Raw genomic sequence first — 101,777 nt, 5'->3', positions numbered from 1 at the left:
TGCAAAACATTGATGTAACCTGGCAGCCAAGGAGAGTGGACTGAAATGCATATGTGTGAACAATGATGACTTCGCTGTACTAGTCAGTAGGGGCAGTAGATGCCATTGAGTGAGCATGTGTAATGTGTGACTGTCACATTAAAAATGACTGAATAGAGGAATGAATCTGCATCAAATTTTGCATTAAGCTTGGACATTTCTCCGCAAAAACTATTTGGATGATTCAAAAGGCTGCAGCTATGGGCAACTGGTGATTGGCAGCTTCATCATGACAATGTGCCCGCTTATGCATCACATCAAAACATCAGGTCACCCAGGTGACTCAGCCTCCCTACAGCCCATATTTGGCACCCTGCAACTTCTGGCTTTTCCCAAAACTAAAACCACCTTTGAAAGGGAAGAGATTTTAGAGCATCAATGAGATTCAGGAAAATATGACAGAACAGCTGATGGCGATTGGGAGAACTGTGTGAGGTCCCAAGGTGCCTACTTTGAAGGGGATTGAGGTGTCATTGTCCTATGTACAATATTCCTTGTATCTTATACCTTCTTCAATAAATGTCTCTATTTTTCATATTATATGGCTGGATACCTTCTGGACAGACTTCGTATAAAAAGATGCTCAACCTCGTTCATAATTTTTTATTACTTACTTATTTATTTATTTTTAATTTAATTTTTTTAGGGGAGAGTATGAATGCAGTCCCCCACTACCACAAATTATGCAGTTGAGTTTCCTGCATTTGGGGAGATCGCAGGGGTCAGGACATCCAGAGAGCAATGGATAAGCCTCGCCCTGGGAAAACCACCTTTGTGATCATGGTATCTCCCTGCCAGGTAAATATTATCAAAGTGGGTGTCTGGGACACAGAAACAGAAACAGGAGCGTTGTTTCATTACACACTCTTTTGTACCTTTTAAATTTTGAACCAGATGAGTAAGCAAAATTGTAAAAGAAAATAATTTTAGTAATGAGTTGGCTAATTGATAAGTTTTATGACCTAATTTTTCCACTGCTTGAGCTTATATGCTGATAAAAATTCTGTTAAACCTTTTGGTCCTGTAGAGTTCCTTAAATAGTTTTTAAATCATTTTAATTTTGCTATAGAGGAATGAGAATTATGCAAAACAAAACTAAGATATACTTCAGAAAAATCTGAAATTGAGTACTACTATTGTAACTATCATAGACAATTTATATGTAATATTACTTTTTTTCTAACTTCTGTATTTAATAATTCTCACAAAACAGCAAGTAATCATGTCATACATTATATATTTATTTGACACCTTCTGTACTTTTTACTGTGAGTTTTCACCAATTAAATTAAACTGGACTGGAAAAATAAATGCAAATAAGTGAATAAATATACTTAGCCCTACAAATCTCTTACCAAAGTAAGTAGAAGTCTCTATATAAATACCTGATAAATTAAGTTTGGTTTATCTAAAAAATTCCAAAAGATCAGAGAGCTATAGCAACAACTTATAGCACATTGATAGGCAAAAATGGATGATGTAAAAAATTTCACATTACATAAGATTTTGAGAAATTATGGCTTATGAAATTTTGAAGTAGAGAAGTGTGGTTAAAAATTAATTTAGCTAGTCTTTTAGAGAATAATTTAATTCATTATATGGTAATATAAGATTCTTAAAACAGCCTTCACAATCTTTGAGTATTAAAATGCTATCAACTGCAATCTAAAAGTTTTTTATTTATTTTATTTTTATTTTTTAAATATTTTATTTATTTCATTTTTTAGAGAGAGGGGAAGGAAAGGAGAAAGAGAGGGAGAGAAACATTGACGTGTGGTTGCCTCTCACACACCTCCAACTGGGGACCTGGCCCACAACCCAGGCATGTGACCTGACTGGGAATTGAACCAGTGACCCTTTGGTTCGCAGGCCGGCACTCAATCCACTGAGCCATACCAGCCAGGGTGAAAGTCTTTTATTTTTTATTTTCAAATTCTTTCAAATTAGTTTTAGTCTACAAAGAGTTCTTTAAAATATTTTTGGGGACTCTGGCAAAATCTATATTCTCATAGCACATTATAATGATTCAGATTTGCTATAATTATTCTTATGGCCATCAGAGAAACCAAGTCACAGGAGACATTATTTGGTAAAATAGAAAATGTGTATTAGGCATCATAAATCTAATCAATGTGATAATATGTTTTTATTTTTTTATATGCTCATGTTTATACTTTTTCAGTCCTAAAAATTTGGTTTTGTAACTGCTAAACCAAGGAAAAATTAGAAAAGCATACTGTAATATATCATAGATACATTTGAACTTATATGAAATTTCATTACCCCATAAAGGTCTAACATCAAGTTAAAAATGTGCACCAGCACCATAGTGCTCTAGCTAGAATCTAAATCCTATTCAAAACATTTACTTACTAAATGTCTTAACAATTTTTAAATATATTAATCTACTTGGTGGCCTAATATATTTGAACTTTGAACTCTGATAAATCCCTGAAAGCCCATAAACCCAAAGCAACACAATGGCAGCATCAGCTTAGTTTCACCATTATGGAGGAATGAATGAGAAGTCAGAATAAAAAAGTGTAAGTGTAACAACCCTTTCAATATTTGGTAGTAGAAGGAATACAGATAAGAGTCAAAATATATCAGCTATTTGTCAATTTTTCTTGTTTCATCAATATTTTTTGAGAGAGGGTAAGGCAAGGGGAAGGAAGAGGAGAGAAACATTGATGTCAGAAACATTGATCTGTTGTCTCTTGTACTTGCCCTCAACTGGGATCAAACCCACAACCTAGGAATGTATTCTGATTGGGAGTCAAATCAGCAACCTTTCGCTTTATGGGACCACACCCAGCCAACTAAACCACACCGGTTAGGGCTATATCTCATTTTTTTAAAAAGAAAAATATTGATGGAGAATCTGAATTGCATAAAGCTGCTTAACTAAATTATATTTTAATGTAATCACACACATACCAAGAGTCAAAATATAGTGATTGTTAAAGATGACAGAGACCTGAGAATATTTAAATGCTAAAGGATAGAGTCATTAGAGAGGAAGAAGCTGAAAAATAGAGCAAAGTAAGTGGAACGATTAACCTGAGAGTAGAGAAAGGATTCCTCTTTAACAGTATCTGAAGGGATAGCGGTGGGTTATAAATGTAATGGCAGGAAATTGTCAAGCAGTGGGATGGTTAGCTTAAGTGAAGTAGAGAAGCTTTGAAAGGCTGATTATGGAGCTGCCTTTAGAATGTAGTTGAATATTCTTATCATAGTGTTGAAAATTCTTCATAATGCAGACCCCACCTACATCCTCAGCTTCACTGGTTCACACATTCTCACACACAACCAAATTTTCATTCCAACCACACTAATCTAGAGTCCCTCAAATGTTTATCTTATGCTGTTTGTTTTTGCAGAGCCCTCCGCAGAGCAACTTTCTGTTCTCTCCTTACAAACATCTCTCATCCTTTAAAAGTTGGCTCCTATCACCCAACATTCCTTTAGGGCCCCTTCCCCTTTTTCTCAGCTGCCCTTTACCCTAAGTGTAGTTAGGTGCCCCTTCTTTATACTTCCTTCTGCATAGCTCTTTATCTTGGCACTTTTCATTAGGAATTTAAACATGGCTGTCTCATTTCTTCCAAGAGTCAGAAACTGTTTTTGTTTTGTTTTGTTTTGTTTTACTTTTAATTTCTGGATTCTCTAGCACTGGGCCTGGCACACTGTAAGCCAATAAATAATATTCACTGAATGAATGGAAAATGATTATGTCAGTACCCCTAACACTTATATTTACCCTGTAAAGTAGATTATATTTACAAATGGAGAAACTAATGCAAGAAGGAGTGTGCACCAATAGTAACATTAGCAGAACAAAAGTTAATGAAAAAAATAACTTAGGTGAAATAATCTTTCACATGAAGTAACTGAACAAATGAGAGTCTCTAAATCATAACAAGTGAACATACTCTGAACACAAACATCAAGTTTCCAATTTTGCACCACAGAGGATTTAGCTTAAAAAAAAAAAGCAAAAAAAATAAAAAGTTTGCATTTATGTATTTTTAGAGAGGAGAGGGCGAAGGGGAGATAGAGAGGGAGAGAAACACTAATGTGTGAGAGAAACATCGATCGGCTGCCCCTTGAACACCCACAACCAAGGATCTGGCCTGCAACCCATGTGTGTGTCCTGACCAGGAATCAAACTGGTGACCTTTTGGTTTGCGGGACAACACCCAACCCACTGAATCACACCAGTCAGGGCACGATTTAGATTTTTTGATTTAAAAATTCAAAATCATTAGGACCGTCGTCGTCGGCAGCCGTCCGTCTCGAGAGTCGATGGTGTAGCTTCTTAAGAGTCTATCTGCACCGCCGAGAATGGCTGTGCAGTCCGACTCGGGAGTGACACGGTATCTGTCTCCTCCCGTGTTGAATCGACATCTTGCGATGTCGCTGGAGTGTCCTCTCCAGTGAAGCTGAAGCTACAGAGCCTGGGCAGGGTGATATGGAGGGTCTGCTGTTGCCCATGCAGCAGACCCCCCCTCTCTTGGCAGCTGAAGGGTCCAAGGGAAAGACGGAGTCAATACAGCTTGGCTTCAGGTGCGCCGCAGGAGTTGCCGGTGTTGACTACAACGTCAAACCGCCTTAGGGACTCCGGCTCCGGATTTTCTGTCGGGGTTTACTCCCTTAGCCTTTCCCCTGAAGAGGTATGCCGCAAGGCAGCGGAGGTTTTTTGGAATCAGAGTTTTCCTTCTCTGATGTGCCCTGACTGGAAGATCGAACCAGCGACACTTAGCTCGCAGGCCGACGCTCAATCCACTGAGCCAAACCAGCCAGGACTGACCTAAAAACCTATTAGAAATACCTAAAAGAGTTTTCTTTCACTTATGAAAAGCCTCATTTATAACTGTCCATGTCACAATTGGCCAATACTTTTGCACAGATTTAACTAGATGGGTCATTTTCAAATCAGAAACAAAAAAGGACCTAACGCTGCCAACCTTAACCACCTGGAATGACAAACTTGTTCTTCTTGAATATTTTATACTTTACACTATGCTGTGGGACTCCCAAGTCACTGGTTTATGCTCCATTCTCATGCAAAAGCAGCAATATTGTAGTAAAAGAAGAATGAGTCCAAAGGCCAAAGTTCAGCTGGAGGCTAGCTCTCTATGCAAACAACCTCCCCTTTCATGGGTAGATTTTTTTCACTGCCCAACTATTTCCTAGTATTGGAAAGAACTAGGGAGAAAGAGAGTGGGGAGCTCATATTGGTTATATTATAATTAAAGCTAATGCAAAAAAGCAGGAGAAGTAAAAGGAATCGAATACCTCCTGGGTAATGTTTAGGAATCCCCTAACATATGTTATCCTTCTCTTGACAGCTCAAAAATCCTCAGAGAAATAACATTCTTAGGAAACAAAGATAAGATTAACCTGTTATATTTGGAAAACCTAATGCTGGCTTGAGTTTATACAAAGCATTAGGACACAGAACTTTCATAAAGATTTTATTTATTTTTAGAGAGGAGAAAGGAGGGAGAGAAACATCAATCAGTTGCCTCCCATGCACCCCATACTCCCAACTAGGGATCTGGCCCACAACCCAGGCATGGACCCTGACTGGGAATAGAACTGGCAACCCTTTGGTCCTCAGGCCAGTGCTCAGTCCACAGAGCCACACCTGCCAGGACACTTTCTTGAAGATCTTAATGGGCAAAACCATTCATGAGCCAGCCCAGGGCAAGCTGGAGTCCCTGAATTAGAGTCCTACCCATAGACGAGCACAGAGGGCAGACAGGGAATGACCACAGGTGGGAAAACAAACAAAAACAAAAGAAAGGTCAGTCCATCTGGTTTCAAACCAAATAAACCCTCCAACCTTACCCATGGCAAAGGAGAATTGCCCTTCCACAGGATGCACCAGAGTATAGGTTTTAAAAAAATATTTTATTAATTTATTTTTAGAGAGAAGGGGAGGGAGGGAGAAAGAGAGAAACACCCATCAGTTGCCTCTAACATGCTCCCTGAGTGGGACTGAACCTGCAACCCAGGCATGTGCCCTGAGCAGGAATTGAACCTGAGACCCTTTGCTTTGTGGAATGACGCCCAATGAACTGAGCCACACCAGTCAGGGTGTTTTTTTGTTTGTTTGTTTTTTGTTTTTTGTTTTGTTTTGTTTTAATTGATCTGGGTAGGGGGGAGAGAGCAAGCATTGATTTGTTGAACCACTTATTGATGTATTCACTGGTTGCTTCTTGTATGTGCCTTGATCAGGGATCAAACCTACAACCTTGATGCATGGGGACAATTGTCCAACTAACTGAGCAACCCAGCCAGGACCAGAGCATAGTTTTGATATTTATTTTCCCATAGTTACCCTTGAGCTCATTTTATTCAAAATTAAAAAGTGATATTTTGTGATACAGCCAGCCTCTAGACAAGTCTCAGCATTATGTGTCATAATGCTTCCACATAAAAATACTTTCTTTAAGGGTGAGGTCATTTCCTGGGATAATTCAACAGTTAATTTTGGGAGGAGCTAGCTAATGGAGAGAGCCTTGTAGTCAGAGACTTGGAATTTGATTCCTGCCCCTACTACTTATTAAATAGGTTATCTTCTTCAAAGGAGTCACAATTTCTGAGTCAGTTTCCTCACCTTCAAATCAGAACTAATAACTACTTTTGTAGGTCTCAGAAGGAAAACTCTGACTCCAAAAAACCTCCGCTGCCTTGCGGCATACCTCTTCAGGGGAAAGGCTAAGGGAGTAAACCCCGACAGAAAATCCGGAGCCGGAGTCCCTACGGCGGTTTGACGTTGTAGTCAACACCAGCAACTCCTGCGGCGCACCTGAAGCCAAGCTGTATTGACTCCGTCTTTCCCTTGGACCCTTCAGCTGCGAAGAGAGGGGGGGTCTGCTGCATGGGCAACAGCAGACCCTCCATGTCACCCTGCCCAGGCTCTGTGGCTTCGGCTTCACTGGAGAGGACACTCCAGCGTCATCGCAAGATGTCGATTCAACACGGGAGGAGACAGATACCGTGTCACTCCCGAGTCGGACTGCACAGCCATTCTCGGCGGTGCAGATAGACTCTTAAGAAGCTACACCATCGTCTCTCGAGACGGACGGCTGCCAACGACGACGATGGTAGGAGGAAGAGATAGACTAAAGGTGGGTACACCATAAACACTAGAGAATAGCTCTTATTTACATGAGTTCCTACTAAAGATGCTGTGTTAGGCCTTGTGAAATACAGGTGAATGTTCTCCTAGCTGCAAATAACAAAATTTCTGAATGTGCTGAGTTTTCCGTGAGGAACACAGGGGCAAGCAATTAAAACAGCTAAAACTTTGAAAGTACTTAACGGTTTATAAAATGATTAAGGGCTCAAAGTTAAGAACACCCAAGTCCTAAACAGCTACCAAATAATTGGTGGAGATAAGAGAACCCAGGCATCCTAGCAACCACGAGGGTAACCTTTTCGCAACCTCGTGACCTCACCGAAGTGCCTAGGAAGCTGTTTCTGGTCGGGACATTTTCTGGCCGTTTGACTCCTCACTCACCAATACGGCGTGCCAGAGACTAGGTATTGGTTTGGCCTCCACCGCGCACTATGAAGTGGGTTACTTAGGGTCAATTCTGTCCTTTGAAGATCATTAAGTGGCCTCTTGAACAGGGTCTACTTTTATCCAGGTGTAGAGAGGTTCAACTCTCCTGTTTCTATTCATTCCATCGTTATGAACCCGCCGCGTCCCCGCGGAGCTTGTCTTGCTTCGCAGCGTCCCAGGCACATTTTTCCCGCCCTCAGCGTCTGAACGCACGACCTACACACACCAGCGACTTGCAGCGCCCAGAAATCCGCCGGCTTTTGCAGACGACCCACCTCCTTGCGCTCATTGGGTAGGTTCCTCTTTTCTCTGCCCCCAAGGTTTTTGCTACCTCGATGATTGGACCTCGGCATTATTCATCCCCGCTCTCAGGCACCTACTTCTTCTCATCACGCACTAAGGCGCCCTCCGCCCCTATTTTTTCCTAATCCGGGACTCCTGACCCATCCTCTGCCCCGTGTGTATCGGGTGCACTTGACAGTGGCCCAAGCCTCATAGGGACAGCTCCTCCTCCTGCTACAATCCCACCCACCAGGCTCCAACTCTCCTCCACCTCCCGGGCTTCGCACTCCATCACAGAGCTCCCCCCACTTGTCCTAGCCTCGATTCTCTGCCCCTCCTTCCAAATACTGTTCAGACGCCCTGGGCGCTGTGGCGGAACAGGCGACGTGCAGGGGGGATGCGCTCCATGAAGGCTCTGCAGAATGTTCTGAGCAGGGCCGGCAGTCACTGCCGGCGGGGAGGTTGGGGTCACCTGAGCCGGAGCCCCCTCCTTGGCGGTTGCGTCCGGCACCACCTCAGTGAGGCCGCGGCGCAGGGCAGAGAGACGCAGCACAGCCACCAGCCGCAGCACCTGGATCAGTAAGGCTTGCGCGACGGGTAGGGAACAGGCTCCCACTCACTAGCTCCCAACTACCATTCCTCGGGAGCGCATCTCATCTTTCCTCTCCTCTCCTCGCTCACTAGCCTGCGATGCCTTTCCCTTTAAATCTGGGGCTTTGGGTCCGCCGCGCTCAGGCTGTAAAATGCCGTCGGCCCGGGAAGGCTTTTGGTCAGGTCGGTCCTCGGTATGGTGCCTGTCCAAGGTGCGTACCTAACTGGGAACGTAGATGCGCGAAGTGTTTCTTGGTGCACTTGTCTGAGTGCAGGGCCGTGTATGCACCACCCAGCCTCACCCTCCCTTTCCTCCCCGACCCTCGCGTGTATTTTAGGGGATGTGTGGGTATGCAACAGCCTCCCGCCTCGAGTCTTGCTGTTCTTGGGTCTGTCAGTGTGTTGTGTCTGTGTTTCAGCGTGTCCTCGGCATGTAGTGTGTGATGTGCGTGTATTATTGGTGCGGAAGTACGTGCATGTATCTGCACAAGTGTTGAGTGTGTGCGTTATCAGGGCCCCCTAATCTGTGAATAAAGGTGGTTTTCCAATTGGCTGTTGAATAAGGAAAATCTTTATAATGGGGGTAAAATCATAAGACACAGATTTCCCAAACCAGAGCCTATCAGATCCGTTATTTCTGCTGCTCAGGCTTACCGATCTAAAGGGCTCTCTCTTACCTTGTGCTCTTATTCTGCCTGAGAGGCTGCACCTCTAACCCCCACAACCTAGGAACACTTGGTGGCTGAGCCTCTTTCTCCCAGACGCAGATGGAGCAGAGCAGAAAATTTTGCCCTCCCCAGAAGTCAACATAGTTACTGTCCAAGTAGCCCCTGCTGTGTTATAGCAGGAACAGGAAATGGACCATCTCCCCTGTCATTGACATCTACTGATGACTTTCAGAAAGACATGCACACCATAATTAAAGTAGCCAGACAGACACAGCACTACCTCATCACCACTGGAGTCCCTTTCCTGACAGGTAAAAGACCAATAGGTGTTATTTGTTCATTAATAATTTTTATGCTGTACTTTTCCATCAGCCTCTTCTCAAGGAGACATGGAATATTTAAACTTTAAAGAATAAGCCTTCTCTCTTCTGATCTACTGCCACCCCCAGCCCCCAATTTTCCCCAAATAATTGCCATGGGAGAAATGCTGGTGGGCTAGAGCAAAGGCTTAATTAACCTCCCTCACCCTTACAGTTTCTGTGGGATAGGGAGCAAGAAGCATCCCTGGTCCCTTGTCCCCTTTCCTCATTGAAATGGAGTCAGGTGATGGAAGTGTTTTAGGAAGCTTGATCCTCCTGCTTATGGCTACCTGTGCTCCCAGGGAATTCTTGCTAATGGCCATGGGCAGAAGAAGTTGAGAGCACTGGAGGGGAATGAGCTCTGGAAGTATGACACCATGAGGGGCAGGGGTTCTTGTGTTGTAGGACAGGAGAGCTGCAAAGAGAAAATGACTGTTATTCAAGTTATTGTTTCTTTTTTATTTTTTCAAACTTTAAAAATAAGATTTTTTTAATTTATTTTTTGAGCAAGGGGAGGGAGGGAGAAAGGGAGGGAGAAAAACAGCAACTGGTTGCCTCTTGCTGGCCCCCAAATGGGGATTTGGCCCACAAACCAGGCACGTGCCCTGACTGGGAGTCAAATCTGCGATCTTTCAGTTCCTAGACCGACACTCAATCCACTGAGCCGCACTAGCCAGGGCTTTCTTTTTTTTTTTTTTTTTTTTTAATATTTAGCTTTATTGTATTTTTATTATAAAAGAAAGACAAGATTAATAGAAAATCAAGAAAAAATAAAGATCCCAACATTGGATGTAACCAGTTGATTTTGTGATATATATCCATATATATGCTATATATGTATATATAAAATGTAACAAAAATAGGATCATGGCATTCATATTCTTTGGTAACCTATCTTTTCCATTTATGAATAGTCTTTAATATTATTAAATGTGTGTATATGATATTGTCATTTTAATGGCTGCCATTTTGCCATTTTAAAATGCCATTATATGAAGTAAAATAATTTAACAAATCTTCAATTTAGTTACTACATATTCTTGTGCACTTGTTCAATTATTTCTTAAATTGCTAGGAAATTCTGCTCTTCAGAGACATCTGTCATTGATATCTTGTATAACCTAGAGATATTTTATGCATATATCAGCAAGTACATGTTGATATTAGTTCCATTTTTTTTAATACAAATGGTGTCATACTATACACATTGTTCTAAACTTTGCTTTTTTTCCTTCAACATTATGTTGTAGATCAATCCATATCTGGGTCAAAGGATGTGTTGTTTTTTTAAGGCTTGTGATAGATTCAGTGGAATGGCATTATTTCCTGTCTTCATTCAGCTTCAGGGAGAAGCACCTGCCCTCAAAGTGTTCCTGTGTATTTTCCTTCTTGAGATAGCCCTAAGATATCTTTTTCCACCTTCCTCTGTCACCACATAAATCCTCACTTCCCTGTAGGCACGAGGCTCACTGTGACAATTGGATTTCCTTGGAAACAGGAAAACTCCCCCCTCTCTTGGTATTCCTCCTTGAACAAAATACGCACACACACATCCCTAGTCTATGCCAAGCTTCTTGAGAGGCTTTTATTTTTAATGCTTCATTGTTTCAACAGTTAAAATATTAATATTCATATATATCATATTCGGTAGATAATGTATGCATAGTTGTATAGTTCAAAATCCAAAATTTACAAAAAGATATATAGTGGGAAATATCCCTCCCTCCCACTCCTCTTGCCTGGCACCTGCTTCATCTCCCAAGGGAGAGATAAACCAATCTTCCAGAAATATTTTGTGCCTGAAAAAGCAAATATATGTGTGTGTGTGTTTATCTGTGCATGTGTGTATATATATTCTTTTTCCTTTTAAACATGAATAGTACCATATGAAAAACAATGTTTTACAGCTTGCTGCTTTTAGTTAATATTACATCATATTAAATCAATACTTATGCACACCCTTATTTCTTTTTTTTACACTGCATAATATTCCATTTATGAATATACTATAGTTTACCTATCTGGTTCCCTGTTGATGCGCATTTAGGTTGTTTCCAGTCTTATTATCACCAACAATGCAGTGAATATATTGCTTTGTAGACATGTAAGTACACTTATAGGATAAATACCTAGAAGTCAAATTATTGGTTCAAAGGGTTCTTAAGGGTCTTAATCTCAAATAGCTATCACATTTGGAATGATCTGATAAAACAATTCCTCCAAACATGTTAACATATTGATAGGAGAACTCTTGAAGACCAAGAAATCTTCAGTACTTGGAACTTTAAGTGTTATAAGCAAGCTAGAGAGAATTTGGGGAACAGAGAACTTTCTACAAATGTAACTAGGTAATTCTTTACTGAAGACCCATTAGGAAGATAAAAATACATAAAACACAAAGACCTAACAGTGGAACAAGGGAGATTCTTCTGTCAGTAAGATGGTGTGTTGTGTCATACCAGCAGCAAAATCTGGAGGTTTGGGAAGCCTTTACAGAGTTAGTAACATTTGATCTGGACCTTGAAGGATAAGCAGGACTGCGCATTGGGAAGGAGAAAAAGGTTATTCCATGCAGAAGTTGTAGCATAAGCAAAGGCCAGGGAGTCTGACAGTGCCTGACCTATCTGGGGAGCCTCGGGCAAAACTGGAGTGTGGGGGCATGGTGAAGAATAGGAAAGGGATGTTGGCGGGCTCTAAAGAGCCTTCAGTGCCATACCAAGAAATAAGAACTTATTTTGTAGACACTAGGGAGCTATCAACATTTTTTGAGTAAAGAAATGATATCTGAGTTTTACAAAGATAACTGATGCATTATGGAAGATGGGTTGGAAGTCCAAGAGAGTGCAGTACTGTCAGGTAACAGACAATAAGGAGCTGATGATAAGGAAGCATAATTTGCCAAATGTCTACTTTGTGAAAGACAGCTTTTCATGGAATGTTATTTTAATAAAGCCTCACATCACCCATCTAAAGCAGACATTACTACCCTTATATTATAGATGAGGAAGCACGTTCAGCAGAATTAAATAACCTTACCATCCATGTTAAGATCACACAGTTATTAAGGGGTAAACTCTGGTTCTTTGTACTATACCATTATGGCACAGGGGAAGAGGAGAAAAGAGGGCAGATTTGAGGCATAATAGAGGTAGATCCACCCAACATTAGCAGCTGAACATGGATGTAAGGTATAGGAATTACGCAAATGGTCAGCGCCTGGATAAGTGGTGACACTATGAACCTACCTAGATGGAAATACAAGAGGAGGAGCAGAGGGAAGGAGGTAAAATGACCTCACATTTGGACATGCTGAGTTTGTGGTGCCTGTGGGACAGCTAGAAATGAAAGTGTCTAGAAGGTAGCTAGAAATAAAGGTCTAAAGGTCAAGAACAAAAGAAAGCCAATGAGTAAAATTTAATTAAGACTTCTTAGGACAAATGTGAAAGTTGGAATCCTAGGGATAAATCCGATAGCTCAGGGAGGAGGCCTATGGGGGGCGGTGGGGTGTCCATGTGCCAGGAGGAGGAGCAAGTCACAGTTCTCAGGTTCCTGTCTTCCTCCCCTATCTCTGCCCCCAAACAGTGATTCATCAGAGAGTGGCATGCTGTCCCGCTTGGGTGATCTGCTCTTCTACACTATTGCTGAGGGACAGGAACGAATTCCTATCCACAAGTTCACTACTGTAAGTTCCTCTCTACCTGCTCAGAACCCTAATCCCTTGGGATCTCTTGAAAGTGGAAAAGGAGGGTAGAACAAGTGCAGCGCAGTAATAATGGGTTGCTCCATGAGGATGAAGAATAGAAGATGCCTAGGCTGATGAGACAATCCCATTCCTGCCCCAGGGAGGGAAGATTAAACCCTCTGACTAAGCCCATCTTCTTGGTTTGGGACTTTGGCCCAAGGAGTTCAGAAAACAGCTGCCTTGATGAAAAAGGGTAGGAAACCCCCATTAGCCTTCAAAGCTGCTCCATTCCCTCCTTTCTTAGTATGCAAACTAATTTGTTACACCTAATGTAGAAGCTGGGGTTAAGCTAATTGTTATCCATTGGGAGGGATTATTAGGACTAAATTACTGTTCTTGTAGCTGGCCTTACCAGCTTCCTCTTCACCCTAAAGGCACTGAAGGCTACTGGACTGCAGACATCAGACCCCCGGCTCCGGGACTGCTTGAGCCAGATGCGCCACATGGTTCAAGAGTCCAGCAGTGGTGGCCTCTTAGACAGAGATCTCTTCCAAAGGTGAGGGTCCCAGAAACAAGAACACTCCTCTCAACTGTTTTTAGATATAGATTGTAACAGCAGGGAGGGATCTTGAGGGTTGAATAGTTCAACCCCTCATTTCATTATTTATTTGTTACACAAGTTACACGAGTATGCATATACTCATTATAAGAATTCAAACAATGTAGAAATACGTGTTCTCCTTTCCCTTCTCCCCAATCCCAGTTCCATTTCCCAGAAGTAAATAAATTAACAGATTAGTGGGTATCTTTTATTTTTATTTTATTTTTTTATAGAGAGAGAGGAAGGGACAGAGAGAGTGAGAAACACTAATTTGTTCTTCCAGTTATTTATGCATTCATTGGTTGTTTCTTGTATGTGCCCTTACTAGGGATCGAACCTGCAACCTTCGCATATCGTGATTCTCTAACCAACTGAGCTACCCAGCCAGGGCTTAGAGGGTATCTTAAAGATAATGTCCTACACATTTACATATATATAGGAATATATGTAAATATGTTTATGTGATTTAGGATTTTTAAATATAAATATTTAATTAAAATTTAAATATTTAGGATTTTTAAAATATTATTTGGGTATTTATTTTTCTCTGGGTATCTTCCCACATTATTCCAACCCCTCATTTTAGAGGCAAAGAAACTTAAAACCCAGAAAGATAATGTGATGTGCCAAAAGTCACACTGCTATTGGTCCCAAACCTGATGACCCCTCACACCTTCTTTATTTCCCGTTTTTGTGGCTCCAGAGTGAGTCACAGCTGCATGTCTCCAGTTCCCTAACCCACTCATGTCTGGGATCCAGGTGTGTGAGCAGCAACATTGTGCTCCTGACCCAGGCGTTCCGAAAGAAGTTTGTCATTCCTGATTTTGAGGAGTTCACGGGCTATGTGGATCGCATCTTTGAGGATACCAAAGAGCTCACTGGAGGCAATGTGAGGGCCAGGGGACTGAGGGAGTGGCAAGGGCTCTGGGCCAGCTATACCCTGCTTCTCGGAGGTTTCCTGGGGCTGGGAATCCAGTGGATGAGGGATGAGAAGCAGAACCTCTAAAAATGGGGATAAGGGCTTTATGTATTTCTATACAGAGATTTATAGAACAGTGAGGGAATCTGAGGTTTTTATAGGGACATGTGGCATAAGAACTCAATAGGACTTTGAAAGAGACCTATAGGGTAATTGAGCCTAAGAACCAGAAAAGGAAGCTGACCCCAGAATTCTCTTTTTACATTCCATGGGCTTTACTGCCATCCCCTTAGGAGTGCAGCTACAGAAAGATAAGGTCTTCTAGGACCTAAGTCTTGTGTAACTCTGGGAACAACAGGCAGGAAGGAACACTGTTGCTCTGCAGAAAAAAGAATTTTGACTTCTGTCTAAAAGATTCTCCTGACTCTGAACCTCAGCTGTATCCCCCTTCTCCACATCCATGTCTCCATTCTGTCCCTGTTTTCTCTACCCACTCATGACCAGGTGGCATCCTACATCCCTCAGCTGGCCAAGTCAAATCCAGACCTGTGGGGCGTTTCCCTGTGCACTGTGGATGGTCAGCGGTGAGATGCTGGGTGAGAGGGAGGGAGGCCGGGCACAGCTGCAGAGCACAGGCCGCCTCTCATGGCAGCTGTCTACCTCCAGGCACTCCGTGGGCCACACAAAGATCCCCTTCTGCCTGCAGTCCTGTGTGAAGCCCCTCACCTATGCCATCTCTGTAAGCACCCTAGGCACTGACTATGTGCACAAGTTTGTGGGCAAGGAGCCCAGTGGCCTGCGCTACAACAAGCTCTCCCTCAATGAGGAAGGTGAGCACTACCAGAGCTCACACAATCCATAAATGCCCCCTTCCTATCTCCACCCCTCACCTCTACCCCTTTTTGTTTGTTTTTCTGCCCTTCTTGGTTAGCTCTGTCATTTCATCCTTCCCAGCAAAGAAATCTTTCTAGTCCAGCGTGTAGGCTCTAAATGCGGTTTTTCCCAGTGGCTAATTAGACACTGGGTGGTTTGTTTTTCCTCAGGAATCCCCCATAACCCCATGGTCAATGCTGGGGCCATTGTCGTGAGCTCCCTGATCAAGGTCAGTTCCACCCTAGCCTTCTCTAAACCCCTTTGTTCCTATGTACCTCATATCTGCCCAGCTCTCCAGGGAGACTGGCAGGGCCTTGATTCCTTTGAGGATCCCCAGGAGGCAGTGAGGGTACATACTATGTTGAGGATGTTGGTAAAAGAAACTCTACCCCTGCCCCCACCATGCATCGAGAGCCCAGAGCTTCCTGGCCCTTAGAGAAGTGAACAGGTCCTGACCCCTGCCAGGGACCAAGGGCCAAATGCCAGACACAGAGGGAGGACAGCACTATTAGGTGCTGATTGGACACTTCTGGGTGAGGGAAACAGGGAAGGAAGGGTGAATGGCCAGGCCAGGGCAGCTATTCACGTCACCTGGAACCATGAGTTGGCCTTGAGCAAGGGTGTCAGGCTGGCCTGTCAGCTGTAGGTCTCCCAGGGCTTGAGCAAGAACCTGAGAGCAATGTGGGCAGCAATACTCTGGAGCCAATCACAGCCCCTCCTGGGGAAGGTGGTGTTAAGAACCCTTCCCCCAGGGACTTGGGTGGCAGAGTCCCTGTGGTGTTGACACTGCAGCTGACATATGCAGGAAGTAATGGGGGTGGGGGAGACCAGACTCAGGCCCTCCCCTTGCTCTGGGATAGCTCTACCTACAATTCTTTATCTGGGACCTGCATCACCCATTCCCATCTAAGCAGACCCTATTGGACTTGACCCCCAGCTAAAATCTTTAGCTTTTTATTTCAATTATCAATATGATTGATATACTTGGATTTATAATATATGCAACACACACCTTCATCCCATTCCTGTCACTCCAGTCTCAGAGATGGCTATGGGAGTCAGAGAAAGGATTGAGTAAGGGTGTAAGGAATGGGGATTTGGGATCAAGAATAGGGGTGGGGCTTGAGGACAGAATTGGAATCAGGAAAATGAAAGTGGGAGTTGGGTTTGAGGGTTGGAATTGAGAATGGAAGTGGGAGTGAGACTCAGGGATGATTGAGGTTCATAGATGGGGTCAGGTTATTTGTATATATCACTTCATAATAAAATCTACATGCGCATGGATATAAAAAAGTCTCAGTTGTTTTTTAAAAAAAAAGAAAAAAGTGATTGTAAAATGGAACATATTCCCAGTAGCAAAACCAGTTTAACACTTTAACTGGTTCTTTCTGACCCTCCTGTTACCCTTGTAGGCCTGGAACATTGATCTCTCTCTCTTTGCAGATGGACTGTAACAAAGCAGAGAAGTTTGATTTTGTAAGTTTCCTGGCTGCTTTTCTCCATGGCATGTTGTCTTCTCCAGCCACCCCAGTGCCTGGCTCTAACCCCACTTTGATAGTGTACCAGCCCATTCTAGAAGCCTTATCTCCAGAGGTGTGGGGATCTGCTGGCCTCAGAGAACAAAGCCACCTGAAGTCCTTGCTGGGATAAGGACTGAGGAGTCCAGAGAGTTAACCTGATGTGTGTTTAGTAGGGATCCTCACCCACCTAGTGCCTTTCATGCCCCCTTTTCTCTTCTAGGTGTTGCAATATCTGAACAAAATGGCTGGAAATGAATACATGGGTTTCAGCAATGCCACGTAAGGTCTTGTTCACAGGACTGGCTGAATGCATTGTGGAGGGGGGATGTTTGGGGGAGTTGATGGAGGAGAGGGATGATAGAAGAAATCCCACCTTCCTCTGAGCCACTTCATTGGCATTTATTTATTTTGTAAAATAATTTGCTCTGTTTCTGTTAGTAGTGAGTGAATGAGGTGGTGTGAGGATTTCTTGTCAAGCTCCTCAAAGCCAAAACCCTCCCCAGTTTTCCTAGCCTAGATGACTAGACAATTTGGGGTGTTTTGTTTTTCACTTTATAATAAAGCTCTGACCAGTGCTTGCTGGTGTTCAGAAGTTTCCTAGCATTACTGCGAGAATTTATAAAGGGGCTGGTTCAGTTTAACTAGGTGCAATCTAGTTCTGTCTCTCTCAGGGAAGGTATTTCTTCCCCTTCTCCTCATACCCACCCCTCAAACATCAAGTACTAAACTGGATGTTTGCTTCAGATTCCAGTCAGAGAAGGAAACTGGGGATCGGAATTATGCGATCGGCTATTATCTAAAGGAAAAGAAGGTAACTGGGAGAGACTGGGAGAGAAAGTCCCTGGGAATTCTGTGGCTGGGGGAAGGGCAGTTGGGGTTGGGGGCTTTGGCTGAGACCCTGGCAGTGTGACAGGGACTACTGATGGCCTGAAGAAAAACGTTCTCCCCTCTTTTTCCTTGCAGTGCTTTCCTAAGGGGGTAGACATGATGGCCGCCCTCGATCTCTACTTCCAGGTAAGCAAACACTGCCGTTCAACTCAGGGCCAAGGGAACAGGACAGACTGTACTCCTTCCTCTGACCCAAAGGGATGCTCCGCTAGAAACACCAGGGGAACTTGTTGAAAGATCAGGATGCCAAGAACGTTGCTCTGCATCCAAGAGCACAGTGTTCTGGTCACCTCACATCCTCACCTCTGCCTTGTCTCCACAGCTGTGCTCCGTGGAGGTAACCTGTGAATCAGGCAGTGTCATGGCAGCCACTCTGGCCAATGGCGGGATCTGCCCCATCACAGGCGAGAGCGTGCTGAGCGCTGAAGCAGTGCGCAACACCCTCAGCCTCATGCACTCCTGCGGCATGTATGACTTCTCTGGCCAGTTTGCCTTCCATGTGAGTGCTCTGGCCCTTCCATCCATTTGCCACAAGCCTATAGCCAAGAAGAAAGGATACTGAGTCTCTGGAGGGGCAGAGGTAGAAGCCTATTCCTGCCTCTCATTCACTAACTTCCAGCCAGGCAATCAGGCTGAGAATCCTTAGGGGTTTGTCAAACATATCAAGTCCCTCAAACACATAAGCACATGATGTTGCAGCTTCTGAACAACCCTTCTGCTGCCCTTCACATGGCTGATGCTTCTTCTCTAGGTTTCAGTTTAGGTGTTGCTTCCAAAGAGAAACTTTTCTGACCACCCTATCTCACACCACCCCCCCACTTCCTTCTCTATCATAGTACCCTACTTCTTTCTTCTGTGTTATCATAGGCTGTAATTATTTTTGTCTTCCTATTTTTTGTCTACCTCCTACCATCGGAACGTAAGTTAAATGAGAGGCTTTGTCCTAGTCCTAGCATTAGTCACTCAATAAATATTTCCTTACTGAAGCCATGAATTTAAGGGGAGCAGGGGAGGACAGGAATAAGAAAAGCTAATTAACAAGCCACAGGGTTGAGATGGGTGTGTCGTTGCCCATGCTGTCGTTTGGGATAGACTGTTAACCCAGGCTTGGAGCACCTCAGCTCATCCTCAGTTTCAACTGTCCCCAAGGTGGGCCTGCCAGCCAAGTCAGCTGTGTCAGGAGCCATCCTCCTGGTGGTACCCAATGTCATGGGAATTATGTGTCTGTCACCTCCACTGGACAAGCTGGGGAACAGCCATAGGGGCATCAATTTCTGCCAGGTGAGTTACTTTGCAGGTAGTACTAAATATTCTTGAGTAACTAAAGCAATTTTCAGCTCCTATAGTACTAAGTGCAAGGAGTAAGTAAATAATCTCTTTGGCTTACAATTTTAGAAGCTGGTCTCTCTCTTCAATTTCCACAACTATGACAATCTGCGGCACTGTGCTCGGAAGCTAGACCCACGGCGTGAAGGGGGAGAAGTTAGGGTGAGTAAAACCCCAGGTGGCTTCTAAGAATACTTCAAAATAGAACATTCCATAACACTACAGGAATACCCTTGGCATAAGCATCCATGGAGGAGGGTCACAGGGCAGAGCTGGGCATGGGTGGGTTCAAAGTCACAGTTAAGCTCAAGTGGGTATGATCTGTTTTCCAGAACAAGACTGTGGTGAACCTGTTATTTGCTGCCTATAGTGGAGATGTTTCAGCTCTTCGAAGGTACTTCTGTGACCAAATAAATACAATAAAATACTCCTGATCAGAGATCTCATAAGGAGTCATCATAGCAAAATAATTAAGTGCTTCAGATTTAGAGTCAGATAAAATGGACACACACTGCATTTAAATGAGATTTTTTTCAAAATAGTGTCTTGTGATAAGACCTTAATTAACGGTAGCCACTGTTATAGTTAACCTGGGTGTTAGCAGAAGTGGTAGGTAAGGATCCTACTTTAAATGGATTACCAAAATCAGCAGACACACCCTGGGTACCTACCATGGGTAAGCAGTGATGTTTCTGGAACCATCACACTCCCATCTCTCTGATGTGGGAGCAAGTCTTATCTGGGTAGAGAACACAAATTATGCAAGGTCTACAGATCTTGGCATAAGCTCTGGAACCACTTTAGACAGTGATTCTAGGCTGATCTGGATTGCTCCATCTGCTCTCCCCTATCCTCAGGTTTGCTTTGTCAGCCATGGACATGGAACAGAAAGACTATGACTCCCGCACAGCCCTGCATGTTGCTGCAGCTGAAGGTATCCGAAGGTTAAATAAGAGGGGAAGTAGATCCTAAGACCCTTTCTTCTCTACCAAGAGTACCCCCCATTAGGAATGCCCTCAAGATTACGGGGCAGCCACTTGTTTGATTTAGGTGCTCTGCAGTCTGCAAGCTGACTGTTATTGGGTGCTACAGGGAGCAAAATGGGAAGAGACCTTTTCCCCTCCCTTATTGGTTCAGAACTCCAGCTGCTGAGAGTCTGTACCAATGTTATAATGAAAAGGTTCAGGATCTGTACCCTCTTATTTTCCTCTGCCCATATTCCTAGGACACATTGAAGTTGTTAAATTCCTGATTGAGGCTTGCAAAGTGAATCCTTTTGTCAAGGACAGGTGAGTAGGATTCACCTAAAAGGGGTCAGGGGTAGGCAGCAGTTTCATCACCACTGCCCTCCAGCTGCCACTGTTATGTGTAGAATCAGGGCACCCTCTGTGTCTTCTCTGTTCCTCGCAGGTGGGGCAACATTCCCCTGGATGATGCTGTGCAGTTCAACCACCTGGAGGTGGTGAAACTGCTTCAAGATTACCAGGACTCCTACACACCATCTGAGACTCAGGCTGAAACAGCAGTTGAGGCTCTGTCTAAAGAGAACTTAGAGAGCATGGTGTGAGCATGGAGCACACACAGTCCCTGCTCAAGAAAAAGCACGAACTGGCCACACATTTAACCGATAACCACCAAACACATACATGCTATGGAGACCCACACTGTTTCAGTTGGGACCAAGGCAGGCCAGTGCTTTCTGTGAGAGTCAAAATACCCCATTCCCTTGGCAGACAGAATATAGAGAAGTGCCTTGGTGGATACCTGCATTAGAGCTATCCATGGAGATTGTGGGCTACTTCAAGGTATAGCCTAATTGCCTGGCCCCCTCAAAACGTTCCCAGGTCTTCACCTGGTTCCCCTCTTTCTCTCCCTGAAGAAACCATCATGAGAGACAGACAGTTTGGTGAAGAGGCTCTGGCCATCATGCACATGTATATATCCACAGAGCTTTGCGCCTGGTTTTAGTTGTCTGGAGAAATCTGCCCCCCTTGGCCAGGAAACAAAAATTTTATAGACAGAGAAAGTATTTTGTGCTCAAATAAACTTTAATTACACAAATGATTATTTTTGCTAGACCCAGTCCTTCTCTTTCTCCCCTAGAGGCATTCAGTTGCATCGCCATTATAAACATAGAATAAGATGGAACCATAGGGTCAGAGAAATATATATTTCACATACATATTCATGCCATCAAGTTTTCTTCAACCCCTAATACTGCTTTAGGTTAAGTGTATTTTGTGGCCAAGGTGGGGATGGGAGGGTGAGGGCTTGGGTCTGAGCAGGCCCAAAAATGTATTGTGCAAGACCTCGGGTCTCCCTCTTCCCTCTGGAAGTTCCAACTGTAGCAGAAATGAAGATAGAACTTCTCAAGAATAAAGTTGGCAGCATTAATCCCCTCGATATCCCCCATGTATCTTCCCTTAATCATGGTTGTAAGTGGCCCAATGATTACAATGGACTGACCAAGTATCAGAGGTGTGCAGATTAAGGCAGAAGGACTCATGGTGAAGATAGCTGTAGCTGTGTGGGGCTAAGAGTCTAGCTGTGAGGTACTGGGGAAGAAGGGCTCTATTCTCAGTCTGACACAGCTAGTAAAGCAATTCCTGAGAGAGCCGGAGCCCAGGCTCTACGTGCTATAGAGAAAGGGCCAAGTCATTGACTGCACCACTCCAACCAGAGGTAGAAAGGATTTACTGTGGAGAGATTCAGTAGAGCCCCAAGAATAAACAGAAGTTACACATGGGTGAAAGGAGAGAGAAGTACCATAGTGATGAAAAAATTCAAACAAAGCTGAAAGTAAAATCTCCAGGACTGAATATAGTCTGAGAAAGGCCTGGGCACAAGGGGGCAGAGGGACTGAAGGAAGCAAGTCAGAGAAAATACATTCATGGTAGCCTAGGAAAATTGGCAGCCTAGCTTCCACAGGTAGAGAGGAAAATGACTAAGATATCGCACAGAGGATGCAACACCAAACTGTGGGAGCTAGACGTTGCTTGAGGCAAAGTTAAAAGGGTTCAGACCCTTTCAGGAAGAGGCGGGCCAAGAGCTGATTAGGGGCTCCAATGAGACATTCTAGAGGCCCTCAGGTACCTCAAGCCCTGAGTGGGTCAGCAATTCTCCATCCCAAAGGGCAAACGCAGGCACCACTGGACCCTTGAAATCTGTCTTGAGCGTGTGTACCACAGCAACCCGGCTCACATCCACCAAGCTCAGCTTCTGGGCCTCATACTCCAGCAGCAGTCCCACCTTCTCTGGCTGCCCGATGCCCTCAATAGGGGCTTTCTCGTTGGCTAACATGGTGTGCCACTTGCGCTGGGCATAGGTGAACACCCAGGAACAATCGTCAACACCGATGCAGCTATCCCGAGAAATGTCCACATCTGCCACTCCTACCCGGAATTGCTGGGAGCGCTTCACTGTCACTTCCCAGTAATGCCTGCCACAGGTGATCGCTGTGTCCGCCAGCACCACTGCCCACTCCCGGAAGCGCTCTACATTCAGGGCCACTTTGGTGGGCTCCAATCCCACCAGGCCATATTGGACACCTGTGTCACCTTTGAAGAGTGTCAGGCTGCTGTGGGCGGTTTTCTCTTCCAGTTTGAAACTGACTCCTGCAGGCAGAGCAAAGAGACTGGATGATGACAGGGGCTAGAACCCTAGTACTAGTGATATATACATATGTATTCCAACCTGAAGGCAGTCACGAGATCACAGAACTAGGGAACAGTCAGAATGTCAAGCAGGCAAGAAAGTGGGGGCTCTTTAGTACGGGCAGCCGAAGGAGCCGAAAAGCTCGGACTGGTGAAGCCCTGAGTTTTAAAGAAACCAGATATGTAGTGTCATAGGTTTGGAATCAACAAGAACACAGGTGGATGAGATAGTGACCCAAGGGGGCTCTGGGAATAGCAGACGGAAACCATTTCGAGGTCAAAGAGAGTAAGAGGAGACAATCCTACCTCTGCGGGCTTCTACGACAGCAGCCCCTAATCGTTTGGCGCCCCAAGTGCACAAGCACAGCGAACGTGCGAAGGGCAACGCCATCTTGCATCCCAGAAGGACAGGCCCCGCCCCCCGGCCTGAGACCCCCGCCTCCGGCCCGCCTGCTCCGCTAGCACGTGGCGCGGAAGAGGCGGTCGCTCAGTGTGATGACGTTGAGAGCCGGCGCCCAGCAGGGAGCCACCATTTTAGTGAATCACCGGCGGAGGGCGCGGTTTATGCAATTTTGGGGGGGAGGAATGCTGTTCACATTTTAACTGAGGAGGACGTTTAGAGAGATGGTGTAGTAAGATGATTAAAAGTGATTTTAGAATTAAACAATAATTGGACTCAAACCCGGCTTTGCTGTGTAGCTTTGGGCAAATCACTTCTTCTTTGAGCCCTAGTGTTCTCATTTGTAAAATAAAAATACCTAATGGGCAGACCTTAGTAAAAATTAAGAGATTAGAGCCTAGAATATAGCCTGACAAGTAGCAACCAGTGGGTAAGCGGCAGTTTTTTTTCTCGCTTTTTTAAAGATTTTGTTTATTTTTAGGGAGGGAGAAAGGGCAAGAAACATCAATGTGTGCTTGCCTCTCATATGCCCCCTAGCCGGCAACCCAGACGTGTGCCCTGACAGGGAATCGAATCGGTGACCCTTCGGTTCTCAATCCACTGACCCGCACCAGCCAGGGCATGGCAGTTGTTTTAATAAATATTAAATACATAAAAGTAGGATAAAAGCCCCCTTCTCACACCCTCTTTCACAGAGCTGGTTTGACCCCATAAAGCATGACTGACCCTAATTGTTTTATGAGCCTTTATCCGCAGGACTGGAAAATTAATGGAAGCACCCTGAAGGCGCAGAGGCTCGGGGACATACCAGACCATAAGGAGGACTGGACCCTGCGCCCAAAGATAATATTGAAACAGCTTGCAGTATACACAAGACCAACTGTAATATCCTGCTCTAAAACCACTCCAATCGCCTCATAAAAGCTCAAAGCCCCTAACCTCTCAGGGCTGGTGCTGGTGCATATCTCTGCACCTCACCTTTTCCCTTGCTTGGAAAAGTAAAAACAAAACCTTTATTCTCTGCACTTTCTTCTCTTTGTGAATTCTTTCACAGCCCGTATCATTAACCACCCTAACACATAAATACTGTAAATGTTGGTTTTGTATTTTCAGGGCTGGGAATGGAGGGTTTAACTCAATACTCAGTTTTCCCAACTTAACCAAAAACATCACTATTTTGGTTGAATGAATGGGTATGAGGTACTTGATTATGGAGGGCCTACATTTAACATTTTCATCTGCTTGAGATGCTATAACCCTGCTTTCTAAATTTTTCAATCTGTGCACCTCTCTTTTTTTTAATTAATTTATTTTTATTGTATTTTTTCCCCATTACCATTTAGATCCTGTATACCCTCCCCTGCGCCTATGCACCTCTCAATGCTTTGTGGCCAGCACCACATCAACATTCCATCTCCATTCTGCTATCCCTCAAAAAAGCAATTTTAGGTCCTTAAGGGCCTAACAAATTAAACAAAATTACTTCTCCTACCCCAGAGATCCAACCACCATTCCTGTGAAGGTGGAGCTAGTTCAGGACACTGTCATCCTGGGCCTTGATAGGACTTATCTCTTGTTAAGAGCATAGCTTCAAAGCTGATCTCCCAGCTTCACACTACAGTCAGAGGATATTTCTAAATCACAAATTTGACTGTGCCACTCCCTTTCTTAAATCTCTTAATGTGCTTTCATCAAATTCCTTTGCATGGTCATAAGGTTTTACATGATACGACCGCTGCCTACGTTCATTTTTTTCTCCCCAAACACAGTCCCTCATCAAGGGTCTATGGTCAAGTGAGGAGACAGATGAGAATATTGGCAGCTGCTGTAAGATGCCATAAGTGCCATGACTTAAGTAATTACAGGATGCTCAGTAAGCAAAGGAGAAGCCACTGAAGTATTGGGGAGAGACTTTCATAAGCCATCATTATGTCTTGAAAAGCAATAGTAGTTAATTAACCAGGTAAAGGACTATCAGCCTGCTGAGGATCTCAGCTCAAGTCTTCCCCAATATACATACTCTTGAGTATCTCATCTACGTTGGTGGAGACCCCTATCACCTATTGGAGAAGGACTCTCAGAAACTCTACCCCATACTTCTTTCCTGAGTTTCAGATCCATCTGTATATCCAAGAGCCAACTGGCCATTTCTACCTGGATGTCCCCCAGTCAACTCAATCTTAATGTGTCTAAAGCTGACTTCCTACAGAAACTTACTCTTCCTAGACTCCCTGACTCTGAACTACAACCTGAAACCAGCCAGTTTTCCAGGCCAGAAACCCTTTCACATATCTAATTGTCAGTGACTCCCTATCACTTTCTTTCTCCCCTGGAGTACTACAGCATTGGGTCTGCTGCATGGGCAACAGCAGACCCTCCATATCACCCTGCCCAGGCTCTGTAGCTTCAGCTTCACTGGAGAGGACACTCCAGTGTCATCGCAAGATGTCAATTCAACACGGGAGGAGACAGATACCGTGTCACTCCCGAGTCGGACTGCACAACCATTCTCAGCGGTGCAGATAGACTCTTAAGAAGCTATACCATCGTCTCTCGAGACCGACGGCTGCCGACGACTACAGCATTAGTCTTCTAGGGTCTCCCATTCTCAGTGCTGTCAAGAGAATAGGGATTAAGTCCTTTGTCCGCTGTGCCCCGGGGTCTCAGTAGTCCCAGTAGTACAGAGTAAGTGTTCATTGTTTTTGAGTGAATAAATGAATGAATATAAAGTGAGACGTTTTGTACCCACATTCTTGGGGTGCAGTGGCTCGTTTCTTCCACCAGAGGAAGGCCTGGTCCAGCCTTTTATCTGGCTTAATATGTAAGAAAAGAGGTTTCTAATTCTTTTAAGTCTAGGAGCAAAGGGGTGAAGGAGAGATTTCCTTCAGGAAAGTCTCCCTCTGTAAGTACTTTTTGCATTTCGGTAATAATGAGAGGAAAGGTTCAGGACTGTTTCTGTAGGAGTTCTCATTTGGTTCTATCCTGGTTGTGAGAGCTGAGGCAAATAGTTTACCTGTCATCTCTTGCATTACTATATTTCACTTTTACAGATGGACTATCTTCCTGTTAAGCTCACTTTCATCACTCAGACGATTTACCTGCCTCATTGCTAATGAAAAATTAATTAACTCTTGGGGTGCATATGAGAGGCAGCCAATCGATGTTTTTCTCTTACATCAATGTCTTTCCCCACTCCTTCCTCTCTAAAAGCAATGAAGAAAATGTCTTCAGGTAAAGATTTTTAAAAGAATTTTAAAAAATAAAGTGGGGGAAAAACGAAGGTGCAATCCTAGGGAATACCAGTGACTGAGATAACACATATAAAGTGCTTAGTGCTTAGAACAGGACCTGACCCATAGTAAGCATTGGTCTGCCCGGCTTGGGGTTGTATCTGACTTCCTAGGAAAGGAAGGGGAGAAGGAGGCAAGAACAGGATAGGACAGTTTATTATTACTCCGTTTCTTGGATTACCACATTTCCAACATGTGGGGGCCCTGGCCCAATCCAAGTGCTAATTACAGCCCCTAACTATCAATGGAAGAGGGATGATGTCTTCAGAGCTTGGTGATTGTTCTAGACTTTGCCAGGAGTCAGCAGTCAGTAAAGCATAACCAGAGAAAGAGAGAGAAGGGGGGCCCCAGGAGCTAGCCAAAGGGGATGCTAGGTTTGATTGTGCTATGCTGGGGCCTTTGTCCTACTGAAACTGTCCACACAATGGAGCTGGGTTACACGCTGACCTGGCATTCTGAGAATGGGGCTGGGATAGAGATTTCTCAGGGCAGAAAAAGAGATGGATGATCACTCAGCCCCTCAGGACCATACCTCTACTCAACCACATTGTAATTGCTAAAGAGGTTGTTCAATACTTGGTAATCATAATTATGCTTGTATCTGATTAATTCATGAATCAGTTCATTTATATTTTGATTTAGGGCAACTAGCTTAACATATGTATATTGCTTGGGGATATCTCATTTAATCCTCATACAATCTTATAAAATCTGCAATGTAAATATTTTTATGGAATTCAGACCTGGGTTATTCTTTTGGTCCTGATAATATGAGCTGGCTAGGGAGTCACTTCAGAAAGGTGATGAATCAGTCCCAGATAACTTCAGAGGTGGCTATAGTAATCACGTGGGAGCCACTGTGGAGAAACAAAGCAAGACAAATAGCTCTGCCTAAAGATTCCCTGAGCTTTTTTCACTAGCTCCCTAGTGATATAGGTCATGCTCCTTATGGCACCTCTCTGGGACTGAAAAATGGGGCCTTCTTTATCAAGGGGGGAAGTAAACTTTAGATTGCTAGTCCCAGGAATATAAAGAGGTTGAAAAATTGACCCTTAGTAATCAAGAGATAATCCATCAAGTGCAGAGACTCCAGGATGATTACTAACTACTCTAAGCCATGAAACTTAAAACAACTTTGTAACTATACCAAGTTTGCTATTTTACAAATCCTTTTTCTCTATTTTCATAGCTCCTGGTGAAAAAAACTTCAAAAAGTCTGTCTATTTATTTAAGTACAGAAGAGAGAAAGGTGGAGAATCTAGAGCAAAACATTTTTGTAAACCCTGAAAAGAACCCCAGATCCAAGAATGCAGTAGAGTGACAGCCAAAAAAAGTGAACAACCTAACAAGAGAAAAGGACCAAAATGAACTGGCGTGTGTCCTGCTGTTTGCAAGAGTACTGACCCCAGGAATCCCCTGCATTCCCAGGCAATTCCTCAAAGGCACTTTTCTCTGCAGGGTCCAAAGGCTGTTACCAGTTCAGCACTGGTACCTTCTCACTGGTTTACTTTGTTACTGGTGAGGGATGGGGATATCCTTACCTTGCTTTCCCTGGAATTCTTCTCATCTTCCAGATCTTCCCTTGAGCTTTCCTCTTTATCTCTCTGGTTTCTGAGACTCAGATTCATAACGATGATTAGGGAGTGAAAGGATGAGTCTCTACCTCACTGTGAGTGCCTTTGGTTGACAGAAGCCATTGTAAGGTCCTGCCCCTCAGTGTGTCTGCAGTCCAAGGGCCTAAAGAGGAAGTATGAGCTTGGTATGAGAGAGAAGGCCAAGGCTGAAGAGTGGATGCTTATGAAAATTGTGTGAGTACAAATGTCTAAGGCTCCCTTGGGGAGGGCACTGACTGGGTATGAAGGTGGCAGGTTGGGGATGACGTGCCTCTCTACTGGCTGAGGGAAGGAGCCAGAGGTGTTCCCTGATCAAAGGAGTGGAGTTATCTCTCTGGCTGACTCTCCTGGGAAGACACCTGAAACACTTGCTCCTCATTTCTCAACTCCACTCACCTAGACCTAGAAGAGCAATCTCCAAACTGGAGTAGGACACCCAAAAGCAACTCTGGACCAGGCTGGAGAAATGGCGATGTGGGAAATGAGACTCCTGTGGAGAGGGGAAACCACCATCTTTTTCTATAGACTTCATCCTTTTCCTATTGAAACCAAGACTCTCCTCTTCTCTGCTGTGAAATCCCACTCCACCAAGTGGGGGTTTATTCTCTGACCACTCCCTTATTCTGTCCTTTAGTTCATCTTCCTTCCTCTTACATCAGGTGTTTGGGGGGCATAGGTGCAGAATGAAGAGGCTTGAGGCCTGGTCGGGAGAGTTCATTGAGAGAGAGAACAGAGAAAGGATAAGAAGGAGAGGGGTGGGAGACCAGTGTGGAGAGTGGAGAAGACACTGCCATCCCAGACAGCCTGATCTTGCCTTCCCTTCCCCTCCTCTCCATCAGGACCTGCAGAGCCAGAGGCTTTAGAGACAGGTGTTAGCTAAAGGCCTGGACACCCTGATCTTCACAGAGGATGTCCTTAGGGCCTCATGCCCCAGTGGGAACTCTGTACCAGGCATAGTCTCCCACCGCTTGACAGGAGAGCTGGTGGTGGTGAGCCTTACTTAGATTTTTGATGAGGTTAGTGAGGCTCAGATAAATCCAGCCCTAACTCTGGCACTGCTCTGTGTCTGCTGGCTTGACCCTCTCCAAGGGTGTCCATGTCTTGGTCCAGAGCACTGCAGCCATCCTGGCCTTGGTCCTCTTCCACCTGGCATTGCCCCACCTGGCTGCAGCCCAGCTGCTCAACCAGGTTAACAGCAGCCCACCTCCCTGAGTAGGATAACACTAGGTCAGTAATGAGGTGGTTGGCTGACAAGACTTTAAGGAAGAAACAAAGAAGGGAGCATCCCTGCTCTGCATGACTTCTCATTAAACCACCTTCGACTAGACCAGTGAGGTAGACTCATCAACTCGGGAATATGGGTCACTTGCTATAGACCCTTTATTTAAAGCTTCTTTAGTGGACATATCATGGGGCCTGAGGACAATGGGAAGATATAATGTGTCCTCCCACCCCCTGTCCTAGCATGTCTAGTCTCCTCTAGGTGAGCAGGAGGAGTCATACAGACAAGACTCTGGGCATGGCATTTTTCTCACTCTCAGGCTGGTACCCACCATGTTTGCTGTGGCTCCCCTGTGGCATCGGGAGGCAGGGGGCCAGGCAGCCTGGTGGTGGGTCTCTCAGCGACTACTGGAGCATCAGCATAGGTAAGAACCCCACCCATACCAAGCGGGGGGCTTGGAGAAGACTGGGTTCTCCTCAGGAGAGACACAGTTTTTTTTCTTTCTGTTTTTTCAAAGAAGTCAGGCTAATAGAAAACATTGAGTAAGCAAATTATATGTAAATCAATGCAAAAACTCAAGTGAGTTTTTGAGAGCTCATCTCTAGTTTACAAGTTTGGCCTTCCATTAAGTGTAAAGGCTGGTACGAAAGAAAATGGGCTGAGACTTCCGGCCAAGATGGAGGCCTAGACAGACACACTGTGTCTTTCTCCACAACTAAGAAGAAACACAACTACTTCAAAACTAGAGAGAACCAAAAGTTCCAGAAAATTGAGCTGCATGGAGGGCCAACAAACAAAGATATAAAGAAGAATACTCATCCAGACAGGTAGGAGGGGTGGACCCGGGGTGGAGAGGATGCAGTGTGGTGGCGACAGCAGTAGTGGCAGCAGCAGGCCAGTGGAAAGCATAGTTACATGTTTTAAAAAGTTGGGAGGGACACCAGGGGAGCACTCCCAGCACCAGACCAGACCACACAGTTCATGGTCCCAGCGCCAAGGAAAATAAAGCCTCATTGCTTCTGACTGTGCAAACCAGTGGGGGTTGGGGCAGAGGAAGAAACTGCTGGTCTTTCAGCAGAGTCCTCTTGTTTAAAGGGCCCCCACAGTCCTAGAATGTCCACAGACCCACCCACTCTGGGAACGATGGCCAGGGCAACAGCTAGAGAGGCGCCAGTCCCATATGAAACTGGGAGAAGTGCCTGGAAAAGGGGCGAGTGCTGAGCAAGGGGCATTATTCCCTCTCAGGCCGCTCCTCAACATACAGCACCACAATGTGTGAAACAAGTTGCCCTCTACTGTATTGACAAATACCTAAGGCTCCACCTCTTACAACATAACAGGTGTGACAGCTCTACCTAAGACACAGAGGCAAACAAACTCAGGAGCCTCTCAAGTTGAGGAGACAAAAAGTATGGCCCCAAAGGGGGAATGGATCAAGGTTCCAGTGGGAGAACTAAGCGATGAGGAGATAGCCAACCTAACATATGTAGAGTTCAAAACACTGGTGATAAAGATGCTCACAGACTTGACAGATATCCTTAAGTATGGCAAATGCATAAGGGAAGATGTGAAAGCTATGCTAAATGAAATGAAGGAAAATTCATACAAAACCAGTATGAAGGGAAGGAAACCAGGGTTCAAATCAATGATTTGGAACATAAGGAAGGAAAAAACAGTCAACCTGTTACAGAAACAGGGGAGTCCAAAAACAAACCCCAGAGTTTGCAGCTGGGAGATAGGGAAAAGGAAGCAGCTTTCAGAATGCCTCCACACGCCTGAGGCTGGTGGCTGGTGTCTTTCATTATGCAAAATTGCTTGGATGCTTCCAAGGTCTCAGATGGATGGGAGGAGATTTGAACCAGGGGACGGTATGGAAAGCACACAGAGCCTATGTGGGGTTCTGTGAATGGTCAGAACTGTTGGCAACACCCACTGCGTCAGAGGACGCAGTCAGGTATATATAGGCAGCTGCGAACACTTGGTGGGGGGCACGCTCTGGGGCTGTCTCCCTTGCTGGTGGGTGTTCGCAGAGGTGCTCTGGAGAAGGAGAGGAGATCCACGTGGTTTACAGAAAGAAGACAGTTTGCAAGGAGGCTGAGAATCCAGGTGGTCCTGCATTGAGAGCTGGAGGGTACCACAGCACAGAAAGGACCTCCCCAATCAGAAGAGTGATTGGCAGCTACTGGTAAAGCTGAACTGTGCCTAGGAAGTAGGGAAACGGTGTTTCTGACCTCCCTAAAACTGGCTAGGTTCAGTAGAGGGGAGGCAAGGATATGTGTAACTGTTAAATAAACATTTTTCTTTTCACTCAACTATAATATTCAGAGTTGTAATTCTGGCGGCAGGCAATCAGACTCCTAACTAAAGATCCCGTGGGTTTGTTTTCAAGTGGAACAGCCCAGGGGTTCTGTAACAAACCGGTACAGAATAAGGAAACAAGAATTGAAAAAAATGAGGAGAGGCTTGGGAACCTCTGGGACAACTTTAAACATACCAACATCTGAATAGAATAATAGTGGTGCCAGAAGGAGTAGAGTAAGTGCAGGAAGTTGAAAGTTTATGTGAGAAAATAATAAAGGAAAGCTCCCCAAATTTGGTGAAGGAAATAGACACACAAGTCCAGGAAGCACAGTGAGTCCCAAACAAGCTAGATCCAAAAAGGACCACACCAAGATACATCATAATTAAAATGCCAAAGTTTCAAGATAAAGAGAGAATCTTAAAAGCAGTAAGAGAAAAGCAGAGAGTTACCTACAAAGGGGTGCCTTTAAGACTTTCAGCTAAGGCCCTGGCTGCTGTGGCTCAGTGGATGGAGTGTCGGCCTGAGAACCCTGTCGCTGGTTTCATTCCCAGTCAGGGCACACGACTAGGTTGCATGCCAGGTCCCCAGTTGGGGGCGCATGAGAGGCAACTGCACATTGATGTTTCTCTCCCTCTCTTTCTCCTTTCCCCTCTCTCTAAAAACAGATAAATAAGATGAAATAAAATAAAGTAACCTTGTTTAAAAAAATCTAAAAAAAAAAAAAAGACTTTCAGCTGATTTCTCAAAAGAAACTTTGCAGGCAAGAAAGGAATGGCAAGAAGTAGTCAAGGCAATGAAAAGCAAGGACCTATGACCAAGATTCTCTATCCAGCAAAACTACCTTTTAGAATGGAAGGGCAGATAAAGTGCTTCCCGGACAAGGTAAAGCTTAAGGAGTTCATCATCACCAAACTATTATTATATGAAATGTCAAAGGGACTTACTTAAACAAAAGAAGATCAAAAGTATGAACATTAAAATGACAACAAACTCACAGCTATCAACAACTGAATCTAAAAAATAAAAACAAAATCCAACTAAGCAAACCAGAACAGGAACAGAATCATAGGTATGGGAATCATTTGGAGAGTATCGGCTTGGAGGGGGAAGGGGGAGAAATGGGTATATGGTGCAGGGATTAAGAAGCATAATTGGTTGGTACAAAATAGACTGGGGGAAGTTAAGAACAATATAGGAAAGGGTGAAGCCAAATAACTTATATGCATGACACATGGACATGAACTAAGGGGGGTGGGATTGCTGGAGGGAAGGAGGGTGCTGGGCAGAGGGGAGCAAAGGGGAAAAAATTGGAACTACTGTAACAACATAATCAATAAAATATACTTAAAATTTTAAGAAAAAAAATAAAGGAAATGGGCTGAACTTTAGTTCTCCAAGGGGAGGTTTGATGAGGAATAAAGGAGAGAGGTTGGTAGCAACAAATAAGAAAACATAACCATTTGATGTGGTGCCTATAGAGGAACCAAATTAGCTGCCCTTGGCCCTCTGTCCCTTATTTTAAGAGACTGTAGGGTTGATGGTTAAGGATAATCCCTTCCTGTGAATAAAACCTTCATCGAATGGCTTTTGTTTATTAAGTGTTTTATTCTGTGTCAGGCGTTTTACTAGGTCTTTACCTATGTTCTCTTATTTGATGGGGCTCAGAGAGCTTACATTAATTTATTCAATAAATATTTATTTATTACCTATTGTGTGTCTAGCATGGGGTTTGCAGTGGTGAACAAATCAGACACATCCCTGCCATCCTGGAGTTTATATTTAGTGGGGATAACTTCCCCACCTAGGAAGTGGTAAAACCAAGATTTTTATTGTTAACTGTTCTTAATGGATTTCTTACCTTTTTAAAGATTTTATTTATTATTTATTTATTTATTTTTAGAGAGAGGGAAAGAAAGAGAGAAAGAGGGGGATAAACATCAATGTGAGAGAGAAACATTGATAGGTTGACTCTCTTACATGCCAGGAACCGGTACTGACCAAAAATCAAACCAGAGACCTTTCATTTTGCAGGATGTTGCCCATCCAACCAAGCCACACTGGTCAGGAATCTTAATGAATTTCAAGTGCACAGAATAGTTCTTCGTTCACTATATTGCCTTCTCCTTGGCCTATATCTGGCTCCCACTTTGGTGTTTTTTTTAAAGATAATAATCACAATTATTAACCAATCATCCACAAGAAAAACTAGAACCTTAACAGTCACTTACAGAAATCTATACGTATATACATAAATATCCCATTCCATCCCTTTGCCTCCCCTAACCCAAGGTAAAAACCATCCTGAATCCTGTGTTCCTCAGTTCTGTTTTAATTTTTGTGTAGTTTCATTTCATCAACAATATTTTGAAAAGCATATTTTCTATTTAGATTTTTTTAAACTTTATAAAAAGAGTATTGTGCCATGAGTAGTCTTCTGGGACTATTTTTTTCCTGATATTTTATTGTTAGGATTCATCCCTATTATTGAGGGTCACTGCAGTGGTTCACTCATCTGGACTGCTGAATAATTTCTCACTGTGCGTGAACATGCTGCTCTTTATTCATTTGTTCTCATGTCAATGGGCATTTGGGTTGCTTCCAGTTTTTTGCCATTGTGAACAGTGCTGCTCTAAACATTCCTGTGCCCTGTCTCCTGGTAGAGGGATAGAAGAGTTTCTCTTGGGTATATAACTAAGAAGTGAAATTCCTGGGTCAAAAAGTATGTGTTTATCTATACACAATGGTGCTATATTGTGTTCCAAATTGATTATCCCAGTTTACACTCCCACCAGCAATCATAACTAGTTCTGTACCTTTGTATCCTCATCCACATCTGAACCGAAATATTTGTCCCTGCTCTTAACACCATGATGTACTACGTCACTCCTGTCCCTGGGTCCTTTTTCAGAAGCAACATGAACACTGTGCACTCCCTGGGTCCAGCAGTGGTGACTGGCATCCGGGAGCATCACTGGGTGCAATGCAGCAAGGGTTACAGGGCCTGAGGTCAGGAGATTGGCTTCTAAAACACAAGAGACTCCAAGGACCTCTGATGGGTTGTTCCTCTTTCATGAAACTGGAAGCTCCAGTCCCCTTGGGTGCCCACAATAATTCCTGTGTGTGGATGAGTTAGATGGGCCCTCTGCCTTTGCTGTAAGTCTTCCTGTCCATCCCCAAGCTGGATGTTGGAGGAGGAGAGGAGCATAGGCCCTGGTCTCTGTTCCTCCTCTCTCCCCACAGGTATGTTGGAAGGGACTGACCCAGGGCACCGATATTCGGGCCTATGCTTTAAATGTTTGTTCTCCTCCAGTGCTTCACAAGAAAAGCTTGTGGTCTTTATGACTTGCCACAATATGGAGAGTAGAGCCTACCAGCGTGTCCCATTTGCCTTCTCCGCCATTACACAGCCACCACTTCTGGGTTCTGACTCCCTTACCAAGCCTGAGCACACCTGAACCTGTTTCTTTACACTTTCCTTTCCCATCTTGTCCTTTTCTCTTTTTTGACCAGCCTGTTTCCCCCAGACACCCCCATCCCTACCTTTCCCAAAGGATCAAGGTTTAGGGCTCCAGTGTCCCGATCACAGCCATAGTAGGAGGCATTAAACCCTCCCCTTGCTTCTTAGCCATGAATCAGTTTCTTTTCTTTCAGTATTTCCTGCTAGGACCTTGTGAGTTAGGGAAAATGAAGTGCGAACTGATTCTGAGATTTGATCCTTTCCCCTCCCTAGCCTTCTAACCCCACTCCCAGCCTATCCATAGAAGATAGCTTTTCCCCCTTTCTGTCTCTGTGACTTAAAGGGCAGGCTGAGGGGTGGGAAAGGGAGGTGCTGGCATGGGTTGGGGGTAGGAAACCCAGGCTCAGAGAAAGCCAAACACAGCAGAACTATTCTTGTCCCAGAGGTGCAGGGTCCACAGATTCCAGCCCAAACCAGCCAATGGGAGAAGGCCCTCTAATCCCAGAGGACTAAAGAATTCTCTTCAGTTATCCAACATCCTTGTTGGGCCTCAGTGCTGACCCTGATCCCCACCCCCTTACTCGTGGCAGGCTCAGAGGAGCCTGGAAACCCCAGGAGCAGTCTCATTCTCCATAAAGTGAAATCACCTCAACTGAGTTCCACACAGAGTTGAGGAATGTTCTAATACAGATGTCAATCAGGACTAGGAACCCCAACTTTGACATGGAAAGAAAGGGACTCTTCCAGTCCCTTCCTTTCAGACACCCCCCCCCCCCCCCCCCCCGCACCTTGACACCCATGGCTCTGTTCATCTCCCAGTTAAGGAGGGAAGGGAAATCAGCAGCTTTATCAGATGCATGAGAGTGGGTCCTGCCCTCTGCAGCTGTGAAGGGGTTAAAAGGCTGGGCCAGCCATCTTATCCTGCCCCTCCCAGGGATTAAGAGTCCTCTATAAAGGGGACTGTCCACCCAGATCAGGCCAGGGGGGTATCAGGGACCCAAGGATTGTACCCACCCCCAACTCCCCTCCCCCCTGCCATGTGGGAACTGCGGTCAGCCTCCTTCTGGAGGGCCATATTTGCTGAGTTTTTTGCCACCCTCTTCTATGTCTTCTTCGGGCTGGGGGCCTCACTGCGCTGGGCCCCTGGACCACTGCATGTCCTACAGGTGGCTCTGGCCTTTGGCCTGGCCCTGGCTACTCTGGTGCAGGCTGTGGGCCACATCAGTGGAGCTCATGTCAACCCTGCTGTCACTTTTGCCTTCCTCGTGGGCTCCCAGATGTCCCTGCTCCGTGCTGTCTGCTACATGGCAGCCCAACTCCTGGGAGCCGTGTCTGGGGCTGCCGTGCTGTATAGTGTTACCCCACCTGCTGTCCGTGGAAACCTAGCACTTAACACGGTAATGATCAACTGAGTGGGGCGGAGGGAACCTGGTGTCCTGACACCCAGCCTGGTGCAGGTGGATCAGTACCCCAGGGGTTGAGGACATTGTATGTGTGTTTCAAGGTGGGGTGGATCAGCAGATGCTTTGGAGGGATAAGGAAGGCATAGAGCTCTGGACTGAGAATCAAGAAGCCTGAATTCTGGCCCCAGCTTTCCTTCCAATCCCTTGCAGTTTCTTAAGGAAATTTATTTTACCTATGGGACCTCAGTTTCTGCATCTGCAAAACTAGATGCAATTATTTCCAACATTAGGAGAAATTAAGAAACAAATACAGTTACTATGAAAAGGGTTGTATTATCCTTCACCTCCAGGAAACTGATGCCGTAAGTGGTGGGTAGTGGGTGGCTCCAGCCTGGGAAATCTTGAGAAGGTAACACTGTCAATGCCCTATTGAGCCCCCTCTCTTCTTCCTCCTTGGCCAGCTGCACCCTGGGGTGAGTGTGAGCCAGGCCACCATGGTGGAGATCTTCCTGACGCTGCAGTTCGTGGTCTGCATCTTCGCTACATACGATGAGAGGCGGAATGGCCGCCTGGGCTCTGTGGCCCTGGCCATTGGCTTCTCCCTCACCCTGGGGCACCTCTTTGGGGTAAGCAGGAGAAGGAAGTAACTTCTCATTTAAGGATTCCAGGGCCTTTCTCAACTTCTAAGGTTTCTTCCCACCTACCTATCAGACATGAACATTACCCACCTCCCTCTGTATCAGTCAGCACTGAGGAATCAACCCTTCTTATGACTCACTCTTGTGACTGCCGTAACTGGTCCTTCTAGAGCCCAAGGTGGAAATGCCTGCATCATGGGTAGATGTGGGCTTAGCCCATGTATCCACAGTCTATCCCCAGTTGGAGCATCAGTGCCTTCACCCCACTGTGGGACTCCCATGCAGTTGTCCTTCCCTACTTGCTGCTGGCTGGAGGCAAAGTGCCAGACATCATGGACATGTGGGCTGAGGGGAGAGAAGCTGGTTGGACTGAAGTGTCTCAGTTACAACCGTGTCTTTTGCAGATGTATTATACTGGTACAGGCATGAACCCTGCCCGCTCCTTTGCGCCTGCCATTCTGACCAGAAACTTCACCAACCACTGGGTGAGTGAAGGGAAAGGAGCAAGATGCCGAAGCCCTCCTGGATGGGTGTGGGCCACAGGTTCTAGGTTTGGACCACAGGTTCAAGGTTTGGTTCCTGCTTTCCATCTGGATGTGCTGATTATTCTATCAGCACTCAGCTAAGTGAGTTGTCACAGAGTTTGGGATGCCTGTGTGAGCAGGATTCATTATTTTGCTAGAAAGAGAGGCTCTTGCTCATGTTGTTCCTTCACTGATTAGTCAGGGAATTTTACTAAGTATCCATTGGATTCCAAAACTAGCAATGTTAGAATAGACGATGGAACAGGAAGACAAAAACTTCTACTCTTAGTGGTCAGGATGTGTATGAGCATACTTGGGCCTGGTCCTCACTCCAGTCCTAGCACTTTACTAACCTCATGTGTGACCATGGCAAGAACTCAATCATTCTGCACCTGTTTCCTTACTATAAAATGAGAACTAAGTGTGAAAGTTATATGTGAGAAATATTTAGCGCAGAATCTGGCATGGAATAGGTCCTCAGTTAAAATTGGCTGTTTGTGTTGTTTGCCTATATGCCAAACAAAACATATGAAAATAATTCAAAAACATTTTTAGGCAGCTCTCTCTGTAAAGTAGCCCACTCTCTGTCTCACTGCTTCACTGATAAGTGCTTTCACATTAAACTCTAAAAAAAACTTTTTTACAGTACACCCTTTCCATGGCCACATTATTCGCAATAGCCAGAAGGTGGAAGCAACCCAACTGTCCCTCACAAATGAATAAATAAATACAATTTAGCATATGCACATAATGAAATAGTATTCAGCTTTAAAAGAGAAGGAAATCCTGTCATATGTTACAACAGGGATGAAATTTGAGGATATTACTTAATGAAATAAGCCACTCACAAAAAGACTAATACTGTATATTTCCACTCATATGTAGTATCTAGAGTAGTCAAATCCATTGGAACAAAAGCAAAGTGGTAGTTGACAGGAGCTGGGAAGAGAGGAAATGGGGAGTTGTTGTTTAACGGGTATAGAATGTCAGTTTTGCAAGATGAAAAAGTCCTGTAGATTTTTTGCACAACATGAATATATTCAACGTTATTGAATGCACACTTACAAATGCTTAAGGGCTCTAGCTGGGCAGTTCAGTTAGTGAGAGTGTTGTTCCAGTATGCCAAAGTTGCGGGTGCCAAGGTTAGGGTTTGATCCCTGGTTAGGGTACATGCAAGAAGCAACCAATGAATGCATAAACAAATAGAACAACAAATTGATGTTTCTTTTTCCCTCTCTCAAGTCAATAATAAAAATAATAATAAAAAAAGAAATGGTTAATATGGTAAATTTTATATTCTGTGCATGTTATCGCAATTTAACTTTTTTGAAAGTAATATATAAACTAGTGCCAAATAATAACAATAAAGAGAATATACATGTGCTAAGAAGGTAATTTGATGAGTCAGGAAAGAAATGGTGAATTTTAAGGTGCAGACAGTGGAATAGCTTAGAATTTTAAAACACACACACACGCACACACACTGATTTCTGCTTAAATAGTGCCAAAGTATGTACCCAAGTATATCTGTTTTCTACCGATAAAGTTGGGGAAATAGCAGTCATGCTCTTGGTGCTCTCCCCAAGCCTGATTCTGCCTTTCCTCTTCCCACAGGTGTATTGGGTGGGCCCAATCATTGGAGGGGGCCTGGGCAGTCTCCTCTATGACTTTCTCCTCTTCCCCCGGCTCAAGAGTGTTTCTGAAAGACTGTTTATCCTCAAGGGTACCAGGCCAAATGACTCCAATGGACAACCAGAAGGCACAGGGGAACCTGTTGAACTGAACACCCAGGCCCTGTAAAAGCTGCAAATGGATAGAGGGAGTAGGACACTCCTGGGTTTACATGGAGGGGCTAAGCCAGCCCCTGGATGAAGAAAGATTGTGGGGAGGGGAAGAGAGGGGCATATCTTAATTTTTAAATTTATGTGTGAGACTTTTTTTTCTTTGTGTGAAATCTTTCAAGTTGCATTCATGAGCTGGTTGGTGTAAACTTCCCTTCCTCCCCACCCCACCTCTTCGCCATTGTGTGTGCATGATTGTGTGTATGAATGTGAATTGAACGTGGCTGTGTCTAAGTTTTGGGGCATGGCAGAAGTAGGGAAAGGAAAAGAGATATCATAGTATACCTTTCTCTCCTAACCCAGTGTGATGAGCACAGGAAACAAAGACCTTAAGTTTCTGGTTCTAGGTTTCTGAGGAAGCAGGGAAGCAGGGAGTACTCACAGGAGGCAGATGGAAAGAAGTGGAGGACACAGGTATTCCCAGGCTTGGGAGAAGGGGTTGGGGCAGGAAGAGAAGAAATGGCGGTATTAGCTCCAGTTCAGGATGCAATTGTACCAAAAAGTTGTGGGGAAGTTAATGGGAGAGTGTAGCCTACTTATCCCAGGGCTGCTTGCCTCAGGGGCTTGGTTGGGGAAGTAGCTCTGAGAAAAGTGACCGCTGGGGTTTGAACTGTTCTGTAAAGCCACATAAACCTGTTTACATCCACTAGCTGGATTTTGTGTTCATTCTGGCAAGATGGATCTCTTTGGAGGCCCTGCGCCAGTGAGCGCACTTCACCGAAACCAAGCAGCTGCTGAGCTGTTCGAACTGAAACTGTTCGCTTGATATCCCCAGCAGGACCTCCAGGCAGGCAGACGATACTTAAGCCCCGGAACAGCTCCAAGGCAAAAACAGGAAATCTGATGCCTGGAGCAAAAGCAAAGGTAGAGGTGGAACAGACTAGAAAGAAGGGAGAGGCTTTGACTTTCAGTTTTTATTTGGTTAGAACAGTGATCTCTTCAAGTGGCATTTTTTTGCTTTTATTACTGGTTTTATTTATTTTTGTGCTCGTCTTTTCACTTTTCTCTCAACTGTGCTTTCACCTTCATCAAATCTTTAACTTTTCTCATATCCCAGAAATTGATTCCTTCTATTCAAATACTTAATAATTGAGGAGATAATTAGTCGTTTGAGCCCTATCTTCTTTTGTTCTTGGCAAAATACGCTCATCTCAACTGAGACCAGAGGAGATCCTCAACTAACCAATGAATATTTACTGTTGATCTCTTCCTTTTGGGAGTCTCCAGCATACTTCGCAAGCTTTAAACCTATACCTCCAGTATAACAGACACCCAGCCCAGCAAAAGACCACAGTTCCCGGTAGCTCAATTCCACATTTCCTCCCAAATAAAGCCTAATTTTTCTAATCCAATTAGCCTTTGGAATAATCCACTTGACTAGTAGAAGGGGAAGAATGTTTGTAAATTCACATTTAATCGAACTTTGATTCCTAATATTTTAAGTCAGAAGAAAATTCGTTGGTTGTGACTTTAGGCTCAATGTAGGAGATCGACTCGGATGAAATAGTACGTGTACTCAGTTCCCTTTTTCTTAGTTTATATCCACGCCCCCTGCCCGCTCGGGTGACTTGGACCAGTCCGGCTCGCCCCGCCCTGTTCCGCACGCGGCGGAGACTGGTGCCGCCGAGCTAGGTGGCGGGAAACTTTGCGGGGCCGGTCTGTGAGGACCGCTGGCTCCCCAGGGTTCCTGTGGACTGGCGGGGAACGGGTGAGTGTGTGAATGAGAGGACTCTAAGAGAACTGCGTCCCTGCGAAGCTATGGGCACTCTTGAGAGGCGCTGAGTTCCTTTCCCGCCACCGGGTTTAAAGGCAGAGGGCGGGGCGAGCTCTCCAGGTGCGCACGCGCAGTTTCCCACCCAGGTTAGGTGGGTACCGCAGCGTTCCCCACCAGCTGGGGACGCTCCTTCGTTCTCCCCAAGCCCTCTGGCACCACTTGGTCCGCGTGCGGAGGTGGGGCTGTGACGGGAAGGGACTCAGAGCCTTAGGGGTAGAACAGAGGTTCCTGAACATTTTCACTTCGGGACGCCCCATTCAGTTCAGACCCGAAAAAACAGATGTGCAGCTTAGTGTTTAGCGGGAGCTGGAATTCAGAGGTCTCTTGACTTCAGTCTTGGGTTTTTATAGTATCAATATGTTATTCCCTTCCCTGTTTTCCCTTGGGTGTAAGACTTAAGCAGGGTACAGCCTCTCTGTGGGTTTGTTAAATAGACCATCAGCCGAGGGGCAGGCTTCCGAAACATCAGATATATAATTAGCTCCTTTCTTTGAGCCTTTCAGGTCTTTACTCTGTTCTTCATGTTGCTAGGAGTTACTTTTATAAAAAGTCAATCTGACAACTGTTAACAGTATAATCAATAAAACATATTAAAAAAAAAAAAAAGAAAAGTCAATCTGGCCATTCTAGATTAAATTCAGAACTCCTCTTAGGCCATCCTCAGTCTGGCCTAAATCTTTAGGTGGGTATCCATGGCTTTTCACAGTCTGGCCTACACCCTCTCAGACTCATTCTCTAAAGCTCCCTAACGTGTTTCCTGTCTCCTGCACTTGACTCCCAGAGTGTATCTGCATTCTGCTCTTTCACACCTTGGTACCTATGCTCCTGATGTTCCCTCTACTTGAAGTTCTGACCACTTACTTCTCTGCCAGATAAGCTTCTCTTTCATTGACTGAGCTCATTTGTCCATCTGAAAATCTCTATTTCCAGCTCTCCTGTGTTCTTGAAGTACTGTACTTCCCTTTATTATCAGTGGCTCTGGTACCACTCAGTAAAGGTTCCTGAGCTCCTCACATGTACCTTGCACTGCACTGTGCTCAGTGTCCCATGGACAGAGATGAGTAGGATAGAGTTCCTGCCCTTAAGGGACTCTGTCTAGAAGGAAAAACTCAAGTAAAGGAACCCTTTGCAGTTACAGGGTGACAAAGAGGTCTATCTCGACTTCCTTCCTTAGCACTCCAAACTCTTGAGTAAGCCTGTCTACTTCCACAACTTCACAAACACACTATTCTGATATATCCTTTGCCTCCACATTTTAGCCCTAACCTTCCTTTCCTTCCTCAACTTTGAAACTTGCCTACTTGGGTTCAGATTAGAAACCACATAGTGAGCATCTACATTGTGCTGAACACAGTGATTCCTGATCAAGGAGTTTGTATCAGTGCAGTTGTTAACAGGGGGGTTGAATTAGAATCACCTGATGAGCATTTTCAAAACACTCTTATCCAAACCTTCCCCTCATCCCTCCTCTCCCCTTAAATTGTGATTCAGTAACTGGACTCTGAAAATTCAAAGGTGAATAACAATTCCTGCCCTTAGGTAATCTAAGGCTAATGGAGGGAGACAGACATTTTAAACAATCTGTTTAAGTGTTCCATACAACATGAGCTGTAAATGCCATTATGGACCTCTATTAAGTGGCATGAAGGACAGGTCCATTCTTTCTGGAGAAGTCAGGACGGAATGCCATTTGGGCAGAGTCTTAAGAGATGAGTGGATAGACTCCAGGGCCAGAGAGAGGAATGTTATGAGAGAGAAGCTTAAAAACTGACAGATCTTGAAGGACTTTGTATTGTTAGCATTGGTGGCCACTGAAACAGTTTTGTATAGTAGTGCATGCTAATGGTAGACAATTCAAATAGTACTAAAGTGGAAGGTAAACATTTCTCCTGCTGCAGACTCCCCCACCCCCAGTCTTTCTAGAGACTATCATAATGAAGTTTTTTATGTATCCATTGAAGGGTTTTAGGCAAGGTGGTTTTATACAGCCAGATCTGGTAATTATGTTGTGGGTGGATTGAAGAGAACAAGATTGGAGGCAGGGAAAGCAGTTAGGAAACAGCTGCATAAGCAAGAGATACTCAGGACCAGACAGATATAAGGTAGGTCCCATTGCCTTTGCTCAAGTCCTGAGTACAAGGATGAACGGGCCAGACAGGAAGCTTGAGGAAGAGTTAGCCTAAGTTAATGACCTGAGGTGTCTAGGGTGACTCCTAGGTTTCTTCTGTGAATAACTGAGTAGACAGTGTCAGTCCCTGAAAAATCCAAAATGTAAGTGGAGACAGACTTGGGGGAAGATGTTCATTTTTGGGCATGTTGAGTGTGAGTTATCTATGAGACATACAGGTAGGCAATGCTATTCATTAGTGTAACGTGGGGTTGGGACGATGGGAGCTCAGAGGGGCAAGAGATACAGGTTTGCTTGCTAATGAATGGTTCAGAGATAGTAGTTGAAGAGGTGGGAGTGGATGAGTGTGCAAGGAGACTGTGAAGTGAGGAAGAGGGCTAAAGGTGCAGGTCTCTGGAACATCAGCATTTAAGGAGAGGAGGAGCAGCTAGTATGGAGTCAGAGAGAGGTTTTGTTTTTTTGTTAGGTTTTCCATTCCTAAGCTGGAAAAGCTTTGAGCAACTCACAGAGATGGTGTCAGTATAAAGAGAAGATTGGAAACAAATGAGAAATGAGGAATAACCAACTAAGGTACAGAAAGGGATTATCAGTCACACAGACGAGGGCTTATATTAGAAGCAAAGAAGTCAGGGTGGGCATTTGAAATATGTATGTTTCTAGGCTTGGGTGTAGAGAGTTGAGAAAGGTCATGTCTGATGACCTCAGTTCCTAAAAGGGAGGAGGCAGGGAGACCAGGTGAGACGTGGGAAGAAATGGAGTAAAGGGGCTTGCAGATAATGGTGTAAGGTAGAAACGGCTGTTGCTTAGGAAGAAGAAGAGGAAGTGGACCAGGAACACTAAAAGGATTTACTGGGCCAGACTGAGAGCCCTATTCAGGCTGGAAGCTACACAGAAGTTGTGTATCACTATGCAGGATTGTTTGGTTTTCTCCAGCAAATCTGAGTTAGGATTTAAGAGTCTAGAAAGCAGATGGTTTCATTGATCTGAGGTTGGGATCTTTTGCAGGGTGAGTGCAGTGAAAGGACAAAAGACTGAAACCACGGAGAGAGTGATGTATGTATCAAGATACAATAGTAGGATATGTGATCCTGCTTTGTGCTACCCCAGTTTGATAATTTTGTTTTTTCAGCTCAGAACTCTGCAACCACTCCGTGGTTTATGTTCTAAATCCTTGAACTGATAGACAAAGACAACTTTTTCCATAAAGCAGGCTCCATCTTCCCCTTCTGTTCCTTTCCTGTTAGACTCATCTGTTCACAGTGGCTCTCTCTCCGCTTTTGCTCTGGCAGTTCTCTGCCTGCATCCTGTGTGACCTTCAGAAGTCCACTTCTAACCACACTGCCTCTCATAAAATCCTTGGCCACTGTATCCTGAAAAGAGTGCTAGTTTTTTTCAGAATTTCTTTTTCACTATCACTTATTTAGAGCCTCTACTCTCCTTTACATTGTCCGTTCTATATCATGTTGGTTTTATTTCTGCAACTAGAATTTTTTAGTACCACCGCAGCACTTGCACAACATTATCTTTTGCTTAGAAGGCTCTTCTGTAAGCATTCAGTGACTGACCACAGAGCCCAGTAGATGGAGAGAGGACACACATGTTTTGAGAGCGCTCCCTTTGTGCTCACCACTCAGTAAAGCACTGAATATCAGTGCTTCTCAAACTTTTTGATGAAGGACCAGACAGGGTCCCCTCTCCCCTCAAGTTGTTGCAGATCAGTATTTTTTTTTACCTCCAGCTTTATTGAGATGTAATTGAGATAAAAGTACTTTTGTTAAATGCTAGAACTATTAGTAGAAAAACAACTTTTCTAGTTTTCTGTATGAAAAAAGCATGCAGAATATGTATAGGCTTGATTATTAGATTTAACAGACACTAAATTGCCAGGAGATGTTCTAAATGCGTATGCTTGGTTTTCGTACTTACCTTGATGCAGACTGCTAATAGTGTGTATCAGCAATGGTCTGCAGACCACACTTTATGTAGCACTGCTTGCCATGATCTCATTTTAACATCCCTGTTTATTTTCTCAGTATACTGATAAGGAAACTGAGGTTTAGGTTAAGCCACATGCTCAAAGATCACCAACTTAGTACTGGACAGAACTGGAATTCAAATACCAAATGTCACTCTGTTACCGGAAGGGGACCGGGCCCAGAGTGAGTCTGCCTTGGGCCAGCTGATAATGTGTGGGTTCTTGACTTCATGCAGGAAAGATTTCACAAGACGAGCCCAGCTGGTATTGAGAGTATGTTTATTAAAGCTCGGGACAGTGAAACAAGGAAGGGCCGAGGATAGAAGAAGCAACAGGACAGAGCCTAGGTGGGGCTGCTTTGGCTCTCTGGAAATGTTATAGGAAAGAAAGAAGCCCAGGTGGTCAGCTCACTGGAGAGTCAGAGAGAAAGGGGGTTTTGAGACAGGCTCAGGGAGTGAGCCTGAAAAGAGCTGCTTGCCGCTGCCCATTGCTCCCCTGGTTGCAAGTCTTGTGGCGACCCTTAGAGTTTAGTAGAAAGAAAATTCACTCAAAAAGGAGATTCAAATGGTTGTGCTCCAAGGAGGGTGTGCTGGCTTCTTTGTCTTGAGGTGGGGACTTTATAGGAGGTCTCAGGGGAGATCTCAATGGCATACTCATCAGCTTTTCCAGGTGTGCCTTTCAGGGGTTCATTATTCATTGCAGCGGGTCCTGGCATCACCTGCCTGGTTTTGCTGCTTTTCTGGGCCTGGAGCTGAAATACAACTGAGACCTAGATATTATCTCTAGGGAGGAAAGGTCAGGGGAGCTAAGCTGCATGGTCAGTGATATGCCAGGGAAGGACACGCCACCCTGGGGGCGCCCTCCGACACCAGTTTTGCACCTTGCGAAGCACCTGGTGGCCGTCCGTATCTGGCTGTACTTTGCTTGGCCAGTTCAGCTATCTGTCTTAGTTTTCCCATTCCACTTGCCAAGGAATTTTCCTAGCTTCTTACTGTCCTGCCTCAATTCTCTTAGCAGTAGTGATTGTCAAAACTTAGTTCTTCAAACAGAGTTGGTTTGGAACAGTTGGGTATTTTTTTGGTGGGTTTTTTTTTTTTTTTGGCTTTATTTTGTTTTCAAGAAATGAGTTAATTTTCTCTTTTGAATTGCAAGTGTATTTAATATTTTATCTTTTGTTTTCCTTTAGTTCTTGCATTTTGAGGCCTATGAGTAATTTCAGATGCATATTGCTTCATCGGAACTACTTGGTACTTATTTGGTGGGAAAGATAACTAACATCACTTTTAAATGTCCATGTCTGCTGAGTCTAAGATGTTTCACAAAGTTCTCACCTGTCAGTGATGAAATGTGAAAATACAATTAGTGTTTCCATAAAAATCAAATTTATCAGATTTAAAAGACTGTACTTTATCCTGAGATTTTCTCCTTAGTTTTTTTTGGTTTAAATAGTGAAAATAGAATATATAGCAATTGTGTGGGGTGTTTTTTATAACATCTGTATTGAGATATAATTCATAAATCATAAAATGTACCCTTTTAAAGTATATAACTCACAGTTTGCAATCATTACCCACTATCTAATAATAGAATATTTTCATCACCTCCAAAAGAAACCCCATACATTCCTACTAGCAGTGACACCCCACCCCTTCTTACCCCAGTCCCTGGCAACCACTAATTACTTTCGGTCTCTGTGGACATTTCATATAAATGGAACCATATAATATGTGACCTTTTGTATCTGGCTTCTTTCACTGAACAGGATGCTTACAAGTTTTATTTATATTGTAGAATGTATCAGTACTCCATTTCTTTTTATTGTCGAATAATATTCCATTGTATAGATAGATACCGTTTTTTGTTTATTCATCAGTTGATTGCCGTTGGGTGTTTTCCACATTTTGAATTTTATAAATAGTATTGCTATCAACGTTCATATACTATGAGTTTTTCTGTGGACATACTTTTCGTTTCTTTCAGATATATACCTGGAAGTGGGATTGTGGGTGATATGTGATATGGTAACTCTGTGTTTTAACGTTTTGAGGAACTGCCAAACTTATTTTCCACAGCAGCTGCACCATTTGGCAGTCATACCAGCAACATGTGTTTGGCTTTATATATTTATTTATTTATTTTATTTTATTTTTCCTAAGAGTCCTTAAGTTACAAAATTTAAATTTGGCAACCTTGTTAGTCTTCCTAAATTTAAAAAAAAAAAAAGGATTAAAGATTCATCCATAAAAATCCAGACGTTTAGGATCCACTACATTATGCAAGTCTATATTTTAAAACAAAACAAAACAAAAACCCAAAATGAAACCTATCCAGGAGAATTTCTTTTTTTTCTATTAGTTCTTTGGCAAGCTAGAATGGCTGGTTCTGTTTTGCTTCTGTTATGGGTGAACTCTTTTGCCTGGGGGGAATTCTTTTCAAAGGAGAAAGCTCAGGAAGTGGAATAAAGTGCTCTGATTGGAACAGAGAAATCATAGGCTTGTCTGTATCTGTACTGCCCAGTTGTCTGGAAACAGCACACGTGGTCTCTCCTTTCCCCTCTTAGGAGGAGGAATAGATTTGGTGGAGGTAACTACAGTGAGACCCCACTCTCTTGTCCTGTGCATCAGGGTTAACCATTGATATTCACAAAAATTCAAGAGTTTGGACTGTTTCAAAACTCATTTACAGTGGGAGATTTAAAAAACAAACAAACAAAATGAAGGGCTGGGGAGGGAGACCAAAGAAGACTGTATGCTTTGAGTGAAGCAGAAGAGGTTTCCGAATCTATGGGTAGAAGCAGTGAACAGCAGTAACTCAGCCTGCCAGCCCACCTTTGGACCCGGAAAGGAGGTGAGAGAGAGAACCGGGGAGTACAGCAATGGCTACCTTTGCTGTTTTTATTGAAAAGTCACCAGAAGAATTAAAAGCAATGAATTACCTTTATTTTTAAATATAAGCGCTATCTTTACTAGTAATTTCTGAAATCCCTCATCCGCTTCAGATCATTCATATATTTATGTGGTTATTGTGAACATTCTGCTCTGTGCCCTTTTTAGTATAGACTTTTGAATTTTAGTTTGCATAGTTCGTTTTTATGTGATACTTTGTTCATTAATATTCCAAAGTTTTCCTAGCTCTTCCCTAGGTTTTGGGTATCTGGGTTGTGTCCAAGGCTTTACCATTACAGATAATTCATCTATAATAAATCTTTTATTGGGGTGTTTATTCTCTCTCTGAGCCTGTTTCTTCATCTGTAAAATGGAGATACTTTTTTTTTTTTTTTTTTTAAGATTTTATTTCTTTTTAGAGAGAGGGGCAGGGAAGGTGTAAGGGAGAGAAACATCAATGTGTGGTGCCTCTCGCACACCCCCAGCTGGGGACCTGGCCTGCAACCCAGGCATTACCCTGACTGGGAAGCAACCAATGGCCTTTCCATTCTCAGGCTGGCGCTCAGTACACTGAGCCACACCGGCCAAGGCTGCGTTTTTTTAAGTATTTGTATTTTTGTTTGTTTTTATCTTTTAAGTGTTTGTGTTTTTAATATCCCTATTACCAGTCAAGATAAGATGGTTTTTCCAGCTTGGGAGGATATATACTGGTACATGAAATTATAAAGCATGGAAACTGCTAATTTTTAATTTAACTTTGTGTTATCCATCACAATTTATAATATGCTTTTATGTAACTTCATTGGATTCTCACAATAACTGTATAAGAGGGGAGTGGATTGGGGTCAGGGAAAACCTCAGACCACAAGGCAGATACCCAATGGGAGACACTGAAGCAAGGATTGCGTGGAGTCCTTGTTGGACAGAAATTGCTAGGCCCTATACCTCTGAGCTTCGTCATTAACTGGAGGCTGCCAGGAAAGAGTAGGGCTGAGGTGGATCCTGGAGGTGCTGTCAGCTAGCCTCATGCTTTGCAGGTAAATGGCAAGATCTTTTTTGAACAGAAGTCTGAGCAGGGACCTCCATGGCTGCCACAGTATCCTTTTCTTTATTTTTCAGATGGAGCAAACCAAAACTGACTTACTGAAGAATAAACAGGTAGACAGTGAAGCCAGGACTCTGACCCCACCTTCTGACCATTGTTACTGATCTTTCTATTACACCAGGAAGCATTTACGAGTTTTTCTTGACTGTCTCCCATATGAAAGAAATTCAGTGCATTCAGAAATGCATAAGACAATATTTAGCAGAGAAGAAAGAATATATTCTGGAAAATTATAATGCAAAAATGTAGTTTAGTGCTGGAGGAGAAAGTACATGTATGTGCCATTAGACCCTGTCCTGCTGTAGGCCGTCAGGGAATAAGGAGTGACATTTGAGCTGGATCTTGAAGGTCAGAGAGTCTTAGAACTTTTGAAGTTAATGGAGGAGGGTGGACTTTACAGAAGGAGGAAAAAAACTGAGTGAAGATCTGGAGAGCGTGGTGGGGCTCTGTTTTGGAATATGTGTATTTAAATTCCTGGAGATCAAGGAATAGACAGACAGAAGAGGCAACTAAGCCATGGAGCTAAGAAGTGGTGGGTTGGATGGGTATGCGTGATGAAGATAGAAGACAAATAATCAGATTATAAGTGGTCTCGGAGAGGAAGATGAGGCCAGACAGACTAAGCGAGTAGCTTCTGGTTAACTGCATGAAAAAAAAGTGAACTGTAAGTTTTCTGTCCCTGGCTGCCTCTTTTTTTTTTTTTTTTTTTTCATTTTTTTAAATCCTCACTTGACATATTTTCATTGCTTATAAAGAGAGAGGGAGGGAGAGAGACAGAGACATCAACTTGGTTGCCTTCTTGCACACACCCCGACTGGGGATCAAACTCACAACTGGGGTTTATGCCCTGACTGGAAATTGACCCCGTGACCTTTGGGTCTACAGGATGACGCTCCAACCAACTGAGCCACGTTGGCAGGTCCCTGGCTGCTTTTTAATAGTGTTTTCACCAGGGAGGGCTGAAACTCCTATTGAGTGTTCTTTTATTTCAGTTCTAAAGAATAGGCCCAAGACTGCTGGCTTCCTCATGACCCTTAGCCTGGGAGCTTTACATTAGGTCACCTGACCCATTTCTTCCTCTATTTTTCCTGTTGCTCTCTGGTTTTGTCAAAACTGCATTGAATTAGCCCTGACTGGTGTGGCTCAGTGGGTTGGGCGTCCTTCCACAAACCAAAAGTAGTCACTGGTTTGATTCCCAGTCAGGGCACATGCCTGAGTTGGGGGCCAGGTCCCCACTTGGGGGCGTTCGAGAGGCAATTGATCAATGTTTCTCTCCTCTTTCTTTCCTCCCTTCCCTCTCTCTAAAAATGGGTAAATAAAATCTTTAAAAACAAAACAAAACTGCAGGACATTAAAACCTGAAGTCCTCCTGGTTCTCTTGCTGCAGAACCTCTTCCCTTCTCCCTACCTGCTTTCCTCCCCACCACTCCCCTTATTTTGGTAGCCAGGTAACAGGTAGCTGTTACCACCTCTGTTATTTTTGCCTTTCAGGTTTGAGGGCTCTGCTGGTGCCAGTTTTACGCATTTTTGATCTATACTTAGAATTAATTGGTCTCCTATGGAGGAGGCAGTATATAGTGGGAGGGAAGCTGGGAGGATATATGAGGTTATCTGTCAGGGAGCTTTTCATACATGGCTTTGTCCCTGCCGTTAGAAGACATTATCATTTCACCCCTTTTAGTGCCGGAGTGTGATGCTGTGTCTTATTTTGAGGAAGATGTGCTGACTCAGCATCTTTCTAACCAGCTCTGCTATGTTTTTGTCAGCTTCCTAGGCTGCCATTTAGAAAATACAGGCAGAAAAGCCCGAGTGAGCAAGTGAGCGAGAGAGAGAGAACGAGCGAAAGAGAACCTATCTATACATGCCAGTAGTCTGTCTGAAAAAGCTAGATGTGTCTTTGAGCAGAGTCAGAGATTGCCCAGGTCTCAGAGGCCACAGATCCCATGAGAAAGGGCAGCCAGGGAAAGTCTCCCTTCAGCATTTCTGGTCTTTCATTGAGTGTTTTACTGGCTCACTCTTGCAGGGATGAATCAGTCAGAAAGTAGGTCAGTGCTGGGTAGGGGCAGGGGTAGAGGGATAGCAGGCAGCTGGAGAAGTAGACCAGTTGCAGTAAAAGCCAGGAGATAACATCAGGCATTAAACCTTAGTTCTTAGGGTACTGCCCATTTCCTGTCGGGAAACTGGGGCAGAGTCAGCCTAAAGGTCTCTGTGGAACAGAAAATGGTCTTTTTATTTTTAAAAGATTTTATTTATTTTTAGAGAGAGAGGAAGGGATGGAGAAAAAGAGGGAGAGAAACATCAATGTATGGTTTGCCTGTCACTCGCCCCCAACTTGGGACCTGGTCTGCAACCCAGGATGTACCCTGACTGGGAATTGAACCGGTGACCCTTTGGTTCACAGACCGGTGCTCAGTCTACTGAGCCACACCAGTCAGGATGAGAATGGTCTTTTTAGAGGAAGCTGCCACAGCTAAGAGCAGCCAAGGGGACAAGATTGATGGATATTTCCTATTTTCCACAGAAGCAGGGTAGCGAATGTAATGTGTTTGTGTGTGTCTGTGTTATTAGGTCAGGTTCTGAAACATCCAGGGTTCTGGGTCTGTGCTTACTTGATTACACAGGGGAACAATTTTTAACATAATTCCGTTGAGTTAGATTTTTCAACTGTTTTAGACTTAAATAGGCATGCTGATTTCAAAACTGCAGTTAGTTTTCTTCTGTCACGTCAAGTTTTTTTCTGTACAGCTTATCTTAATGTGACAATTCTAGGCCGGATATAACCTGGACTGAGGGAAGCACTAGTGCTCTCCTGTTGGCTGAAAGCAAAGGTCACTCGAGTGGGGAGGGGTGGGGGACGACCTTGGAGACCAGCGACAGGCTCATACTTGTCCAGGCTATTCAGTTACACATGAGACAGTGTGATGAGAGGCTGTGTGCCACTCTATATAGTGAATCGTATTCCGAAGTGTAGTCTGAGTTCTTGTCTGTATACAAGGAGTTAGCAGAATTTACTTTTTTATTTACATACGTACTTATTTCCTTTTCTTCAGATCATGTCTGCCTCTGCTATTTCTTGTCATAAGTGCCTAAACAACCCTGATTCGTTTTGTCATATCTGTGGCAGTTTCACCATTCCCAGTCAAAGGACAAACAACAGCGCATTTGTCAGGCAAGCCTATTCTGCATATTTTAAAGTAAAACTTGGTGATCAAGATAAGTCTTGGGCCCCTCACAAGGTGTGCAAGCAGTGTGTCGAGAGTTTACGGATGTGGACAAAGGGAACACATGATAAAATGCCATTTGGTATACCTATGGTTTGGTGAGAGCCCAGAGATCATTCAAGTGACTGTTATTTTTGTATAGCGAAAACGTCAGGATATAACAAGAAAAATAAATGTGAAATAGAGTATCCTAGTCTACCATCAGCTATACACCCAGTGCCTCATTCAGATGAAATCCCAGTGCCAGTTTTCATTGAACTACCCTCTTTCGAAAAACAGTAGTATGGTGAAGAACTAAGTGACAGCAATGATGAAGATTTTGAAATTGAAGATGACTCAGTTTGTAAGGGATTTGATCAGCATGAGTTGAATGATTTGGCATGAGATTTGGGACTATCCAAAAAGGCTTCAGAACTCCTAGTATCAGGATTGCATGAGAAAAACTTGCTTGAAAAAAGGAGCAAAGGTATCCTACTTTCGATCAAGAGAAAGTGCATTTATGCAGTACTTTCGAAGTAACGGTGGCTTTGTGGATTGCCATAACATACATGGTTTAATGGAGGAATTGGGAATTCCAATCTATAACGCAACTGAATGGCGACTGTTCATCGATAGCTCAAAGTGGAGCTTGAAGTATGTCCTCCCCCACAATGGCAATTTATTTGGTGCAGTCCCAATTGGCCATTCAGTTTTGTTTTGTGAAGAATATGAAGACATAAAGAGAGTCATTGATCTGCTGCAATATCACAAGCACAGTTGGATCAGCTGTGTTGACCTTAAAATGATCTGCTTCCTTCTTGGTCAATGACACAGATACACCAAGTATCCTTGTTTTCTGTGTATGTGGGACAGCAGAGCTTATGCGAAGCATTGGGTGGAGTCAAATTGGCCTCCAAGATCTAACCTCGAACCTGGTGATCTAAATGTTCTACATGAACCACTTGTTGACAGAAAGAACATTATATTCCCACCTGTGCGTATAAAACTGGGTCTCATGAAGCACGTTGTTAAAGCTTTGCCAACTGAAGGAGACTGTTTCAAGTATCTCGTTTTGGCATTTCCTAGCTGGTCGTTTGAAAAGATAAAATACCTTAATATGTATGTTTGGTAGCAGAACTTTACTACTTGTCCACAATTTGACTCATAGTAACAATATATAGCCTTTATATGAATAAAATAACTAAATAAACGTACATTCAGGGAATTTTTTCTTTATTTTCCTTTGTACGTACATTTTGTATATGATTTGGGGGGCAAAGGGAGGGTATCCTGTACCTTAAAAAGTTGACGTGATAGAGAAAAAATGGGGTCATTCTTGGGTTCAGATGCCAAAAGTTAGTCAAAAACAAGTGACAGATCTAACTCAGTGAAAATTGTGTTCCCCAGTGTTATCTGATGAAGGTTTAGGGATCTTAATTAAAAGTGGAATGCTTCAGAAAAGGAAGATGGTTCTCTTGGGGAAAGTGACAGGAAATTTCACCAGTTCCTATTTCCTCACCCATTCTCTTAGAGGTTGGCTTCTACAAAGATTACTAAAACTGAAGAGTAGTTTGGGGGGGGTGGGGGGAGAAAGGAACTTTATGCATTTCCAGTGCCTCAGAAGCCTGTAGGCTCCTAGGATAGAGCAGATCCTAAGTGGAATCACTGTACGCTGAGGGTTGGGTTCTCTTGATTCTTGTGGTACATAAGAGCTGTAATAGTGGCTGTGGAAAGGCTGTGGAAGGGGACTGGGTCTGGCAAGTTTAAGGGAGAGGGAAGTTTGTTCTCCTCTTCCTACCAAAGGCTGCAGAACTATCTAAGGGTAAACGTCTCCCGAGTTGCCCTGGCTGGTGTGGCTCAGTGGATTGAGCACCAGCCTGCAAACCAAAGAGTCACTGATTCGATTCCCTGTCAGGGCACATGCCTGGGTTGTGGGTTGGGGGCACTCAAAAGGCAACCACACATTGATGTTTCTCTCCCTTTCTTTCTTCCCCCCTTTGCCTCTCTCTAAAAATAAATAAATATAATCTTTAAAAAAAAAATGTCTCTGAGTTGGTGCCTTTCTCTGTCTAAGTTTACCTTAACTCTGAAACAGACTGTTTCTATGGTTTTAGATCCAAGTTAGAGCATGGGGTGGGTGCTTGATTCTTAGGCTTGGAGCCTCTGGGGTTTTGATTAGGTAGAAGTCTTAACTAAAAGCTTTCCCGGAGACTGGGAACAATACTTGGCTCTGACAAAAGTGGAGCATTTGAGGATCTTGATCAGAATACTCGGAGTGTTAGGGCCCTATCCTGTTTCCCTCTCCCTTCCATGGAGAGGATCCTACAATTGTTCTTTTTCCCTGTCTCTGCAGCCTCATCATTTTGTCTCTCCCGTATCCACCTGCCTTATATCGATTGGCTACTCCACTATTGTATGAACTTGTACATGATGAATTGTGAACTTCTAGCCACATGTAGTGCCCTTGGGTACTTGGAGGGAGACACTTACCACAAAGAACCAGATTGCTTAGGTGAGTACCTTTTGGAGGAAACAGGTAAAAAATTTGAATTGAGGTCTGGTGAATTTCTCAAGCCATGTGAATGAAAAGTACTTGGGCCTGGATGGAGCTTCTTCCAGGGATCCACATAAGTGTTTGTTCTGTCCCTGAAGAGAGTGTGAAGGATTTGATCCGCTACTTGAGACATGAAGATGAGACTCAAGATGTACGGCAGCAGCTGGGGGCAGCCCAGATCCTGCAGAGTGACCTTCTACCCATCCTTACCCAGCACCACCGGGACAAGCCTCTCTTTGATGCTGTTATCAGGTTGTTTCCCCAGCTTTTCGACTTTTACCATGTGCCAGCCAGCATTTGGTGTTTGAGCTGAGAGATTTTGGTGTTTGTGCCTGGCGGGGAAACTTAACAACTTCTCCCTCCTTCATTGTTTCCCCAGGCTGATGGTGAATTTGACACAGCCAGCCTTGCTCTGCTTTGGCAGTGTGCCCAAGGAGCCTAGCTTCGGGCACCATTTTCTACAGGTGCTAGCTTACTTGCAGGCCTACAAAGAGGTAAGGTTCTCCTTCAGAATCCCTGAGGCAAAATTTGGAGGCAGTGCGGAAGGAGAAGGTGGGAACTACTTAAGGTCCATTCCCTTGTTTTGTAGGCTTTTGCCAGTGAGAAGGCTTTTGGGGTCCTTAGTGAAACCTTGTATGAGCTGCTACAGCTGGTGAGTGAATTTCCATCTTCCAAGATCCCAAGGACAGTTAGCACCTTGCTCCTCCTCTGGGTAGAGCACCAGGTTGGGCATTGTCAGAACATGCTGAGTTTGGAGATACGGTCCCAGTCTTGCGACTACATAGTCTAGGCCATTGTCCCTGGCTACCTTGGGGCACTTGAAGCTTTTCTTTTCTTTGTTTCTCTTTTTTCCAAATACAAGTGAAAGTTTATTTAGAAAGTTACAGAGGTAGAAAAAGTGAGCCAGCTGGACTGCATGAGCTCAGGAAACAAGTTACAGAGGCAAAAGAAGGGCCCTTGGAGCTTAGGAGAGAGAAAGTACAAAGGTACACAAGGTGCGAGAGAGAGAGAGAGCGCTCTTTCTTTTTAATCCTTATTCTCCTCTGTGCCTTGGTCCCCAGCCAGGGTAGGTGTTGCCTGCCTTTCACAGAGTCTCTTCCTCTAACTCTCCTTCTGACTAGGGCTGGGAGGAACGGCAGGAGGAGGACAACTTGCTGATTGAGCGGATCCTGCTGCTGGTCAGAAATATTCTCCACATCCCAGCCGACCTTGATCAGGAGAAGGTGAGACAGGGTCTTGGGTTTTCTGAGTTTTTGTGCTTGGTAAGGTTGAGCTGCCCTTTTTTGCTTTTTTTGTCCTCTGGCAAGTCTGGGTGGGGAACCTTGGTCAAGGAATGAGTTGGAGAACCTCAAGGCAGGGTAATGGGACTGACTGACCTCCCTCTCTCCCCTCACCACTCGCTGCTCAGAGGATCGATGATGACGCCAGTGTCCATGACCAGCTTCTCTGGGCAATTCACCTTAGTGGCCTGGATGACCTGCTCCTCTTCCTGGCCAGCTCGCCCACTGAGCAGCAGTGGAGTCTTCACGTGCTAGAGATCATCTCCCTTATGTTTCGTGACCAGGTGAGACTCTGACTTATTGACCCAGTCCCTTCACCCTTGTACTTTTCTGCTGTGCGGCCAGAATTGCTCTTATAATAATGGCTGAGTTCTCTGGACAACAGAAGAGTCATGTCTCGAGTGTAGGGTCCCATTAATAATCCTATTTCGTTCATTCTTTCTGTCACCAGTAGGAGTGGACTCAGAATAAGGAATGACCATCCTTCTGACTCTTCCCTCTATGTTCCAAATCTAGAACCCTGAGCAGCTGGCAAGAGTAGGGCAGGGACACTTAGCTCAGGAGCGGAGCACAGATGTGGCAGAATTGGAGGTATTGCGCCAGCGAGAGATGGCAGAAAAGAAGACTCGAGCCCTCCAGCGAGGCAACAGGTGAGGGGCGAGGAGCTGCTCTGGCTATGTTCCCATTCCCTCACTATGGAGTGCAAAGGGCCTGAGCTAACTTTTAACACAGTGGCAACCAGATAGCATTTTTTGCAGTTAGAACACACTCTGATGTGCTAATGAAAGAGAATGGGGATAAAACATCCAGAGAATTAAGGGATCACCCTGGATATTTGTGTTTTTTTGTTTTGTTTTTCACTGTAGGCATTCTCGATTTGGGGGCTCTTACATTGTTCAGGGGTTGAAATCTATTGGAGAGAGGGACCTCATCTTTCACAAAGGTCTCCACAATGTGAGTATGCTCCCATCTGGGGTGGGAACTCCATATTGTGTAGCCTAAGATGGATAAATGTCTCTGGAGGTAAAGCTTCTCTGTTAGGGGGCTCAGAATAGGAGACAGTAGGAAAAATAGAGCATTTGGCATTATTGTGTTTACCTCTGTCTTCACTTAGTTCCAGAAGGGGAGAACTTTCTAAGAATTTCTCTTGAAAAAACTGCAGAACCAGGGACATGGAAAGAGCTGCAAGGGGAGGGTGGTCGTTAGGAGTAATTTTAACCCCAACCCACACCCCTAGCTCCGGAACTACAGTTCAGATTTGGGAAAGCAGCCGCAGAGGGTGCCTAAACGTCGCCAGGCTGCCCGAGAGCTGTCCGTTCAGCGCCGCTCTGCCCTCAATGTGAGACTCTTCCTCAGAGACTTCTGCTCTGAGTTCCTGGAGAACTGTTACAACCGGCTCATGGGCTTGGTGAAGGTGAGAGCCCAGGACGGATGGAGTAGAGAGGTCACCGGGCCAGTGGTGGCTAAGGAGAGCCACCTGGGGAGGAGCCTATGGGAAGCTGACTGTGGGCTAGTAGGCGGGAAGGATATAGGGTGCCCCTGAGAGATGATGATGATGTCAGAAGGGTAGCAGATTAAAGTCTCTCAAGAAACCGCTCCAGAAGAAGGGACGATGAATGTGGAGACACTGGGAAGAAGAAGAGAGGCTTGAAATTATGGATCTTAGAATAGTTACAGTGGTGTCTAGGGTCCAACCAATTATCATAGGATAGGAGGAAATTGGAAGCCCCAAGGTCATGGAATGGCCTTTTTTTTCCTGGACGTTAGGATAACCTGCTTCGGGAGAAAGCTCAACAGCATGATGAGACCTATTACATGTGGGCCTTGGCTTTCTTCATGGCCTTCAACCGGGCTGCCGCCTTCCAGCCAGGCCTCGTCTCTGAGACCCTCAGTGTCCGTACCTTCCACTTCATTGAGCAGAACCTGACTAATTACTATGAGATGATGCTGACTGACCGCAAGGAGGCTGCCTCCTGGGCACGTCGGTGAGTGGGATGAGAATTGGAGTCAGAATGGACATCCTGGCCAGGCTAGGAATCTGAATGCCTGAATTCTGGATGGCATTTTCTTTTCTGTTTCAGGATTAAGGTGGTCAGGCTAGGAGGCAAGGACTGACTTGCTGGGCCATTCTATTTTTGATGGCATTGTTTGGAGGGGAGTAGTACTGTTTCCATGAGACTATGTCCTAAGTTGTCCTTCTCTTTCTCTCAACTCACAGGATGCACCTGGCTCTGAAGGCCTATCAGGAGCTGCTGGCCACAGTAAATGAGATGGACATGTCACCAGATGAGGCTGTGAGGGAGAGCAGCCGCATCATCAAAAGTGAGGCTCTGGCATGGTCTCTGATTCTGGCCTTCCCCATCTCTTTAAAAATATTGTTTTTTTAAGTTGTATCATATTTTATTTTAATTTTTAAAAAGGTTTTATTTATTTATTTTTAGAGAGAGGGGAAGTGAGGGACAAAGAGGGAGAGAAACATCATTGTGTGGTTGCCTCTTGCACACCCTCAACTGGGGACCTGGCCTGCAACCCAGACATGTGCCCTGACTGGGAATCAAACCAGTGACCCTTTGGTTTGCAGGCCAGTGCTCAATTCACGGAGCCACACCTGCCAGGGCTGGCCTTCAGCATTTTATTCTTACCAGTTTTAACTTTACCCATCTCCTTTTCCTGAACTTTCCAGACCAGTCCTTCTAGTCCTTCTCTTCCCCATTTCTAGACAACATTTTCTATGTGATGGAATATCGAGAACTATTCTTGGCGCTCTTTCGAAAGTTTGATGAGAGATACCAGCCTCGCTCTTTCCTTGTTGACCTGGTGGAAACCACCCACCTCTTCCTCAAGATGTTGGAGCGGTTCTGTCGGAGCCGAGGAAACCTGGTGGTGCAGGTACTGGGCGGTCTCGGGATGTAGAAAGAGATGGGCGGGAAAGGGGGAGGACAGGGCTTCTTTCTCCTCACATTTTCTGTAGCTCAAGCTGATTCATTAGAATTACTCTGAACTAAGAGGACAAGAGATGTTGCTGATATGAGTCTACTATAGTTTCCATCTTTTATTAGATTAACCCCTGATAATTCAGGGAACATTTATTGAACACTTACTATGTGCTAATAAGCACATAAACTCTGGGGATTCATAATATCAGAATTTAGTGATTATGCTGTGATATTTCCTGGTTGTACTTCTGAAGCACTGTAGTGAGATGGAACGAACCTTAAATTGATAGAAGGTCTGGGGTCTCTTACTGTATTAGTTGCTGTTAGAATAACTCAGGTTGCTTATGACAGGCTCCATAGTCCTAAAGTTGTTTCTAATATTTATCCATGAGCCTGAAGTGACATATAAATGAAAAACCTGGCACAAGAAGAAAACCTCAAGAAATTTGTATCCTGGAGACACAGGGACTCTGCTTTGTAAAAGGTTTTTCCTAGGGGGTGCTGTTTTTGCTGCAGCTTTAGTAGTCGGTCAGAACTGGACTTGGAAGGGTAGTAATATCAATGAGACTTTTCTAAAAGGTATTTTTACACTCAAGGCTATATTGTATTATTATCAATAATAGGTAATATTACTTCTTGGGTGTTTACTACGTGTCAGATGTTGTGCTAGGGTTTTCTTGTAATACTCACACCAGTACTAGGACATATGCCCAGAGTGGTTAAGCAACTTATTCAAGGTTTACTAGTAAATGACTAGCATCAATGTTTTAAGTCGAGATCTACTGGACTCCAAAGCTCAAGCTCTTAACATTTGGTATATTTTAGTTTTAAGATCTTTGAATAGAGAATGAACCTTAAGGGCTTTGTAGCTCATCCTGTGTAACCCATACCAAGGACTTGGGGGAGCAGGGCAGGGTGCTGACTCTCACTCTTGCTTTATAGGAGGAAAAAATTGTAAGCTCTATTTACGAAGTACTTTGCATTTTACAAAATCTTTTCATGTATAAAAGTATTTCTTATCCTCATAGAAAATCTGTTTATTCCATAGACTTCTGCTTAAGATGTCACTGCTTTTGGGAAATCTGACCCCCAAGAAATGAGTCAAGTGCTATTCCTTTGTTTTGCCATGGCATTTTCTGCTCAGCCGTATTTTAGGTCCTGTCAACACTGAAATGTAATTGACCTGCCTCCCCCACTGGACATAAGCTCCTAAGGGCAAGGAAATATGCTGTTCACTGTTGCTTTCCCATTGCCTTTGAGTAGCACATAGTGGTCACTCTGTGAATGTCAAATTAATTCAGACATCAAGTGAATTAATAATAGAGAAGACATTAATGGGGAAAGGCCTCCTTAGCTCTCTTGCCCTTTTTTTTTAAAGAGAGACGGGAAGGGATGGAGAAAGAGAGGGAGAGAAACATCAATATGAGAGAAAAACAGCAATCAGTTGCCTCTCGCACACACCCAGCCAGAGACCAGACCTGCAACCCAGGCATATGCCCTGACTGGGAATCGACCCAGTGACCTCTCGCCTTGCAGAATGATGCCCAACCAACTGAGCCACACAGGTCAGGGCCTCTCCCACCATTCTAAGATAGTTCTTTCTTCATAGAACAAACGAGCGAAGAGAAAGAAGAAAAAGAAGTCCATTGCTTCTGGTAATGTGCCTTCTAGCCCAGGGAACCTGGAGGCCCTGTGGCCATCCCTGGCTGAGCAGCTACAGTGCTGTGCCCAAGTAGGTGGTTGCAGAAACCTTGTCTTTTTCAAGGGTAGTGCTATGGGTTGGCTGTCTGGGTCTCCCTCTTCTCTGTTCCTGTAACCTTAATCCCTCTCTAGGATCCTGAGCTCAGTTTGGACTCCATGGTTCCCTTTGATGCGGCCTCAGAGGTGCCAGTGGAAGAGCAGCGGGCAGAAGCCATGGTGCGGATCCAAGATTGTCTGCTGGCTGGCCAGGCCCCACAGGCCCTGGCCCTCCTTAGGTCTGCCCGGTAAGAACCTCTGACCACCCATTCTCCTGGACCCAGCTTTGGGAGCAAAGGGAGGCTTTCACTGTGCTAAAGGGTTCTCAGTCTTCAAAAGAAATAATTCCCATCAGAACTGCTAGAGCTCTACACTGAGTACTGAGTCCTGGGAAGTTTTGATTGGTCTGTTGGGGAGGGGGGTTGTTTCTTAAAACAACAGAAAGGACAGTTAAGTGGGAGAAAAAATGAACATAGTTCTATGAGCCAAAGATAGCCATCATTAACATTTTGATGAGTTATCATCCAGAGTTTTTTTTTCTGTGTTAGATATTATCTAAACATTCTTTTACAAAAATGAACTATTGCACATTCTGATTTATAGTATTTGTTCATTTCTCAGTACATCTTGAGCATCATTTCTCATCAGATATATTTCTATAATTGTTAATGACTTTAAAACACCATTGTGTGAATATGTACATTTATTCAACCACATGTCAAACGTTTAGATTGTTTCCATTTGTTCTCATGTGGTCTCATTGCACTGTGGCTTATGAGGGAAAATTTCCCTCAAGTCATTGTTGCAGCTTTGAGGTAATCATTTGCATTCTCTTTCTGGCTGACAAGTACGTCTACATTCCTCCTCCTGTTTTAAATTATAACTCAGATTCCCTCTGGTTAAAGTCTTTTTTTTTCTCTGTGTGCTCCAGGGAGGTATGGCCAGAAGGAGATGTGTTTGGCTCTCAAGACATTTCCTCAGAGGAAGAGATCCAGCTGCTGAAACAAATCCTCTGTGCCCCGCTTCCCCGTGAGTCTCCATGTCCTTCACACCTCTCTGCTTCTAGCTCTCCTCTAGCACCAGTTACCCAGTAATCCTCACTCTTCCTGTAGGGCAGCAGGCGCCAGACGAACGAGGGGCAGAGGAGGAAGAGGAAGAAGAAGAGGAGGAGGAGGAATTGCAAGTGGTCCAGGTGTCGGAGAAAGAGTTTAATTTTCTGGACTACCTGAAACGGTGCGGACCAGGAGGACTGAGCTGGTCCCAGGATGGAGATTGTGGGGCCGTGAGGCTGAACAGTGTCATGCTGATATCCTCTCCCTCCCTGTCTTGGTGCAGCTTTGCCAGCTCAACTGTCCTCCGAGCCTATGTGCTGCTGCTGCGGAGCTACAAGCAGAATAGTGCCCACACTAACCACTGCATAGTCAAGATGCTGCACCGGCTGGCCCATGACCTCAAAATGGAAGCTCTTCTTTTTCAGCTCTCACTCTTCTGCCTCTTCAATCGCCTGCTTAGTGACCCTGCCGCTGGGGCCTACAAAGTGAGGAGATACTAAGGAATTGGGGTCTGGAGGTTTAGGGGAGTTTTGGAGTAAAAGGTTAGTCTTCAGGAGATACAGGGCACTGAGGAGTGTTGGGCTGAGAGATGAGAGGATGGTGAGGAGGTAGGCAGTCTTGTTGAGGGAGCGGGGTGGGGAAGGATAGAAGGGAGTCTGAGTGAGGAGGGGGCAGCTGGGAACAGCTGTAGAGAAAATACTTAAGAGGCCTGGTTTATGTATACACGTAGGCCAGAGGCCTCACAGCAGCCTCCCTCTCCGACAGGAGCTAGTGACTTTTGCCAAATACATCCTGGGCAAGTTCTTTGCATTGGTTGCAGTCAACCAAAAAGCCTTTGTGGAGCTGCTGTTCTGGAAGAACACATCTGTGGTTCGAGAGATGACCGAGGGCTATGGCTCCCTGGATGGCGGGTGAGCTCGAGGATGGGCAGTAAGGGTGGGTGATACAGTCACAGAGTGTCAAAGCTGGAAGAGCTTCCAGATTAGTCAGTGTAACCTTTACCATTCGTTGCTGAAGAAAACAAACTGCGAAGGTGAGATGCTTTACTTAAGGTCACCCAAGAGAGGAATGGGACCAGAGCCTAAGTCTCCTGTCTACTCTAGATTCCTTCTCCAGCCTTCATGGGGGAGGGGGAGGGGTCAGTTGGCAATGGGGTGGCCCCCCCCAGGGGGAGTCTGTATGTGCCCCATCCCAGAATGTGCTAGGGAACCATAGGTTTCATAGAAATATTTTGCCTCTTTCCTTAGTATCTCAGCTCCTCTCCTTCCACACTTTCTTTTTCCCATAATGCTCTCAGTCCCTGCAGTGTCTGGTTCCGTAGGCACAGCCTGGACAATCTCTTAGTTAGACTTTAAGGATCCTAAGTGGGGAGGAGGGTGAGGGGAAGGAAGCACATCTTAGGCCTCTGTCGATGGGCTCCTCTGGGGTACCTGTGTCGTCTTTCTTGTTCTTTTAGAACTGACCAGACAGGACCTTTGGTCTCCTCTTTTTGGGCCAGCAGCCTACATGCTCTCCCCCTCCTTTTCCAATTCAGATCTTCTAGTCGTAAACCTCCTGTGTGGAGCCCAGAGGAGGAGGCTCGGCTTCAGGAACTGTACCTTGCCCATAAGGATGTGGAAGGTATGAGGCCTTGAGATCTGAAGAGCTTACGAGGATGGCAGCAGGAGCTCCAGGACCCCTCTTTACTGCCTTACTCTTCCATCTCAGGTCAGGATGTGGTAGAAACCATCTTGTCACACCTGAATGTGTCTCGAACGCGTAAGCAGGTCATCCACCATTTGGTGCGGCTAGGACTGGCTGACAGTGTCAAGGACTTTCAAAGGTAGAGGTACATGTTCTGGGGGGAATTGAGATGGGGAATCCTCTGTTCGTGGCCTCAGCCCACTCTTCACTAATACCTTCCTAAATAGGAAAGGAACCCATATCGTACTGTGGACAGAAGATCAAGAGCTGGAGCTGCAGCGGCTTTTTGAGGAGTTTCAGGACTCAGATGGTAAGGGAGGTAGAAGTTCAGGGAATCTCTGATGTGAGAGCCAAGCTTTTTCTTTCCCTTCCTGTTCCCAAGTAAGGCTTACCCATCTCTTCTGTCCCTTTATTGTATTTGTGCTGTCATTTTTGAGTGAATCGAACCAGCCTCTATCTTCTGATTTTCTTTACTTCTCTTTCCTCTGTTGCTCTTGGGTATTCAATTTCCTTCTTTATAGATGTCCTGGGTCATATTATGAAGAATATCACAGCCAAACGCTCACGGGCCCGAATAGTGGATAAACTGCTGGCTCTGGGGCTGGTAGCTGAGCGGCGGGAACTATACAAGAAACGCCGGAAGAAGCGCGGGCCCTCGCGCTTGGTAATAACCCTCCCCTGGCTCCATTGGTGTGGGACCACCCCCCTGGAGTGCTCCTTAGAAGTAGCCCACCCAGGATCTTCCTGATTTGGGCTGTTCTGACTAGGTCCACCCAGACCCAGAGGACTCCACTCAGTTCCTTATCTTGTCTCCTTCTTTCATTTCCCACCCCCACTGAATTTTAGCCTAATGGAGAGGAGTCCCTAAAAGATTTTTGCCAGGAAGATCTGGAAGAAGAGGAAAACCTGCCAGAGGAAGAGAGTGAAGAGAAGGAGGAGGGCTCAGATGCAGAAGAAACTTCCCAGGGGAGCTTAGTCCTTTCAACCGAAAACCTTGGGCAAAGCCTGCATCAGGAAGGTGAGGGCTTGGGCTGGGAGTGGAGTCTCAGGCGGAGGAGGGGTTTCGGCGTTTGGGCCAATGATAAGTTTTTTTCCTTCCCTTAGGCTTTTCTGGTCCTCTCCTTTGGCTCCAGAACTGCCTGATTCAAGCAGCAGGAGATCGGGAAGAGGATGGTGAGTGGATAAATGAAGATTTCAGAAGGTTTGAGGCACTGGAAGCTGCTGGTCGTGGGATAAAGAACCAGTTCTTTACATCTTCACCATATGGCTATTGACCCTGTTCTAGGCTGTTCCCAGGCAGTTCCATTGGTGCCACTGACAGAAGAAAATGAGGAAGCAATGGAAAATGAACAGTTTCAGCAGCTGTTGCGCAAGCTGGGGGTTCGACCTCCTGCCTCTGAACAGGTAAATACACCAGTTGCATTGCTGCTATTTCAGGATACATCTCCTCATTTCACTGCCCAAGACTCCTGCGGCAGCTGTCCTGCTAGTCTTCCTGTCTCCAACTTTCCTTTCCCCTAAGTCCGTGTTTCATGCTGCCCCCTGAGTTATTTTTCTAAGATATAGTTTTGATTATATTACTCCTCTGTCCAGAGCACTTAATGGTTCCCCAATGTTTGCAGGACAGATTCCAGAGCTTCCAAGTGGCATGCCTGGCTTTGGCCAATTTTTCAAAGCCTCATGGGCACTACCCTACATCACATACCTACCCTACATCATAGTCATCCTCCAAATAGTAGGCTTTTTCATACCTCCAAACATTTGATCATGCCAGCCCATCTCCTGGGAGGCCCCAACCACACATCCAGCCCTGAAGACTCAGGTTAGTTGTCAGCTGCTCAGAGAAATAGTCCTATCACTTTCAACCCCTGAAGCAAAAGTAATCACTTTGGCAACTGTATAGTCTAAGAATCCTATGGTGTTAGACTATATTGATATATTTTTTTCTGATTAGATTGTAAGTTCCTTGAGGGCAGGGATCATTTCTGATTCACCTTTTTAGATCCCCGGGATTCATTCATTTATTCAGTTAATGGCTATATTTACTGGGAACTTATTGTGGCAGGCACTAAGCCAGACATTGGGCATATATTGAGTAAATAAGCAGTAAGTTCATAACCCTTGTGGATCTTCACCAGTGCAGGGTCATATTTATTCAAGAATAATATCAAAATCTGGTGAACTAGAGGTTGGGCCTTTCTCATTGCTTTCATTTTCACCATCTTTGCCTCTGTAGGAAACCTTCTGGCGAATTCCAGCCAAGCTGAGTCCCATCCAGCTCCGGAGGATAGCAGCTTCTTTGAGTCAACCAGAGAAAGAGGAAGAGCTTCAGCCAGGGCTAGACCTTCAAGTCTCTGGACAGCAAGACCCTGAGGAAGAGCACCAAAAGGAACACCGAGCACAAGCCCTGAGGGCTCTCCTATTAGCCCGGAAAAAGAAAGCAGGCCTGATGTCCCCAGCAGGTAATGACAGGACCACTTATTGAGCACTTACTATATGCTGGCCATGGTGATGTAGAGGTTGATAGAGTATTTTTAGAATTTGAGGGCCCAGTTGCCTAATTTTATGCTTCTTATAGTCATTTCAGAGGCAGAGACTACTGGTGGGAAAGAGCAGCTGAAAGTGGCACCCAAGAAGCGACAACTATTGGACAGCGATGAGGAGCAGGAGGAAGATGAAGGCAGGAGCCAAGGTAGGGAGTCTGAGTGGGACCTACTCTTTCTTTTAACCTCTGGCACTCTTCTCTTAATCCTGAGAGTAAAAGCTACCCCCTCCTTCCCCTCTAACATATTTAGATATTCTCTTTCTCCTCACTTCTGTCATTCCCATAGCACCAGAGCTGGGCGCTCCAGAAATCCAAAAGAAGAAACGGTTTCAAATTGAGGATGAAGATGAGAGTGACTGAAGAGCCAGAAGCCTAGGGGTAGAGATAGACCTGTATTTAGGTGGTGAGTTTTATCAGAGTTTGAAAAGTCATAAAGGACGCAGAAACTTCTCTTACTGGACGGGAGCAGTAGAGTCCTGGGCTTCCCCATGGATTTAGGGTCCAGGAAGTTCGACCACGGTGTGGGACTCCTCTGCAGTCACTTCTCCTAGATTTATCAATATGACTCAGTAGCTCTCTTACTTGGCTTCTTCTCAGCACCATTTCTTTGGGTTATTAGTGCCCCCTAGCAAATGAAAGCAGTGAATGAAATACAGAAGGTACCTTGGACCCCTCTGATTGATCTGTTCTTTTTGGCTTTCTGCTGGAGCTGGGTCCCAGCACCAGATGGGGAGCTGTGTGATATGATGGGTAGAGGTGTTGCACCATTTTAAAAGGCACCAAATACTCCCACCTTCATTTTCTTCCCTTTGGTCACCCCCTGCACACCAGATTGATCCCAGTTCCTGCAGTGGAGGTGGGGTTGCGATGCAGTACTCCCCAGATGATGGAATATGTTTGGTTTGTATTTAATATTGAAATCACGTAAAATTAAAAGTTGCCAGTGTTGATCTGACTTCCAATCTGTCTAAGTATGCTGCTTTTGTTCTTGGGAGAACTTTTAACTATTAGGGTTAAAACAGACCATGAGTTTTCCCTTTTCTCTTACTTTCCCTACAGAAGACACAGAAAAACATTCTCACCTCAAGATCCTTTCTCTAGCATAAATCTTTGGGGTGACATGAGTTTGCAGCAGGAAGAAACCTGAGCCACAAAAGGAGAAAAAGCCAGTTTGTTCGCATGGGGCAGAGGGGAAGACAAAGTCTAGGCAAGAAGGACTGGGTAAATATTGTAATTGTCATGTTTTTCTCTGTTCATGGAAACCATAAGCTTTCTGGCTGTCTTGTGTTTCCAGCTAAGGTGATGTAAAGGTGAGATTCAGAAAATAGCCATTCAGATCAGGGAGAGACCAAGGGAAGGGGTGAGTTTGAACTGTCTTGTTTCTCTGACTTGGTTTTTTAATTTTTCTTTCATAGCCTCTCAAGTTAGAATGAATGTGTTTGGTTTGTGTTTGGTATTGAATTAAACATGTGCACCCTAATGTAAACCATGGACTTGGGTAATAATAATTAATAATACATAATACTAAAATAAATAATAAAATTGTAACAAATATACCACACCAAGGTAAGATGTTAATAGGGGAAACTGAGGGGTTGGTGGAAAGGGAATATTTAGGGGCAATCTATACTTTCTGCTCACTTTTCTATAAACCTAAAACTACTCCAAAAAGTAAATGCCGGGGACTTCCAGTCAAGATGGCAGCATAGTCAGACATGGCTCACCTCTTTGCACAACCACATCAAAATTACAGCTGAAATATAGAACAACCATCAACCAGAACCGTCAGAAATCGAGTTGAATGGAAGTATGACAACTGCAGAATTAAAAGAAACTACATAGTCCAGACTGTTAGGAGGGGGACAGACGCAGAATGGGCTAGTCCCTCACCCATGTGTGGTAGATAAAAATCTAGGAGGCATATCTCAGGAACGAGGAGTCCTAGCACCACAGTAGGGCCCCCCACCCCTACCCCCAGCCCAGGAAGGTAAGTCCCCACAACTTCTGGCTGCAAAAACCAGGGGGATTGAGTCTATGAAAGAAACTTCTAGTATCCCAAGCAGTTCCTTTTAAAGACCCCACACATGAACTCACTCAGACTCACTCCCTCTGAGCTCCAGCACTAGGGTAACAGCTTGAAAGGCACCAGTGACATACAGGGAGAAGCTGAAGTGTCTGGCTTCAAGGTGAGCAGAGGCCAATGTCCCTTCTCTAAACCCTCTCTCCACAGAGCCAGCAAGCTGGTGCCATATCTGAGATCCCATCCACCTGGCTAACACTGACCCTCCTTGGACATCTCCAGACACTCCACCCCACCCAAGCTGCTTTTCCATATGAATAGCTGGTCTTGGCTCATGCTTCACAATTTCTAAAATCCTATCAAACAAGCAACAGCTGGCCTCTGTCAGCCCCAGCCCCAACACTAGCAGCAGCCAGCCTAGATTCACAGCTTGGCTTTGCCTGGGAATCTTCAAGCCCAGCACAAGTAGCAGCCATCTCAGACTGTTTTATCGCTCAGGCAGAGTACCTTGGGCAAAACACACAGGTGGGGGCTGACCTTGGCCTGAACCACCCAGGAAACCCCAGGGCCAGCGCACTCAGTGGACAGCTACAGACTACGTTGCAACACTACCATCCTGCCCCTGCACAGCTGATCCTCCATGGAGGGTGGAAGGTGGTAGTCACTGATCACAGCCAGTCATTGTAGCTGACTGGCCTGAGTAAATCCCTCCCGTTGATCTGCCGACAGCAACCAAGGCTCAACTACAAGAGAAGGGTGTCTTAGCCCACACAAAGGCACACACACCTCAAGTACCCAGCTCAGGTGATAGGGGAGGCTGTGCCACTGGAACCTACAGGACACCTGCTACATTAGGCCACACGATCAAGACATGGAGTCAAAGAAACTCTAACCAGTACATAGAAACAAACACAGAGGCTGCCAAAACAAAGAGAAAAAATCATGGCCCAAATAAAAGAACAGATCAAAACTCCAGAAAAAGAACTAAGTAAAATGGAGATAAGCAATTTATCAGATGCAGAGTTCAAAACACTGGTTATAAGGATGCTAAAGAAACAATGAGAACCTCAACAGCATAAAAAAGATCCACTGAGAAGCCAAGAATACACTAATTGAAATAAAGAACAATTTACAGGGAAACAATAGTACCGTGGATGAAGCCAAGAAACAAATCAATAATATGGAACATAAAGAAGCAAAAAAACAACCTATCAGGACAATGAGAAAAAATGAGGTTAGTGTAAACAGCCTCTGGGAGAACTTCAAGAGGTCCAACATTCACATCATAGGGGTACCAGAAGGAGAAGAGAAAGCAAGAAATTGAAAACTTACTTGAAAAAATAATGGAAGAAAGCCTCCCTAATTTGGTGAAGGAAATGTGATACATGCAAATCCAGTGTGGAGAACCGCTCCTTGTGGTTTACGGAATTGTAGCCCCAGCTGTGAGCCTGACTTGCGGCCCCCCCCCGCCCCCCGCTTGTCTTAAGTCTCAACAAAAGGCTGCACGGGAGACATAACCGAAAACCGCTCAGGGTGGTTTAGAACTTATTATGCTTTAGAACTTGCTCTGCTTTTCTTATCTCTTAGTTAACTATAAACAATCTCTAGCAAGGAATGTATGAAACCTTGCACCTGATGCCAGTGTGGTGTCAAGATATTTAATAGACCCTAACACAGACTGGTCACTGCCCTCTATACTGGTCCTTGGAATCTGTTATTGTCAACTGTAATCCAGGCACCTAAAAACTATTGATGATTTATGAATTTTGACCTGTATCTCCCATGCATATCCTTCTCAATAAAAAGCGTGAGGGGCAGAGGTCTTGCGCTTTCTCCACTAGAGGGAATGGCTACCTCCTCCGCCTCCCCACCCTCCCAGACAAAATACAGTATCCTGGATAAGTTTGCTCCATCGTGGTTATGAAACCTCTGCTGGACATAGTTTCCAACTGAGCCTAGGGCTTTGGAGGCAACTCCGCTTCATCTGGTGCCTGGACAAGGGGCACTCAAGAAGTGACACCTGGAATGACTGCGGGGCCAAAAGCCTGACCACCGACAACTACACTGCATGGAAGGGAATTTTGGCACCTCCGCCCATGGTAAGGGCTTGCAACCCCCAGGCTCACTCTGGAAAAGGCTGCCTGTGTGGTTAAGATATGGAAGGGAGGATTTTTCTTCTTTCTGGTACTCTCTGGCAGGGGTTTTGGTTTCGCCTTTGTCTCCTCTCACTAAAGGACCATTTTGGCTTCTCTCGTTCAATAAATCGCCACGAAACTGTGGGCACAGGTCAAGCACTTAAAAGCCAATAGGGCGCTCACCACTAGAGGTCTGTAACAGGATAAGCTGGTACATGGACCAGGTTAGAGCACTAGGCTCCTGCCAGCTGCAAGTCAAAGTCCGTGCAACATCAGGAACACAGTCACAACCACTCACTGCCCAACCCCCTGGTGTCTCCCCCAAATAGCAAGAGAAGCTTTAGGCCAAAAATAGAATTTATATGAGGGCTCTGGCTCAGAGGCACTTCCTTCCTCTGGCCCGAATTCTCGGGTGTACCTACACAAGTTGGGACCTAGCAGAGGTGTCTGGGGTCAATCCCTGAGACATGTAGGGGCCTTGTAGGGAATTCCACTCACAGTAATATAATTCTTGGCTCATCCAGGGACGTGCAAAATAAGAACTGGTCATTCAGCACTCCTAGCCCTTCTAGTTGTTTTAGACGACTGGGAGAGAAACAGGCACGTAAGAGAGATAGGAATGACCAAGGGGTGACACCTTTGGGAGCCCTCCTCACAAGCATCACACTCCGACCCACTAAACCAGTTAATCTCTAGTTTAAAATCTGGAAAACTACTGGTTCACTTTAAACAAGAGGCAGGAGAAAAGGGCAAAACCAAAACCGACGAAAGGAGACCCACTACCCACGAAAGAATGGGACCAAGGTTATCCGAAGAACAAGAACTTTACTTTCACTTACTCCAGCAACTAATAAAAGGAACTGGATGCCAAATGAAAGACAAGCAGAGCAAGTTCTAAAGCATAATAAGCATTCTTTAAATCCAATTCCCATGGAAACCCTCTGAGTGGTTTTCGGTTATGTCTCCCTCACAGCCTTTTGTTAAGACTTAAAAGACAAGCCAGGGGTGGGGTGGGGCAAGTCAGGCTCACGGCTGGGGCTTCAATTCCCTAAACCACAAGGAGCGGTTCCCTGTGGGAAGCACAGGGAGTCACAAACAAGATGGATGCAAAGAGGCCCACTCCAAGACACATCATAATTTAAATGCCAAAGGTTAAAGAAAGAATCTTAAAAGCCGCAAGAGAAAAGAAGTTGCCCTGACTGGTGTGGCTCAGTGGATTGAGCATTGGCCTGCAAACCAAAAGGTCACAGGTTCGATTCCCAGTCAGGGCACATGCCTGGGTTGCAGGCCAGGTCCCTGCTTGGGGGCATGTGAGAGACAACTAATCAATGTATCTTTCCCTCTCTCCCATCTCTCTGAAAATAAATAAAATCTTAAAAACAAGTTACCTACAGGGGAGTTTCCATAAGACTGTCAGCTGATTTTCTAAAGAAAATTTATTGGCTAGAAGGGATTGGCAAGAAATACTCAAAGCCATAAAAAGCAAGGGCGTGCAGCCAAGATTGCTGGCCCCAGCAAAACTCATTTATCATTTAGAATCGAAGGGCAGACAAAGAGCTTCCCAGACAAAAAAATGAAGGAGTTCATCATCACCAGACTATTATTATATGAAATGTTAAAGGGACTTAAGAAAAAGAAGGTCAAAACTATGAACAATAAAATAGCAAAATGCAAATCTATCAACAATTGAACCTGAAAAACAAACTAAGCAAACAAGAATAGAACAGAATCATGGATACAGAGGGCATATTGCTCATTGCCAGATGGGAGGGGGGTGTGAGGGAAGGTGTGAGGAGGTGAGGGGATTAAGAAGTACAAATAGGTAGTTACAGAGTAGCCATGGGTATGTAAAGTGCAGTATAGGAAATGGAGCAGCCAAAGAACTTAGATGCATGACCCATGGACATGAACAACGGTAGGGGGGAATTGCCTGAAGGATTGGGGGGTGCTGGGTGGAGGGCGGCAAAGGGGGAAAATTCAGGACAAATGTAATAGCATAATCAAAATATTTAAAAAATAAAATTTAAAATTAATGCCATTAATTAAAATAAAACCCACAAATGAACAAACAAAACAAACAGACTCATGGATACAGAGAGAAAACTGATGGTTGCCAGATGGGAGGGGGTTTGGGGGACTGGGTGACAAATTTGAAGGGATTAAGAAGTACAAATTGGCAGTTACAAAATAGTCATGGGGGTGTGAAATATAGCATAGGAAATACAGTCAATATAATAACTGTGTGGTGCCAGGTGGGTACTAGACTTACCAGGGCATCACTTCATACATTATATAAATGCTAATAACCACTACACTGTACACCTGAGGCTAATACAATATTAAATGTCAATGATAATTGAAAAAACAAATAAAATCTCTAAATGCCTGGCACCCAAGAAGTGACAACTAGTGTGGATTAATGAGGAACGGGTGGAAGATGAGGACAGGAGTGAAGATGGGAAGTTTAATTGAGGCACATGTGTTTGTCTTCATCCCTCTGTAATTCCTCAATCTTGAAACACTACCATTTTCTTTCCCCTGCTGCATTTACATAATCTGTCTCTCTCCCCTGTGGTTTCTAAGACACAGGTTGAAATTGAAGGAATTTCAACAAAAAGCCATTTTCATGTTGAGGGTGAGGACACTGACTAATGAACTGGAGGTGGAGATAGGCCCAGTTAGGGATGGTGAACTCAAGACAGGAATGGGAGGATCCAAAGGACCCAGGAATTTAGGCAACAGGTTGGATGCCTCTCCATCCAGTTCCTTCTCCCAATTTTAGGAGTATATAGCTCCCCGAAGACTTTTTCTTCTAGAAACCTTTTGTAAACTTTAAATTTTTAATTTTATTATTATTTTTTTTATTGAATGATTTTTAGAGAGAGATAGAAACACTGATTTGTTATTCCAGTTATTGATGCATTCACTGGTTGCTTTTTGCATGTGTCCTGACCAGAGATGGAACCCTCAACCTCAGCATGTTGGGACATACTCTAACTAATTGAGCTATCTGGCCAGGGCCTAGAAACCCCCTGATTTATTCTTGCTTGTTACAGGCCCCCTCTTGGTGCTAAGAGGAACATGTAACATGAGAGGAAGGACCCAGGACACCTTTGGCTATCTGTCAGAAGTGTGTTATACCACCAGAGAGGAACCTTTATGGACAACGATGTGTGGACTTTTGTATCAGTTTTAGGAGGCACCATATGCCATTGTTCCCTATTTTCTGGACTGCAGTTCCTCATCTATTAATAAACCCCTTGATGAGAAATGAAACCTTATTCCTATGGTTTTAATGCAGGCTTAGAAAGAAGTACTGTTATGGCAATGAACGTGTTTAATTAGAGTATTGCATTGGAATTAAAAAGGTAAAAACTGAAAAAGTTTTGTCTGGTTTGGTCTGACTTGCCAGTAGGTTTTATTTTCCCATTCCTCTACTTGATAAACCCATTGAAAAAGAACTAATTTGGGATCTCCTCCCCAGAAATCGTTGGCCAACCTGCCTTTCACCTCCTTGCTTCAGAAGATGCAGAGGAATTTTTCCTGATGGAAATTTAGGTCTAGAGAAATCCTTTGTGTGACAGTGGCATGGGTCAGGAAAAGCAGTATCATCCACAAGGGGGAAGGCATTCTGTCAGCATGGGGCAAAGGTCAGGAGGACGAAGCCTGAGCCTGGAAGAAGTGGGTAAATATTTGTGAATGTTATGTCATCACTGTTTCCAGAAGGATCAACATTTTTGCCTGAGGTGAAAGAGAAAGTAAAATCTAGAAAGCACCAAGGCAGAGGATGTGTTTGGATGATCTCGAACCTCTGGCTTCTTTCTGGATCGGGTAAGGATCATCTGAAGGCTGCAGGGGAAGGGGTGAAGCTATATCCAGGGTAACTGAGGTTTCCAAGGGCTAAGACGCTTCCTCGCCCTGACCAGTCTCGGTGTCTCTTCATCTTAAGCCCTTCCCTACTCTTCAGCCTGAGCATTGCTTCTTTGAAGCAGAGTTGTTTCTGCTCACCCACCAAGATCCAGGCTGTGGGGCTTTTTTACTGTATCTTCCTGTCCAAGAAATGCCCAGAAAGGGGCTCTGACTTCTCAGCTGTCTTTCACAGAAACAGGGCATCCTCTGAACATGCTCTCCAACCAGATCCCAAGACCTGCCAGGATCTCTTGCACACAGCCCCCTCCTTAGCCCCTCTGCTTGGGTGCCTATCCTACTTAGCTCTGGAGGAGACTCAACTACCCAACTGAGGCCCACATTTCTGCAGCTTCAGCTTGTTAGGGTGGGAGGAAATGATACCACTGAAAACCTCCTTCACGAGAGTACAAAGCAATGAGGAGGAAGGGATTGGCAATAATACTGAAGTCATTCTGAGGAATCTTGGGGAAACTGCTGGGGAGTTAGGTGGGTCCAGTGCTCCGTTACCCGACCTGAGACATGTAGGCATGAACATAGTTGGGTGCTCTATGAGATCAGACAGCTGATGGTTGATTGTGCTGAAAAGCTCCCTTCCACTGGGTAACAGTTCAAGACTGCCATCAGTGTCACTCAGAAGTGCATGTATGAGTCTTGGAAGCATTTGGAAGCGGTAGGCTAACAACTGAAAAAGCCCTGTAACTGAGACCCCTCGCAGTATTTTAGGAAGATAGTTTATGTCAAGTATTCCACAGCCATTCTGATATGCAGTATACTGGGCTTACTAGATTAATATTTTCAGACTTATTTAAAATAGGTGAGACCCCCTAGGCATATTTTTTCCCCTCAAATGTCCCTGATAGGACTGTGCATGGAGCTGGGCACAACAGGTAGTTAAAAGTGTTGGGGACAGCTTAGGACAGACATGTATTCTTCATCTGATCACAGTGCTAAAAGACATGACCAGAGTCATCCTTGACCACTTCTGTTATGTCTAGCCTCCATTTCTTCTCCAAATTTCTCTTTCAGTTGTCAAATACTATGGATTTATTGTGTACTAGACATGAGAGTATTTTAATCTTTTCCCATTTGTCTACTTCTTTTAAAAAATTATTGATTCTGGAGAGAGAAAGAAACATTGATTTGTTGTCCCTCTTATTTATGCATTCATTGGTTGCTTCTATGTGCCCTGACCAGATTTCGAAGCCACAACCTTGGCATATCAGGATGATGCTCTAACCAACTGAACTACTTAGCCAGGGCCGTAATTTATAACTTTTTACTACTGAGTTAATATATCACTTTATGACTATGTGACTTTAATTTTTAATCCATGCACCTGATCATGGATATCTGGGTAGTTTCCAATTTGGGGCTATTATGGATATATATGCTATGAACATTTTTGTTTTTTATGTGGACATGTGTTATTTCTCTTGGGTAAATATTTAAGAGGAAAAATTGCTAGACTATGGTGGGTATATATTTAACGTTATAAGAAACTACCAGTTTTCCAATGTAATTGTACCAATGTATGAAAGCTCTAGTTGATTCTCACCAACCTTTTTTTTGAAGATTTTATTTATTTAATTTTAGAGGGGGGGGAGGGAGAGTTAAAGAGAGGGTGACAAACATCGATGTGTGAGATCAATCGGTTGCCTCTTGCATGCCTCCAACTGGGGACCTAGCCCTCGACCCAGGCACGTGCCCTGACTGGAAATCAAACAGTGACCTTTCGGTTCACAGGCTGTTGCTCAATTCACTGAGCCACACCAGCCAGGGCTTTAGTTGTAATTTTGTTATGGTTATGTGAGGAGGCAAGCTGTGTTTACCTATGCCACCATCTTGACTGGAAGACCCCCCCAAGTTTGTACCTTTTGTCCACCTCCTTCACCCATTTCCCTCACTGCTCAACCCTATGCCTGTCAATTTCCAATCTCTTCTCTGTATCTATGAGTTCAGCTTTTAAAAAATTCCACATATAAGTGAGATCATATGGTATTTATCTTTCTCTATCTGACTTATTTTAATTAGCATAATGCCCTCAGGGTCCATACATGTACATGTAATTGTAAAGATTTTGTTCTTTTTATGGCTGAATAATATTCCATTGAATATATATATATATATATATATATCACATTTTCTGTATCCATTCATTGATGGACACAGGTTGCTTCCATGTCTTGGCTATTGTCAATAATGGTACAGTGAATGTGGGATGCATACATCTTTTTTTCTAGATATATAAAAATCAAATTGTTTAGTTTTTTGCTATTGAATTGTATGAGTTCTTTGTATATTTTGGACATGAACCCCTTATCACATATATGATTTGCAAATTTTCTCCCATTTGGTAGGTTGCCTTTACACTTTGTTGACGGTTTCCTTTGCTGTGCATTTACTTTCATTTCTGAGGTTAGTCATTTGAGTCATTCTCTCTCTCTCTTTTTTAATAGTCATTGTAGCTAAAGACCTGTCAATTTTCTTGATCTTTTTGAAGAACCAATTTTGGATTCACTTATTTTATTTCTTGATTTTCTCTTCTTTTTTAAAATTGATTTATTTGAGAGAGAGGAAGGGAGAGGGGGAGAGAAAAAGAGAGAAACATCGTTTTGTTGTTCCACTTATTTATGCATTCATTGGCTGTTTCTTATATGGGCCCTGACTGGGGATCAAACCCACAACCATCGTATAACTGGATGATGCTCTAACCAAATGAGCTAGCTGGCCAGGGCTCTATTGCTTTTTTATTGTTTACTTTATTTATCTCTGCTCCAGTCTTTATTATTTCCTTCCTTATTCTAGCTTTGGCTTTAGTTCGTTCTTTAATCTTTGATCTCTTTTGGTAATGTTTTGTAGTTCATAGTGTACAAGTTTTATTCTTCTCTTCAGTTTATTCCTAAGTATTTCATTCTTTTTGATGCTGTTGTACACTTTTTTCTGAATTTAATTTTCAAGTTATTGAAAATGCATAGAGCCCTGGCTGGTGTTGCTCAGTGGATTGAGCGCTGGCCTGCGAACCAAAAGGTTGCTGGTTTGATTCCCAGGTAGAGCACATGCCTGGGTTGCAGGCCAGGTCCCTGGTTGGGAGCATGCAAGAGACAACTGATGTTTCTCTCCCTCTTTTTCTCCCTCCCTCTTTCCCTCTTTCTAAAAAAAAAAAAAAAAAAAAAAAAATCCTTAAGGAAAGAAAGAACATGTATAGAAATATAATTGACTTTGTATATTGATCTTATATTCCACAACCTTGCTGAACTCATATACTCTCATAATATTTTTGTGGAACCTTTCTGAGTTTTTAATATACAAGATCATGCTATCTGCAAATTGAGATAGCTTCTTTCTAATCTGGATGCTTTTTATTTTATTTTCTTGCTTAATTACTCTTGCTAGACTCCCAAGGACAATGATGAATAGAAGGGCAAGTGTGAGGATGCTTATCTTGTTTTGTTTCTTCTTTTAGGAATTGTATGTGTTTTTTAAACAGCATGTTAATTGAAATTGCTTTTCTAAATTAACTTTTCAATGTTTTCTGCTAAAATACAGAAATTATTTTTATACATTAATATTTTATTTTAAAACACTTCTTCCTAAATTCACTTAGTTACTTTTTTTTTATGACAGTTTCTTTTTTCTTTTACATTTTATTTTATTTTAGATTTCAGAGAGAAAGAAAGGGAGAGAAAGAGAGAGAAGGAAACATGGATGTGAGAGAAACATTGATCATTTGCCTCCTGTATGCTCCCCGACCTGGGACCATACCTTTAACCTAGGCATGTGCCCTGACCTTTCAGTTTACGGGACCATGTTCCAATCAACTGAGCCACACCAGCCAGGACTCCTGCTTGTTTCTTCTTCTCATGTTTTTCACCACCTTTGACATGTGTTTTTTATTCAAAACCAGCTGTCCACAGTGATTTGACCTTTATGGAATAAACAAAGTTAAGTTTATGCTTCAGGCTTCTTTTCTTCCATGATGGAAGGCATCTGCAGGCATCTTCTCAACTGCTGGCTTCTTGGTAGCTGCAGCCGTTTTTCCCACCAAAGGCTTCTTCTGGCATTTTTTTTTAAACTTAGGATTTTCTCCATAAATAATCTTTTTCTAAATATTGTTCCATTTCTTCCTTTCTAGTTTTATGCCATTACATTTTTACTCTTTCCTTATTACACTTGATAGGACTTTCAATACAGTGCTCAAAAAGTGGTAAAAGTGGATATTCTTGCTTTTTGATAGATCTTAGGAGAAAAGGGTTAAACATTTTACCCTTTGCAATGTTGCTGCACAGAAACTGTATCATCATAAGGATTTTCCAAGTATTTAGGGTCTAGTAACTTTAGGTAGTATTTGGACTCATTCGTGTCTAGTTTTTGCTTCTTCCAATTTTGGTAGTATGCATTTACTGGCTTATGCCTAGTCTCTCTTCTGTCTTTGCCCTTAGCTGTCAGGGGCCACTGCTGAAAACTGAGAGAAATGAAAGAAATAAAAGAAAGGACTCTGGGCCCCTCCCTCTGTCCTGTTCTCTTTGACTGTGTTAGGGGTTAGTGACAACACCAAGGAAACTTTTGTCATAATGCTACGTAGGAATTTGTACCATTTTAGAAAACATCAGATACTCCTTCCCCTAATATTTGGACTAGAGTTACCCCTAAACTTTAGATGAAGCCCAATTCCTGGAATTTGAGTTAGATTTGGGAAGTGTTTCTATACATCTGATATACATGTTTGTGTGTGTGTGTATGTGTGTGTGTGTTTTACATTAGAATTAGAAAAGTGAGAAATAAAAGTTGTGCAATTTGGTTTGACTTACCAGTCTATTGTTTCCCTGGATCTCTCTCTGTTCAATGTATGCTTTTAATAAGAACTGTGTTGGGGGTTCCTTTACCAAGATTATCAGAGTTTCTGCCTTATTCCTTCTTCCCTTCAGGAGACACAGAGGAACTTTTCCCCATATCATGGATTGGTCTGGGGCAGCAATTTTCAATGTTTTACATCTCATGACACACACATAAACTAATTACTAAAATTCTGTGGCATGCCAGAAGATATAGTTTTTGCTATCTGATATAAAACACAGGTATAATTTTGATTCAGTCATACCCGACAGTTATTGTTGTGTTGGCTGTTGTCACTTTTTTATTTGAGAATCTAAGTGAGAAGAGGTCAGTGTCCTTGACTAAATAGTCAGGTATTGCATGTTTTAAAAATTCTTGCAGCGCACTGGTTGAAAATTGCTGGTCTAGGGTAAAACCTTAGGACAACAGGCATATGAGGCAGGACTAGCAGGGCCCCAAAAGGGAAAGGTCTTTTTGTCAGCATGGAGCAAAGGTGAGGAGGACAACATCTGGCCTGGGAAGAGATGCATAAATATTTGCAAATGTTATATCCTTCACTATTTTGGAAGCCAGCAGCATTCTATCGTCCTTGTGATTCTGGTTGGGGTAAGGGAACCAGTAGGATATTTTTAAAAAGTCAGAACAGCCCTGTGGCTCAGTTGGTTGGGCAGTCATACTGCAAAACAAAAGGTCACAGGTTCTATTCCTGGTCAGGGCTGATGCCTGGGTTGCAGGTTTGGTCCCTGTCGGGGCGTGTACGAGAGGCAACCTTTTCTCATATCAGTTTCTCTCCCTATCTCTCTCCCTCCCTTCCCTTATTCTAAAAATAAATAAAACCTTTTTTTTTTTAATCAAAATAGTCATTCAGATCATGAAAAGCCCAAACCAAAGGAAATGTTTGGACTGTCTTATTGCTCTGTCTTGCTTCTTCCTCAAAATGGTGAAGAGTGGGAACGAGGCATGTCCAGGGTAATTGATGTTTCCAAGGGCTAAGACACTTCTCTCTCTGACAAGTCTTGGTGCCTCTGGGTCCCAAGCCTTTCCTTTCCCATTTCCCACCCTGAACATTATTTCTTTCAAGCAGGGCTGTTTCTGCTGACCCACCACGATCCAGTCTGTATTGTCCCTAGTGGTTGCCTTTCCAAGAAATGCCCAGAAAGGGGACCTGACCTCCCAGCTCTCTTTCACAGAAACTGGATTCTTCTGAACATGCTCTCCAACCAAATCCCTCTCCCAGATCCCAAGATCTGCCAGGATCTCTTGCACATAGCCCCCTCCTTAGCCTCTCTGCCTGGGTACCTATCCTACTTAGCTCTGGAGGTGGCCCTGGAGGAAGCTGGCTGCCCATCTGAGGCACATATTTCTGCAGCTTCAGCTTGTTAGGGTGGGAGGAAATGATACCACTGTAACCCTCATTCATGAGAGTAAAAAGCAATGAGGAGGAAAGAATTGGCAACAATAAGGTCACTCTGAGAGATTTGGGGCGATCCCCTGGGAGCTTGGATAAAACTAACGTGGGGATACTCACCCTGAGGAATGTATTGATGGTGATGAATACACCCACTGGGGTGACCGGTCTTGCTGTTAGTTCAGATAGTAATTGAGTTTGCTGAGAAGCCATCTCCCATGTTGCTGGTGACACAAATCAAAGCTATTGCTGTCATCCCCTAGAATGGCAAATATGAGCCTTGGGAACATGTTGAAGAATTAGGCAAAAAGCTGAAGAAACCTCCAAGTTAAGATCCTCTCAGTGTCTGTGGATGATGACAATATAATTTATCATATGTTCCACAGTTATTCTTTATGGAGAAATTGATTCCAGAATTTGTCCAGGTTTACTTTAGATATTCAATGCCACTTAGCTGATGAGTCTCCTTTCCTAGGTCTATGTTCAAGGATTGGATATGGTGAGTAGTTAGAAATTTTGAAGAGCAATCAGGAGAGAAGTATGTTCTTTATCCCAGTGCTAAAACACATATGTGATTAGTATGAGACTTCCCCCTCTCCACTTAGTAACTCTCAGTCCCTATTCCCTTTTCCCTTTTCTTTCTGTAATCATATACTGGGCATGTAATATGTTTTAAGTATGAGTGGTAATTTACCTTTTCTCATTCATGTAGCAAAACCCCAAGTAGATGCTGTGGTAGCTTGCTAATATAATTTTTAAGTTGGGAAGGGAAACTTTAAAAAGAGGAAATAGTAGATATACATCTAATCTTTTCTGATTCTGGGTCTCCTGGCTCCTGTCATGTGGGGAACATGGCAGGGACCTGTAGGAGATGCCAAAGAACAAGGTCTTAGGTATTGAGGTCAAGTGTGTGACAAGGGGACAAGATTTGAGCAGCCAGTACAAATGGACAAATAGTTGTAGAGATTACATCTTTTACTGATCATAGGGGAAAGCAAATATCTCCTTTTTTCATGGGACAGAGAAGTGGGCAGCACAGAATCAAGCAGCTACCAAACTTATCACAGCAGTCTCACTTCTCAATGACTGGACTGTCTGGTAACTTGGGACCCCTATAAATGGGTAGAAATAAAGCAGAGGAAGTCCCTGGTAACCTGAAGATGGAGAAGGCCAAGTGTGAACAACTGAGTTGCATTTCCTGTTTCTTAGGGCTTTACCTAAAAAGAACAGAAGCTTAAAGTTGTTGGATGGGGTGTGCCTTGAGTCCTGGGCTCTTTCAGACCACTTCCCTTAGGGAAGCTGTGTATTTCTGGTTTTTTCCCCACTCCAGCGTACTCTAGTCCAGACATGAGTGGCCTCAGACTCATCATGATACCACTGGAGCTGCTTCTTTGCTACCTCCTGCTGCACCCTATGGATGCCACTTCATACGGAAACCAGACAAATATCCTGATGCATCTTCCCTCATCCTTGGAATCCTTGCCACCCTCCTTAGGCCCCTTGCTCTGCCAGACCCTGCTCCCAAAGTCCCTGCCTGGCTTTACCCATATGACCCTTGTACCCAAGTTCCTGGTAGGCCTGTCACTGATGATCGCCCTGAAGGAAGCTGGCTGCCATGCTGATGTACGGGCCCTGCAGCTTCACCTCTACCACCAGGGGGGTATGAATGCTACACAGATTCTTACCCAATATCTTCAAGGGCTGGAGAAAAGCAGGAGCACAGAGAGGGGAGTGTCAGTGGATACCCTGGCTTCTGCTCTGCAGCTGTTGACCAGGAAGCAGCTAGGCCCAGAGAGGGCCCCACGCTCCATCACTGTTGAGGACTGCGAGTATAAACAGGAGGAGGATGTGCACAGTATAATCCAGTTTTTGCCAAAAGTGGGAACCTTCTATAACCTGGGCACAGCTTTGTATTATGCTACTCAGAACTGCTTGGACAAGGCCAAGGAACGAGGCCAAGATGGGGTCATAGATCTGGGTTATGACCTTCTAATGACCATGACTGGAGTGTCGGGGGGGCCCATGGGAATAGTGATAAGCGCTGCGCTTAAACCTGCAGTGAAGGCTGGGGTTCAGCAGTTGATCGAGTATTACCATGAGAAAGAGGCAAACACCCCTCTTCCAGAGACCAACAAAGAGGGCTTGGGCAGCCCCTCAAATGTGAGTTACATGGCAGAAACAACTACCACGGCCCCTTTGGTGTCAGAAGTAGTAAATTCAGTTCCGTACTGGGGGTGGCCCTTTTTCAAGAACTATGTCTCAGATCCCTAGAAATGGGAGTTCAGAAATATAAAAAGTAGTAAACACAATAAACAAATGTAATAATCTGCAAGCTGTGTTCAGAATTCAAATCTATGATTTTTTATTGGGAGGAAGGCAGTGCTGTAAAATGTAGAATTTTTAAAGTTTGGGGTTTGCTGTCAGAGGGTTTGGTTTTGAATCCAGGCTCCACTTGTTTGAGCCTCAGTGGTCATTGACTAGTAAATTCCTTTTCCACGCTCAGTTTTTTTAATTTCTAAAGTGGGGATAATGACTTTCACCTCAATGGAAATTAAATACGATACAATGAACGTAAAGTGCATAGCACGGTACCAGTAGTAAATAGTTATTTTTTTTATTATTACTTCAGCCCTACCCACTTCCCGTCTCAAAGTGTTGAAATTCCGGTCCCATCTCTTCTTATGGAGCCTTAAGCGCTTCAAGGTCCAAGACAGTCTCCGTTCCGTACGGGCTGAGCGACTTCTGGGAAATCAGCAGTTTCACTTCTGGGCGATTACATTAATTGGGCTCCTCCCTCCGCAGCTGTGGGGTGGTGCTTACTTGAGGTTTCCCACCAATCGCTGGAGCTGTGGGTGCGGTTTCCGCTCCGCTTGTCCCGCCCCGTTTAGTGGGAGGAGCTGTGGCGGTACCAATGAACTCACAGCCTGGGGAAAGGCTTGGCCAATGTAGGGGTGCGGAGCTGGGAATGGGGAGCTGGGGGGTTCAGCTACCCACGCAAACCTGCTGCGAGCGGGTTGGGTCCCAGAGGCGGGACGAAAATTGAGGGCGGGGCGGGAGCCGCTAGTGCCGGAGCTCCCTCTGGAAAACCGAAACCCTGACCGGAGCCACTGGAGGGAGAGGGGACTGAGACCCTAACCAGGTACGGATCCTAAGCAGGTGCGCAGGGATTAGGTGTGGAGACGCGACTTCCTCCTGGGAAGTGCGGCAGGCCCCGGGGGCTGTGTCCTGAAGGGGTCAGCCTCAGTCCCCAGGTTGAAATAGGAGCTGTCGCCTGCCGCATCCTGATCGCCGCCTTCTTGTACGGCCTTGCTCCCCAAACATAATGCCCCCCGCTCCCAAAATTCCCCTGCAGACTCCCAAAAGTTGGCATTGTTGCATTGGTTTAGTGTATTAGCCAACGCTTTAAAAAAAATTTTATTTTTAGAGTGAGGGGAAGGGAGAAAGAGAGAAATATCGATGTGTGGTTGCCTCTCGCGCCCCCCGTCCCCAACTGGGGACCTGGCCCAGAACCCAGGATGTGCCCTTACGGGGAATAGAACTGGTGACCCTTTTGGTTCGCAGGCGGGTGCTCAATCCACTGAACACCAGCTTGGGCTAGCCAACGCTTTTAACCTTCTGGTCTGTTATATTTTTGATCCTCATCACCGACCCCCCCGACCCCCCAAAAAGTTCAATGTCTAAGGGTAGATATGATTTATCATCCTTATTATGTTAAAAATTATAAGATACAGAAAGGTGAAACTATTTGCCTAAGATCACATACAAAATGAAATTCATTTCAGAATAGCTTCTTGAACATTTGAAAATTTTTTGAAAAAAAACAGTTTTGTTTGTTTTCATATTTAAACCTCTGGGTTTACTTGCTGCCTTGACCCTTTGTTTTTGTGTTTTTTCCCTTTTGTTTCTTATTCTGCTTTACTGTTTTAATACCAGCCAATTAGTTCCTTAAGAACTGGGGCCTCTTCATTTGTCTTTTAAAATGCAATACAGGTGTACATAGTTTAAAAAGTCAAGCACTACTAAAAGGGTTAAAATGAAAAATAAGAGCCTCTGCCCAATCCTTTCCTTCCCCTGTTCCTAATCCCTAGAGGTAGAAAGGCAGCTCATAATTATTCATTATGGTGGAAAAATATTTTTCCCAGCCCAAACATTTTTCTTTGATTTGTAATAAAATCATGTGACATTTTTAGACCACTGATGTGCATGTATGTTCTTTTCTGTTAGGCTCAGGCTGCAACAAGAATAAGTTTTAATTTCCTAAACAGACAAATGGTAGTAGACAGAGCAAGCTAGATAGAAAGATTCTCTTCTCAGTCTACTTGATGACAGGCAAAGACCAGTTTTGAGTGAAATTTCTGGATCTCTGAAAAAGTTGATAATCCACATGAAGAATCAGAGATCAACAGAAGTCATAAAGAGTGACACAATCTTAGGGATACCCCTTACACAGCATTTAAACATTTGGAATGTAGCCTTCCTACATGGCAAGCAGTTTATGGAATGTACCTTATCTCCAAGGAGGTTTCAGCCCCTGAAAAAGCTCTGTGGCCAGCAGGGATCATGCTGAAATAAATACTTATGACTCACAATACCTCTAAGAACTCCAGCATAAACAAATACAAACATATAAATTTAAAATAAACTTATTGGGGAAGGTAGATAAAATAAAAATGGTAGAAATGTCATTAATGTTTGTTGAAGACAAAGGATGGGTTACATGGATGATCCTTCTACTATTCATTCTGCTTTGGTGTGTGTTTGAAAATTACCATTAAAACAAAAAGGCCCACATGTTGGAGCTCTTAAATAGTACTCCCTGGAAGGATATGTACCAAATTAATAATATTGGTTTCTGGAGAGGAGGGGAAGGGATGAAGATTGGAAATGGGGTCAGTCTTAACACCCCCCTTTTTTCTTAACTGTATTATTAAAAAATTTAATTTGTAACAATAAAGTATCATGAGACTGTGGATGATTTAGCCCAGCAAAATTTACAACTAGGAACCTGAATTCAGACTCAGATCCCAGATGGCGCAGTGGGAGATGCTGCAGAATCTCGACAGCCCATTTCAGGATCAGCTACACCAGCTCTACACAAACAGCCTCCTGCCGGTGGACATTCGACAGTACTTGGCTGTCTGGATTGAAGACCAAAACTGGTGAGGTCCTCAGGAAGTTGAGGGGTGGAGAATGAGGAAAATAGTTTCTTTCTTCTGAGCGCCCAGGATCCTTGAGACACCAAGGAAAAGAGAGGGTCGGAAGGCCTCAAGACAATGGCAGTCCTGCTGAAATACTTACTAATCTTTGTCATTCCTGGTCCCCAGGGAGGAAGCTGCACTGGGCAATGATGATTCCCAGGCTAACATGCTATTCCTCCACTTCTTGGACCAACTAAACTATGAGTGTGCCCGCTGCAGCCAGGACCCTGAGTGCTTATTGCTACAGCATAACTTGCGAAAATTTTGTCGGGACATTCAGGTACTTGGAGGAGCTGGGAATAACAAAGTAGGAACGGGAGCTGTAGAGAAGTAGGGTTTGGGGTATGGAACGGGACCTGGCGATGCAAAGGGACAGGGGCCGGCCGATCTGGGGAAAGGGGAACAGAACCTGAACTTAAGGGTTCACTGGCAGAGAGAAGGCCAGTGTTGAGAAGAGGCTAGGGTTTGGGGACCAATGGTGAGAAGGGGAAGGGCTAGGGACCCTGAAGGAGGGGAAAGCACTGCTTCACTGGTGGGAAGGTTCATTGAAGGCAGTTGAGTTCGATCAGTACTCTTTGCCTCCTGCAGGCTTTTCCTCGGGGTCCTAACCAATTGGCTGGGATGATCTTTAATCTCCTTCTGGAAGAAAAAAGAATTCTGATGCAGGCTCAGAGGGCTCAAGTGGTAAGAACAATTTGCTGGTGATATTGAAAACTCCTGGAGTAGAGAGGGACCATGGAAAGGACTCAGAAAATTTGTGTCAGAATAAGATTCCCTAATAGCCTGTTGTATAATTTCAGGCCTGGATTTTAGGGATGAAAGGTCAGAGTTGAATGTACTCAGACCCTCTTTTTCAGGAGCAAGAAGAGCCAGCCCTCCAAGCACCTGTAGAGAGCCAGCAGCATGAGATTGAATCCCGGATCCTGGAATTAAGGGCTATGAAGGAGGTTGGTAAACGTGGCAAGAGTAAGGGAGGGCAGGACTCAGCCCGCCTCCTCCCACAGAAGCAGCCTTATCTGGGTCTTATCCCTGCTACAGAAGCTGGTGAAGTCCATCAGTCAACTGAAAGACCAGCAAGATGTCTTCTGCTTCCGATATAATATCCAGGCCAAAGGTAGGAAGCACTTTGAAGGATGGAAAGGCCAAGGGTGGAAGAGAGCAGAAGGGAAAAGCCCCAGTAAACAATCACCTTTGGCTACACCCCACTGGCCACAGTCCCACTGCCATGCGAAGCTAGAAGTGCCAAGGTGTGCTGTGGAGGTCGGGCTGGAGGTATGGCTGAGGGACAGCTAGTGAATGTTGGAGGAGATGCATAGGAAAATGCTTTAGCAGATAGAGTGGGCTTCTGTTTCAAGCAGGACCATTGAGAATTCACCTGAGGGCCCAGAGGTGCTTGTGCTTTGCTTTGGTTCCCTTCTTCCTTCAGAATTCCCCCTTCCTGACTCTTGACTAAGGTCCAGGTTAGGAAGGTGAGGGGAAGGAGTCCTAGGTCTGAGTACTGTCTCACTTCCTGCTCCTGCCATCCAGTGAAGACACATTCTTTGGACCCCCATCATACCAGACAGCAGCAGCTTCTGCAGGAAACTCTTAATGAACTGGACAAAAGGAGAAAGGTGGGTGGCAAAGGACAGAGGGAGTGGGCAGCAGGGAACTGGGGAAAATGAAGGACCTGGGAGCCTTGGCCTCTTAGCCTTGGCTTCTTTGTCCCCTTATCCCCAGCTAATGGTGGAGGGTGATGGTGAGAGGTGCTCAGTACTCACTTTTGTCTTTCTTAGGAGGTGCTGGATGCCTCCAGAGCACTGCTAGGCCGTTTAACTACCCTAATTGAGCTATTGCTGCCTGAGTTGGAGGAGTGGAAAGCCCAGCAACAGAAAGCCTGCATTGGAGCCCCCATGGATGGAGGGTTAGAACTTCTCCAGCTAGAGAAGTGGTAAGAGGCGATCTCCCTGCCTTCAAACTCATCCAACCCTAGTCCTAACCACTGCCCTGTGCTTGTTAAGTTGTAATGCCCTATATATGGCAAGAGGTATTGCTCTCCTGAATTTCTGCTCCCCAGAATGATCCCAGCTTCCTTATCTGACTACAACTGCACTCTGATCTTCCTTCTCACTACCCAGGAAGCCTAGAGCCCTTACCCCTTCCTTATTTTTTTAAATTTGTTAATTTTTTGAGAGAGAGAGAACATCAATTTGTTGCTCCACTTATTTATGCATTCATTGGTTCCTTCTTGTATGTGCCCTGACTGCATATTGAATCTGCACGATAATCTAACCAACTTGAGCTACCTGGCCAGGGCCAGAGTCTTTTCTGTTTAATCACCTGAAAAACATATCTTCTACTTTTTTGTGTGCAATGAATATAATGCAAAAAAATTTACTTATTACTTTACTACCCAGATGTATCTACTGTAACATTATTAAACAAAAATTGAATCATACTGTTCATATTGTTTTGAGACATGTGGGCTTGTTTTGTTTTGTTTTTTTTTAACATAGCAGTATATTATAATATTTACCCATGTTACTTTCTTTTTTTTTTTTTTTTTTTAATTTTTTTATTTTGGTTTTTCAATTACAGTTGTCCCCTTTTCCCCCAATTTCTCTCCCCCACCCAACCCATCCCCTCTCCCACAATCATATCCCTCCCCATTGTCCATGTCCATGAGTCTTTCATACAGGCTCTTTAATTAAACCCTTCCCTTACTTATCCCCCTCCATGTTACTTTCAATGTCTGCATTATAGTTTCTTATATGTAGGTAGCATAGTTTAATGAATGAACTCTTATTTTTGGACATTAAGATTGTTTTTAATTTATTGCTATTTTTCCAGTAAACTTTTTATTTTATATTAATTTTATTGTGATGTAAGAAAAAAAGGAATGTGTCCTTCAATATACTTGAAAAATACCTACTGTTTTAAATATTTTCTCATGAGGAAATTCATTATAATTTAAACTATTAAAAATATACAGGTAAATTAAAAACAGGTATATAGGGCTTCAAATACATGATCAATATTTAAATTATTTAAATAACCTCATAGCTACATTTTTATTTATATTCCTAATTATTTCTGTAATGTAAGTTGCCAGAAGTGGTATTTCTGGGTTCAAGTATGTACCTTTCCTCATTGGTGATAATGGTGGTGTTGTATTGATTTTTTTGTTTTGTTGTTTTGTGTTTTATTTTGTTTTGTTTGAGAGTACATTTATTAAAGCTGGGGACAGTGAAACTAGAAAAGGCCTAGGACAGAAAAAGCAACAGGAGAGAACTGCTTTGGCTCTCTAGAAACCTTATGGGAAAAAAGTGAGCAAAGGCAGGGCTGCTGTCAGCTTACTGGAGAGTCAGAGAAAACAGGGCCTTGGAGACAGGTTCAGGGGGTTAGCACCAGACAAAGTGCCACTGCCCATGGCTCCCCTGATTGCAAGTCTCATGGGGTCCCTTAGAACTTAGGAGATGCGCGCCTATGGGAGAAGACTGGTAAGACAAGGGTGCAAGCATGCCCGCAGGAGGGAGGGCATGCCTTGCTTTCTTTCATTGTTTTTAATAAAAAAGCTTTATTGCTTTTTCTGATTATAAATATAATGTATACCAATTGAAAAAATGACAGACAACATAAAAGAGAAAAGAAAGTAAAAATCAACAGACAACAAGTGCTGGTGAGGATGTGGAGAAAAGGGAACCCTAGTGCACTGTTGGTGGGAGTGCAGACTGGTGCGGCCACTGTGGAAACAGTATGGAATTACCTCAGAAGACTAAAAATGGAACTGCCTTTTGATCCAGTGATTCCATTGCTAGGATTATACTGTAAGAATCCTGAAACACCTATTCAAAAGAACCTATTCACCTCTATGTTCATAGCAGCATTATTACGATAGCTAAGTCCTAGAAACAGCCTAAGTGCCCATCTGTAGATGAGTGGATCAAAAAGCTGTGGTACATTTACACAACGGAATACTATGCAGCAGAGAGAAAGAAGGAACTCCTACCTTTTGCAACAGCATGGATGGAACTGGAGACTATTATGCTAAGTGAAATAAGCCAGGTGGCAAAAGACAAATACCATATGATCTCACCTAATACAGGAACCTAATGAACAAAACAAACAAAATGAGCAATGGAACCAGAGGCATGGAAACAAGGAACAGACTGACAGTGACCAGAGGGGAGGGGAGAAAGGGGACAGGGGAGAAGGGAGGAAAAAAAGGGGAAGGATCTAGTCAAGGAACTAGTGTAAATGACCCATGGACATGGACAACAGGGTGGGGATTGACTGTGGGAGAGGTGGGGGAGGGCAGGGCAGGGGAGAGCAATGGGGGAAAATTGGGACAACTGTAATAGAACAACAATAAGAAAAATTGAAAAAACTAAAGAAAGTAAAAATCATCCATGTATAATCTGATCACAAAGAGGTAGGTACCCTCTGTTAATGCTTTTACATACTTTTTTCTGATTATTCATATGCCTGTGCACAAAAATAACATCTATTCTAAACAGAAATCAAATTGTATCATATATAACCCTGACTGATGTGGTGCAGTTGGTTGGGGCCGACTACAAAGTGAAAGGTTACTAGTTCAATTCCTGGTGGGGGCATGTGCCTCGGTTGCAGATTTGGTCCACCATTGGGGCACATGCAAGAGGCAGCCAGTCGATTTTTATTTCTCATGTCAATGTTTCTCTCCCTCTCTTTCTCACTCCCTTCCTATGTCTCCAAAAGTAAATATATAAAATCTTTTTAAAAATCATACCATATCTATACCATACTGTAACTTTAAAATTTAATATTTTTGGATATCTCTCCATGTTCAATATTTGAGCCTATGTAATTTTTAATGTTGCATAGTAGTTCATGATGTGAATATGCCATAATTTATATACCTAATACCAATTGTTTCTAATTCTTCTATTACAAACAACAAAACTATGAACTTCCTGGTACATTTGTCTTTGTCTATGTGTCTGAATATTTTCTTAGGATGTATCTCAGAAATGAAATACTATAAAATGTATGCACATTTTTTGAGGCTTTTAAAAAATAGTTTCAAACTGCTATCCCAATTTGTTTGCTTATATGTAGTGTATGATTGTTTTCCTGTCATATTGCCTATTACTACTTTTTTTTAATAGAGACAAATTATAGAAGTCAAAAGTACGAACTGTGCAGCCAGACTGCCTGAGATTACATACAACTTTATTCCTTATTAGTTTTATGACCTTGAACAAGTTGCTTAACTTTTGTGTGCCTCAATTTTATCATCTGTAAAATGGGGGAAATATTAGTACCGACTTCATAGGGTTTTTGTAAGGATTAAATGCATTAACATGTGTAAAGTACTTAGAAGAAATAGTACATATCAAGCATCATATGAAAGTTAGTTTTATTATGTTAATCTTTTACCAGTTTAATATGAAAGTCGCTTTGATTTTTATTCCTTGGATTATGAATCATGCTCTTCTTTTGTCCCAATCAGTTTCTAAATCTCCATATAGTTAAAGGGGAGCCCTTAGAGCAGTGGTTCTCAACCTTCCTAATGCCGCGGCACTTTAATACAGTTCCTCATGTTGTGGTGACCCCCAACCATAACTAAAGCATAGTGATTAATCACAAAAACAATATGTAATTATATATGTGTTTTCCGATTGTCTTAGGCGACCCCTGTGAAAGGTCGTTCGACCCCCAAAGCGGTCGCGACCCACAGGTTGAGAACAGCTGTCTTAGAGTCTGTTTGGGGGCTCCAGGAAACTCATGGATTCTCTCCTTGGATTCTGTCACTCAGGTTCACAGATGGAGCAAAGCTATTGTTTCATCTGCGGCAGCTGCTGAAGGAGTTGAAGGGATTGAGTTGCTTGGTTACCTATGAGAATGACCCTCTGACCAAAGGAGTGGACCTGCAGAAGGCCCAGGCTACAGAATTGCTACAGCGTCTGCTCCACAGGTTTAGAGGCCAGGGAGGGATTTCTAGGGAGGGCAGAGGGAAGGAAAAAGGGGAGCCATTCTTACAGATGCTGAGCTATATATTTTCTCCACGTCTCTCTTCCCAGAGCCTTTGTGGTAGAAACTCAGCCCTGTATGCCTCAAACTCTCCACCGACCCCTCATCCTGAGGACTGGAAGCAAGTTCACTGTCCGAACAAGGTTGTTGTTTCAGAATTTGTTTCCGATTCCCTTTTCCTGACCTCGCACTGTTCACTTTCTGGCTTTACAGAGCTTTCCCCTCTTGGCTGTTTCTTCTCTTTTTCCCCCTCAATCAGCCCACCTCTTTTAATCTTTTCCCTTATCTTTTTCAAACATCTGGTCTATACAGGGAATTGAGGTTGACCACTTCTCTCATTCACCTCTTTTCCCCAGGCTGCTGGTAAGACTCCAGGAAGGCAATGAGTCACTCACTGCAGAAGTCTGTATTGACGGGTAAGTTGGAGCAGGTGAAGGGTAGGACCAAGGAGTGGCCAGGATGTGGGCTGCTAGGGTAGAGGGGACACCTACCTCATAGAAATAATAACTCATCCCTTTTGTTGAGCACTTAGTATGTGACATGCAGCTTGTCAAATACTCATTTAATTGTCTAGGAACCCCATGAATTAGATATTCTCAATGCTCCATTCAAATAAGAAAACAAATTCAGAGAGACGATGTCTCTTGTGGAAGTCCATATAGCTTGTGGACTTCTACACTGTTTTGCTTCCCAATGATTGATTGATATATATTTTTTAATTTCTTCCCAGGAATCCTCCTCAATCACAAGGGTAGGTACCTAACAAAAATGCTGCAAATGTGTATGCACTGCATGACCTGCACAACCATATGTGGCAGCTGTGATGGGGCACAAACAAGGAGGGTGTTGATTGGGTAGCATATAAGCAGAGAAAGATGGAGAGGTCTGAAATGAAGTGGAACTTTGGTTATTTTCCTGCTGAATTTTAGAATAACTCTGTTCCTGTCTCTCATATCTTTTCTTCCTCCTGGAATAGCTTTCGGAAGTTCAACATTGTGCCCTCAAACCAGAAAACTTTGACCCCCAAGAAAGGGCAGAGTGAGGGCTTAATTTGGGACTTCGGCTACCTGGTAAGAAGGACTGGTAGCTATAGTTTCTAGTCCAGTGGAACAGGCTGGGGCAAGTTCCCAGGACTTGGGAAGTCTTAAGGGCAAAACAGGGGTCCCAGGGATGCTGGGGTTCTTCCTCCGGCATTCTTTCTCCTTCCCCTCAATTCACAGACTCTGTTGGAGCAACGTTCAGGTGGCTCAGGAAAGGGCAGCAATAAGGTGAGGCCTGGACAGAGGATTGGGGGGTAGAAGGAACGTGCCAAAGGGCCCTCTGATCACTGTGTCTTTGGCTGTCCCAGGGTCTGCTGGGTGTGACAGAGGAACTGCACATTTTCAGCTTCACAGTCAAATACACCTACCAAGATCTGAAGCAGGAACTGAAAGTGAGTAAAAATGGAGGGCAGGGAGAGATGAAACAGATTTGGGAGACAGCATAAGGAAGGATTACACAGAAATCCCTCAGGGTGAAATATTACCCCTTGTCCCTACCAAATGTCTGCAGCTAAAATCATCACAGCCTCCTCTGTGATCCCTGTCTCCTCCCTAGACAGACACCCTCCCTGTGGTGATTATTTCTAACATGAATCAACTCTCAGTTGCCTGGGCCTCAGTTCTCTGGTTCAATCTGCTCAGCTCAAACCCCCAGGTAGGAAGTGGGGCCAACAGGTAAGGGTGGTTGGGAGGGGTGTGGCAGGTTGGTGTGAGGGTGCTGCTCTGAGCCATCCTGTCTACCTCCCACGCCCATAGAATCAGCAGTTCTTCTCCAGCCCCCCCAAGGCCCCCTGGAACTTGCTGGGCCCTGCTCTCAGCTGGCAGTTCTCATCCTACGTTGGCCGAGGCCTCGACCAGGACCAGCTGAGCATGTTGAAGGACAAGCTGTTCGGTACAAACCTCCTTTTCTCTCAGCCCCAGCCCTCTGTCCTTCCTGTCCCAACAGCCCTGGCCTTGTCTCCTTTCATCATCTGGACTGTCTGTCTGTCTGCCACAGGACGGAACTCTGGGAAGGAGGGGGCGCTCTTGTCCTGGGCTGACTTCATTAAGGTAATGCCCTGCATCCTGGGCAGCTAGATCCTAGTCTCCAGTCCAGACTCCTGCCCCTCCCCATCACTCCTTCCCCACATCAAGGGCAACTCCTTATCTCTTCCTGCCTTTCCATTCCTCCTTTAGCGAGAGAGCCCCCCTGGAAAGCTACCATTCTGGACATGGCTAGACAAAATTCTGGACCTAGTACATGACCACCTGAAGGACCTCTGGAATGATGGGTAAGACTTTGATCAGCCTCCCTTTCCCCAAGCCCAGTTGCCTTTCTGGGCTTGAGAGTGGACTATGTGCACCCTCAGGTGGCAAATAGGGAGCGAGAGTGAAAACTGGTTCATGGTCACACTCCCTCACATTTGCAATAATAGTCAGAGCCAGTATTGTCAAGCACCTGTTGTGTTCCAGATCCTGCTGGGTACTTTCATGAATTCTCTCAAGTAATCCTTAAAACCATGCTGAGTGGTGGGTGTTGCCACCCTTGTTTCAAGTGAGGAAACTAAGGCCCAGAGAAATTAAAGAACTTATCCAAGGGGCCAAGTTGGAATTTAAACCGAGGCCTGCCTGACCCCAAACCTTTGCTCTTTCCACCACACAGCCTGCCCATTTGTACAGCACTTGGCCTTTTATAAGGTGCTTTTGATCTAGATGGCCTCACTGAATCCTCACACCTCTTCCAACCCTGGGATATGGATATTGTCAGTGAAACGAGTGACTTGGCCACAGTGGAACAGCTTATAAGGGGCAGAGTCAGCGCCAAAACCTGGCACTCTCTCCCTATCCAAGAAATCAGGGAGGCAGGCAGGCCTCTCAGCTGCTTTCTCTGCTCCAGGCGCATCATGGGCTTTGTGAGCCGGAGACAGGAGCGCAAGTTGCTGAAGAAGACCATCTCTGGTACCTTTCTGCTGCGCTTCAGTGAAACATCGGAAGGGGGCATTACCTGCTCCTGGGTGGAACACCAGGATGATGGTCAGCTGCTCTGCCTTGCTCTTCCCACAACTTCTCCCTTCTGCCCTTCTGCCCTTCCCTGGCTCCCCTGACTCTGTCCTGAATCCCTCAGCAGGTCTGGGGTTGGGCAGGCATGGTGGGCAGCTCCCAGGCCTAGCTCCTCCCTCCAGCCTGCGTGTTCCTGTTTCTACTTTCTAGATAAGGTGGTCATCTACTCTGTGAAGCCCTTCACCAAGGAGGTGCTGCATTCACTCCCGCTGACCAAAATCATCCAGCACTACCAGCTGCTCACTGAGGAGAACATACCCGAGAACCCACTATGCTTCCTCTACCCCAACATCCCCCGGGATAAGGCTTTTGGGAGCTACTATGAGGACAAAGGTGAGTCATTGACATACTTCACTGGTAGATTGCCAGTCTCCAAAGTTCCAACTCCATTCTTACAAACGTGGGAAAACCAATAACCAGAGAAGTTAAGGGATTTGCTCATGGGACACTGCTAGTTAATAAGGAGCTATGACTGTCACACCAACAGTCTGTGTCCAGTCCACTGACTTCCCCACCTCTTGTGTATGTCCCCCACAGTTAATCTCCAGGAACGAAAAAAATACCTGAAACATAAGCTCATTGTGGTCTCTAACAGGTGAGATGTGAACTCCTCAGCCGTCCCCCAACCCTTTTTGGCTGACATAGCGTACTGAACCTGCCCAGGTCCAGTCTCTCTGGCCTTCTTTCCTATGACCTCATGCTCTCCAGTCCTCTAGTTTTTTTCCTGCTCTTCTAGTCTGTCTCTCCTCTGTTCTCCTGCTGCCATCCTTAGGTTGTCTCCACAGGGTTCCCCCATAATAATGGTCATAATCACTGATGTTAATGGACATCTGCTTGATGCCAAACATGGTACTGAATATTTTTGGAACATTTTTAAAAACTTAATCCTTATGAGAATTCATGTGAGTAGGAACATTTAATGAATTTATTATGTACCAGGCATATCTTCATAATGGTCCTGTGAGGCAGACACTGTTATTACTGTTTTCAGCTAAGGAAACTGAGGTTTAGCATAGTGAAGTGATATGCTTAAGGTGCATATCTACTAAATGACCCAAATCTGTCAGATTCCAAAGCCCTGCTTTTAACCATCCTCTTGCCTCTCAAGTATTATTAGGTTTTGTTCCCAGTTTAACAGATGATACATCCGAGGCTCAAAGAAGTTAGTTAACTTGCATGATAAGATTAAAATTGAGACAAAGTCTGCACTTATTTTTTATTTTTCTTTAAAATTTTTACTTAATGATTTTAGAGAGAAGGAGAAGGGGAGGGGTAAGAGAGAGAGAGAGAGAGAGAGAGAGAGAGAAGCATCGATTTGTTGTTCCACTTATTTATGCATTCATTGATTGACTCTTTATGTTCCCAGACTGGGGATCGAACCTGCAACCTTGGCTTATCAGGACAATGCTCTAACCAACTGAGCTACCTGGGCAGGGCAGAGCAAATCTTGTGCTCTTAAGTCCTCTGCTTTATTACCTTTTTAGACTAGAGAGGTAGCCTCTGCTTGCTCTACCATTCCCCACTTCACCTAAACAACTGAGCCCTCCTCCTTTTTCTGTATTGGGATAACCAGACAGGCAGATGAGCCGCAACAACTGCTGGAGCCTAATCTGGAGCCAGAAGTGGAGTCATTAGAGCTGGCACCAGGGCCAGAGCCAGAACTGGGCCTGGGCTTAGAGCCACTGCTACAGGCAGGGCTGGATCTGGGGCCACCACTGGAGCCCACACTAGGTGCAATACCGCAGAGTGTACCAGAGCCAAACCTGGGACCAGAACTGATGCTGGAGCCTATTCTAGAGCCTATTTCACAGCTGGTATCAGAGCCAGAGCCGGAGCTGCCCCATGATCTGAGACACCTGAACACTGAAGAAATGGAAAGTAAGTGATGGGATAGGCCGGGGAAACGGCGTACCTTCCCTTTCCCAATTCCCCTCCCTCACCCATTACAGAAAAGGCCCAGATCTAAGCTCCTCATTGGAGAGGAGGCTCATTTCCATGTAATTCCTTTCATTAGTAAATGTACACACCAACTCCTGGCCCACCTAAGTACTCCTTCAGGTCCTTCCAGCCCTCACTTTCCTTACTGGGTTGGGGAATTCCTTGCCTAAGATCAGGGCCTGACTTCTTTCTCTGGACTATGCAGTCTTCAGAAACAGTATGAAGATTGAAGAAATCATGCCAAATGGAGACCCACTATTAGCTGGCCAGAACACCGCAGATGAGACGTACATCTTCCATGCCAGCCATTTCTACACAGATGGGCCCTTGATTCCTTCTGAATACTAGGAACTATGTTTCCTCTGTTCTTTCCATGTGTTTCACCCCTGCTAACCCCCACATCATGATGTTGTTTTCTAAGGATGGGAAATCAGGCATGTGCCCCTTCTAAGCTGGGTTAACCCTGTGATTTGGAGTGAAAAGTATAAGCATAATGTGGGCCATATGTTGGTCATTGCTCTAACTAGGATCCTGGGGTCTGTGCTGGGACATGTAGTGATTTTAGGAGCAGGCCAGGACAGTTAGGTATGTGGAGAGTTCAAGGAAGTTGCTGCTTTCCAGTATGGAAGGATTTCAGCATTTTAATAGCTAGTAAGACCAATCTGGTGCCCACCAGCATTGGCCATTAGTGGGGAACTGACACATGATAGGACTCCATTTTTCCCTTCATGTCTAGCATAACCTTTCCCTTTCTTCCCCTCACTCTGGACTCAAGTCCTAAATTTCCTCTTTTCCTACAAGGACTGAGAGCCTCAGCCACCATGTGAAGCTCCCATCTGGGGAAGGGAGTAAGAGGTAGACCTCCTCTTCTTACAAGTCTCCTCCCCTGCCTCTCAAGCTGGCCACACCCATTGCTCCCTCGAAAAATAATCCTGCCAGCCTAATGTGCCTGTGAAGCTTTGCACTATAACTTATTCTGCCCGGTCTCCACTTTCCCAATGCTTATGAGGCAAATCGCTCCTGGAGGCCAGGGATGGTATGGTCGATGGGAATTTAGGAATTGCTTTTTATAGTATGGATAGAATTTGGTATTTTTACAGAGATAGAGAAGCCCTGAGTCTTAGATATTTCTCTATTAAGATATCATCCCTTTCTTTTGTACAATATATTGTTTACCCAAAAAGACGGTTTCTATTCCTTGGGCATGGACCTGGGCAAAGATCAAGTTCCTGGAACTTAGAAACTTGAAGGTTTATCATGGAGCTCTGGACAATGTCACACCTTAGCCATTCCCAGGGAACCCCAGGACAACTGCTATTGCTTTAAGGTGTGGTTCTAGTAAAACTTGAGATGTAAATGAAACTGAGGCCCTGTACATGTGGCTGTTTCCTGCCTGGTATGTTATAGCAGCCATTTTCAACCTTTTCATCTTATGGTATACATAAACTAATTACTAAAATTCTGTGGCACAACAAAAAACATTTTTTTCTGATCTGACAGAAAAATAGGAATAATTTTGATTCATTCACACCAGATGGCCATTGTTGTGTTGACTGTTGTTTTTTGTTTGTTTATTTTTTAATTCTTGTGGCACATCGGTTGAAAATCTGTGTGAGAGAAACAGTACTCTTCAGAAAGGCCCATCTGAGCAGAAGTGGCTAATAAACTTTGTGCTGATCTAGAAGTGTTTCCTCTTTTAACTTCTTACTTCTCTGCTCACAAAGACTAATGTTCTTGAAGACACCAACAGGTCATGTAGGATCAAGGTCAGCAAATCATAGCCTGTCTTCCACTCACCCCAGTATACCCCTTTTGTTATGTTTCTTCTTCTTACCTCCCTGTTTAGAGCAGCCTTTCCTGACCCATAGAGTCCTCTGGTTGGGGGTAGGGGCAGTCGGGGGTGGGGGGCGGCTATAAGCTATAAAAGGGAGTGGTGGTGAGCAGTTAAACTAGCCAGTTGTTCCTCGGCTGGTTGGTGCCACAGCCAAATTTTAAACCTGGGTCTGTCTGATTCCAAAGCCCATGTATCCTTTTGATATTGTGAAGATGGAAAAAAAGGAAAGGATATAATCACTAGCCTTTTCCCATACACTTTCTTTCTAAGGTAGTTTAGTTCCCTTTGGGTAATCACAGTCCCTTCTGAAGGGCCCACAGAGATCCATTGACACAGAATCTCATTAGTTCGGGGGATTTACCGTTATCTTCCTAGAATGCCCTTCCTGCTCAAACAATTCTGACTTTGATCTGCAGTGATGGGGATTTTGACTTTGGCCAAATATACTCTTGGCCAAGAAAGCAGGGAAGGAGGCACTAGATAGGGAAACAAGAGAGGTGCCTTATTTCCTAATCTCAACCCCTTGCGATCTCTTTCATTTTGCTTAGCCATATAGGGATTATGACAAAAGGACCTCAGTTGTGCTATACTCCAGGGGTTCAAAAGGAAATAATACCCTCTCCACCATAGTTCTGCAGAGTAGAAGGATGCATATTGTAGTCCCTTGTCCCTATTTTTTCATTTGTTTTTTTCCCACCCAACCTAGAAAGGAGACTCATCCACATAAATAAGTTTATTGAAAAAAAGTACATAATTCAGTATAAATATAATAAATAATCCTCCCCCTTAAATAGCTACCAACAGGATAAATAATCCCAAATTTTTCCTTCCCATCTAATAAATACTCAACAAGTCCTAGGTCAGCATCATAAGTTGGCCAGTATTGGTAATTTTTCAACACATGGAAGTCCCATTAGAATTAATGGACTGATTGACTTGTTGGCTCACATCTTAGCATTGCTGAGCCATTAAGATCTGGATGCCATCCTTAAGCTGTTGACTTTAGGGGCTCAGGGTTGCAGCTCCATGGGCAAAGACCCGGGCAACTACAGCCAGAAAGGCTTGGAGGCTGCCAAGGATCTTGGGACGGAGAAGGAGGCGCTGCCATGGCTGGCTGGGACTGGGACTTGGAGTCTGCTCAGTCTCCCAGTGGTGCCTCTCAAGCTGAAAGGAAGAATACAATTAGAGAGGACTCTAGATCCTTCACCTCCACCCCCAGTCTGTTGGAAATTCCAAGCTACCCTAGTTCATACCTGCAAAAGTTTCCTGAGACCCAGTAGGGAGGCATGAAGCTGGCTCACAGGGCCATCAGGGAGTAGAGAAGGCTCCCCTGTGAAAATGTCTGAACCCAGCAGCTTCTCGTAAAAAAACAGGCCTTGATGGATCCTTTCCAAGCAAGACTAGGGAGAAAAAGTGGTGAAAGAAAACTAATACTCTTCCTACTCCATTCACCAAAGACCCACCCAGTTCTTTTGTCTTTTCCTGGACACAGTTATGGTCTGAATGTTTGTGTTCCCACAAATATTCACACTGAGATCCTAACCCCCAATGTGATGATATTAGGAGGTTGGGGCCTTTGGGAGGCGATTTGGTTATGAGGGTGAAGCCCTCATGAATGGGATTAGAGTTTATAAAAGAGACCCGTGGAGCTCACTAGCCCCTTCTGAGGATAGAACTTGGAAGAGGGCCCTCACCCAACCATGCTGGTACCCTGATCTTGGGCATGAACCTAGAGAAATTTATTTTTCACAGCCTCCAGAACTGTGAGAAATTTCTGTTTCTAAACTACCCAGTCTATGGTATGCTGTTATAGCAGTCTCAATGGACAAGGTCAGATAGAACTTTTACTAATTCACCATGGTGTCCAGTTACATCCTCACTGCTTCCTGGTGGCCCAGCCTCATCTTAGTACCTGGCTGTTGTCCCTGAGTCCTTGGGGATCACAGCTGTCCTCACACTGGATACGGGGCACATCATTTGTAGTCTCGTCATCTTTTTCTCCCGATTCTCTTGGTAGATCCTAGAATGGAGCAAAAGCATAAAATAAGTACTTTCAAACTCTACGTGGACTCTGAGATCCATGACTCTCCTAGGGGCCCCACTCCCCTGTCCTCTCACTCCCTGATGACCTTTAACCCTCCAGCTTCCACCCAAGGCCACGGAGTCTTCCACTGCATCCTTGGAGAGCTCTGAGAGGCTTCTGTTTAGTCCCAGAGGTTGCCACTCACCACATGTCCCATTGGTAGATGTGCACTCCAGGCCAGTGTGCAGAGCTTCTGTGAGAGCTGCTGGCACCGATCCCAAGCAGGGCTGCTGCCTTTAGGCACAGCCCGGCCCTGAGCAGTCCAGGGTGGCAGCACCAGCAGCACCAGCAGCATCACAGCTCTGCTCCCCAGCATCTTGGTGCCTGCTTCTCAAATCCAGCCGGCTCTGCCTTGCACCAGTCCCTGTGGAATCTCTGTCCACTTCCCCTTGCTCAGAGCCTGATTCTTTCCGTTGTGTGCGTCTCTGCTTTGGTTTCCTCTGTCCACTGAGGTTCTGAGCTGCTTCCCTTAATTTTCTCCGCTTGTCTCTGAGTCCCTTTTTAAGGTCCCTGCATTGTAACACCCGCCCTTTATACTAGCAGGTGACTCACAGCAGGTGGGATTTCCCTTCCTGCATCATCCTCCTCCACAGGGAGCCCAGGTATGCAGCCTCAGCTCCAGGGGAAATGACTCCTGTGGTTGCTGTGGCTGGAGGTCTGGGATGAGCCGTATGTGTAATGCTCTCCAGGAATTGAAATGGCTGTCGCAGGGGTGGGGTGGGAGTAACAAATATTTAAATGACCCTAGTTTCAAGTTCCTTCCTGTTCAACCTTTTCTTCATCTTTTTGCCTCTCAAAGCTACCCACTCCCCACCCCCATCTAATTT

General features: G+C 44.4%; 7 protein-coding genes, 2 long non-coding RNA genes and 1 other non-coding gene across 15 annotated transcripts; 6 read left to right on the top strand and 4 right to left on the bottom strand.

The window, feature by feature from the left end:
- Nucleotides 1-682: 682 nt before the first annotated feature.
- On the bottom strand, nt 683-845 carry LOC150011974 (U1 spliceosomal RNA). The gene has a single exon (XR_016511044.1). It is a non-coding gene; the product is annotated as a U1 spliceosomal RNA (small nuclear RNA).
- A 7,296-nt stretch (nt 846-8,141) lies between these two features.
- On the top strand, nt 8,142-21,385 carry GLS2 (glutaminase 2). Of its 2 annotated transcripts, none has more exons than XM_090273415.1 (18): nt 8,142-8,473; nt 13,095-13,194; nt 13,629-13,750; nt 14,555-14,684; nt 15,219-15,298; nt 15,381-15,544; nt 15,758-15,816; nt 17,031-17,063; nt 17,328-17,386; nt 17,852-17,918; nt 18,071-18,121; nt 18,318-18,494; nt 19,145-19,276; nt 19,391-19,483; nt 19,654-19,715; nt 20,179-20,255; nt 20,547-20,610; nt 20,732-21,385. In XM_090273415.1, exons 1-18 carry the CDS (start codon nt 8,292-8,294, stop codon nt 20,886-20,888), a joined length of 1,809 nt encoding a protein of 602 aa, XP_090129541.1. In that variant the 5' UTR covers nt 8,142-8,291; the 3' UTR covers nt 20,889-21,385. The 2 variants fall into 2 exon arrangements, with proteins under 2 accessions (XP_090129541.1, XP_090129540.1); XM_090273414.1 differs by lacking the exon at nt 8,142-8,473 and adding an exon at nt 8,561-8,697.
- Nucleotides 13,982-21,255, bottom strand: LOC150011973 (uncharacterized). Its single transcript, XR_016510485.1, has 3 exons — nt 19,993-21,255; nt 18,299-18,531; nt 13,982-17,035 (listed from the first exon to the last, which is right to left on the bottom strand). It is a non-coding gene; the product is annotated as an uncharacterized LOC150011973 (long non-coding RNA).
- On the bottom strand, nt 21,349-23,408 carry SPRYD4 (SPRY domain containing 4). The gene is made up of 2 exons (XM_090273417.1): nt 23,281-23,408; nt 21,349-22,935 (listed from the first exon to the last, which is right to left on the bottom strand). Exons 1-2 carry the CDS (start codon nt 23,363-23,365, stop codon nt 22,397-22,399), a joined length of 624 nt encoding a protein of 207 aa, XP_090129543.1. The 5' UTR covers nt 23,366-23,408; the 3' UTR covers nt 21,349-22,396.
- Nucleotides 23,409-23,510: 102 nt separating this feature from the next.
- LOC150011970 (uncharacterized) lies at nt 23,511-24,399 on the top strand. The gene is made up of 2 exons (XR_016510696.1): nt 23,511-23,804; nt 24,118-24,399. It is a non-coding gene; the product is annotated as an uncharacterized LOC150011970 (long non-coding RNA).
- An 11,896-nt stretch (nt 24,400-36,295) lies between these two features.
- MIP (major intrinsic protein of lens fiber) lies at nt 36,296-39,623 on the top strand. The gene is made up of 4 exons (XM_090275614.1): nt 36,296-36,655; nt 37,123-37,287; nt 37,704-37,784; nt 39,438-39,623. The coding sequence occupies exons 1-4, from the start codon at nt 36,296-36,298 to the stop codon at nt 39,621-39,623; spliced, it is 792 nt and encodes a 263-aa protein (XP_090131740.1).
- Nucleotides 39,624-41,284: 1,661 nt separating this feature from the next.
- Nucleotides 41,285-67,480, top strand: TIMELESS (timeless circadian regulator). Its single transcript, XM_090273413.1, has 29 exons — nt 41,285-41,372; nt 55,085-55,243; nt 55,384-55,537; nt 55,665-55,779; nt 55,875-55,937; nt 56,407-56,508; nt 56,694-56,849; nt 57,082-57,215; nt 57,432-57,519; nt 57,803-57,979; nt 58,333-58,550; nt 58,784-58,887; nt 59,285-59,454; nt 61,111-61,233; nt 61,335-61,486; nt 62,170-62,267; nt 62,351-62,471; nt 62,574-62,775; nt 63,056-63,201; nt 63,825-63,910; nt 63,998-64,112; nt 64,201-64,283; nt 64,495-64,637; nt 64,820-64,991; nt 65,078-65,146; nt 65,259-65,377; nt 66,210-66,435; nt 66,552-66,665; nt 66,805-67,480. Exons 2-29 carry the CDS (start codon nt 55,147-55,149, stop codon nt 66,876-66,878), a joined length of 3,621 nt encoding a protein of 1,206 aa, XP_090129539.1. The 5' UTR covers nt 41,285-41,372; nt 55,085-55,146; the 3' UTR covers nt 66,879-67,480.
- A 6,910-nt stretch (nt 67,481-74,390) lies between these two features.
- On the top strand, nt 74,391-83,155 carry APOF (apolipoprotein F). The gene is made up of 2 exons (XM_090275613.1): nt 74,391-74,504; nt 82,154-83,155. Exons 1-2 carry the CDS (start codon nt 74,471-74,473, stop codon nt 83,092-83,094), a joined length of 975 nt encoding a protein of 324 aa, XP_090131739.1. The 5' UTR covers nt 74,391-74,470; the 3' UTR covers nt 83,095-83,155.
- Nucleotides 83,156-83,819: 664 nt separating this feature from the next.
- Nucleotides 83,820-98,717, top strand: STAT2 (signal transducer and activator of transcription 2). 5 transcript variants are annotated; one of them, XM_090273410.1, is made up of 24 exons: nt 83,825-83,962; nt 85,839-85,982; nt 86,148-86,301; nt 86,610-86,705; nt 86,879-86,968; nt 87,060-87,135; nt 87,549-87,634; nt 87,797-87,951; nt 91,801-91,959; nt 92,066-92,158; nt 92,372-92,431; nt 92,746-92,766; nt 92,992-93,085; nt 93,236-93,283; nt 93,364-93,447; nt 93,612-93,710; nt 93,812-93,947; nt 94,053-94,105; nt 94,232-94,326; nt 94,932-95,068; nt 95,246-95,428; nt 95,633-95,690; nt 96,669-96,973; nt 97,239-98,717. In XM_090273410.1, the coding sequence occupies exons 2-24, from the start codon at nt 85,852-85,854 to the stop codon at nt 97,379-97,381; spliced, it is 2,556 nt and encodes an 851-aa protein (XP_090129536.1). In that variant the 5' UTR covers nt 83,825-83,962; nt 85,839-85,851; the 3' UTR covers nt 97,382-98,717. The 5 variants fall into 5 exon arrangements, with proteins under 5 accessions (XP_090129538.1, XP_090129536.1, XP_090129537.1 ...); XM_090273411.1 differs by having other exon boundaries at nt 83,825-83,979; XM_090273408.1 differs by having other exon boundaries at nt 83,826-83,962; nt 85,825-85,982.
- A 934-nt stretch (nt 98,718-99,651) lies between these two features.
- Nucleotides 99,652-101,497, bottom strand: IL23A (interleukin 23 subunit alpha). The gene is made up of 4 exons (XM_090275612.1): nt 101,096-101,497; nt 100,780-100,887; nt 100,121-100,267; nt 99,652-100,031 (listed from the first exon to the last, which is right to left on the bottom strand). The coding sequence occupies exons 1-4, from the start codon at nt 101,264-101,266 to the stop codon at nt 99,870-99,872; spliced, it is 588 nt and encodes a 195-aa protein (XP_090131738.1). The 5' UTR covers nt 101,267-101,497; the 3' UTR covers nt 99,652-99,869.
- Between the last annotated feature and the right edge of the window lie 280 nt (nt 101,498-101,777).

This window comes from Furipterus horrens, unplaced genomic scaffold (genome assembly GCF_987537825.1).
Source record: "Furipterus horrens unplaced genomic scaffold, mFurHor1.1.pri manual_scaffold_4, whole genome shotgun sequence".
Lineage (NCBI taxonomy): Eukaryota > Metazoa > Chordata > Mammalia > Chiroptera > Furipteridae > Furipterus > Furipterus horrens.
The sequence above is the reverse complement of the archived record's forward strand: the minus strand, read 5'-3'. Positions and strand labels throughout refer to the sequence as shown.

Excerpts from the sequence above, each read along its gene's own strand:
- IL23A (XM_090275612.1), bottom strand. The coding sequence starts at position 101,266 with ATGCTGGGGAGCAGAGCTGTGATGCTGCTGGTGCTGCTGGTGCTGCCA. Across the intron at positions 100,268-100,779 it reads GACTCAGGGACAACAGCCAG|TCTTGCTTGGAAAGGATCCA; the intron begins GTACTAAGATGA and ends TTTTCTCCCTAG. Across the intron at positions 100,032-100,120 it reads GTCTCAGGAAACTTTTGCAG|CTTGAGAGGCACCACTGGGA; the intron begins GTATGAACTAGG and ends TCTTCCTTTCAG.
- TIMELESS (XM_090273413.1), top strand. The coding sequence starts at position 55,147 with ATGAACTTGTACATGATGAATTGTGAACTTCTAGCCACATGTAGTGCC. Across the intron at positions 58,551-58,783 it reads GCTGCCTCCTGGGCACGTCG|GATGCACCTGGCTCTGAAGG; the intron begins GTGAGTGGGATG and ends CTCAACTCACAG. Across the intron at positions 66,436-66,551 it reads AGGCCTGATGTCCCCAGCAG|TCATTTCAGAGGCAGAGACT; the intron begins GTAATGACAGGA and ends TGCTTCTTATAG.
- MIP (XM_090275614.1), top strand. The coding sequence starts at position 36,296 with ATGTGGGAACTGCGGTCAGCCTCCTTCTGGAGGGCCATATTTGCTGAG. Across the intron at positions 36,656-37,122 it reads GAAACCTAGCACTTAACACG|CTGCACCCTGGGGTGAGTGT; the intron begins GTAATGATCAAC and ends CTCCTTGGCCAG. Across the intron at positions 37,288-37,703 it reads CCCTGGGGCACCTCTTTGGG|ATGTATTATACTGGTACAGG; the intron begins GTAAGCAGGAGA and ends TGTCTTTTGCAG.
- APOF (XM_090275613.1), top strand. The coding sequence starts at position 74,471 with ATGATCTCGAACCTCTGGCTTCTTTCTGGATCGG. Across the intron at positions 74,505-82,153 it reads CTGGCTTCTTTCTGGATCGG|CGTACTCTAGTCCAGACATG; the intron begins GTAAGGATCATC and ends TCCCCACTCCAG.
- STAT2 (XM_090273410.1), top strand. The coding sequence starts at position 85,852 with ATGGCGCAGTGGGAGATGCTGCAGAATCTCGACAGCCCATTTCAGGAT. Across the intron at positions 93,711-93,811 it reads TGCTCAGCTCAAACCCCCAG|AATCAGCAGTTCTTCTCCAG; the intron begins GTAGGAAGTGGG and ends CCACGCCCATAG. Across the intron at positions 95,429-95,632 it reads GAGCTACTATGAGGACAAAG|TTAATCTCCAGGAACGAAAA; the intron begins GTGAGTCATTGA and ends TGTCCCCCACAG.
- GLS2 (XM_090273415.1), top strand. The coding sequence starts at position 8,292 with ATGCGCTCCATGAAGGCTCTGCAGAATGTTCTGAGCAGGGCCGGCAGT. Across the intron at positions 17,064-17,327 it reads AAGCAGAGAAGTTTGATTTT|GTGTTGCAATATCTGAACAA; the intron begins GTAAGTTTCCTG and ends TTTCTCTTCTAG. Across the intron at positions 18,122-18,317 it reads CCCTCGATCTCTACTTCCAG|CTGTGCTCCGTGGAGGTAAC; the intron begins GTAAGCAAACAC and ends TTGTCTCCACAG.
- SPRYD4 (XM_090273417.1), bottom strand. The coding sequence starts at position 23,365 with ATGGCGTTGCCCTTCGCACGTTCGCTGTGCTTGTGCACTTGGGGCGCC. Across the intron at positions 22,936-23,280 it reads TGTCGTAGAAGCCCGCAGAG|GAGTCAGTTTCAAACTGGAA; the intron begins GTAGGATTGTCT and ends CTCTGCCTGCAG.